Here is a 142,230-nt window from a genome sequence, read left to right on the forward strand (position 1 = left end):
CATCTTTAAAAGTATACAACAGTTCGGTACCGGCAATTCGATCAATCCATTCTATCACCTCTTCGTTTCCCGCCATATCATATTGAACAAATTACCGGTACCGAGCTGTGGTCTAAAATTGTGATCTACTCAGTAAAGATGATCAGGCTCGGATACAGAGGGAGGCTATAACCAATGGAGGAGAGTGCACTTTATTATCGTATTACCTTATATGGAAACTAATTACTCTCCATGAATAAGATAGCCTACCTCATGTATCCGACCCTGGATGATGATGCATTATTTTACTTCACCTCCCGTGGGTTGAGGAAGACACGAGTAGTCTTACTTCTAATGTCTCTGTGTTTTTAGGGTCATTGTCATTTTGCAGATTCAACGATGAGCAAATTTGTAGATCAAATCAAACTAAAAAAAATTAAAAACATACTCCTGCAGCCAAATGGAACTTGTCAACTGTGTCTTACACTGTCAAGCAAGTCACTTTAACACGTGAACAATCTCAACTATCCAGACCATTTTGTATTGTCCTCAGATAAAATCCAGATAAACAGCTCACGTTTTATAGAAATGTTTAAATCAAAAGTTTTGTCTTTTATTGGTTTTTTGAGTCTTTTTAAAATCTTTTTAATCTTTTTAAATTCTCTCCAAGAAGCTTTATTTTAGTTAAGTGGATGAGAGTTCAAACCAATTTGATTGACAGCAAAAACCAGTTGCATTGATGAAAGTTGATAAGCTCTAACAATATCCAGGAATCATGTGTCAGTTCCGTAATTTAGTATTCTGAAGATTGAGGTCTCTAGGATTTTAACCTCAGTCTGAACCGAGCACATTAATCATTCAGGGGATGAAGCCAGAATCAAAATAAGTTATTATAAGTCGATTGTCCAAGTTTGATTTCGAACTCTTGGTGGTCTTACAAGCAAATAGTCGTTCAGCCAAGTAATGCGAGACCATTTTGAAAGACCATGGTTGAAACGAATCATGAGTAACCAGTACTGATTGCGCTCCCATAGCGGCTTCCCATTGGTCAGAAGCAAAAACATTCAAAATTTTAGACCAACAGAAAGTCGTTTTCAGATAACAGTGGTCCCAATTACCCATGGTGCCTTTCGACTTTAAAATGAACCATGCTTGATGAATTATTTCGATACCCCTTCATCAACTTTTGTCAATCAATAGTTTTGTTGGTTTTCTTCTTCATCATTGGGTTTAAAGAGTAACATAATATCAATCATAGCCAGTGATGCCGGTCAATTCAGTGACAACGGTTCTTTCTCCAGGTTAAGATCAACAAAATTGGTGTTATCTCCTCTTTAAGAAGTTGGATACTTTACCAGCAGGCAAAGGAATTAGCATAGAAAATAAATGGATACCTTCTGCTTGTCATCTTCACGCAAGACTATTTGCATACTTCTGCTCTCTACCACGAAGCTCCAACGTCTCAGCACCCATCTTCGGCCCTTTACGTTCCTGATGAGAGAAATTGAGATTCGATGTGATTTAGAAAAAACCTCTTTTTGAGGAGGTTCAACTATTTGTGGCTGAAAATACCTAACCCTTTGGAATTCCAGGAACTTTTAGGTTTAAATCCTTTTGAAATTCTGAATTTCCGAAGGTTACCCCATGTAATTTCATTTATATTTGACAGATTTTTGCATACCCCTATCTGAATCCCCACCACATATCAAGTCTCACCCCGCCCCCTTTGAACGGAAATGGACTTTTCCTGAAATAGCATAATTTCATGTTACGGGTGATCACAAAGAAATCTGTAAATTCCAAAGGGCAAAGGACACAATTTAATACTTTTCTAAGCCAAAACAATGAAGCTAAACCTTAACTTTAAACTTTGAAGGGTACAACCAGAAAGAATAAAATGCTGATGCTAATCCCAATCCGTTCGTTTCGCAGTGTTCCTTTGCAAATAAAAATCGCCACTAGACTAGTTGAGTGAAGTACCCGGGGTCACCAATACCCGCTATGAATACTACAGATATAACACCGCTATAAAGACTCTCTCCAAAAGAAAAAAACCCTAAAATTCGTTATCTTTTTAACCAAGTGACACATTCGACACCAACATAAAAGGTTTAAACCTACACATCATCAAACCCATACGCCCCCGAATGGGTGCTGTTTTCCGACACCGTGTTCTTTGCCACGGAAAGTCATATGATATGCTTTTTAACCAATAAGATTTGATAATTGCGAGGGGAAAACAAACACTATGGTTTAACTCACTAAAATATTTTGTTTAATGATTACACATAATTATCTTTAGTAAGTGTTCTGTTTTCCCAAATTGTGACGTCATGCCGTGGCAAAGAATACAGCGGAGTCTCTTTAACTCGAACTTCCATAACTCGAATGTCTCCTTAACTCGAACAAGAATTATGGTCCCTTCAGCTATCAATGCCGTATAACCCTCGCTCCATGTCTCGAAACTTCATCAACTGGAAAAAATTCGCGTTATGGAGACTCCTAATTGTATTGCTACAAGATTAATACAGAGCCGTTAGTTGCGCAAACACAATCTGAAAAACTTCGGAATTCATAATGACTTAATCACCGGAACTTTAGAGTAGTAATGTGTCTGAGAAAACGAACAATGTTGTTGAGTTGGCAATCATAGTTAATTAAAGAAGAAATGACAGTAATGAATTGGTATCTACTGCAATTCGGACGGAAGAGAAAGGATTAAGGTGTGTCCGATACACTGCAAGAACGAAAAAGAAGACACTTTGTGGTGGATAGTGTCGGTAATTATTCAAAGTGTCCGATAGCCCGGGGTCCACTTAAAGCTTTTTTATAGACTGGATGACGCGATTAAATGGCCCGGTAGTATATGGTAATACTTAGGTATAATTCAAAACAGTCCGCCAGATTTTCGTTTCTCTTTCTTAATTATATTTTTCAACTTCAAGTAGCTCGAAATGGCAACCTCGTCAAATGCTCCTAGTCTACTTCACTGGACTCAGCGTCACCAAAAATTATTAGAAAGCAAAGTTCAGCCAGAAGTAGACTCTAGTCTAAAAGTCCGCAAGCCGTGCCTAAAAAGTACACATTAAAATTATTAATATTAGGTTACAAAGTGCGAGAGTGCCGAATAGCCTATTGATTGTGTATGGTTTGGCGCGTAAATACTTGTATAGCATAATCAATAAAGATCAAAATTAAAGTTATCCTGTCGCCAAGATTATGTAATGTTTTTGGAGTCAAAAACGTATCGTGATTAGCAAAAGGTCTAAATGTTTTAAACATTCTTTCAAGCTTGACTCAGCTTGAGAGAGTAGAAGCGTTACCTTGGAGCTGGAAATCCCATGGTGAAAACCACATATTCATTTCATATGACATATGACGTCATACGTTGCACGTTTTTATAAGAACATCCAAAATGTTTGGAGCCTTGTGATATTCTTAACTTTTTTAGTTTTAAGCTTAAAACTGTTCTTAACATGTTCTTATTTTTACCATTTTGTGTGTATTTTTTGTCTGTTTTCCTAAAAAATCGGGTGTTTTAGGGTCTAAAAGGTCTTAAAACGATTTAAGATTTTGGTCATCGAAGTCTAATGTTCTTATATGGTTTGTTCTTATGAAAAAAAAACATGTATTCGATGGATCACCAAGTTGTTTAAATGATTAAAATATTATCGAAAAACCGATACGAGCCGAACGAGAAAAATTTATTATTTATGAGAGTGAATTTGTATTATTTCTAAACGTGTAGTGTTTTAGGAACGTTACATAATATGTCCTGCATGTAAGACTCGGAACCAAACTCATTTTAGCCTGTACTAGCCCGAATGCCCAAGAGCGACTTTAACTTTTTTGAAAAATCTTGCCGTGTCAACTTCGTAGTTCTTTTCCACGAAGAAGAGTTTTTCACAGGCTAAGCTCATATAAGCGTTATTAAAATACAAAGTTAAATCAAAACAAAAATGGTAGAGTAGAGCTGCGAGCGGAATTGCGTAGTTCATTTGTTTTGAAATTTTGCTGCTTTGATTGGTCAGTCATTTGATGACTATGCAAGTTTCCCTCCACTGATGCAAGTTACCTGACTTCACGGTATTAATCTGAACGCTTTTACGAGGAGACTTACACAGTAAAAATACGTGGAAGATAAGGGTTTGATTCTGAAGATTATCAAAACCACAAAGTCTTATCAAGTTTATCTATTTGGATATTCATATCAATCTATTAGACATATTTCTCATTTTTTGCAGTTTTAATGATAAAAACTAAACGTTATTAGGAGAAAATTTACACAGTAAAAATACCTGGCAGATCGCGTGACAAAAGGGTTTCATTCTGAAGATTATTAAAACCACAAAGTCTTATCAAGTTTTATTTGGATATTTCTCATATTTCTCATTTTGCAGTTTTAATGATAAAAATTGAAGGCTTTTACAAGGGAATTCACACAGTAAAAATACCTGGGAGATCGCGTGACGAAAGGGTTTCATTCTGAAGATTATTAAAACCGCAATCACCAGAAAAAATTGATACCTTATAAAAACGCTTTAAAATTTAAAACGAGACAAAAATACCCCTTCTTAAAATAACTACTTCGGTGAAAAAGTAATAACAAAACTACAATTAAGAGATTAAAACCCCCGTCTATGTGAAATTTTGTAACATTTTTCACCCTTACCCTTTAATCTTTTATAAGAACAATCTCATAAGAACAACGAGGCTCAAAAACGACAAAAATAGCCCGTAATGGCTGAATTTTCAGTAAATTATAAGGGCTTAACTCTCAAAATAAGGATAAAATCATAATAATCCTGAAATCTATCTTTAAATTAAGAACAGAATAAGAACAGTTTAAGACTAAAAGTATAAAAAAATAAGAACCGCCGAGTCTCAACAAAACTTTCCTGGTTCTTACAAAAAAAAAAGTGGACGAACCAACCGTTGACCAAGGAGCTTACGAACGATCCCAGCGGAAGATTTCAGAATTGCCTAAGGGAAAGCATATTGAATCCTAAAAATCCCCCAAAAATAATTAACAAAGGAGCCTCTGTCAAATTACTGCTTCTTGTGAAAAAATATTTACATTGTAAAAGTGTTGAATACCCTTTTTTAAGTAACCAGCAAATTTTTGTTGAAGCTCGGCTGTTCTTATTTTTCTTATACTTTTGGCCTTAAATTGTTCTTAAACTATTCTAATCTTTAGGGAAAATTCGGGTTATTATGGCTTGTGATATCCTATTTCTACAGTTTTGACCCTTAATTTACCCAAAACTCAACCATTCCAGGCTCAGCATTATTCTTAAATTGTTCTTATTTTTTGGACTTTTTAGCCTTATTGTTCTAAGAAAAGATATAGTGTACTAGTTGTGTATTGGCCATGCCTAATGGACCATTCCATTTCATATCCATACAGGGGGCGGGGGGGGGAGGGTGCACGAACATTTCCAGAGGGTAATCCGAGAAAAATTTCCAGGGGGTCTTTTTTAATTTTTCCAAGGGGGTAAAAAGTTATTGTAAAACTTCCACAGGGTAGAAGACTGAACTTAGTTCGTCCCACCCTCACTTTAAGGTATGAAAAGAAATTTTCCAAGGGTCTCATTGCAAATTATGCCATTTTCCAGGGGGTATCAACACATTTTCAATAATTTCTTTTTGACTTGAAAAGGTTCGTCCACCCCCCTGTATGGTTTTTAATGGAACAGCCCAATATCGTTTATAGACTTATCATCTTTCAAAGACATCTTCTAAACTCTTAAGAAAGCATAGGTGAAAAGATTGCTTCAACCTGCCTGGAAACCGTTCTCAAGGAGGATTTAGTCAACAAAAATTGAATTGGATTATTTCTCGTGTTTTATTTTGAAATACTTTTACAGTGGACAAAAATCTAAGTTGAATTTTCTTAAGTTTATTCTGAGGTTTCTTTGCAAGGGAAAACAAATATTTCCAGACGGTTGATAATTATAATAAGCTTTTACGGTGAAAGAGGTCTGGGGGAATTAAAGGAAAAACAGAATTATTCCTCTCTCTCTTCGGACAAGAAAGCAAGTAATGAATAATTTACTATATTCAGGTTTTGGAATGCTTTTATAAGCATTCTATGTTGTTTGAAAGAAAGAATGTGAAAAAAATAAATCGTGGAACAATGGCAATATGCTAGTAGTTTATTCGAAAGAATAAAATCTGCTGGCACATAGCGTTCATGTGAACGCTGTAAACATTACATAAACGTTAAAACAACGTTGCGCACCAGCTAGAAAATGTGTTTTTAAATTATCCAAAGATGAGAAAAAATCAGAAATGTGAAAGAAAAATATTCTGAAATACCAGCAGAATGTATTCTTATAAATAGACCAGAATGTTCTTATAATTTTGTGTGAGAAATCTAGACAGTCGGAACTGATGTTCAGCGAAGGTGGAGAGCAAAGAATGAAAGCACCCTCCATCTTACCGTCTATTCAAAAATATTCATGATTCATTTTCACGGAATAAATTATATCAAGAATTTCGCATAATTAAGAGAATTAAGATTTCCTTTATGGTAGAGAAAGATCTGCAGGGAAGAGAGATATTCTCCTACGCGGAGGATTGAAAATTCAGTTTAGTTTTTCATCACGTTTTTCGTACTTTTGTTCATTAGTCAAGAGAGACTTGAACTATATCATTCTTTAATTTCTGATAATGAACTGAACACCCAGAAGAAAAGATACACGTTTCTCTCATAAGAAAAACAAGAATCTTTGGAGCCTTCGGATGTTCATAAGATTTTGAGTTTTAATTTAAGTCTAAAATTAAAAAGTGTTCCAAACATGTTCTTATTTTCACCATTTTGTAGCCATTTCTAAGAAATCGGGTGTTTTAGATTCCGCAAAGTCTTAAAATGTTCTTAACTTGTTCTCAACATTTTGGCCATTGAAGCCTTTTTGATCTTAAAGAAATACGGGCTTTTTTATAAGAATAAACTTTATAAGAATTCGTGATGAAAGCCAAAAAATTACGAATATGCTAAGAATATCACCATTATGGAATTTGGCAACTGAAGATAAGAATGCCATTTTTATTAGGGTTCTAACCTAAGAATGCTGTAAGAATATTTTAGAATGATTTTCCCCAAAAAGTTAAGAATATCTATCATGAAATGAAAAAACACCATTCTTATAAAAAAAGCACGTAGTTCTTATAAAAAATGTGTATTTTCTTTTATCACTCATCGTGAAATCTCAAGTAATATGTCAAAATGAAATCAAATCATTTTCATCATTCAACCCGGGGGAGGGGGGGGTTACTAAGGCGAAAAGTGTGTCGGGTATGTGCGAACCATAAGGGTCCCATTTTTACACCCTCCAAAGTCTCTCTAAGGATTACAAAAAACCAATTCACTCTCTGAAAGGGTCCAAAATTAACGAAAATAGAAATTTCCGGGAAAGCGGGAAAGTCGGAAAAAATTGGATCTTGGTCAATGAAGATTTCAAGTATTTTTTTGTGGCCGTTATACGGCCAGAATACTCAATTTTGAATTCAGTTTTATTTTACTATGTGTCAGCAAAATGCCAAGAATATGTAAGAAGGTGGGAAAAATCAAAATTTTCCTGGCATTATGATAAGCAATCAATCCTTGAAAATAAACTTTTCATAGGGCATCCAACGGGTCTCGTGACAAATTGCTTTAAGAGGTTACCAAGCTGGCGGAAACTCAATTTCTAATCTGAAAAAATGGCCAATGGCAAAAGTGCTTGAATTTTTGTCTGCTTGGTATGTAAGGACAGTGAGGATCAATTTCGTTCCTTCCCAGTTTCCTTTAGCCTCTAAGGGTCAGTTTTAGTTTTTTTTTCTGCCGGGGGGCTAATAAACTCATGATGGAGATTGGAAGGAAAGAATTAAACCTACGTTGACCATTGACGAACGCTCGAAACTGGTACCTCCACATTTTCTAAAAAAAAGAAGAGAATAGAATATGTCATTGCAACTCCGGATGATGTCGACTAGGGATTGGCGGGTGTTAATTCAAGACGACCTCGTCGGCAACCTACGGGAAACCAACGTCTTTTTAATTCCCTATTTAATCTACAGTACCTCTAAATAATTTCTTTGTAAATTTAGTTCAAGTACCGTTTTCAAAGGTTTAAAAACACATTTGCTGGATCCGATCTTTCCGATTTTTTGTGATGACGATAGAGCTTCAACAACGGGTTTGCTCGCTAGGAGAGACCTAGAACAGTTTCTTTCTGCTTTTGGCTACGTTTTCACATTAGATACCAACTTTGCCAGACGAGATGGAGTTTTTATAAGATACTTTAATAATTGGTCATTTGAAGTAATAAAATGACACATAAAATGACACGTTCTTTAGAAAAAGTAACAAAATTGTTTTACTACTGGTTAACAACCAACCAAAAACTCCATCTCGTTTCAACTTTATGTTACATCAAAGGAAAGCTTTTTAAATATGAGACTGCTAAAGGGAATTATCTAGCACTCGGTGTAGAAATTATCTTCCGAAACGCTAAAGCTCTGAAGGTCGGGAAAACTGTCAGAAATTGGCTCGCTCTTTAAGAGCTTTAGCGTGGGCGGCCACTCATCCGCCATTAAAATATCAGATAAAAATGAACTTACGAGCATGGGTTCTTGGGCAACAGACAATCGTAGCCGATCGCTTTGTGTTTACAGTTTTTACATGCGAAGAAACGTTTAATACGGTCTGGTAATTTGACGTGTAAATGTTTCTCGTCCAAACACTTTTTCAACAATGACTCGGCTTTGTAATTGCACTGGAAATTTAGGGAAAGAAAAAAAATGACTCGTGAAAGTACCATTGTTTGGCAGAAGATTCCACGAGGGGAAGAAAGTGTCTACTTCGCAACATTAAAAAGAACGACAAAATTCACCGTCCACAAACCCCGAGCGAAAGTGACTGTACAACTCTACGTATTCATTCTTCTTTGTGTATTACGTATAATAACAACTAGCAGTTTATAAATACGCATGCGTTTTAACTTTGTTTTGAAAATGAAACAATAGATGCGGAGAACACACTTTCTCTATAGGTATTTTAGACTCAATTCTTCATGGTTTCGTGAGATAAATATAAAGCATAATTTTACTGTCGTTTTGCATAAAATTCCACTTCCCGCATAAGATAACACTGACTTTCAAGGATTTTTACGCTAGTTTTTTCCCGGGATAACCGACATGAGATTGGAAAATTTACCGAGTCCTGTTTTCTTTTTCTGATAGAACATTGGCGGTGGAATCTTAGTGCGGGAAGTGGAATTTTATGCAAAACGACAGTAAAATGCTTCATATTTATCTCACGAAACCATGAAGAATTGAGTCTAAAATACCTTATGTGCGAAAATCAATACAAAATTTTTATCTAGATTACACCTTTTAGACCGTAGCCGCCAATTGACGCACGGGCATTTTTTTGCCCATTTTACCACCCAAAAACCGTCCCAGATTTTGTTCGCACCTATAGACAATAGAAAGAGGTGTCAAAAAAGGATTGGATCGAGTTCAGGGGGATAATTAAATAATTAAGTGGCGCCTGACCGCGAGAATACGGTCGAAAAGGTGTATTCGAGAAGATAAAAGGACTCTCAAAGAATTAAATTATCAAAAGAGACGTACCACTTTGCAAGCATACAATCGCACTTTGATTTCTGTTGTGTTGATCATTTTTTGTTCCATTGCTTCTTTCTTCTCTAATGCTGCAAAATATTTGTCCTCCCGTTCCGCTTCAGCCTGGTGGTGTCAAAAAGATTAAAAGTTTGGTTTTTAAATAAGAGTGATATCGTTTGCTTACTCGTCAATTTTAATTTACAAACTTTTTCACATTGGATTGACAATTAGGATGTGAAGCAAAATGATCAGAAAGAGTATCAGCACAATATAACAATAGACAGACACTGTCCTGATATGAAATATGTGTCTGAAACGGGAATACTTATGTAAAAATAAAACCTTTTAAGTTATTTTTTTCTAACTGCCTTTCTTATAGGAAAATGAGAGAAAGGATCCAGAGCCACATCGCTAGTTGCCAATTTAACCCTTCAACGCCCATTCAATCCTTCAACGCCTATTTTACGGAAAAGTACGGTGTAAAGCCTAGCCCATACTAGACGTCACCCGCGTTTTTTCTACGCAATTTATGTCTACTCCACTTTGCGACTTTTTCGGTTTTCGGGCTCTAAATATTCTATTTCTCCGCAAATCGTCAAAGTGGGACTCACTAAGAAACGGGATAAAAAATCCCGGTTTTGATGAGGTACTCGCTATGCAAAGCCTACTAAAGAATGAAAACTACTTTTCAAGTTACTTTTCTAAAATAAGAACGATGAAGGCTTAAAAATACCAAAAAATAAGAGCATTTTCAGAAAAATGCCTGGAATAGCCCAATTTTAAGTTTTCTTTCCAGGCTCTCCTAGAGCATAACTTAAAGAAGAATGAGAGATGTCTCAATGGGGAGAACCAAAAACAATGCCTATTTTACAGAAAAGTACAGTGTCAGACAGTGTTTAAAAACCTTATAAAGTAAAAAAGCGTTTCAAGATCAGAAATATGTATTATTAAAACTCAATGGAAGACACAAATCATCAATCACGTGATAAACTCGATTTGAGGAGAATGAAAAAAGCATATTTTTTTTAACGAGGTATACTTTGTTGATACTAGGTACTCTAAGGTCCCGAATAGACGTCCCCACCTGCTTATTAATTTTCGAATATTTTCCAACTGGAAAATTAATAAACGGGGGGGGGGTCCTAATAAGAACAGGGCTTATTAGGACCCCCCCCCCCGTTTATTAATTTTCCAGTTTTTTTGTTTTTGAGTTGAAGTGTAAATCGGACTTAATCTATTTCGAACGTTACGTAAAAGGAAAGTTCTAAATATTTTCAGCCCCCCCCCCCCAGTTTATTCAGACCCTCCCGTTTATTATATTTTACAAAAATTTCGGACCCCCCCCCTTTTATTCAGACCCCCCTATTATTCGGGACCTTGCTTCATATTTACGCTAATGTATTTGGGAGCAGTGGCTGAATTGTCAAGGCGTTAGTGTTTCAAACCAGGGATTCACGGTTCAGATCCCCACTCTGTCCAATGTTCCGTCCAGTTCTTATATATCTGAGCCGGTCGGCCGTGGTCACCGTGAAAACAATAGAAAGACCTTGGAGATTCCTAGATTGCTAAGCTTTCAACGTTAAATATAGACTCTATCTATCGGGGTGAATTGCACATCTTTTTGTGCTGTAAAATTTAGGGAGATTTAATATTTCAAATTTTTAAATTACAAAAAACTGAGGCAGTGCTCACTCAGATTTGAGAGCCTAAAAAGGCTTAATAGCGTTAAATAACGCGAGAAAAAGGAAAAATATTAACAAAAAACAACTTTTTATACCAATCGTACGGCTCCGACATTTTTGGATTTGGCTTTATGAAGTTTGATAGCTTCTTCAGAATTTGGATCAAGTTCACCAAAGATGTCTTGTAGAAGACCTTTCTTTCGTTTCTTCTTTGGAACTTCATCGTTCTCATCACCTGCTCCTTTGGAAAAGAATCAAAGCGTAAATCAGACTTCAATACGTAACTTTGAGCGACCGTGTAGTGTAGTGGTAGAGCGTCCGGCTACGGTGCGCAATGTTGTGGGTTCAACCATTGAGTTTAAAGCCCAAAGGCGAATCTTTAACCTTTCTCGGGCAAGAAAAAGTGAAGCCTTAAAATATGCGCCGTATTTTATGACGGATTGAATTTAGCGATTTCTTTGTTTTCGAGTGGAAAATTTTACTTTCAATCCAGAATTTGTATAAAAATCACATAGGTTGCTCAAGGCCGGGCAACTTTGGTAGGATTTAGTGGCTTCAAATCCTACAAAGGAGATTCGATTCTAGTCCTTCGGGCTTATACTTTATTGGGTTCAACCCCCAGCCGGGTCATACCAAAGATTTCCGAAATGGTATTTGATGCTTCTCTGCTTGATGCTCAGCAATTAAGAGAAGGATCAAGAGTAAGTGGAGCAATCCAGGGAGAAAGTGTGGCGCCCTCCCCTACCTTCGGGTAGATAGCTATCGAAAGAGGAGTCTTACTGACTAACTCAGACAGCCCACCTTAGGAAGAGAGTCAACTGTACTTACCTTCATCATTCGATTTGTCAAGGGAATTTTCAAGCCTCGCTTTGATATGTTCACTGGTCTGTTGTTTGTTTTTCTTGTCCTCGTTGTCATGGATACCACCTTTGGAACGAATCTTCTGAATGGCTGCCAGCTATAAAAACAACAATTCCATATTTGAAGAAAAGCGAAGATAAGCGAAGAGTGAAACATTTGAAATAATTTCGTAAATATTTTTGTGAAAGAATTTTTCGTAAATTCTTTTGTGAAAATTTTTTTACACTAATAGTCAAAATAATCTCAATTCACTTTTTTTCGAAAAAATCTTCCTTAAGAAAATCGAAGAAGATTTGAAAATAAAGACTTGCTTATTATGACATTCAACCATAATACTTTGAAAGGAAAAAACGAAGGAATTCTGCTGGTACAACTCGAGGTTTCGAGTCATTATTTATATTGTAACGAAAATGTGGCTGTCAAAGTGACAGTCCGCAGCGCTACATGTAAATGACAAGCTATGCCAACACTAAGGTTATCTCCCGAACAGGAAAGTGGTGTTGCCTGTAAAAAAAGATGGCTTCCTAATTTTTTCACATTTTTTTGGCCATTTTATTGAATTTTCGACCAATTCTTTGCGCACCCTTCAGAAAGTATGTCTCGAATCAGGAAGTAAAATATGGAATTAAGAGGCGGCATAAGCATAAGTTATTTATCTCCAAAACAACCATTTTTGAAGTGTTCAATGCCAACTTTTACGGTTGGGAAACATGCTTCCTTCCTGATTCGGAAACTTTGGGCGGTCGAAGTATTTCCTGAAATATTTAGATTTAGTGTTGGCGACGGAGGGAGTTATGTTCAATACAATTGATACAGAGATCACTATACCAGTCAGCAACACTATACCGAAATTACAAGTAAGTCTTATAACAGGAAATTTGAAAGGTAGGTGGAAAGAACAAAAACTCATGAGGTAGGCCTCAAAAATGACAGTATCAGAAAGTTGTTTCCTTTTTGCGGAACACCGAATTCCCGTGCGGGAAATATTTCTCGCAATGGCACAACTTTGGCAAATGTATACAGTTGACACTCTCTAACTCGATGTCCGATGGAGAATAGAATTTTCATCAAATAAGGGAGCCTAATAAATGGTAGAGCGTGTAGAAGAGTTTCTTGTTGACACAATAACTTTCAATAAACAGTTGACGCTCTCTAATTCGACGTTCTACTATTCGATAGGCTCCCTTATTCGATGAAATTTAAAGTCACCGTCAACAAGAAACTCTCATCAACGACGCACCCTTATTCGATGAAAATCCAATTTCTCTTGAGCTTGAAGATTGAATTAGAGAGCGTCAACTGTAAACAAATAATGGAGCATATCGAATAGTAGAACATCGTAATAGAAACCATCAACTGTATTTATATCAATATACCTTAGCTTTTGTTGGTTTCAATGTTGGACCATTCTGCTGTAACTGTTGTTTGTTTGTAGATCTTTCAAGCGTCTCGGTAAGTCCTTTGTCATTACCGTATGAAATTTGTGATACGGAAGTGTCTTCTCCGGTATATTTATCGTAACATAGAAAGTCTTCTTCGAAGTCTGACTTTGAGTTTCGTAAACCACGCCCAAGCATTGGCGCTTTGCTTTTATCGAGTATTAATTTATTTAAATTTATTTTCTCTTTTTTACGAATGGGCTCTTGATTATTGTTTTCTTCGTCTTTTCGTTCAGTTTTATCTCCGCCATTTGGGGTTGCCTTGTTAGTTTTATCTCCACCATTTAGTGTTGACTTTGTAGTTTTATCTCCGCCATTTAAGGTTGACTTTGTAGTTCTATCTCCATCATTTAAGGTTGACTTGGTAATTTTATCTCCACCATTTAGTGTTCTCTTTGTAGCTTTATCTCCACTATTTAGTGTCAAATTGTTCGTTTTATCTCCGCCATTTGGCGTTAAATTGTTCGTTGTTTGATCTGTACTTGATTTCCTACGTTTCACTTTTTCATCCGATTCAAAAGTCATTTCGCGCTCATTTGACTCATTTCTTTTATCAACACTCAATTTCTTGGGTTTATCTTTCTTATCCGACGAAGTTGTCGTTTCAAAGAATTCGACATCGCAAAGTTTCCGTTTCTTTTGCGCGGGATCAGGTTTGGGAATAGACGGAGACAGATTTCGATTCAGTTGAGGATTGGTTTGCAAGAATTCTTGTTTCGTGTTCCGTAGAAAGGAACGAGCGGAATTGCATTTCGATTTGGGAACTTTGATTTCCTCCTCTGAAAACGAGACAAATAACAAAAGGAATTCAAAAGAGGATACATGTGGTGACGATACTCATAGGTTCAACACCTGCGAAGATGTATGTCATCGCCTGTACTTCGAGTATCGTCGTCTATACACCAATAACTCTATCGTGTCGCGAGCGCAGGGTTAGCAGTGTCTGGTAAGCATGTTAATTTCCCTATCCTAGGGTAGGTATCTATTCAGGGATAAGGTCCATTCCGGATGATTCAGAGGGTTCTCTTCTCTCTTCTCATTCAAAAGAGTAACAGAAATCATGCTCAAGTAATTTTCAGTAAGGATAGCGTAATAAAATGTCGAGAAATCAAACCTACTAAAATGCATAGAATGCATGGAGATTTTACTTTCTTCATTTTGGCTCACCTTAACCTTTTTCAACTGATATATTTTTTTATCAAAATTTATATCCCTATAAGAAAAGTGTCCAGATGGGAGCTAAATTGCTTAAGATTGATCGAAATGGGCCTTTTGCAAAGGGCTATAACTTTTGAGCCAGAAGAGGTATTAAAAATCTGAATACATATTTAAAATCAACGAGGTTCAAAGTTTCAGAAAAGAATGTAATATTTCTTCTTCATTTTTCATCCCCATTTTTTAATTTTTTAGAATATTCTCCAAGGCTTACATAGAGCTCCTCAAAATTATCTTACCAACGAGTTACAAATTTTAGTTATATCTTTTTTTCTATCAAGGACAATACCGAGTTTATGTATTTGGGCGGCAAAGTGACTGAAGCAATTTAAAATGACCCACAGTTCTGACCCGCAAAATCGAGGACCGTAAAAGAGCTGGTTTACCCATAGAATTATTAAAAGAGTTTACCATCGTCCACAGCTGGTCAGTTTCTCGTAAAATTTTAGCCTTACCGTCTCCGTCGCAGAAAAAAAATATATATAAACTCGGTAACGTGTCAAAATGGATGGATAACCCCAATCTTGGAGAGATTTTAATTTCCCTTTATTTATTTTTTTTTCGATTTGGATTGAATAAATAGATAAATTATTTGACACAGGATGAAGTATCCGTTCAGCTCTAGTTTATTCGGCCGACTTTCTTCCCAGCCTTAATTGTTAGGCAAAAAGTGAGCAGAAAGCCAGCAGTTAAAATCTTTGCTTGAAAAAAGATTGAAAGAAGACATTGCATTGACATCGAAAAAGAGAAACGCATTAGCGAGATTATGTATCGGAGATATTCTACGGCTACGGTTCCGGGGCTGCCCATGCGGGTCGTGTCCATGCGACATATCGTTGTCTACTTTGCTCTATACGGGAAAAACACCAATGTATAAGCAAAGTCGACATAATGCCGTACGTCAAATATCGAACTTGCTTTCAACCGCCATTACTTCCTTGCCTTACTCGCCATTTCCTTCGCCGCTTTAACCGTAGCCGTAGAGAATTCACATAATCTCGCTATTAACTTTAGACAGGCAACTTTCTGCCCACTTTAATTTACGCGAAAAGTGGACCGTCTAAACTAGAGTTTAGTTTCTGAAAAACGAAAGAAAAAAAACGCATACCTTTCACTTGATCTCCTTTCAACAATTTGTGGAGATTTCTTGCACCGACTGTCGGTACATTCAGCAGCTCCTTACTACGATGAGACAGATAGATACAACATCAAGAAGTTGACAAATAAAACAGTTGACGCTCTCTCTAATTCGATTATTTCAAGGGGAATTAGATTTTCATCGAATAAAGGCCGGTCTCCACTTGCGCGCACTGCGATCGCATCTTTTGGCTAGAATCCTTTTTGCTTGGAAAAAAGATTACGTCATAAAAATGTAGCGCGCGCTCGAAAAAAAAGTTGAACACATTTCAACCGTTACGTCAGATCACGCCAATGGAGTTGCTTCATTTTTCTTTTGACCAATAGCGTGGAAGCTTTGCTCGAAAAAGTGCGATCGAGGCGCGCGCAAGTGGAGACCGGCATTAAAGGAGCGTATCGAATAGTAGAGCATCGTTTTAGAATGTCATGCGTAAAACAGAATACAAAAAGGCTTACAACTCCTCAGTGCCACCTTGCAGTTCCAATTTCTGTTTTTCTGAATAAAACGAAAATAAATTAAAATGGTGTTGGTATAAATTGGTATAATCATAACTATGCAACATAAACTTTAACAAATAATCGGAAAATAAAAATGAAATCCCACATTATAGAAGCCCGGGCGACGTGCGATGCATAGACCAGGCTGCATTGACGTGCAGAAAAACTTATTTGTAAAACTAAGTAATTTCGCTTCATGAATGATCTAATAAAATAGAATTTGCAGTGGTTTTGACATAGACACGGGAAGAGTAAGTAAAATTTGGGATGAAATATTTTGTGATAATCTGGAAGGCATTTCTGCGCTATAACTCATAACAGCTTAGACCTAACCCAGCTGGCACACAACGTTGTTTCGACGTTTATCTAACGTTATATGCACGTTGTGAACATTAGATAATTCTCTCGTGTGACATGAGAGAGGACGGTATAGAATGTTTCCATTTTTCATTTAGAAACGATTACATTTGATTTTAGACGGCCGATTTTCTGCTACCTGTCGGTAAAAGATGAAAAAGTAGAAGTTCGACAATCTGAACTTAAGCTAGCCTGTACCACACCGGGCGCCCATGGGAGATATATTTGTTTTTTGAAAAAATCTTGCCGTGAGATATTCCCCGAAGAAGAGTTTGGTACAGGCTAAACTAAAGCTTACCTCTTTTCATTTTCGTTTCCTGAAGATCTTTTGCAGCCAATGCTTTGACGTCACTGCTCACAATACTGCGTAAACCACCACCGCCGGCGCCGGCGCCGTTCGACGTTTTTTGTAATTTGACGTTATTTCTTTTTTTATTTTCCGATAATGACAGTGTTTTTCCGCCGTAATGATAGTCGCCCATGTCGATTGATTTCTTCATATCATTCATGAGATGTCCTTTTTGATTTTTGCTGGTGGTGCCATTCCGTGGCCCTTTACTGTAAGAATTAAAAAGGAAGAGAAGGAATGAATTAAGCGTAGGGTGAATGCATACAAAAAATCAAAAAACGAGAGCTTGTTCAGAGTGTATCTTACATATATAAAATAGTCTTGCTTAGTTCTGAAATTTCGAAATTTCCGTTGATATCGAGCCGGGGAGGGGGGGGGCATGTTTTTCAAAATATCAGAAATGCACTGTAAGGGTGGACTTTTGATAAATGCACTGCAAGGGTGGAAATTTCAGCAAATCTGGGAAAAATTGCAATTTTTTGCACTAAAAGAGTTTAAAATTTGAAAAAATGCACTGTAAGGGTATGAATTTTACCGATTTTCTGCACTGTAAGGGTGCGATTCTAAAAGCCAATTTATTCGCCGCACATACCGTCAGTTGGTAAACCCACTGCCCGCCGGGATATCGAGTCTTTTTAAAGACATAAAAAATCGTGTAATAACCACGTCACCAAGGGGTTGTTCAGGTGTATAAGAGATTGTGAACTGTTACACAAAAAAACTTCACGAAAAAAGAATTTTACACATCATTGTAATTGCCTCCATGCAGACTCGCTTAAATGGGAATTTCTTAGATAAGTTCTCAGACAAAATAAAAAGTTCAAAAAAGCTGACAAAGAAACACTTCAATATTCAAAACCACTGGACACCGATGTCCGGCCACAAACATTTTCGACGCTCACAATATAATTATATTATAATACTCCTGTGCAGTAGAAGTGTCTAGTAAATATCTATGTTTCAATAAATTTAGCTAGAAAATAGCAATTTTGAACGCTTCTAGGATTTATATTTGCTCACAATAAATTCTTTCAAAGCGAGAGGAGTAGAAATAACGATCTATCTTTCAAGTTCAAGAAACTTTCCTTATAACTGATGCGATTGACTCTGCCTCGGTTTTTTTGTAGTTTTAAGTCGGAAAAATTCACAGCAAAGAAAGGACAAAAATTGGAAGTCTCAACTGCATTTCTTAACAGCACTTTTCTCGACGTATAGGGCTGTTGAAAGGAACCGAAAAACTGCGGGAAATGGATCGCGTTAAACTTATACAAAGCCCAAAGGGCCAGACTCGTAACTCCTGGATAGGAAATGAAGCCACTTATTTCCCATCCAGAACGCCCGCACGCCCACGCCCTGGTTTTACACTAACGCCGGACTGAAAGTAAAATCTATCACTAGCTTTTAAAAACTGCAGTCGTTCAAGAACAAAAGAACCACTAGATACAATCCGTCGTCATGATTGCAGCGCGTTCTGGATGGGAAATAAGCTGAAATAAGCGGCTTCACTTTTTCTTGCCTGAGAAGGGTTAGAGATTCTACTCGAGCCCTTCGGGCTTTAAACTCAATGGTTAAAACTATACAAAGACCTCTCAAACTTCTCCTCGAGCAAAGAAACCATGAAAACTATGGCTGAATAATTTTAAAAGGACGACCTCGCCAGGATTCGAACCTGGAATCCCCTGATTCGTAGTCAGATGCCTTATCCGTTGGGCCACGAGGCCATGATGACAACTGACAACAGGAAAAATGACACAGAGAAAAACCGTTTTAAATTACAACACCACATATCAATCATTTTAAAGATAATAATCCAATTGAAATCAAAACAAATTATGAGTCATCTAAAAAGAATTGGCAATCATTTAAGTTATAGACGTGTTATTACCAACTTGAAATACATAGCAGAAAGCAAGGAGTCAAAACTATAGTATTTGAAGCCAATTCTTTCCTACATAAATCACGCGGCTTGCGTGGTTTCCATAAAAACCTCCGGACTAGAAGTAACATTTTCCACCAGAATTTGAAAAATTCAAACGCAAAAACAGTGCTAAATTCAATCCGTCTTGTGATGTGTCATGCGTCGTGCACAAATCTACATCGTAAATTCTTTACAAGTCCCCTCAAAAGCCGACCGAACCACTAAGAGTTGATAGATGTACATATTTCATGATACAGACATACCTTCCACCGGATTGCAATTCCATTCGTCCAGCTTTCGCTTTCTTGAAAGCTTTTTGAACGTGAAACTCACAGTAGTCTCCGTATTGCCTAAAAACAAAACACAAATATAAAAAATATCTAGACGTCCTACTACTTTCGATAAATCGATAAGAAGATATGAAGTCTTGAGTCACAGCCAAAAATCTCTAATTCTCCTTGGGCTTGCACAGAATCACCGTAATCTAAATCTTTCTCTAACTCTCCAAAACTTAAAAGATTTGGTGGCTAAAAATGATATGTCCAATTATAATTTAATACCGTGCTACTTCGAATGAACGCGCCCTTTTTTTAACGCCCTCTCGAATAAATGCCCCTCCTTTGAGGACAAATTTTTAAAGAACGCCCCCCCCCCCTCAAATAAGTATAAACGCCATCTCGAATAAACGCTCCTCCTAAAGATCAAAAAAAATAATAAACGCCCGGGGCGTTTACTCGAAGTAATACAGTAAAAATGGATACCATAAATCCCTTACTTATTGATGAACATAGTACACGATCGTCCGTCAGATTTGCGCACTCCTTTACACGTTGCCAAGTCTCTGGACGTTCCAATCTCCATTAGCTTCTTTGGGTTGTCGATACTGATTGAGATTGAATTATCTTCCTGGAAAGAATATGACAGACGGGTTTAATCTTTTTTTTTTTTGGTAAGAGCAGTAACTTTTCAAACTCTGAACATGGAGGGCTACTAGGCTATCAAAACAACGTTTCAAACAATTCTTAGTCGGAATCGTAGACTTGACCACCCCTGATATTATGCCCCAAATTCATGCTCATTGGGTCCAGGGCTATCGTTTGCCACGCTTAAATTATCTAAAATATTTTCTTTACGTGATAGTGGAAAAAATTGACGACCCTAGAGCCTTAGCAACCTGTTTGATTATTAAACAAGAAGCCTAGCGGCGTGAAGGCCCAGCCCGATGAAAAAAATTAAAAACTTGAAACTGATTAAAGGTATCAAAAGTAGAGAGAGATGAGAGGTCGAAAGATAAAGATAGGTTGGAGTGATACCCTCACTTGATTAACAAGGGTGCCAGTGGTAAAACTTCAAATCAATTCTAGAGCACAATATAACCTATTATAATATATTGGAGATCCAGTTCCGTAAGACGGCGCCACATAGTGAACAGGGTCTAAATCTAGACGATGGTCAGTATGTCACGTCAAGGTTCTGGAAACCAATGCTTTCGCACATCAGGTTGAGTTCATTGCATGATTGCATTGATGTCATCTGACGTCAATTCAATGATCTCAACCGAACGTTTGTTAACCTGATGAAGACCTCCACGAAGGAGGTCGAAATATTGTTTCTAAAATTTATATTATGAAGAATGACCATTAAAACGTAATGAAAAGAATATAACCTAGTAAAACATATAAAAATGTCGGTGGTCTTTTGTTCACTTATTTACTAAATACGATTAAATTCCGAATTTAAGAAAGTCATTTTTATGAAATTAGGGAATTCGGTCAAACAGCATGTTCCCAATTTTTGTTACTTTTACTTAATTACCACTAGCCATAGCTTGAAGCAAGTTGCAAATACAAAAGAAAAAACTCGACAAAATCTTTTTTCAACTTTTGCTGACGTCAGCACAATTCAGAAAAACAATCACCCTGCACAATGCTGACGTCAGTTAATTCGAAAGAAAAACCTCTTCAAAACTTTCCTTTTGATGGCTTTGCAGTTTTAAATCCAAATTTCATTTGCCCAAACTTGGGAAGATAGCTCCTAACTGTGATTATCATATTATAAAGCCTTTCATTTATATGCAACTTGATTTGTGCGACTTGATGAGGTAAGAAAAGTAGACCAGAAAACAGTTTTTTCCAAGTTTTGGTAAAAAGTTGAAGTACGTACTCAATCAAAATAATTAGTTAGGCGGTCATTTCCAAGGCAACACACCATTGTCTAGTCATTATACACAGCTGAACAACTATCTTGCCAGTTTATCAGATAAAAGCAGCGGAAGGATCCCGAATATAGTGCCAGGAAAGTTTCTGTTGTTGTAAGGCACCAGGTTATCATGTCGTTAATTTATTACGTAATATTTTGTCACTAATATGGGGAGCTTTAGGCGAACGTGACAGTCTGTAGTAATTAGTTATTCAAAGGGCCGTTAGTAAAAAATAGTTTGGTTCCCGTCACCCCAACTTTGAAAAAGTGGGTCGGTCAGGGTTAAAAAAATTTATGCTAAAAAATATCATGCGACTCAGTATCTTCATCCGCCAGGTTGTTTTAAAAACCCTTCTCTAAAAATTAAGCCCCAGGTTCTTATAGCCAGAGTGGTTCCATTTGGTCCAAAAAATGAAAATCGGGAAAAAATCCATACAAAGCTGGATTTCGGATTAAATTTGGATGGAAATCCGCTCAAACGCTGCTCGCTACATCGCTCAGAGTTTGTAATGGCGGAGGTTGATGATGACATTCGAGCAGCGCCAAAACCGCTTCCTGTCCCTTCGACTCCTTTTACTTAAAAGAAAATAGGGTCGGTCGGGTGTGATGGGAACCAAGCTATTTTTTACGAACGGCCTAGACCATTGTGATTGCCTAAAACGACTATTGGAAATTGTATCATCTTTCAGTAATGTTTTGTAGAAATCCACTGGTTTGCTATAATTCAAAATTTGAATATTCATCCAAAAAAAGTTATCTCAATAAAAACCATAGTTGGTATCTTGAAAAATGGAATCGCCCCAACATAAAAAATTGTCCAGCACAGTTCAGTTGTCCAAAGTTGTCAAATTGTCAAAATCCAGTAAAGGCTTCCATCATTCAAATTGAAACGACAACAAAATGTGTTAATTTTAAATAAATCCTGCGTCCTGCAACACTAAAAACCCATCACCGATCTCTAACTCTATCCAATCACACCACATACTTTACAACCAAATTTGATAAACTATTTCATGATTTGTATTTGTAATCTACTGTAACTCCATCTTTATTTGTTTTTGATATCAAAGCCATTTACTAAAAATAAAGTCTTTTAAAAAAACAAGAAAGAAAAAAGACAGCAATACTATTGAGGTAGAATTTTATGTTTATGAAATTATCACTCATAAACTTCATGAAAACTTGAGCAAAGACAAGAAGATTTGGCAAAATGTTTGAAAAAAGGTTTACAAAGCAAATTCACTACAATTTTGTTCGATTTGAAAGTCTCTTGACCTAATATATTTAAAGAAAATGGTCTAGAAAGTCTAAAGCCTACTCTCGCTTCGACCGCCATCTTGTTTTGTTTTTGTGCAAACGTTGTTTGTTTACGGGGCGCGAAATCAGAGAATATATCTTTCATAGCCAGTATCCGACTTTGGCGAGCTCTTTGCTTTTAAGACGCCAAAATTAAGAAGTGTGGTACTGGTTTTAAGCGCCGTTTCTACCAAAACAGACCCGGACAGACACACGTACGAACAGAACGTTGCAAATGAAAGGCCCACTCGCTTAGCGCTGGGCCAAAAATGTGTACACAATACACTGAATCAGAAGTCGAATTAAAAGTAACACTGTACAAAAGATCTGCAGCCCTCGAATTTCAAGTAGAGGTAAGTCGACACGCAAGTGCTGACCAAATGCAGCCGAAGGTCGGCGAAATTTTGCCGATCTAGACTTGTTTCTAGGTCACTTATGGTCTGCTGCCGATCATACACGCTCTTTGGTCGGCTCTTAGGTCGGTACTGCCGAATGCTGACCTGAATTTGAGGGCTGGGTCTGGGTATTGGGCTATTCCAGAAAAAATATATACCTCCTATGTTGAGGAGGTCCTTTTTTAAAAAGGCGACCCCCTTGGATTTTTATCTCCCATTTTTTGGACCACCCTGGATTTTCGATCTTGTTATACTGACCACCCTGGATTTTCAACCCGATTTTCCAGACCACCCTGGACGTCATAGCTCCTCAACATAAGGGGTACAGACTATTTCTGGATTAGCCCATTAAAATTACAAACGAACCTTTCTTTTGGTGATGGATGGATTGAGCAATGCAATGACAGCACCGTTCTGTGTTTTCCAATGTTCTTTGTTGACTTCACTTCACCGAACAGAAAGAAAGCCATCAACACATTCTCACTACCCATTCCAAGATCGCTCAACTTCCACACTAAAACAAACAAATATCTCTAATTTATGATACATTACCGAATTTGTGTATGTGTATTTTTCCTGTGACAAAGACGGTTAGCTTCTGATTTGACTACATCCTGATTGACTGAGGACGACGTCAAATCCAGCACTTTTACCGTTCCCGATTTTGCGGGTCAGAACTGCGGGTTATTCTTAATCGCTTCAGTTACTTTACCGTTCTCAAAAGTGCAAATGCGCATAAACTCGCTATTAATGTTATTTCAATATGCTATTATCATAACTCTCGCTTATTCGAACTATCCAAACCCCATCAAAGGTGAAACTCTTCCTAGATAATTTGTATATAGTTCGAATCTCTCTGTAATTTGAACAAAATATATTTCCGACCTTGAATCAACAAGAGTCAGTACGTAGTTTATCAACAGGAACTCTCGAGAACTTTTAATAAAGGTTTAATTTGAATAGCGAGTCAAGTCGTAAAGTTAGACGAGAGAGTTAGAGTAGACGTTAATGCGTAAAAAAAACTGTGGGAAATAATTTAATACGTAGGCGTTGGAAGTTATTTTTATGAGCCACTACAACCCGAACAAGTTTTTTTTTTTTGCTTGTTCTTTTTTTTTATTTTTAAAAAGTTAGATGAAATTAATACCATTAATACCTCCTATGAAGTAGGAATTTCAAGTTGGAACGCTTAGCGCTGTCCAGACACTCTTGCTGGTTCTGTGCACGCGAGACACAGATACCATAATGCAGAGTGGTGATACTCGAACTGCGCGAGAGAGCATATAGCTCGTCGAAGGCGCAGAACAGGATGAGTGACACCACACACCACAATGCCTGGCATATCACCCACACTCTTGTATCAGAGTAGTGTACCCAATTCCCCTCGCATGGTATGGGTTGACCCGGGCGAAGGTGTTTTCACTTGCCAAGTGAGCACACAACTACAGTGGGAATCGAACTCGGACCTGAGACAGGAGTAAAGGGCGATGACCACCACACCACTACGCCGTTACATACAGTGGAAACCACTATAAACTATAGACAAGTACACACAAGAATTTCTTACCTGAAATTTTTGCCATTAGATGTTGTTTTCTGAGGCATTTTATCAAACCAACACGCCATTGTCACCCAGTCTCCTTCAATGTCATAATTTTTCATCTTGGATTCGATGTGGGAAATCTTGATCACTCGGCGCCCTTTCATACGTTCGTCTAAGACTGCTGATGAATCATTGGATTTCTAGAGATATTGAATTTATGAAGATATTAGGCTTAAATTTTATAGATTACGAAATTTACAACTAATTAATTGAGAAAAAGGTTTTGACACTTTGATACAACTATAAGGAAACTAACTAAAGTTTCGCCTCATTGAAATTAAGTTCTCTCAAAATCAATAGTCATTGGATTTTATTAGTGGTGACAGATAGGAAAAGATTTCAAGCTCTATATTTTAAAATCTAGGAGCCACAGACATCATATTTCTTTACACACTAGATAGGTTAACTGCTAACAGATTTTCAGTACAGTGTCCGTATGGTACTAGTCCGCCATGCTGTTTTCACTAGACTTTCGAACAATCGAATTTCAAAACATTCGAATCCCGTTATTGCATGAAACCAAAAAATAATACAATGGTGGGCTAGTCAGTTCATAATCTTGACACACTTCCTTTATATGGTAAGCCTGATTCGTCGAGTTAGAAATCACTGCTAGTACATCTATATATACTAAAAGTCTAATTCGTATGAGCTGTGGGGGGGCCATATGGATTTTTTTTCAAGTTTTTTTTTAGATCGAGCTCCGAGCGGGAAAACAGTACAGTGTTCTTTTTTCGAGGCGGAGTACGTTTCTTTTGAGACACGTCACCGGAAAACATGCCTACGGTTCCTTGCCGATCGGGAAACGTCGCCCGGTTCGGAAGCGTATTTTTGATCGGACCATACTGCTTTCTAACAGTCAAAATAAAGATGACGGCAAAAAAAACAACTGGTTGCTACTGCACATTTGCTCTTTTTCTTTGGGTTTTATGCTTTAATGAGTTGAATTGGATCATGATTTTTGTGTGATTGTTACAAGAAATGGACGATGATGAAGTTCTTGTTAATCTTTCCTGGATTTGATGTTCGTTTCGTTTGGCATGAGAGATGCAATCTCTTCTATTCTTTTTAAAAACAGGACATTTTATCACTTTGATCATGCTAGGTATATTTGAAAATTAAACCGCCTCACTTTTGTAGACAGACCGACCGCCTCACTTTGTAGACCGACCGATCCTCACTTTTAAGACCGACCCGACTCACTTTTTAGACCGGCCGACTCACTTTTTACCGGCCGAATCACTTATTAGACCGGCCGACTCACTTTTAGACCGCCCTAAAACCGACCAACTCACTTTATAGACCGACCGACTCACTTTTTAGACCGACCGACTCACTTTTTAGACCGACCGACTCACTTTTTAGACCAACCGACTCACTTTTAGTTTAGACCAACCGACTCACTTATTAGCCCGGCCGACTCACTTATTAGACCGACCGACTCACTTATTAGACCGACCGACTCACTTTGTAGACCGACCGACTAACTTTTTAGACCGACCGACTCACTTTTTAAACCGACCGACTCACTTTATAGACTGACCGACTCACTTTTTAGAACGACCGACCGACTCACTTTATTTTAGAATCTAAACGTCCAAATTCACAACCAAAAGGTTTTTCACGTTTAAAATGCACGTTTAGATTTAATATTCAAAGATAATCGACCGACATGATACAATAAAACTTTCACTTTGTCGGTCATAAACTTGACATTTTCTTTCACGTGCGTTTAAAACGTGGAAAAACTTTTGGTTGTGAATTTGGACGTTTTCTTCCCTGTGCGTTTAAAATGTGGAAAACTTTCAATTTTGTCGTAAACTTGACATTTTCTTCCACATGCGTTTAAAACGTGGAAATTTTGCTGTGAATTGATGTGTTCAACAACACTCTACTCGGCGGGTGCGACGCCGGGTGACGGCTAGTTTTCTGTACTAAACATGTTAGGTAAAGCTAAATCAGATTAAAGAAGACCAAAACCAAAAACCTTTCAAATTTGAATGAATCTAAACGAATATGGAATTGAAAAATTATGTTAATATGGGGAATTCTCGCGGATATTAAATTTCATGGACGAACTCATTACGCACGAGCGAGCGCAGCAAGCGAGTGCGATCTTTGGCAAAAGCGCGGGAAAAAAAGCTGATATGCGGGGTGATAAAATCGATTTTTCAGCTTTTTTAGCCTCGTTTCCATTCAGACTTTCGTCGTCGTGTGCAACTGTCTCAACTGTGAACATGGAGAATTGTCAGTTACATCCGACTGTCTGTTGGAAGCATTACGTAATGGATTTTTTCCAAATCTCTTTTTAAATCGAGCTCCGGCGTGAAAAACAGTAGGGTTTTTTTTATACGAGGATAAAGACGTCATTTCTTCGAGAAACGTTGATTGAAAATATAAGTATCCTTCTCGATCAGGAAACGTCGCCCGGTTCGGAAGCGTAGTTGATCGGACCATACTGCTTTCTAAACAGTCAAAACAAAGATGGCGGCAAAAATAAACAATTGGGTTGCTATGTTCTTTCGCTATTTTTCTTTGGTTTTTATGCTTTAATTAGTTGAATTGGATCATGATTTTTGTGTGATTGTTACAAGAAATGGTTGATGATGAGGTTTTCTTATTATTCCTTCCTGGATTGATGTTTCGTTTGGTTTGGCATGAGAGATTGATGCATCAAACTATATAAACTTCAATTAATTTTGGCCCGTATATTTACACAAATCCTAACAAGGCAGGTGACTGAATATTTGTGGATAAATCTGACCATGCTATATTTGAAAAATTAAATACTTGAAACATCAAAAAAGTTTGAACTCACTTTTTTATGATGGTCAGATGGTAGATAGATGCGGCACCCAAAGAAATGGTTGTGGTTGGATATGAACTGGTTATGCTTTAATGTAAAAATTTAAACCCAGACCAAAATTTACTGATTGATGATTGAATTTAATTTCCCTTGGTATTCTAAAAATGCAACGTGGAAAACTTTTGGTTGTGAATTTGGACATTTTCTTGCACGTGCGTTTAAAACGTGCAAACTTTTATATACTGTGAATAGAATTTGGACATTTTCTTCCACATGTGTTTAAAACGTGGAAAACTTTTGGTTGTGAATTTGGAAATTTTCTTTCACGTGCGTTTAAAACGTGCAAACTTTTGCTGTGAATTTGGACATTTCCTTCCACATGCATTTTAAACGTGGAAAACCTTTGGTTGTGAATTTGGACATTTTTTTCCATGTGCGTTAAAACGTGGAAATTTTGCTGTGAATTTGGACATTTTCTTCCACATGCGTTTAAAACGTGGAAATTTTTGCTGTGAATTTGGACATTTTCTTCCCTGTGCGTTTAAAATGTAGAAAACTTTTGTCGTGAACTTGACATTTTCTCCCACATGCATTTAAAAAATGCTGTCAGGCAAAAATGAAAAAATGTAGTTTGTCCGGAATGCAGGTGAAGGAAAAAAGCTTTCATGCGGCCGGCCAGAAAAAAGATTTTTATTTGATTTTTTTTATGACTTAAAAAGTAATAATAAGATCATTGCAATAGAACTTTAAAGATAACTTTTTTACTTTTTTTACTTTTTGGAAATTTTGGAAATTATGATTGCCAATTATATGACATTTTTTGCTTTTGGCAGCTACTTTTGAAAATTATAAATGCCTTATGCTATGGGAATTTTTCCTTTCGACGTTCTTTCAGATTATGAAAATGTTTCCCAAATTTTTTTTTCTTCTTTTTTTGCATTAAACACCTTTTTTATATAAGAACCAGTAAATTTTGACTGTTCTAATTTTTTTTTTTTTTTTTTGCACTTTGAGCTCTCTCATGTTCTTATTAATAGGATGTAAGTGAGGTATTTAGGCATTATACCCAATTTTTATTACTTGGCCCCTAAATTGCTTGAAATTGAGTAGTTTTCAGGCTCAGCATTGTTCTTTACGTTGTTCCTATTTTTTTTTGGCGTTTGGGCCTCGTTGTTCTTATAAAAATTGTTTTATATTAAAGAAAGTGTGTTTGAAATTATTTCCCTGTTTTGAAGTTTTTAACTTTTTGACATGCATTTTCTAAAAATATAACTTTTGGATGCTATGTATAATTTTTACCTTCTTTTCATATTTTATATATTTTACCTTTTCTCCAATATTTTATATTTTAAACCTCTTTTCCAATATATTATATATGAAAGTATATGCAAAATATTTCATCTATTTTGAAAATATAAATTTTCCTTTGGTTTTCTATTGTAAAAATATTCTCAATTTTTGATGAACAAGATCAATTTTTGTAGATATACATTACCCCCTGATTTAAGAAAACGAGAAAAGAAAAAAGGCANAAAATGGTCAAAATCTTTCTCACCATTCGTTTTTGTGATCTTATGGACCTAATTGATCATTTCTCTGTGCACACGAAGGATGCTTTCAGAACATAGTGGCTCCCACTATTTCTTTTGGTTCACCAGAGTTTTTACATGTTTAAAATGCATTGATAGAAATTTTCCTTGCTCTCGTGACGATCATGAAAATTACCAAAAAAGGTTTGTTCACCATGCAAATATTGCGAAAATAGCCCAAATCATGCCTCGAATTATTTCCCGATCAAGCATCACGCAAACGGCTGGGTACAACTTTTTAAAATTGTAACTAATTTGCTAAAACTAAAATTGGCTAACTTTCTCATTCCCGGGAAAACATACCTGCCCTGTCTCCGGGATCTTTTTGCTTCTAGGCGTCTCCGGCTAAAATCGGTGTTAAATCTACTTTTGTGGCGTTTTGGTCCTTTTCCGTTGTACACAAGCAATCGGAAAGTTTCGCTGGGAATAAGGAAGTTTAGCAACCCTACGGTATGTAGTGTAAAAAACCTTTCGCTTGCGAACACGAGATTTTCGTGCGTAACCCCTTTTACAATTGATGAAGCAAGTCGGAATCGACTTATGCAATCTTCCTGAAGTGGATGGATATAAACATTTGATTGTTCTAATAGACTACTTTTCCAAATGGTCAGAGGCAAAACCTGTAAAGGATAAGTCGGCTCCTACAGTTGCCAGGTTCCTGTATGAAATGATAAATACTTCGTAAACGAAGTTTCTAAAAATCTACACCAACTTACAGGCACAGAACAAAGAGTAACTTCAGCGTATCATCCACAATCCAATGACCTTTGTGGATGCCAGAACCGAGTCGTTAAATAATCTCTAGTGAAAGTTTTAGAAATTTCATTCAAGGGTATGGCAAGGCAAGAGTGTCTTTTATACTTTCACTTGAAATTGTTTCTCTAATCTATATATTAATACACTAAAACGTGTGTGTTTACAATGTTTTGTAAAAAGTTTTCGAAAATCTAAGAAAGCTCTACAAAGCCTCCTCTTCATGGCGTTGAGCCATCATCTTTTTGCACCTTATGCAGATTTCCTACCACATCAATAATCAGTAATCAATAACTTCAACGCGCAGCAGCAGCCTGGCTTATTTTTCTTGGTGGTGCAAACTATGAAATTGGCGCCCCTGATACTTTTGTCCTTACTTGCACCCTCCATCATTAAGTGGAAATATTAAACTGTAAGAGCAGTGACTGGTTAAAAGTAACGCCCAGAATCTTTGAGTTAAAAAACTTTCTTTATACGAAGGTGGTGGTAATGATAACTTGATATCTATTTTCTTGTTATAATTTTAAATGTCATAGTTTTCTAAACAAGGAAGAATTTTTCTATTTTCAACTTTTAAAATGTCTAAAAATGCCCCAATTTATCTTATACCGATTTTGCACCAAAAATAAAAGCTCTTCAAATAAAAAACATGAGCTGTTGATACTTGAAATGGAAATTTTATATCTAGCAAGTCGATTTGGTCTATATTTTTTTCCAAAACTTTATCAGAAAAATTACCTGATAATGTTAAAACTTTTGCGCCGCTGGTCTTACTTTACTTTCCATTAAAGAAATATGGCTAAAAAAGATCCCCAAAATTTGAAAGTTGGCAGGAATAAGGGTTCTTTAAAATTTTGGCGCCGCAGGGAAAAAATTCTGATGTAAGAAACGTCAAACAGCTTATAAAAGATCTTCTAAAAAGGAGTCAGCATAAGACCACAAAAAGCACAGCGAGCATCATCAAGTTTCGATTTCTCATTTTGAAGGTGAGCATCCTCTTTAAAATAAAACGAAGCGCCGCAGGCGAAAAAATTAACATTGCACTTATAGAAGGGCGTTATAAACTTGTCAAAGGCCGCCAAGTCGCCCAATTAAACATCAACAAAATTTTGGCGCCCCCTTGAAAAGCTCTTTTGGCGCCCCTATAAAATTTTTCTGGGTGGTGCACTGCACACCCTGCACCCCCTGCCAGGCCACCACTGTCAACGCAGACGTCTTAAAAACAAAAAAGAAAACTCGGCGATTTCAAGATTTCAGGAGACGTTGTTGAGAGATCTTTGAAATGCATTATCGAATGCATCTTTGGAAGATGTAATTAAGATTCAGCTGAGACGTCGGCTGGGATAGACCCACATCACCTTTCCTAAAAAAGTTGTTTCTTACTCTTTGACAATATGGACAATATTCTTGAGGGAGTATTTTTGGATTAAGTTTTCTTTTGTTCTAGAAGCCAACTCTTCTTATATATAGTGAAGATATGTAATATCTGTCATTTTAGAAAAAGAAAAGTATTGATATATAAATAACTCAAACTGATAAAAACGAAAAAAGTTTAGAATATTTTTGTTAATTGTGTGCATTTACGATTTTTTTGGTAATTTTAATTTTTTAATCATTTCGAAAACAGAGGGTAATTTAGCAAAAGGTTAAAGGGAATTTAAATAGTGGTATGTGAAAGAAAAACCTAATTCAAATGAAAATAGAAGGAAAGTAATAGTGGAGAAACAATGAATTGCCCCAAACTTTTTTGATAAACACACTCACGTACAATCATTTACACAAGTTCATCAAAATACATACAAAATGGGGACAAATACAAAAGCAAACACATCAAATGCATCAAAAAACATACAAACTCCAGGGGGTGTGTAGGGTTTTTAGGATACCCTGCAAAAAAGATTCAGTTATATATAGTGATTCAGCTATATATAGTGTCTAAGGAGGGCCCACCGGTTGGGCCCAACGGGCGAGAAAATTTTTGAATTTCGACCCTCTAGATTGGCTAAAACAGCCACCTTTTTATGCCCAATGTACCACGAACCAGAGATAAAGAATTAAAATTAATTTCATTTAAACACAAAATGAAGCTGGTAAAACTAAGATAGTTTTTTGGGTTATAGTGTTTTAAGAACCAAAAAAGAGTGGCCTCTAAAATATGGAAAAAATGAAGGAAAGAGAAAGGAGGTGTAAAACATTGGCAATTCATTATATCAATGACAAAAATCATAACTATCATGAATTTTTATAAGAACTTTTTGAACTTTACACAAAAATATGAAAAATGATAGCAAAATAATACAATAGAACACAAAAGATTATAAATTATACAAAAATCTTTATCTGATCGTGATAAAAGCAATAACAATAATAATAATATTTACTGAACTGTCTAAAATTTTTTAATATAATTTTGATTCTTATTATGTCAAATTTATTTATCTTATTGCTGCCAAAAGGCGACTTAAATAATTTCAAGCAGATTAATAATAATAGCCTTTGGCCATATCAAATGAAAATTTAGAGAAAAAGAGCAAAACTATTTCATTCAGACTGCTCAAGAAAAGAGTATTTCATTAGAAAATTGATTAATGTGATGTATTAAAGTATCCAAAACTAGAATTTGTACTGAAGCTGAAATCTCTATAGTTGGTTCATCTTGAAATTGTAGTCTAGCCCCATTCTGGTGTCTCGTTTGGAACTGTTTGCCAAATCAAGCAGGGAATTCTGTACCAGGGGTAAAAAGCCCCCAATCCGAACTGAAAACAAACCATATGTCATCAGAAACTCATTTATTCATTATGTACATAATGCAGCATGTTTTATGTTTGGTATCAAAATTCAGTTTCTGTGTTATAAATTTTAAATATGATTTACATGACAAATATTAATATCCAGTTTACAGGGAAAATTTTGAATCCAAAAACTTCCAAGAAACTAAATGTTTGGTACACATCATCAATTTGATTGAATTATTCCTTCCATTCTGTTGTGTCCTTTAAGTTTAAATATGGTTTCACTCATCTTATTAGCAGACTTTCAGTGTTTACAAAGATTTCGTACCAACCATGTGAAGGTGCAAAATAATCCATTGATCTAGGGGCCTCTGTATGGTACAGTATGATGGCAACTAACCTGAAAGTATATGATGAAGAGGGAATTAGGATGTTTGCAAGCTACATCTACATTAACAAACACAAAACAACAAAATTTAAGTCAAACGACAACTGGACATTCAATGAAATTAATCTTATATAATAACCGGCTGACTGTGGGTAACTGCCAACCGCAATGCTTCATGCGCCAATCTACTAAACTTCTTGGATGGGTTTTTTGGTTCTGAGAATAATACTTACAATTCAGGAAAAGTTCTGCACAAGTTCTGCATCGAAGCGTATCCATCAAAGAATTGTTGCCCACAAGATGGAGAGAAATGGAACTGTACAGGCAATTTCCATTTGGAAGAGAACTAAAACAAAATAGAGAAATCATTTTTAAGATTGTCGTGCAGTTTTTATGAGCAGTACTTGACTGGCAGGTGCTGGCCCGCAAACTAAACATAGTCAAATACAATCTGTTTGTGTACCTCAAAATAGTGTGCAAAAAACCCACACAGCTCTTTCTCTCCCCAGAAAAATATTTTAACCGGCCAAAACATATTAAAAACATAAGGGTGTCAAGGTCAGAATCACAAAATTTTCAATGTTATTTTTTCTCTTATTTCAAAATAAAACCACAATAGGTTGGTTGTCCCTTTGCCTCTTAAATTACCACAAATTCATCTCCTGTCGTCAACCTTTTCTTAGCCAGAGCAGAGTGATTGGCCAAACAAACAGTAACTACGTACCCCGATTGATCAAATATCTTATAAATATTTCATGATTGGCCACTCACTCACTCATCACTCACCACACACAACAAGTGGTTTTGTTGATTACCAAAAATTATGACAGGTCATAGCCCAGAGGCAGATAAGTAGAGAAAAGAGGGGGAAGGGAAGCAGTTTTTCCTGCACTTATCAGATTATAATTGATAACATGCAGGCATGAAAAATAAAAGAAAAAAATACCACATACCTTACAGATTTGACTTTCCTTATTGCAATGGATTTCAGAAGATAACCATAAGAAGAAAAACAAACATTGATATGACATTGATGACAGCCCTCAGATGAAGAATTTGGAGAAGATCGAAAATGTGCAGCCTTCAAAACCCTTCAGAATTTGCGACAAATTAGATAAAATCAGGACTGTCTATTCTGTTTTTTCTTCTCCAAGCATCTAAAGCCATTTGACGAGTCTTGACTTTTAACGTTTTGACACTAACAGCCATCAAATCCCGGGCAAACCCTGCATTTTGACCTCATCCAGGTCTTTCTGCAAAATTTTGCAGGATGCAGGCCTGCAAAACGTTTTGTACACAAAATCTAAAATACAGACTCAAGCTGCGACAAAAAAGACTCCGGAGCATACCCTGCGAGTGCATGTTTTGCAGGGGTGTCGCACCGCCCCTGAACTCAAAACACAACCCGAAGTCCCAGACTTGTGACTGGCATAATAACTTTCCACGTGTTTAAGGGCCTTCACTCAGTCGCCTTCAGAAAAAGGAACCGACCAGCAGCTTCCGAACAAAATACAGTACCAAAGGGCAAAAAGACATACTATTACAACATACACTACAGGTGAAACAAAGATATGTAAACAACATTTCACATAAAAATTTAAAAAAATTCAAAAAACTGTCAAACACAGAATCAACAGTTAGGCGAGAACCCGGTTCGGCGTGCCGCGACGGGACAACCGCAAAGGAAATTGAAAGCAGAAAATGAATAGTTCCGTTGCTATCGTCGGGAGGTCGTCAGTAGTCCGACACTTTCTAGCCCGACAGTAAAAATGTCCGACATTAGATTTGACGAATGCGTCAGTATTCCGACAATAATTTTGTCCGACAATGAGTCAAAAAAAACATAAAACGAAATATGAATCGCCGAAGAGGGCACATCTTTTATAAGCAACCGCGTGCTTATAAAAATCCAAAGTTCCGATTTTGAGGTTGGACCCATAAACCCGACTTTTCTTAAATTTTGGGAAGCTTATTAAGATTAGGCTTTCAAGAGTCAGGAAATTGGATTTAGCTGTTTTTACGACCCTTCTTCTTTTTTTTGGAGGGGGAGGGGGCTGGAATTAAAGTTTGTGGTTCTTTATTTCTAATTATGTCAAAATGCCGCCAAATTGAACTTTAATCAATATTATCTCAGTGAAAATCTTTTGTTTTCGGACAAAAGTGACGTCAAAAAAAAAAGACCTTTAAATTGTGAATTTATTTTATAGATTCGAGCTATTTTACTGTCGGACTAGAAAGTGTCGGACTAGTGACATGCACCCCACTGAGCATTTTGCCAGTGGAAACTGAATTTCTTTTTTGTGGCAAATGTTATGGTGTACTAGTAAGATGCTCCCTTCATATGAGTTTATTAATTTTCAAATGTTAGCTTGTACTGGTTGTAACTAACTAACTAACTAACTAAGCATTCCATAAAAGGTTTTATTTGGTCATTAAAGGTTTTGCAACATTTTATAGTACTTATCCATTATCAGACTTATTGTAATAACGTCCCCTTATGGGACTTTCCTTGCGTTTTGTAATTCCTGGTAGACTATCTCGAGTAAAACTCGAGTAATACTCAAGTTTTTTTATCGAGTTTTACTTGAAAAACCTGATGAGCAATTTACCGGAGTATATCAGGTTTTCAAATACTGTGGATTACTCGAGTAATAAGAGTTATCGATAAAACTCGAGTTACTTGTCTGCTATAGTCTTTCTATTTATAGGATAGTACTCGCGTAAACCGGGTATAGGAATAACCGGGTTTTACCATTAAAAAGCGGGTAACTCGAGTAAAATATTTACACTCCCTTTATTATTTATTCTATTTTTAGCTTGACTACCATTTCGGGATTCGAATACAGATCAGACAAAATGGAGGGATGTGATGAAAATATGAAATATATTATTCTGAAGTAACTTTGTTTCTTTATTTTTAATTTTACAAAAATTGTTATGAATAAAATGAGTTTTTGAATTGTAATATAATAAAATAAAATAAATTAGCGGAACTTTTTACAGCGGTATTAAGATATAAAACAAGTAGCCCGTTGGGCGTGAAGGGCGATTCATTACCTATCTCGAGATATTTCATGCGCAAGTTCCACTTTTCGCCACACTTTGGTCAAAATTGACCATAAATAGCATCTTCTGCGTGAATTATCTCGAGTTAGGTAATGAAATCGGCTATACCCGTTTCAAAGTCTTCTATATAGTTTTTCGAGAGCTTTCGAATGGTATACTTGATAATGTCTGAAAATGAGTTTGAAATTTTCAAAAAATTTCGCCCTTAGGGTTTTGCATGGGGAAATTAAAGAAATGTCCTAAAAAAGGGATGTTCCACCAGTGGGATTTTAGGGGAGTTTTTCCTGAGGCATAACCATCCTATAGAGAAGTTCTGGAGAAAGTTTCAGCTAGATCTTATTGTTTTCCCGTAAATTATGCTATACGACGCCCTATATATCAAATGCAACAACAGAGTATAATTTTTTGTTCAATAGTTTTTTTTTATAAAATAACGTTTGGTTTTTGTAAAATAAAGTTTAGTTTTTCCTATGCAAAGTATAAAGTTAGGTATAATGATTTCGTTTGCTAACTCAGCTTTTTTTAGATTACAAGCTCTTTCGTATTGAATAGATACAAATGTGAAGCAATTTTTGATAGAAAACAGAGAGAAATTCAAAATATTTGTTTATCTCAGCAAAAAAGAACAATAAGCCGATATCTGGTCTGATACGAAATATGTGCTCAACATGAAACGGGAATACTTATGTTAGTACATGACCTATAGTACATAACCTTTAAATATAACGGTTTTTTGTGTATATGGTTTTTCCAATGTAAAATAAAGTTTGGTTTTTCCTTAGCCTGTGACAAACCCTACTTCTTTATGTAGCTGACGATAGTAGTGTTTGTTACGTTTAGAGAGATTTTGTGTGTAGCCTGGAGATCCATGCTATGATTTCTTATTCTATATACTGATGGCGAAATATATAGCATGGTATGGGCTGACAGTTTGAATTTCCCATATCCCAATGACGGTTGAAAACACAGCCAATCAAATCCTGTTATTGTTTCACTGGTCACTCTTTCTTAAAGAAAGCGCAAGTTCCGAAATTTGGTTTTTATTTTAGTAAGTGAGGACAGCGCTAAATTCGAATTTCCCGCTGTAATTTTTTTGAGTCCAAAATCGGACTCACAGCTCTGACCCGTCAAGTATTCATCAGATTTAAAAAAAAATACGCAGACGGGTTCCTGTCTATTTTGTGTGAAGCGTGTTTTCAAAAAGCCTCTAAGTGAAGTGCAAAATTTTTATTGTCATCTGCAAAAGAAAGCCAATTAAATTCTCTTGGGACATTAATTTACAAAAAAATTAACTATTTTAGCTTTTTATGACACACGCAATAAAAGGTCTAAAAGTTGATTCTCAAGTTAATTGTTTTCAACAGAAAATGCATGTACTTAAGAAATAACATTTCACAAACAAAGAAAAAATTTCAAACACTCCATTGTCTCTAATAACCCCAGATCAAATACACTTTGTTTTTCCTATGTAAAATAAAGTTTAGTTTTTCCTATGCAAAATAGAGTTTGTTTTTCTTATTATATATAAAATAAAGTTTGTTTTTCCAATGTAAAATAAAGTTTGGTTTTTAATTCAAATTTCTTTATTTAAATTTCGATACTTAGTAGATAAATATTAAGTGAGCTGAATATGACGAGTAAGTTAAGTAAGCTGAGTCGATTTCGTAAGCTGAGTAATCTGTTAATGTCGCAAGTTTTGATTAGCCGAGTAATCTAGTAATTCCGAGTTATATAGTAATTCCATGCAATCTAGTAATTCCGAGTGTAATCTAGTAATGCCAGGTAATCTGGTGATGCCAAGTAATCTGAGGTAGGTTGGTTGAAGGGTTTAACCCTTCAGTAGGGGTTTAGTAACCCTTTGGTCTTGAAATCTGTAAAAAGAAATAAAAAAGGAATTTAGAAAGATGTATACTATTCATCATCATATCAATTGGAAATTAATTAGTCAAAGAAAATATTTACATGCAAAGTTATTCAAGAAAAATCACAAAAAGCCAGTCAAATTCATGGCACATGCTGATAAAAATAAATTTCGTTTACGAGAAAGCTCTTGTCTATTTACTTACTGGGAACTTTTTTCCATGAAAACAGTTAAAATCTGAGCAGAATTACTGTATGAAAAGTTTTCCTGGCCTTTTTTTCTTATACAAATAGAACACTTAAAGGGTTCAGAGATGGTTTCTATTATGAACAGTTAACAATAGAAAAGACAAAGATGGAGTTTCCTAAGAAGTTCTTGTTCATCATCCAGCTTCGCTATTACATATTCCTGCTGCAAGCAATGAAAAGTGATGTCAAGTTAGACCTATGCTTTCGATTCCCCCTCTATCTCAGTAAGTACCAACCTGAATAAATCAGTCATAATGATGGGTAAGACAGAGATGACAACTGATCAGGAGTTGTCCACGCAGTTGGTTTTCAAGCTGAAAAGAAGAAATATTAATTTAACATCAAAGAATTTGAAAATTTACCAATTTTATAACCATTTTGAAGTAGATGAAAGGTTGTTCTAATAATATTTCTGCTATGTTGTTTATTCTATGTACCTAAAGGGAACTAATTTTCACGATCCGTGAAAAAATCAGAAAAATTGCATTTTGCGGGAATTAAAGTTTTTGCGGTTAGTTCAATTCTAAAATTTTCACAGTTGATCCTGGTGTAACACATAAAAATTACAATAATAATTTTTGAGAAAAACCGTGAAAATTAGTTCCAAAAGTTTAAAAAAAGACGCAATGAATTCCCAACATTTTGTAAGAAAAGGCAGTGTGCTGGCCAATGAAAAAAGAGTTTTTTTATCAAAGCTAATTCAAAACTGTACTTTTAAAGTTGCAAATTTGTGCGCAAAGGTGAAAGCAAGTGAAATTGTATGCTTTCAGTGAAGTTTGTGGACGAAATCAGAAAGAAATTGGCTAAAAAGATTTTCGTCACAATACTTGCTTTTTTATCGGCATGTAGTTGAAACTGCTCCCCCTCCCCTAATCGGCCAAATGCCGATAAGAAATTCGAAAATCTTTCGTCAAAGACCCCAAAAACAATGATAAAGCCATGCATAATTACTGTATCGTGCATATTGTAATAATTATGCATGGTTTTATCATTGTTTTTCTGCTGGACTACATAATTATTCAACAGGGTGGCCTCTTTGAAAAAAGGTCTATGTATTCAAACACAGCCAAATTGACTGTCCAAAATTTTACTAGGCAATGGTTGTGGCCGTTCTCTCCTTTGTCATGCTCGTTTTCGGGGTAGAGCGGAAGAAAAAGCAAGAGGAAAACCGGGCAATTAATGTCTACCCCCATATCGCCCTGGAAATTTCTGGGGGTTGCCAGGGACATGCGTTAATGATTGGTTTGATTGACTGTCAATTACGTTTGATTCGTTCGATTCATGGACAATGATGTTCGATTGCATTTGATCAGACAAGGCCGCGACCACAGAATTCCCTCTATCAAGCACTGCCCTTCTATTAAGCGTCGTCCCCTATTTAAAAAGCGCGCACCTAAAATTAATATCCAATTGATTCAATTATATCTCATAATTGAACGGCAATAAATCCTGGGTAATATTTGATTGCGATTAAATTGTATTCGACAATCGAATTAATTGCATCATTCAACTGCGTTCGATTGACATTGTCTGGAAACGGGCATTGGGCTGCTCCAGTTTAAGTCTGTTATAAGGCGGTGGACGACACAAGTTTTCCGAGGTAAAATGCTTTTTCGAAAGTACTGGATTACCAATAGCGAATCATTTTATAGCAGAAAAATCTTGAATCTGATATTGTCAGATTATCTAATCCTGACCACCCCTTTCTAATCCTGACCTACCTCTAATACTAATTTACAGAAAATACTGTCTTTACTTTAAAAACTTTAATTGAATAGTATGAAGAAGAACTAATCTACTAAAATACCATCTAAATTTGGAAAAATTGTTTGTTTTAGAGGTAGGTCGGGATTAGAAAGGGGTGGTCAGGATTAGACGTTTTGTGGCCTACTCGATCTGAAAAATTTATATTCCAAAAAAAAATACATACCTCTTGTTTTACAAATGAGCAAGCAGCAAACAACACAGTAAAAGGATGAATAATCACGAAAAATAACGATTGTATATCAATAAATCTGTAAACAGCAACAATCAATGAAACAACAGCGTCTGAAAATGTCAGAGTTGGTTCTGGTTGGTCTGATATTTCAGGAGGAGAAAAAAACTTTGTCTCCACTTAATCCGCCATTTTGAGCTATAAAATGCAATGTGCGCGAGATCTACAACAACAACAACTTAGATAGACTAGTAACTAGTCGTGCTCAGGCATTTTAAGGCCTGTCCGAATTTTCCGTAATTTTTAAACACCAATAGCACTCGCCAAGAGGTGTTCATTCATACCTTTTTGGAAGCGTATTAGGGTGTAGAATATGAAAAGTGCTGTTCAATAATTGTTTTGCTTGCCTAAATAAAGATAAATGAATAAATATTGCAAAAAATGTAAAAATGCTGACGTCAGCAAAACTTATTTTTTGAATAACTTTTGATTGGCTTAACTTTAGATGCTGAAATTTTAACCAAAGTAGGACATTATGAATAGGCACATTTTAAATAAAAAAATATTTTGAAATTTTGCTGACGTCAGCATATTTTTGCAAAAATGCGTTTTTTACTTATTTCTGCTGACGTCATCAAATTTCTAAAAAAAAAATTAATCCAAAATGTGCTTTTCAATATTCTCTTGCATTCTGCAAAATTTCAGCATCTAAAATTAAGCCAATCAAAAGTTATTTAAAAAATAAGTTTTGCTGACGTCAGCATTTTTACATTTTTTGCATTATTTATCCATATATCTTTATTTAGGCAAACAAAACAATTATCGAACAGCACTTTTCATATTCTACACCCTAATACGCTTCCAAAAAGGTATGAATGAACACCTCTTGGCGAGTGCTATTGGTGTTTAAAAATTACAGAAAATTTGGACATGCCTTAAAATGCCTGAGTGGTATTTCAGTCTGCAGCTCCACTTGCAACAGACTCACTCCCTTCACTGAATACAATACGCAATACGGACACTTGCTAGTCTACAATTTAGAAGGAGCGCGGTTTTTGTAAAAACGAAAACGAAAGTGGGACGGACAAACAGACAGTTGCTTTTGAAAGGCCCGTTCGCTAACGCTGGGCCAATAAGTTTATGTACATGGTTAGGTTAAAATAAGTTATCGGACTTTTTACATGTTATGTACATGGCTTTGGAATAAATTAGGTATCAAATATACGATTAATATATGAGATTTTTCAAATTAAGGTTTAAAGATTTAATAGGCTGAACAATGAATATTTGATTTGGGAAATCGACAAAAACTGTGAGAAAGTGTTGAATAACTTTAAACTGCTTTTATTCAAAATTGTGTCGCTGCAAGCGATTTAGAGCACATTCAAGATCGGCCAGGATCGGCCAAGTAATTATACGGCCCAAATCGGCCTAGTTCGGCCAGGTCCGGTTCGGATCGGCCAAGTCCGGTCTGGATCGGCCAATAACGGCCAGGTTTGGTTTTGTTAAGTTACAAACCTGATAAAACAAAAACAGTGATGTTCGGCCAATGTAAGACCGGTCTAGGCCGATATGGTCCGGTCCAGGCCGATACGAACCGGTCCAGAACGTTTTACGGTAGCCGAAATACTGATTAGAAGCAAAATTGTTTTCAAACAGTTTTTTCATCGTAAATCACATACTCTCCTGTATTTTATAACCTTGACTCACTCTCTTTTATGAATCCATTTAGAAAAGATTATTAGAAATCCTCCTTAGAATAGAATTGCACTGTGTCCCTTCGTTAGTTTATTTAGACATCCTTGTCTCATTTACATATATCCCCCCTGTTATAAATTGCATGTCAATATTTTTCTTCGTATTTCATACACAGCTAATAAAGTAACACCAAAACCAAAAGGAACAATTGTTTGTTTCGACCTTTTAACTAACGACAGCTTAATCTCTCAAAAAGAAACTGTTACTCGCCTTTTCCTTTGCTGATATTCCGATAATACAGTACTTGATAATTTATAATCTTAATTTTTAGCTCATGAAAAATTATTCTCGAACGGTTTTCACTCTAGTGAAAATATAAAAATAAAAATACTTCCACCTTCTTCCTTCTGTTGTAGTACTTTTCCTTTTGCTTTTGTTTTGATTTTAGAGTCAGAGACTTTTCAAAACATTTGAACGTTCTCTGGAGTTCATTCGAACACTTAACAAAAAGATTCGAAAGTTTTTAGGCACTCGAAATTGTAAACAAAAAATACCGTCATACGAAAAAGATTTGCTTGTTTGTTTTCAGACCGGACTTGGCCGAATTTGGCCGATTTGGGCCAGTCTAGATCGGCTTTTGTTTAGAGAAAAGATTAGGAAACATGGTTCAGCTAAGATCGGCCTAGATTGGCCCAGATCGGTCAACATCGGCCAAATTCGGCCAGGAACGGTCCAGACCGGTCCATATCGGCCAAAAGTTCGGCTTTTTAAGGATCGGCCTATTTTCAATCTGCTCCAAATCGCGTGCAGGGACACAATTTATCTATGCAAACTATGATATTGCCTCGGAATGAGGGTGCGATTGGCTACTAGGTGGTCTTTTATGTTCATATAGAATTCGTCCAACAAAATAAAAAAAACTTGAATACCCTTACTAATTTTGGGGAAAACTTATTTGAACGGGGAAGCAATATTTTTTAGTTTTGGCTTTAAAGTTAATTTCCACCATCTGCTCCCTTAAGGTATTAATTGTTATTAGCATTGACAGCAAGTCTTGCCACCTTTTGTTTATAGATCCAGTGCCAGGTCTATTAATGTTTGTCAAGTAATTTCGCATTGCAGTATGTAAATGCGTCTCCTTATACGTGCCTCGATGTCTTTTATTGCCGACGTACTCTGAAAAAAAAAGAGAAAATATAATCATTTAAGTTACAATATAAATTCATAGCTTTAATTTATCTATGAGATTGAGTAAGAGATTGTATTGTTCGTCCCAACGGGGGGTGAATGAACTGGCTTCCTGGGATTTTTCATATCTTTTTTTCCCTGGAAGAGCCATATACATTACAATGAGACGAAACTTCTTTTCGCAGTCAATAGATTTTAAATTCCTAAGATAAAATATGTCTCAATATAATTTGCAGTAGAGACAATTGCACAACACTTACCATGGTGATTTGTCCCTTGTGATACATAAAATGATTTTTTTATGAATGATGAAAAGTAGTTTTAACAAAATCCTCTGGGAGTTGATCAGCAAGACAAAACGAGGCAAGTGATGTTCGCAACGTAATTTCTGAAGTCTATTTCAAACTTCATTTTCCTTATTTTTTGATTTTTTTTCTATGATATTTAATAGTTTCTTCTGTGAAATTCCACTCTAGAATATCTTTTCAGCAAGCACAAATCCGCTATTCAATTCAAATTCTATCTAAAGTCACAGCCTTTTTAGTTTCAGCTGCAAATTATATCGAGACAAATATTAATCGAGAAGAGAAATCAAATAAAAAAGACGTAAAATTTGGCATGAGGATTTTACTCATATACAATTTGTCCTGAAAAAAAGGGACATGGCTCAGATAAAGAAGTAAACCTCGTGCCAAATTTAACGTGATGATTTTATAGTGCCGCAGGATCAGGAGCTTATCCAACCCCATTATAAACAATATGTAATTTAATTTATTTTATGTTGTTGTATTTTAATGACACTTTCATCAAACTTTTACCATCAAAGCGTCGTAAAAAGTAAAGTATGTATTAAGTATATACTAACTTTTAATTATTGCCATCTTCACTATCGGCAAGCCAGGCTTCGTTGTCAGTGGTCCTTGACCTTTAACGGTGCATTCCTCGAATTCTTGCGTCGTTAGAATTTCGTCCATTATTTTTCTTGCGGCCTCTTTAAAGTTTGATGCCTCATCCGCAATTTTGACAAGCTTCCGCTAAAATCCAAAAATTATTTGTTAAAACAGGTTAAAATAGAAACTACTAGACGGTTCCTGTCGTCGTAAACGCCGGTTTACCTTGTGGTTTAGCATCAAAAGCCCTTAGGATGATAAAGCTGGTATTGTTCATGCTTTATTTTAAGGGAAATTCGAATTAGTTTTCGTCAACCACGGGAGTGCATCGAGTAGTTGGAAGATTTCTCGTAAATACCTTTTTATGCTTGAGAGAATTGAATGAGAGAATGTGACCCGAATGTGACTTGAAATCTTCACCATGAAATTAGCTTTTAGTAAACAATAAACTGTCAATTATGAGAGTTTTTTCAGGAAGTTTGAAGACGATTTCAGCTAGCTTAATCGAAAACGGGAACTAATTGAAACACCAAAATGAGAGCATCAAATGTATCATCAGTGTATAAAAATGGAAAAGATATAAAAATTGTTACTGTATTTATGAATAATTTGAGGTCAAAATAACGCGCTTTAAAAGATGAAATAATAGACACTTTGATTTCAAAACAATTGTGGGCATATCCCAACTTACAAGACAACATTTTATATCCACTACTGTATTTAAAATTTCCAAAACTTACGCGATCGTAATTTTGTATTTGGAACCATTCATCCATTTTTTCCTCCTTAAATGGCAAATTGAAAATTTGTTGGTATGAGGACTTCTTTAGTATTAGGTTGACTTTTTTAACTTATTTTGTTCCCGACAGTGCAAAATTAATTTTGCCTAGTAGACCAAATAAAAAAAATAGACATCTAAGCTGGTGTGATGGCATAGCATAAGTTAGTACCATTAGTAAAATAGGGAGGGAGAAAAAACTTACATTGTAAGAAGTATTCTTTGATCCAGGAAAGTTTTGTGTCAGTTGAAGGACCGTTTTTATGAGACTTTCCTGTCTGTTCTCAAGTACGGCAACTCTTTCAAATAACCTATGAGTAAAACAAAATTAATCAACAACAAAATACTTAATACAAAATACGGACAGACAAGCTCTCTTTTAGGCTACGTCATATATTCCTTCATTTCACGCGTAAAACTCCTACTCTTCGAGTTTCGAAACATAAGCCAATCAGCTGTGTTTTGAACATTCTTTTATTTGAAATCTCTATTGATAGTTGCCGCCTATAGTAGTGCCTATAGACTCAGAGTAAAGCCTAAAAGCCTGGAGCTGTCTATTGTGTAGACTAGCTCTCTTTTGACAACGTTACTCAGAAAAAAAGTCTAGCAATGATTTTATTTAACTTTAGAAAAATGTATATTCCTTAATTTTGTTTTCTCATACTTACTTTGTAACAATATCATCATTTCCTCTTTTGTTTGCTTGAAGAGGTGGGGTGCCATTTTCCAAAATCTGTTTTAAGAAGTTCGAGCTAAATTAAAAATGAAACAGAAGTGACGATTACATGCGGCGTTCATTTAAAAGCCTGTAACTTATTAAGAAATGATAAAAACACACCTCCTAGTCTCATCTCACATATCAGAGCATCACGATACATTAAGAAAGTCTCGTAAAAGTGACGGTCTACGTTTTGGCCTACTAGTCTTCAAATGGTCTTCTTTCAAAATGAAAGAACTTTTTTAAGAGTCTCAAAATATCAATAAAATCAAAGCCACTTTCCCTAGTCAGTACGGGAATCTTCCCGAAACGGCAACAGTTTTCCGATCGAGTACCGATCGAGTACCGATCGAGTAACGTTACTCGAACGAGTAACAGAAATTTCGTAGATTACGCTGTTACTAAATTGAGTAACTCGTTTTTTTTTTTTTTTTTTTTTTCTTGTTCTCTTTTGCCACCAATAATCTGGTATATATCAGTATATATAATAAGTCTCTGAAGGTAAATATTTACATTTAAAAAAAAAAAAGAGAAAAATCCTAAATATATCTAGAAAAAAAATAAGTTTTCGTTTTTTAAAGTGCGTGCGAACAGAATAGTGATCAGTAGACCACTAAGGGCGAAAAGCGGGCTCTGGGAAGAAACAACACTCCGTTACGGGGCCTATCCGCAGGCGAGGGTTGTTTCTCCCGAGATTACGTTCCGTCCGGACTGTAGGAATCTCCCTCTTGATAAACAAAAACAAAGTAGAACCTAACCGATTGAGATACTAATATTCAGCAGGAGATTCCCCGAAAATGTAAACATAGGACAAAACAGGCAGAAACAGGACGGAGGTCCTAAAGAATTCTGTCCTGGAGCTATGGAAAATGCAAATGGATTAGTTGGGAGTGAAAACTCACAAGGAGTATGTAGTGACCTTAAGTGATATAAAACCTAACATTGTATAATTATATTATTCAGTAGACCAATATATCATAAAATAAACTAGATTCATCTTTGAATTTTTGCCTCTAGGAGGGCCTTGAATGCAACTCTATGTTCGTATACGTGCCAGTTTTCTAAGTGAGTTTTGCAGCTGGTGATTTCAAGGTTTTCTGAGTCTTCAGGTAGCTTCATAAACTGTATATTTGGTTTGTTTCCTATTAGGGTAGAGACAATGGACAAGTCATTTTGAGCATACAATTGAAAGACTGTATCGATTGAAGAGTAGGATCTTTGAGCGCTATCCAGGGTTGCTAGGTGTAGAAGATAGTTTCGTAACATGTTGCATTTGAGTAGTTGATGTGGTAGTAGCATTGCACGTTTCTTGATTAACGCTGAAGTGTCTGGTATTTTGTAGATCTGACTGATAAGATTTCGACTGTGCTTGGAGACTCCCATAAGTGCTTTGAGGCTTGACCTAGCTTGGGCTTCTAGTTGTGCGATGTCGGAGTTGGACAGTTTAACAATTTCTAATCCGTAGAGCAGCTTTGGTATAACAACGGTGTTGAAGACATGTACTATGGTGTTTGGGTGAGTGTTTCTGATTCCTGCTGAGATCAAGGAGGAAGTAACGGCCCAAAGTTCAGATAAACGTACATCTTTGTGATGGTTAAGTTTGAGTTAAGTTAAGTTTTGTTATTCGGTGGGGAAACGTTTTTATATAACTAGCTAGAAATTCTACTAGGAGATTGATTTCTAGTCTTTCAGACTATACTACTTTCTTAATATTCTGTTTCAGCAATTTAAGCGCCATATCAGTTTGTACAGGTTGAGCAGTAAAAGCACTAAGTCTAAGTGTCGATTTTCTTGAATTAACTCATCACCATGAGATAAATAATCATTGACTCTTCATCAATAAAAGGTTATCATCACTTTAAAGAAGAACCCATCATCAAATTGAAATGTTTGTGGAGGAAGACAACAATAACAAATATGACCGCACTGCAATGATGGTAAAAATGCCTCAAGAAGCCGGTATTCCATCTGCGCTGTTAGACGTTGTTGTCAGAGAAGCAAAAGGCAAAGAAGAAGAACAAACCCTAAGAAGTAATGCTGGAAAGGATGTTGGTCACGTTCCAGCAAATTTATGTGGTGTGTTTAGAAAATTGCTTGCTAATGCTCTTGTGAAAGAAGTCAAATGTATTTCTTTGAAAGACCCAACTATAAGCAGGCTACCCCATGTTAGTCAGTCTTTTAAGAGAAATCGAAATGGTCTTAAAGGATTAAACCGAAGAGGAGGCGGTGGAATAATCCCTTGTAGATACAAACTGTGCTGTTATGACTCTACATATGAAAGGGTTAAAAATGAATTGCCAGAACTTATATTGAAAATAAATCAGCATGGTGGAAGTGAAACGATTAGATATGAGTGAAATGTAAAATGGTAGATATTTTAAAGTATTTGTTTATGTGGCATTTTATTATCTTCATGACTCTTTATCTTTACTTTGTTTATTCACTATAATTTTGTATTATTGTGTTGTTTATAAAAAAAGAGTGCTATGATTCGTGATTTTGTTATTCTATTTCCCTTCTATTTTCATGATTATTCTTTATTCATTTAAAAGATCGTTGGTCAGTAATTACTTGCTTTTTTTTCCTCGCAGATTTAAAAAATTGAAAACAAATATTGGTATGAATAACAATGACAAAGGTGACAAAAAAGCTGAATATAGAAGGCAAAGTGGTCGGTTAAACACAAAGCAAAATCGGAAGAGAGATTCCTCAGGCCGCTTCAAGGTAAATAGCGGCTCGCTGATCCACGACTAGGCGAATGACGACTCGCCAAAAATTGACTTGAATAAAAAAAAGAAAATATCAATCGATGTATACAACGACTTGCTCAAAAAACTTATAATTGACGATTCAACCTCAACTATTTGTCAAGAATGTGTGAATCAGGCTTCAATAGTAACTAATGAAACAAATGACACTGAACTTGAGGGAGAATATTCTAATAGTGATTCCGACGACATCCTTCTTGAAAAAGCGTTTGACGTCAGATTAAAGAAGCTATTAGGAGTGATATCCTTTTTATTTCTGAACAAGGTTCGAAAAAAACATTGGTGGTATTAAAGACTTGATAGAACACAACGCAACTAAATGGCTGTCCGAACGACCGCACGAGCTCATCAATCTTGTTTGTAATATCTGTGATATTGACATCAATGAAGCTAATGACAAAAAGGTTAATATTATTGAAAAGATAGTTGAGCTCATTTACTTTTGTCGGGATCCAAAATTAGTATTGACTAATCATTTCCTGGAAAGTTTGATGTCTTATCAGCTAACAAACTGCAAAGCGTTTGCCAATTTCATGGCAAGTCGGATGCCCGGTGGGTCGTACTCATTCATTCAAAATTGGCTTGACGACCAAAGTATTGAAAAGATTCCATTCCCAGATGGGTTGGCAAAAGCAACTTTCGACAACAATCAAAAAGTCGGCAAGACGTACCTCATTAAAGGTGACAATACCGTACCAACAATCGTTATGACAAGTCATTTGAATATAATCTTCGATCCCAAAAGCGAATTACAAAGTGACGAAAAAAAGAAACCAGATGAATGGATGTTTGAAGAGGTTGATAAACATAAGAGGGACGAACTTATAGCGAAACTTACGCAACAAAGTGAAGAATTTCGTGAATTACGTGATGGTTTTTTGGGAGATATAATTGCTCTTGCTGTTAAGCAACTAGATGAAAACAAAGAAGATTATGTCGATAAAATTGCTGATATAATGAAAACTGTGGATAGTGGAAAGGTAAAATGCACTAAATGTGGTGCCGAAAACGCTTTGAGCAGTAGATCATGTAAAGAAAACTCGAGTTGTGGTGGAAAACTTAAAAAACCATCGCCAGATGAGTTATTAAAATCCAAAATTTCATTGAAACCTTACGATGCATTTAGAGAAGTTGAATTCACCGATACGAAGTTTGAAAGTCATGTAGGGGAACCTGATTTCCTCAACCCTAATAGTTATGCCAACATCATAAAAGTTTTGAGAAACATTGGGAGGAGAGCTGGAATTTCAAATTATGTTTCTGATGGAAAAAGACACTGGCTTTTCGTAGAATGTGATGGATTGCCCTGCACCACTGTTCGTGACTTAATTCAAAATGTATGGTACTGTTCTTCTTGTTCAGATTCTTACTACAAGCTAGAATCATTTGAAGAGCACAAGTGGTCCATTTTAGGCAAAGCAAAGCCTAAGCGCGAGTTTGATTGGCTAGTACCAACCTTTGGCCTATTGCATTTTGAGATGAATGCGGCCAGGTCCTTCTTGAAACTTAATTGGGAGGTTTTTGTTAAAGAGTTCGGGTGTGAACTTGGATTTACATCTCCGAAGCAGCAAAACTATCTTCAAAAAGGATCAGATCATCACAAAACCTGGCATTTTTTAGAGATTATGTTTATTGCGAAGCGAATATACATGAGCGAAGCAGTTTTGCTATAGTGTGCATGTACCTTTAAATTCTATATACCCAGGGGAGCGCAAGACGAAAAACAAAATTTAGTTCCCATCTATTAAATGTGGATTATTATTCACATCCCTGTTGTTTTCATCCAGGTAGGAGGCTTTTCAATATCGATTTGGTAGATTGTATTTAGGATAGTTTCGTCCAAAAAAGGAACCACTCTACGGCGCCGAAAATCTCCGAGTCAAGAGATGAAATAATAGACACTTTGATTTCAAAACAATTGTGGGCATATCCCAACTTACAAGACAACATTTTATATCCACTACTGTATTTAAAATTTCCAAAACTTACGCGATCGTAATTTTGTATTTGGAACCATTCATCCATTTTTTCCTCCTTAAATGGCAAATTGAAAATTTGTTGGTATGAGGACTTCTTTAGTATTAGGTTGACTTTTTTAACTTATTTTGTTCCCGACAGTGCAAAATTAATTTTGCCTAGTAGACCAAATAAAAAAAATAGACATCTAAGCTGGTGTGATGGCATAGCATAAGTTAGTACCATTAGTAAAATAGGGAGGGAGAAAAAACTTACATTGTAAGAAGTATTCTTTGATCCAGGAAAGTTTTGTGTCAGTTGAAGGACCGTTTTTATGAGACTTTCCTGTCTGTTCTCAAGTACGGCAACTCTTTCAAATAACCTATGAGTAAAACAAAATTAATCAACAACAAAATACTTAATACAAAATACGGACAGACAAGCTCTCTTTTAGGCTACGTCATATATTCCTTCATTTCACGCGTAAAACTCCTACTCTTCGAGTTTCGAAACATAAGCCAATCAGCTGTGTTTTGAACATTCTTTTATTTGAAATCTCTATTGATAGTTGCCGCCTATAGTAGTGCCTATAGACTCAGAGTAAAGCCTAAAAGCCTGGAGCTGTCTATTGTGTAGACTAGCTCTCTTTTGACAACGTTACTCAGAAAAAAAGTCTAGCAATGATTTTATTTAACTTTAGAAAAATGTATATTCCTTAATTTTGTTTTCTCATACTTACTTTGTAACAATATCATCATTTCCTCTTTTGTTTGCTTGAAGAGGTGGGGTGCCATTTTCCAAAATCTGTTTTAAGAAGTTCGAGCTAAATTAAAAATGAAACAGAAGTGACGATTACATGCGGCGTTCATTTAAAAGCCTGTAACTTATTAAGAAATGATAAAAACACACCTCCTAGTCTCATCTCACATATCAGAGCATCACGATACATTAAGAAAGTCTCGTAAAAGTGACGGTCTACGTTTTGGCCTACTAGTCTTCAAATTGTCTTCTTTCAAAATGAAAGAACTTTTTTAAGAGTCTCAAAATATCAATAAAATCAAAGCCACTTTCCCTAGTCAGTACGGGAATCTTCCCGAAACGGCAACAGTTTTCCGATCGAGTACCGATCGAGTAACGTTACTCGAACGAGTAACAGAAATTTCGTAGATTACGCTGTTACTAAATTGAGTAACTCGTTTTGTTATTCGGTGGGGAAACGTTTTTATATAACTAGCTAGAAATTCTACTAGGAGATTGATTTCTAGTCTTTCAGACTATACTACTTTCTTAATATTCTGTTTCAGCAATTTAAGCGCCATATCAGTTTGTACAGGTTGAGCAGTAAAAGCACTAAGTCTAAGTGTCGATTTTCTTGAATTAACTCATCACCATGAGATAAATAATCATTGACTCTTCATCAATAAAAGGTTATCATCACTTTAAAGAAGAACCCATCATCAAATTGAAATGTTTGTGGAGGAAGACAACAATAACAAATATGACCGCACTGCAATGATGGTAAAAATGCCTCAAGAAGCCGGTATTCCATCTGCGCTGTTAGACGTTGTTGTCAGAGAAGCAAAAGGCAAAGAAGAAGAACAAACCCTAAGAAGTAATGCTGGAAAGGATGTTGGTCACGTTCCAGCAAATTTATGTGGTGTGTTTAGAAAATTGCTTGCTAATGCTCTTGTGAAAGAAGTCAAATGTATTTCTTTGAAAGACCCAACTATAAGCAGGCTACCCCATGTTAGTCAGTCTTTTAAGAGAAATCGAAATGGTCTTAAAGGATTAAACCGAAGAGGAGGCGGTGGAATAATCCCTTGTAGATACAAACTGTGCTGTTATGAATAACAATGACAAAGGTGACAAAAAAGCTGAATATAGAAGGCAAAGTGGTCGGTTAAACACAAAGCAAAATCGGAAGAGAGATTCCTCAGGCCGCTTCAAGGTAAATAGCGGCTCGCTGATCCACGACTAGGCGAATGACGACTCGCCAAAAATTGACTTGAATAAAAAAAAGAAAATATCAATCGATGTATACAACGACTTGCTCAAAAAACTTATAATTGACGATTCAACCTCAACTATTTGTCAAGAATGTGTGAATCAGGCTTCAATAGTAACTAATGAAACAAATGACACTGAACTTGAGGGAGAATATTCTAATAGTGATTCCGACGACATCCTTCTTGAAAAAGCGTTTGACGTCAGATTAAAGAAGCTATTAGGAGTGATATCCTTTTTATTTCTGAACAAGGTTCGAAAAAAACATTGGTGGTATTAAAGACTTGATAGAACACAACGCAACTAAATGGCTGTCCGAACGACCGCACGAGCTCATCAATCTTGTTTGTAATATCTGTGATATTGACATCAATGAAGCTAATGACAAAAAGGTTAATATTATTGAAAAGATAGTTGAGCTCATTTACTTTTGTCGGGATCCAAAATTAGTATTGACTAATCATTTCCTGGAAAGTTTGATGTCTTATCAGCTAACAAACTGCAAAGCGTTTGCCAATTTCATGGCAAGTCGGATGCCCGGTGGGTCGTACTCATTCATTCAAAATTGGCTTGACGACCAAAGTATTGAAAAGATTCCATTCCCAGATGGGTTGGCAAAAGCAACTTTCGACAACAATCAAAAAGTCGGCAAGACGTACCTCATTAAAGGTGACAATACCGTACCAACAATCGTTATGAAAAGTCATTTGAATATAATCTTCGATCCCAAAAGCGAATTACAAAGTGACGAAAAAAAGAAACCAGATGAATGGATGTTTGAAGAGGTTGATAAACATAAGAGGGACGAACTTATAGCGAAACTTACGCAACAAAGTGAAGAATTTCGTGAATTACGTGATGGTTTTTTGGGAGATATAATTGCTCTTGCTGTTAAGCAACTAGATGAAAACAAAGAAGATTATGTCGATAAAATTGCTGATATAATGAAAACTGTGGATAGTGGAAAGGTAAAATGCACTAAATGTGGTGCCGAAAACGCTTTGAGCAGTAGATCATGTAAAGAAAACTCGAGTTGTGGTGGAAAACTTAAAAAACCATCGCCAGATGAGTTATTAAAATCCAAAATTTCATTGAAACCTTACGATGCATTTAGAGAAGTTGAATTCACCGATACGAAGTTTGAAAGTCATGTAGGGGAACCTGATTTCCTCAACCCTAATAGTTATGCCAACATCATAAAAGTTTTGAGAAACATTGGGAGGAGAGCTGGAATTTCAAATTATGTTTCTGATGGAAAAAGACACTGGCTTTTCGTAGAATGTGATGGATTGCCCTGCACCACTGTTCGTGACTTAATTCAAAATGTATGGTACTGTTCTTCTTGTTCAGATTCTTACTACAAGCTAGAATCATTTGAAGAGCACAAGTGGTCCATTTTAGGCAAAGCAAAGCCTAAGCGCGAGTTTGATTGGCTAGTACCAACCTTTGGCCTATTGCATTTTGAGATGAATGCGGCCAGGTCCTTCTTGAAACTTAATTGGGAGGTTTTTGTTAAAGAGTTCGGGTGTGAACTTGGATTTACATCTCCGAAGCAGCAAAACTATCTTCAAAAAGGATCAGATCATCACAAAACCTGGCATTTTTTAGAGATTATGTTTATTGCGAAGCGAATATACATGAGCGAAGCAGTTTTGCTATAGTGTGCATGTACCTTTAAATTCTATATACCCAGGGGAGCGCAAGACGAAAAACAAAATTTAGTTCCCATCTATTAAATGTGGATTATTATTCACATCCCTGTTGTTTTCATCCAGGTAGGAGGCTTTTCAATATCGATTTGGTAGATTGTATTTAGGATAGTTTCGTCCAAAAAAGGAACCACTCTACGGCGCCGAAAATCTCCGAGTCAGGGCAATTTCCAAGATATATATTCCATCGTTCCCGTACATTTCCTCCCGCCCCCACTATATCAGACAGCTGATTGGTTATGATATTTTCGTTGTCATGGTTTCGATCTTTGTGTATATCCATTTTGAATTTTTTGCATTCAAGAATTTCCTGGAAGACTTTCATCGACCTCGAAGCTTAAACTGAAAATTCTGCATATTAGTAAATTTATTGCTCTGCTGTCTTTGTTATTGGTGTTGCACTTATCACTTGGAAAAATCATATCTTCAGGTTCATTCACCATTTATAGTTTTGGATTTATAACACCACCTACACACAAGTAACACAACTTTTATGTTACCATCATCAGCATTATCTATAGCTGTGTATAGAGGGAAGTACATTTTGTTGACTTTTTCCTCACTTACTTTCACTGCTTTGTAGGAAGGAAATATATTGAATTAGGGTTTCACTCCGTTCTTTATAGACCTTTTAAAAGTTTCACTTATTTTTTGCGAAGGAAATTCAAATTGTTAGGCATAATATCAAATCATTTATCAACGCAACGATATTGATAACGTTTAAAAAATTAAAACTGTAACAGAAGAGTCCCACACTGCGCTACAAATTATCCAATCCAGCGATCGTGTGCGTCAAAAAAATGTCACGACGTTCACGACTTTCCCCACTAGGGCTAAGAAATTTGGGCCAAAATGTCTGCTTTTTTAATTCTGTTATTCAAGCATTATATTCTCTTAAGACTTTTCGTGAATTTGTTTATGAATTTGACATTAACAGTAATAACTCAGGAAAGACAATGATTAGAGAATTGTTTATTGCCATGACATCATCAAACATACCAATTGAAACATACCACCTGATTCCCTCTTTTCATTTTGGGGCAGAATATGATCACAGTCGTTTTCAACAGTTTGATGCTCAAGAATGTCTAATATATATGCTGTACCAAATTCATGACTTAAATCTAAGTTCCGCACCAGAAGAATCTGTGTTTACCATATCTAGCTTAGAGTCTATATTATGTCAAACATGTTATAATGCGTCAGAGAAAACTTTATTTGAGACTATGTGCCATATTGAGTTTCCTAATCGTTTCAATCATTATTCTATAAAAAATGAAATTTCGAGACTAGTAAACGATCCACATGGAGAATTGCTCCATGACTTGTATGATTGTGCAAATTGCCCATTCCACACACAGGCCACAAAAAGTAAAACTATTATCAACATATCTGAATATTTGATTGTCTCACTAAAAATATTTTGCTATGATCATGCTTCAAACACTTCAAGAAAATTAGTTCCCAACTTGAAAACGATATACAACTACATCATTCAGATGATAACAATCATGTTCCCTTGCAAAATAATGGAGACATTGAAATGGTTGAACAACCTGAAGTAACAAGCAACGTTATACCTAAGTCATTTGTCCACAGTCACGGTGATCTTCAAATCCATGAAAACGTTCTTGTTAAAGAGGCTATTTCAACATTTATTGAAGGAGAAGACAGCCATACTGTTTCTGAATGTATTACATGCCAGGAAGTCAGGCCAGAATTTTTTTTACAAGTCCCTAAAAAGCAAAAGGATCCTAACTTTTGGCAAGTTCAAGAACAAAGATGTAATAGGTGCAATAATGAATTTCATAAAAAGCAAAAAGGTAATCAAAAACAAGCACTGTTATTTTCAGGAGCTCTGTCCTCTCCTATTGATTGTTTTCATGATGACCTAAGGAATTTGATGCACAATAATCAAAACTTTATTGATGTTCCTCCATTTTTAAAAGGGTTAACTTTTGTTGAAACATTGCTAATTAGAAAAATCTCTATTGCCATTTATGTTCATTGTTTGAAATATGGCATGTTTGCTTCAAAAGGACACGCAGTAGCCATACCTTCAAATTTAAAAATCTTTACAAAACTGCCTCAATTGCCCACTGAGATTGGTATTTTGTTGATTAGAAGTGGTAGCAATAACTCTAAAGCATACATGGCCTCTAGACAAAGGGTTCAAGATGCTCTCAATGGTTTAGTTTTTGGATTTCCTTATTATGGGTCAGACAACCCACAACACGGATACACACAGTATCATGGAAAAGATCATATATCAGGGAGAATTCTGAAAGGTAAATATTTTTTATATCAGCCCAATCCATATTATCATGATGTAACAATTGAACTGGATCGGCTTCTTAACATTCCTGAAAATCATGGTATTGTTGAAGGACTTCCAATAGTTTCAGCTGATATTAATAACACTGAACAGGCTACTGAAGATAGGGGACCAGCACCAGGTCAGTTTGAAAAGCTTGCTGTAGATGAAGAATTAACAACATCTTCATGATTTGCAGCCCAACTAACCAACTCTGATGCAGATGAAAATGTTAAAAATGCATTACGCCTATTTCTTGGAGAAAATTGCAATATCGAAGAACTTATTGAAACAGGTGTGATAGCCGACATAGGTAAGCTACACAATAACAAAAGGGAAAAACCTATCCCAGAGCTTTCCACAGAGGGATTTTTTACTATGTGCTATCCTCATATATTTGTTAATGGAACCTGTGATTACACTATCAAAGCAGCCAGGAATTTAAAATTTGAGGACTGGATTGATCATATATACTTTTGTAAAGACAGTCGTGTACCTGCTCACAGATTCTTAAAATTTCATCTCATGAATATCAGTCTGCGTCAAAAAGCTTTAAATCAAGGAAGTTTTTGCGTTAACCAACAAATTAATGAAAAGCACATAACAAGGGACGAGTTAGTTCAACAACTAGAAAATGAAAACGAGGCAATTCCTCGCAAAATATTATCAAGGAGTGCTAATCTAGTTGACAGAGCACCATATTGGCGAGAGAGAAAACATGAATTAGACTCACTTTGTTTTTTTATGTTGAAAGAACACTAAAAAAATGTATTCTCTGTCAAACAGATGAAAACAAAGTTAAAGAACTACATAGTGATACAGTTAATAAGGTCATGTTACACTCTTGTAGCTCATATTGTCTCCGCCGGAAAACTGTTACCACAAAGGAAAAAGATGAAAATGGTCAACAGGTTAAAAAAGTTGTTCGATACTGCAGGCATCATTTTGGTGAGTATGATGAGGAAAGTAAAAGATCTTCTGGAAAAGAGACAAATCCTTTTGCAGCTAGACTTACAGAAGGTGAAATACAAAGATATGAAGGGAGAAATGATCATCCTCGGATGGTTCAACATATACGTCTCAGGCTGTTATCCTGGGCAGGGCAACGTGACACCCAACCCATTGTCTCCCCAGACCTTTTAGCACTGATAAGATATATAACTGGATATTGTTGCAAAGGCAACACTTCAACCCAAGAACTGATTGATCTATACAAGCAAATACTGAATAAAGCAGAACCAACAATATCCCTAAAGTCGGTGGCTCAGAGATTGCTTTTAAAGACAGTAGGTTATGTAGACACTCCATCATCTGCTGCTGACTTTATCAATACTAAAAGAAAGTTATACAGCTGCAGCAGAAGATTTAAAAGAGCTGGTATTAGTGGTTACAGAGTGTGTGATCTTAATGCTAATGATGGACAAGTTACAAAGGAAAACAAATTCGATAAATTTCTTGGAGAAGGCAGAAGAAATGAAAATCCTTACCAGACTTTTTATGACTTTCTTAAAAAATGTGATTGCCCAAAGAGATCTCCTTGTGGTAAGGACCATGTTCCTGTTTTTACTGGTCGTCAACGCTTTTGGGTGTGGCCAACTGGTGAAGACTTCTCCAAAGAACTCCTGATGAAGTTCTCACCTGGTACTTGGAGAAAAGTTGAAGATCTTATGAATGGTTTTGATACATATACAGAGTCCTTCTCCGTTTTCCTTGATTCTGAACACTGTCCAGAATCTGTCAAGATGATGTTACAGTTTGCCAAGATAGAATATGATAAAAAGGTTGCAAAACGTGAGAGAAAAAAACAAAGACAGCAACCACAGGAAGAGATCAATTTCTCGCAATCTACACTTGGAAGTCAAGATAGTCAAGCTTCACAAGACTCTGTCTTTGACACAATGGGAGCCCTTCTCCTTAGAGACATTGCAAGGGAGAACAGAGAATCCATTGAAGAGGCTCCTGTTGACGAGGAAGTGCTATATAGTGGTGGGGATGATTTCGATTGGCACACAAATGGTTTAAGATGGTTTGTGGTTGAATCTCTTTCTGATGCTCAGATTGAAGAAACTAAAATGTGGCTATCAGACGTATCGAAGCAAGCCAATGAAGCTTTTCTTAGAGAAGGAAGACTTTGTACTTGCCAGATGTAGACCCAAAATTAGTGAACCACATTCAAATGCTGATTGTTAATTACAATATAAAAATTCTATTAGAGTATGCCAGAGGTAATTTTTCTGTTGGGTACGAGAATTGTAAAAGACTTATTGTTCAGGGCCCAGCAGGTACGGGCAAATCACAGATTGTGAAAATCGTCACCCGTCTTGTTCGCCGCATTTTCAAATGTAATCGATCTGTTTTAAATGTTGCCCCCACAAGTGCTGCAGGTCTGCTTTTACCTGATGGTGGCACCATTCATTCATGTGTTAACATTCCTAGAAAAACAAAAGAAAAATTTACTCTTGCTGACCGCCCCATGTCTGCTGATCAGAGCGACCATTTAAAAACTTTAACACTTGATGACGATAAGAAACAACTCTCTCTCATGTGTCTTAATGCAGACGAAAGAGGAATGGTGGGTCAGTATGTTTTGGCATGGTTCCATCGAAGGTTTTCTGAAATGTCAACCAATCTATTAGACATTGAAAGTTGTGTACCATTTGGATGTATTCCCACTTTTAACTTTTTTGGTGATATATTTCAATTGAGAGCAATTGGGGAACGCAATCTATTTGATAAAGTCCTTGAATCAACTGAACCAATTGATATAGCAGGTGCGCTCGTTTATAAAAATTTGAAGATGTTTTTGTATTAGAAGAAATCATGCGCCAACAGCCCAACCAATCCGCATTGCTGAGACGCTTAGACAATCTACGAATCGGTAATGTAACCAGAAAGGACTGGGAGGAAATAAATCAACGATGTTATGATAATTTATCTCCTGAAGAAAAAAAGAATTTCGATGATGAAACTTCAGATGTTATTTGCTTAACAGAAACATGGAAGGAGGCAAATTGTTACAACCGTTCTGTTTTAAACTCAAAATATCATAATAATGAGAGAGTTGTAAATGCTGAATTCAAAAGCACTGGCTATGGAAAACACCACAACACTGCAAAAGAGTCCTTGTTGCAAATACCCAACAAGACTGTCATTGCTGTTGGATGTAGAGTTATATTGACACGAAATCAAGGTTGTATGACCAGGCTTGGATCAAACAATGGTGCTATTGGAACAGTTATTAGTATTATCTATAAACCTAATGTCAAACCACCACAGATGCCGGAGATTGTTATTGTTGACTTTCCAAGATACAAAGGACCAGTTTGGGATGAACACCAACCTACCTGGGTTCCAATCACAGCCAATATTGTCACTTGTGAAGATGTTAAGAAATGTTGTAAGCGTACTGGCTTTCCATTGATAACAGGTTATGCCATCACTATTGCAAAATCTCAAGGTATGACAATAGGACCAAACCAACAAGTCACTAATGTTATAATTAAATTGTCTTCTGAAACTACGATGGAACAGTTAAACTGTGGAACATCTTACACTGCTTTTTCACGTGTTACACAGGATGAAGATTGGTGTTTAGCGGAATCAGAACCATTTTCAAGGTTGGAATACTTGAACCGAAATCCACAACTAAAACTAAGAAAGGAAGAGGAAAAACGACTGCAAAACCTCTCTGCAAAGACAAAATCAGAAAATATGTGCTCTATTGAACAATACTTACAATTACTCAGAGAAGTTGATTCTTTTTGTGATGATGGTATATATGATGCCAATTGTACAGTACCTAATTGTTCTAAATGCGTGATACACAAAAATTGAGGTAAATTTCAAGTGCATGATTAACACTGACAAGGACATAAATGGATGTGGATTTTTTTATAAGACATGCCTTTTGTACAGTTCACGCTAATAAAATGATAACATTTGTGGAGATTGTCGGAGTTGGGCATTTATGTTAAAATGCATGTCTGGAAGGGTGGTTGGGAGGCCCAGAAAAATTAAAATGTTTTTGAGTGTATGTCTCACTCTTCTTCAAACATTGCACCATCTTATATGTTAAGAAGATTTGTGCACCACACCTTTTGAATATTAAAATAAGAAGAATTATAAAGTAATCGGGTGTGGAAGTAGCATCCATTATGATATGTTAAAGCAGTCTGACAAAAAAGTCAACTTGCTAAGGATGTGAAAATTAAGAGTGTGTGTCCCACTCTCACTTCATGAATGAATCACACCATCTCATATGTTAAACAGATGTGAATGTGTACCACATTGATGTTAGATGTGGAAGTATCATCCATTATGATATGTTAAAGCAGTCTGACAAAAAAGTCGACTTGCTAAGGATGTGAAAATTAAGAGTGTGTGTCCCACTCTCACTTCATGAATCACACCATCTCATATGTTAAGCAGATGTGATGTGTACCACATTGATGTTAGATGTGGAAGTAGCATCCATTATGATATGTTAAAGCAGTCTGACAAAAAAGTCAACTTGCTAAGGATGTGAAAATTAAGAGTGTGTGTCCCACTCTCACTTCATGAATCACACCATCTCATATGTTTAGTAGATGCGAATTTTTACTCTTTTGTAATTGTAGTCCATTCACTTTATACGTACACTCTTTTTACCTACCATGTGGAAATCATTCTCAAAGGGATTAGTCAAATTATGCCGACATGCTTTGTTTTACAGTAGCAAAAAAGAGTGCACGTTTAAAGCGAATGGACTTTTGACCGTTTTTATTGTCTAATTTAGACTTTTATTTGGTACAGAGGAAACTTTTTTAAAGGGTGATGTCATTTATTTAAATCACTGAGCTACATTCATAACCCTCCATGAGGAAGTCTCCAAACCCCACCCATTCAAAGCAAAATTGTTAAGTTTATGAAATTTGATAATAGCCGCACTACTCAAGAACCGAAGCTCCTATTTAAAATGAAAATTTCTTTTGATGCTACTACATTAATGGGGTACCATATCTCGAGAAACACAGATCATATGACTGGTCTAATTTAATGTTTAAACACAGCTCAGTAATTTAATAATTTAAATACACAATATTAAATTCTTAAAGATACAGTGTAACCTACTTTCTTTTTCAGAAATAAAATGAAAACCGTAATGCAAAGATACAACAGATTCTTCTGCGAACGCACCAAAGACGGCAATCAACATCAGCAACAGCAACAAGATTTAAGGCAAGTCCTCGAACAAAGGGTTCAAGAACAAGTCGATCAATTGCATGAACAACATCAAAAGTCAATTGAAACAATCCAAAACAAGCACAGACAGGATATTGAACAATTGCTGAGTAGATTTGGGAACGCTGAGGGTAGTGAGAATGACCACACGGATGGAGATTTCCTCCTGGAAGAGACACCTGAAAATAACGATGATTAAGAAACCCCGGATGAACCAGTTGTGAGTAAAATTTACGATATTAAAGAATCAATTGAGACCATGGTTTTCTTGCACCGAAACGTTGAAGTGCCAAATGTCAAAACCATCTATTCTATACCCTTTGAACTTGACCGTGTAACCGGTACTCTACTTTATGTTTAAGTAAATTTGATATTCTTTTTAAGGAACTCACACGTGCCGATTTTGATGAGTATCGTCTGGACCATCCCGGGCCAATGTCAACCAGCGCCTTCAATAAATGGAAGAGTTTGGGAGGCAAAGACGCTTCTTGGTTTGTTTGGCGGGTGGGACGAAGAAATCGGGGTAGGGGTGGAAGGGTAGAGGTGGTCGGGGCAGGGGTCGTGGTTTAGGTCGAGGTCGGGGTAGAGGTAGAGGGGGTATTGCTACGGGTAGAGAGGATGATGTAGTGGGAAGGGGTGAGAGAGGGAGAGGGGGTAGGGTTAGTGGGTGCTAGAGGGGCTAGAGCTGACAGGAGGGGGGTCGAGGTAGAGGTGGTAAGGGGGGAGAGATTTCCGGGGGTGTGAGAGAGGGTAGAGTTGGGAAATTTTGGGAGAGGGATTTTGGAGGGAGGGTTATTTTTAATTTACAGGTGGAGAAGGGTGGTGTTGGTATCAATCATCTTTGATAGGTGATTGATACGGTGCATTCAAACTTAATGAATTATTTATTGAAAATCTTCGTATACACAATCATACCCTTCTTTACCTGTGAATTTCAAATATTTATGTTCAGTGATGCATTTACAGTATTTCATTTTATAAAAAATTTGAAAAGCCCACAGCTAGAATTCGTTTAGCATTAAAGGATAAGGAAAAGAATTTAGCTTTTTCGAAAACTTATATTTGATAGTTGGTAAGTAATAAACGACAGATAGAACCCATAGTTAAAGCCCAGAAATTCTTGAAAGGTTTTACTTCGTAAGTAAACCCTTGTTTTAAATATTTCATTTTTGTACAATCCTACTTTTCTGTCTCAACTTTGGAAGTTTTAGCTCCTAGCTCAGCAAGATGATTTTAAGTCTCTCATAATAATGCTTTGAGGAAAAGTAAATTATTGTATAGTCTCCTGTGCAAGGTTTACACAGGTTTAGGTTAGATTTATTATATAGTTTCCTGTGCAAGGTTCACACAGGCTTAAATAGGTTAGATTTATCATATAGTCTCCTGTGCAAGGTTCACACAGGAAAGTAAATTGATGCTTAATAGAAATCAGCGAGGTAAGAACTTATATACCGTTAGTTGTTTAGTTCTTTACATTTTTTTTACTAGTCTTAAATTTGACCTTTTTGGGAAGTGGTACACTGCTAATGAAAATTTTTAATCCTAATTTGTACATTATATAGCTTGCAATGTGTTTGATGTCTATTTGCATTTATGGGCATAATGTTCTACTTCTTATGCATTCTAAATTTTTAATTTTTTTTCTATATTATAGCAAATAATATAATTTATTGAGATGATCCTTCCTAACGTCACGAAACAAAATTTTAAAAGGTATGAAATATCCTTTCACCTTGTAATACTGAGAAAAAAAGGATTTAGTAACCGTTTGAGTCATAGAAAGTTTGATCTGTAGGCAAAATCATGTGAGACTGAATTTATCTTTAAAGGCATTTAACATCTCGAGGTACGACATAACAAGAGTCGAATGCTCATACTTTACTTATTCGTTACAGAAATGTCGGTGGTACATGGCATGACACAAGGAAAAAAGATTGACTCACATGGCAAGATAAGAAAAGTTATTCATGCACATGGGTGTAAAGAGTGGTAAATTTTGATTACTGACACATATCTACTTTATAGAGCCCTTTTAAACTTTGTAGCTAGTAAAAATGAGATCTCTGTCTGAACTGCACGTTTTTTTCTTTGTCTTTAGGAATACAAGGAAAAGTTTTCATGAGTGCTATAATGTAAAATCTCGATTTCTCATTTCAGTATCGCATTTTTATATGACAGTGGCGTTTTTAAAGATCAAAAATGTTTAACGTAACAACTACTTCCGACTGGTAAACTATGTTATTTTGGCTGTATGATACATCAACAAGACCTAAAAGAGAGGTAAATACACGCTTTTCTATAATTATAGTGTTAATTGGCTGAGGGTGAGTGTTATTCTCATTTTTCTATCGTTCTAAATAATAGGCCTATTGTTCGAAACCTCCGAAATCTCACCCTGATATTCTGATAAAAGTTATTCCTATAAAAAAACGTGTAGACCGACCACATACCTTTATCATTTCTTATATGGATATTTTGCTAGTATGACAGATGGCTGCTGACTACGCTGTTAAAAGGAAATATTAGTGCAGTGATAAAATAATCAATGTGGATCTTCTTTTAGAATGTAGATGTGTATTTTTTTCATTCCAATTTATTAATTATTTCTTAATTTAAGGAAGTGCTGGCATTTTTGTCTGTAATGTAACTTTTATTTCTTTCATTTCAGTTACGTTTCACCCTTGGTGTTCAAAATCTAGATTGTTTCGCCCTTATGACGAGAAAGAGCATCGAAAATTAAATAACTTGATTTATAACTGGATGTCGAAAACTCTTCACGAAATACACGCGTAATTCCTGTGGAGACTACTGGAAATCGACACTTTTTTATAGAGCCGTATACCCTTCATATACTCTGGAGGCGCGTAAATTTAATTTATAATCAGACAATTGAATATTATTTGTATTTTAACTATTGTTCAGAATGATTATTAATTCTTAAGACAAGATGTTCTAACTGGAATCATTCTGCTTTTATTCAATCTGGAGTACAGAACTGCAATCGTTCAAACAAAGCTCTTGCTCCCCTAATTATCCACCCCCTATTTATAAACACCTCCTTGAATAAACGTCTTTCCGAAAGAAATAATTACTTAAATACTCACAATTAGTGCCGAAATTTTTTGAGAAGTTCCTTTAAGTAGTAATTGAAATCGAGTGACAGGCTGTGTTTTTCGAAATTAGTCCTGTGATTGTTTCGTTATTTTAAAACAAATTTTCGTGATTTTTTGAAATTTTTGAAGTTAATGATCCACCCTTAGACACACAGGGTGGGTCTAATATCCACCCAAGCAAAACGCCCACCCCTTCTCTTCTTTGCTGTGGTTTTTACTAATTTTTCGGATAAAGAAGCAACAAAAAACTAAAGGGGTGGAAGATTTCAAAATATACTTATCGAGACTATTTACTTCTCTTGCGAATGATTTAAAATTTTGCTTGCAACTTGCGAATTTAGTGACCTGCCTCAATCGCTTCGCAACTTTTATACATATACGGCTTGTTCAATTTTTTTTAAGTTGTCTAAGACTTTTCGATCTGAGATGGTTAACTTCAGAATATGTTACCCCTTATATACCTATCATCTTATCCAAGATTACCATTCTAATTACAATCTGTTTTATGACTTTCATTGTTTTCTTTATTAGCCTTATTTAAGAATTAGACATTTTCTTATATAACTCATTATCTAATCAATGTAACTTCCTATCGTTTCATCTGATTTCCTTCAAATGCATCAAGAATAAATTTGTGTAATTCCACATGAAATTCCTGTTTATGGCTCTGCAATTATTTTTGTAACCTCAAATTAAGGGTAATTTCCACAAGCTATTTCTAAAGATGTGGCAGGTTTTATTTGTAATTATTTTGTCGTTTAAAGGTGGCATGGCAACAACTTGTATTTTCTTTTTCAGCAAATCGAATCAGCAAGTTCCTTTTTCATAAAGTTACATGAGAGGCATGAGAGACCCTGTGGGCCCATCCCAAACTGGAACAAAAAAAGCTGAAATGAAAAAAATATCGTCCTGGTAAGAAAATACCAATTGTGATACTCATAACAAATTTTATCTTTGGAATCCCTACTGAAGTCTTTTTGCCTTTAACAATATATAATATAGATCCCTGCTCGTTAAAAAAAATCCCTATTAGCACTTAATTCTTTCATTATTTTCTCACTCGCTACAAGGTCTAATTCTTTAAAAAGTGTTGATTTTTGAAAATTTTCAGGAAGAAATTGACTAACCAAAAATGTCAGAATTTACAAATCTTGAGAATGAGAAGGAAAATGGTAATGGCGTATGACGTATTGGTATTGGTAAGCACATTTTTAAGACTTTACGGTTATAACCACAGATTTATAAAGCCCGAAAGGTTATGTCGTGCTATGGCTAAAAAGTGTGCCGAGGTTAGGTAGGAAATCCTATCTAGGTCACGTGATATTACAATAGAATTTCAGCGCTTGAACAAGAAGAATTTTTGCAGGTTTTCGAAAAGAATAGCAGCATTACTTTTTGTTTACTTGGAAGAGCTTACAGCACGACATCTAGCCCTTCGGGCTTTACAGAAATCTGTGGTTATAACCAGTTACGATAGTAACAAAGATTTTCTTTACCTCCGCTTAAAACTTGTAAAATCAGATGAATTTGTTACTCGACGTTGTCTGGTTATTAGAACTAGTTTGTCATTAATTTTGTCTGTGTATTGCTACTTCATCGAAAATTATAGCGTAAAAATGGCGTTTCAGATTTCAGATGAAAAGGCTGTTACGGAAAAGGTGCACCAGATTTTGAGTTATAACTCTTTGTACTTCTTATAAGCAAATATTTTGTTCGTCTTGAAATTATCTTTCTTTTGGTGTATAATACTTTGTATATTTGGACAATTCTTTTTGGGACATATTTTTGTACGTGTCCGGTTTTAAACTGTCCGAAAAAGTGGTTTCCGTATTGATGGGGCCTTTTTTGGTAACTCAGTATACCCTAAAGAACATCTGTGCCAATTTTCAGCTTGATGGCAATTTTGTCCGCGGTGTGTTGAAATTTCAACTAAATCTACCTGACTATTTCTCATCCTGATAAACCTATCAATTCTCAACAGACTTTTGAAGGGACTGGTATTATGTATTTATATAAACCAATCAATTCTCAATAGACTTGAAGGGACTGGTATTGTATTTACAAGAAAACCTTTTCTCAACGCCCTGCATTTTTAGGCTGCCTAAAACAAATCACCAAAACTTATATACCTTATCGGGGAAAACTTCGTCGGGGAAAAGTGACGAAATTTTGGCCAAGTGACCAATATTTTTCCCCGATGAAAATTTTCCCCGGCCTTAATGCGTTTACCAATTACCAGCAAGTGACGAATATTTTTCCCCGACGAAAATTTTTCCCGACGAAAATTTTCCCCGACGAAGTTTTCCCCGATAAGATATTTAATGTGAGAGATACTTCCTCTGAGGCTTTGCACTGGAGCGTAGGAAATGCATTCGTCAAGCTTTACTATAAGTATACCTATCAATCCTAGCGGCGCGATGCAGATTTTTAGGAGATGGGTAACGAAAATACAAGAAGATTTCTTTTCGACTCGGGTATAGAAAACACATACGAAGGATTTAAATAAATACATATGAAGGAGCGGTGTATGAGTGAAAGGGCAAAGGCGGTTGACAGGACTGTAACGCCCTAACACGAACACGCCCTAACACGAACACGCCCTAACACGAACTTCACACATGCTGAGTGCTATAGGAGTCATCTAAAATGCCGACCGCGCGCTTCGGTTTAATATATGTATTTACGTTACTTTATCGCTTCTTCAATGAAAGGGTATTTTTCACAAAAGCACTCCTTAACTCTATCGCTTTAAGTACCACCGGGAGCTAAATCTACTCCGTAATTTCGGTCTATAAATTATACACTGATGAATTCCTGCAGAAATAAATAAATAACAACATTCCAGCAAAACATTATACCTGCTCAAACGCGTCGATTTACGGGTTGATTTTTATCTAAGGATAGGTAGATATTATCATTAATGATAAAGATTTGTTTCTTTCAGCCAAAGCTTTAATAGAAATTCAATGTTGTAAAATTTTACAATCTTTACAATCAAAAATCTACTTTGTCCGATAATCCATCCAAACCATTCATTTATAACATGCAATTTTAATGCGGTTAAATTTTATAGCCGGCTAAATTTAACAAATGCATCTTTATTTGTTCAAAATCTTCTGATTGGATTTAAGTCATTGGAAAAAAGAAAGTTTAAAATGTTTTTGAAACGGGATTTGAGTGATTAAAGGTTTAACCACACCCACCCACAAATTGTTATACAACCCGCTTTAATAAATGCAAAATCATTTATGGGAAATAATGAAAAAGGAATTTTAATCAAGAAGGAAATTACATTGTTCTTATAAGAAATAGTAGCTGTTCTTAGATATGCAGAGAAAATCTTGCGACTGAAGCGACATACGAGCGTAGGTTAAGGATCTGGCTAAAAGGGCTTAAGGTTTGGGGCTCACAGGTCTTTTACCAAGGACTTGATGCCTCTCTGAATAATTTTTGGTAATGAAAAAGAAGGTTAAAGATTCATAAGCTCATTCTTTACCTTGAAACCTATTGGTATTAGAAGCTACAGCCCAGCTGGCACACAACGTTGTTTCAACGTTTATTTAACGTTCACAACGTCCATATAACGTTAGATGAACGTTAAAACAACGTTGTGTGCCAGCTGGGAGGGCGTCTTCGCAAAACATACTTTAGCCCGATTACTCTCATCTGTAAACTTTTATTTCGTTCTCAGAATAGAAATTTTCAGTGGAAAAAGAAGCTGCCTTATATTTTTTAAATTTGCCCTTAAAGGTTTTGTGATATCGTTTGCTTACTCATCTATTTTAATTCACAAGCTTTTTCACATTGGATTGACAGGGATGTGGAGCATGATTGGTCAGAAAGAGGAAAGGAAAAGCATTCTTTGCTTATATTCAGCATAATATAACAATAGGTAGACACTGTCCTGATATGAAATATGTGTCTGATATGAAACGGGACCACTTATGTAAAAATAAAACCTTTAACTCGTTTGGAAATTTCATTTCAGAATGGAAGGTTATTCCTCTTCGGATTCATCCGATCTTCTTACCTTTTCTTACAATTTCGGGTGATTGTTCTAATAATATTCTAATGAATGAAGAATTTAACATATTGAGTGGTTTGCTTTATTAAAAAGTGATGGGAAACAACCTGGTGAAATTGCTTTGTTTTGAAAAGTTACTTCCCGTTAATCGAAAAACTTGGTTACATAAGACATCAGATTGAAAATGGTAACAAACTAATTGGCTAATCAGACAAACAATGAATGGCTAATTAACTTCAGTTTGGTATAAAAGGTGGAATTTTTGTGGAAAGAAATCATTCAAACTTGCAGGATCAAGAATTGAAACACAGGATCAATCATCATGAAGATCATCATTTTCACCGCTTTCTTGGCTGGTAAGAATTCTTCACTGATTTCTCAACAATTTCATAACTCACATAATTTGCTGAAATATTCCTCTTTAAGTCAATCTTTTTCTTTTGTTAGTTTAAATTATTTTCAATTACCAATAATAAGCGAAACATTTTCTATTATTTTCTTCAGTTGCTGCCGCCCTTGAGGTTGGAACCCAAACTGGTACCACACCACCAGCTGTCCCATGCCCAGACTCTCTCTGCAAAGGAAGAGCTGACGGAAACTACGAATACTACTACTACAGCCGATACAACCCACACTACTTCCTCCAATGCTCTAACGGATTAGCTTACTGTCAAGCCTGCTGGCCATTGTCCTTGGAATTCAGTGAACCATGCAACCAATGTTTGTACAACCGAAAAGACGAATGTGTCACCACACAACCATGGGAACCAGCAACCACCTTCGAATGTCCAGACAAATGCCCAGCCCGTGGACCACACTTCAGTGGAAACATTGAAGACGATCACAACCCCCATCAATACGTCGCTTGTTTCCACGGACAAACTGTCGGATGTATCGCTTGCCCAAGAGGATTACAATTCAACGAGAAATGGAACGCCTGTTTGTACCAAGGAAAATACAAGACCGAACCAGAATCCCCACCAAAACACTAAGTCAAACCGAACCTGGACACTCAAGTAACGCCACATACCCCCTCAACCCTCAAAATATTAACTACCATTATTTATTACCATTGTAAATCCAATTTTTAACTAGTTACCACACCCATAAAAAACGAAAGATTTTCACAATACACTTAATACATATTATTTAAAATTTTCTTTTTTGGAACCTTAAGGTTATAGAGCCGATGTGGACTTTCATAAATTTTACAAAGGGATTTACTATGTATTTTTTGTAATTTAATCTGCAGATACCTTCTATCATTATGGGCCTGAAGAATCTCCAAATTCTTCGACAAAATCATGTCAAAACTTTAGAATAGCTAATTTTGAAGTTTCAAAATTCTGCTTTAAAACAATGTGATGCCGACGTGAAGACTTTGCAAAGACTCATTTTTAGATCTTTCGAAATCAAATATTTCAACTTTGGAAAATAATTTTAGTCTGCTGCAGCAGAGAGAAAAAACGGCTATAATTTCATCCTCGAATCTTGATGCAAATTTAATAAGGCTCATGTCACAAATACATTTCAAGCTCCACAATTAAACTGAAAAATTGGCTTAACCATACTGAATTATCAGTCCAACTAGAAATACGAAAAAATAAGTTTTGAGTTTTATCGTTTATTAGTGCAATCTGTAGTTCTTTAGACATTGTAGTTTCCCAATAATTCCTCATCGCCATCGAAAAACCTCGAATTAGAACTAAGAATGAGAGAATAGACAGTCCCAGGCAAAGAACTTGGAAATTGCAATATAAGAAAGAACGGGCATAGATAATAAATTGGATTGAAATATTTAAGCGAGCAATGATTTTAGCTTTTTTGGGCATTTCATCTTCAAATAAGTATTCCTGAAGAGGAAGGAAAACATTCTGGCAGGGTTACTTTTTTATTGTAAAATTTTACGAGGTACGTTAAAATCCGAACATTTTTAGAGGGGTGTGTGTGGATTCTTTATCGATTTGAATCAATTTTGCTCCATTGTCCCAGGGACAAAATCAGCATGTCTTTCGTATTTTCCTCATTTCTTGTCTCAAGAAACAAAAAAAGAAACCATGAGACACGCACTTTTTTCTTGTGTTGGTGGGATGGATCATGTTGCATTGCACCAACGCGAAAAAAACTTCTCGTGTCCCCAAGCCTTAAGAAGTTTACTCCATTTATAAATTTAATATTTGGAGACTCAATGCATTTAATCACCTTGGTAATGGTTTTAAAACGAGGCAGTCGCTGCACTTTTTCGTTGTACAATTTCTGAAAAGGACTATTCGAAAATACTAAAGTGCATTACTAATACAATAATGACCGGTTAGTGAGGGCTGTACTGAGAAACATTGTCCGAGTAACGACCGAGCTTGCGTTCTAAGTCTTAATTCTAGCGTTAAAACGGTAAAACAATGTAAAACTCTACACCCTTCCATCCTGAATAAGAGCGCTTCCAAATCGTTTGTGTGTAAGATTTCGTGGGGATTTACTTTTTTTCATGATTCCATGATTGTACAATCCCGTTCTCTTTAGGGCGCAAAATTAATGTAATTTTTTCCAAAAAGTCAAATAGCTTATTCTTTCTTCCTAGAAGCCAAGCTGTAGAAATATTAAAGCATGCAGATAAAGTGATGGTTTTTACTTCAAAAATAATATTTAGACCGTTAAGTTTCCTACTTCTAAAATTTGAAATTCGCATAAAGATTATCTTATCATGTGAATTTATTGGATTAACTGAAGTTGCCGTCCAAACGTGAAGAAAATTATTGAATTAAATTGTCCTAAAAAATGTCAAGTCAATTTTCGTGTTTCTACAAATTGGCTGAACGAATTCATAAAAATGTTTCTCAAATTAAAAAGCTAGGCTTCCTCTAGACTATGTTATAGTCTAAGACGAATCATTATCTTAGAAAAAAGCCCAACGCCGAAGAAAATTTGCAGACGGTTTTTTTTTGCCGAAAAGAGTTTACAGTCGGTAGAGTTGCCAGTCTTCTTCGAAACTCTCCGGCTGATTTTTTCCCGTATACCGCCATAACGCCATATTTTCGCGCCTTTACTATCACTGTAACGGACGATAACATTGTCTAGGCTTCCTCTTTCTATATTTTCTTGGAAACTGAAAATATCCAAGCTGCTTTTCACTTGAGAGATTTTCAAAAGCTGTAAAGACAATTTGTTGAATTTTGATTGGATAATGCATAAAAGATTAGGTAATACCTATACCTTATAAAGTCATATAAAATGGTCGAGTTCGGGAGTGAGCTTCATTCAGATTCAAGGATACGAAGGCACTGAAAGGTATCCACTAACAATAGTTGGAACAAAAGACTACAAATTTGTAACTAAAGAAGTCTGAACCAGATATCAAGTATGCGATTCATCCATGGATTTTGCTGGTTGTTCTTCATCACAAATGCAAACATTTTTGGTATAATTCAAGGTAAGGAAGTGTTTTTCAACCAAGTTTTCCCCCCTGTCACGGTGACCCGTTGACAATTTTTTAGTAAGATTGAAGATAAAAATAAGCTAAAGCCATTTCCAATGTGGATGAAAAAAAACTTGTGGGGGACAAAATCAAAGAACATTTTTCACTTTTTGGCTGATTTTTTTACCTATTTTTTCTGTGGAACAAAGATATTTTTCCAAAAGGCAAAATTCCATTTCGGCTTTGAATTCTACGGACTGGAGTTTATTTAACACAGCCGCTTTGTCTATCCATTATTAGGGTGTATCGAAGAAGATGTTAAACTCCTTCAAAATCAAATGAAAAACAAAACTCAAAAAATCATTTCAATTGAAAATCAACTCGTTTCCACGTCAGTAGCAATTTCTCAAATCGAAAAGGAAAATTCTGGCTTGATTTCCAAACTTACTAACGACCAATATATCCAGGACCAGCAAATAAAAAGGATCAAAAAACAGACTGCAGACAACAGTAATGAAATCACTAAAATCAAAGCCGAATTATCCACCAAAACTCAACAAATCGCACAAATCAAAAGTGATATAGCCAGTGAAGGCCAAGAAAGAGCCAAAATTCAAGCTAAACAAACAAAGGATGGCCAAACAATTGCTCAAATCAAAAGTCAGATGTCAAAGAACCAACAGGAAATTGCTACAATGAAAGGTGAAATGCAAAAGAATAAGCAAGATATCGCTCATTTGAAAGGCCAGGTCACCAAGAATGGTCAAGGGATCACTGCACTGAAATCAAGATTGACAAGTGTTGAAACGATGGCAACTAAAGCTAATGATTTCTTGCAATATATTTTGGTAAGACACTTCATGACATATTTTTTAAGATCTGAATTTTGAAATTTTGAGATTGAGATTTCAGCGGAATAAAATCTTAGCAAATTCGGCGATCCATTCTTTTTCTTTTTCTCAGCTGAAATCATGATAACATATTTTGGGTTATTAGTTCCAAAAATTAGTTCCCCGCCATTATACAGTTCAAAGCAAAAGACACCACTGTCTCACAGCTCCGGTAGAACTTTAACTGTTTTAACCGAGAGGATGAAAATTTCTATCAAAATCCCAATGAGAATAGAAATTCTATTGTTCCCAGATCAAAAAATCCAGTGGGGATGGTTTTTAGAGTGCAATTTTTTTTTACATTGAATTTCAAACTGAGTTGAAAAAATAGTTAATTTTCCAGTGGAGGCTGAAATTTTAGGGTATTTCCCTGGGAAAGGAATTATTTCAGGGGGTAGAGGGTTCCATCGGGTGTGTGGCACAGGGATATCAAAAGATGCCTCATCTAGGATAAATGATACTATTACACCGTTACTGCATAATTCATGAATTTTGTAATTATATCTTGTAGCAACAATCAAACGGTGTTTACTACATCCATACACCGCCTTACACCAATTACATTAAAAGTAAGTCTCATGTTTTGGACTTTCTCAACCTTTGAAATATTTGGGCGAATGTGGAATACCATTTGACTTTGACAATGCCACACTCTACCACTATAGCAACCTCCGTTCCCGCGTTGCTATAATACTGTAGTTTTTGGTTTCCATGGCTATTATTTTAAAATACTTTAACTATGTATGGAAAGCAGGGTTATTTGACCTCCAATAAATATAAAAAGATAGGTTTTTAAAGGTTTTTAAAAGTCACGAGTTTCTAACTTCACTTTGGCGATAATAGGCTGTCGTTGGGTTGTTGGTGCTTACGCCAGATTCAAGCATATTGGACATGGACAATATCAAGATTGTTTGGTGTTGTGTATCAAGGCTTCAACAACAGATTCTTCCATTACTGGTGCAATGTTCAACTTGGATCGACAATGCTCATGTCTTCAAAAAGGGGGAGGCTATGTAGGATACCGAAAATACCAGAGTTGTCATTTCAAATAATTGTCTGATTGTAAAAAATACACCCGATTTACACGTTTTTTTTTTTATAAGAACAAACTATATAAGAACATAAGGCTTCGAGGCCCAAAAATTTAAGAACATTCTAAGAACATTCTAAGGCTTTGGAGACTTAAAAACATGCATTTTCTTAAGAAATTACATCAAAATGCTCAAAAAATGCTGAAAATAAGAACATTTTAAGAACATTTTTAGGCTTCAAATCCAAAAAACTAAGAACATCCGAAGGCTTCGAAAATTGTTGACGTTCTTATAAAAAAAAAACGTGTATACAGACCCGATGGGACTCCCTTCACCATGGAAAAATTGATCACAATATAATGGGACTCAAATTCCCGAGCCATAAAAAAACAAAAGAATATCAATCCCCATCGAGTTTCAGTCCCCTACTGGCTAAAAGAATCCCACCGGGTCTGTGAGAAGGCGATGTGAAAATTAACCAGGCAATTGATTGGAGGGGAAGGCAACTAGATTTCCTCAGAATATGACTTCTCCACCTTACGACACAATATTATTTAGTTTAAAATTTGATTTTTCAATTTAATATGGCTCTATCTTTACTTTTCTTATATGGGGTAGTTTTTTAAATAATTGTAATTGTTATCTAAAAATCAATATACAACGGTGTGTACTTTCGTTTAGTTTAGCAAACAGAATAAATTATTCATTTACAAGGAAACTTTTATCATGTTCAAACTTACTTCCCATCTACACTTAACTGGATAATCACCTAGTATTGATGGTTAGAGCATTGACTTTCAAGTCTGAAGGGCTAGACTCGAGACTCCTGGATGGGAAATGAAGCCACTTATTTCCCATCCAGAACGCCCGCGCATGGTTTACACAAAAGCTAAACGTAGAATTTTTTGCTAGATTCGCTAGATAAATCTTCCATGATTACGACGCGTTCTAGGCGCGTTCTGGATGGGAAATAAATGGCTTCACTTTTACTTGCCTGGGAAAGGTTAGAGATTCTACTCTAGCCCTTCGGGCTTTGAACTCAATGGGTTAGAGGTATTTAGCCTGCAATATCCTTTCTCTTTTATCCCACCATTATCTTATTGGTAGGAAATTCGTCAGTAAAAAGTGACGAAAAATATCACTCGATGATATAACGGTAAATTCATCAATAATACTTGGCGTTTTGGGGGACCGTTATTCTAATCTTTGTTCAAAGTATTCGTCTATTTCTTTTTTCTTTTTTTCTTCTTTAAGTAATTATATCCTTTGTAGACTTCGCAAGCTGAGGAGTAACGCTAACTAAACCGATTACAGTGTAAAACAGCAAGTTCCGAAAATGGCCGTTTTTTAAATGTTGATCAAATTTCTAAACATACATATGTACCTCAAAACCAATTCAAAATTCTCTAACGGCATTCGAAAAAGTGACGTCAAAACCTTTGACAATGAAATAGCCTAATTATAATTAACTCACTGCTAGCACCAAACTCTACTCCACTCTTGCTTCAAAACTTTGAAAGACATTTCTTAACATTTTGAGTTTTAGGCCAAAACATGTTCTGTGAAGTAATTTTGTCCATTTTCTTCAAAAATTGGATGTTTTTAGAGCCCTCAAAAGCCTTAAAGTGTTCTTAACTTGTTCTTAACATTTTCGCTATCGAAACCTTATGCTCTTATGGAGTTTGCTTTTATGAAGAACATATGTAAGTGAAAGTATCAAGCAAAGAAGGAAGGTGTATCTAATTTTAGCCGAATCTGCTCGTTTAAAATTTCGAACAAATGAGTATTTTCTACTCTTCCTTTACAGAATATTTGAGCTATATTAATAATGAGAAAACTGATGTATGCATTAGTGTGAAAATCTTTCGTTTTTCATTTGGGTTTTGTTAAAAAAATCCATTTTACAATGTTAATTAATGTAATAAATTAAAGATATTGTCAATTTTTGTTGAGGGAACGGTGGGATGTTGGAAGGTTGGAAAAGGTTGGCTTGTTAAAAGTTCATTTGAATTTCATTTAGTGTTTTGGTGGGGATTCTGGTTCGGTTTTGTATTTCCCTTGGTACAAACAGGCGTTCCATTTCTCGTTGAATTGTAATCCTTTTGGGCAAGCGATACATCCGACAGTTTGTCCATGGAAGCAAGCGACGTATTGATGGGGGTTGTGATCGTCTTCAATGTTTCCGCTGAAGTGTGGTCCACGGGCTGGGCATTTGTCTGGGCATTCGAAGGTGGTTGCTGGTTCCCATGGTTGTGTGGTGACACATTCGTCTTTTCGGTTGTACAAACATTGGTTGCATGGCTCGCTGAATTCCAAAGACAATGGCCAGCAGGCTTGACAGTAAGCTAATCCGTTGGAGCATTGGAGGAAGTAGTGTGGGTTGTATCGGCTGTAGTAGTAGTATTCGTAGTTTCCGTCAGCTCTTCCTTTGCAGAGGGAGTCTGGGCATGGGACAGCTGGTGGTGTGGTACCAGTTTGGGTTCCAACCTCAAGGGCGGCGGCAACTGAAAATATAAAATAAAATGTTTACTCTAATGGTAATTGAAAGTAGTTTAAACCAACGAACGAAAAAAGATAAACCTAAGAGATAAAAAACGATTCAGCTATTTTAAGAAGTTCTGAGAGTTATGAAATCAGTGAAGATTACTTACCAGCCAAGAAAGCGGTGAAAATGATGATCTTCATGATGATTGATCCTGTGTTTCAATTCTTGATCCTGCAAGTTTGAATGATTTGTCTCCACGAAACTTCCACCTTTTATACCAAACTGAAGTTAATTAGCCATTCATTGTTTGTCTGAATAGCCAATTAGTTTGTTACCATTTTCGATCAGATCTTATGTAACCAAGTTTTTCTTTTAACGGGAAGTAACTTTGTCAAAACAAACCAATTCGACCAGAATATATGCCATTAAGTTTTCTATCACAATTCAACTTGAAGTTTACTTTTGATTAAAATTCATTTTTCTCAATAGCTATCTCGTCTAATTTTTGACGGTTTTTTAATCTAGTTGTATAACCCAATGGGCGTGCCCTAAAATGTATAATCGTTGCGAGTTAAATAATGATTAAGTTTAAAAGCAATTTAAATGATCTTAAATTTTGATGCTTAATTGCGTGCAAAAATAGATCTATACGTTATTCTGTAACAGTCACTGACCTTTATGTATCCCTGGACCAAGCTATATCCGCCATCTTTGATCGAATTCTTCCGTAAAGAAGCCATTGCAGTATTTAAAACTAACGTCTACCGGCACTACATCATCAAAAGTTTTCGATGGAAAGTAGATGTAGCGCTCTCGATGCATTTACACCGCTATTGAGTAGTGCCGCCATTAGGGTACGATCAAAGATTTTGCTTGACCGGGATTGTGAAACTTGGTCCAGGATATATAAAGGTTGGTAACAGTAATTAGTCCCCGTTTTCATTGTAAAATCTTTAGGTGACGTAGCGGGACAGTGCCTTTCTTATGTGGGAGAAAAGTAGGCTTTCACATTTTTTTTCAAAATTTTTGAAGCCTTAATAACTTTTTGAGTTTTAAGCCAAAAAATGTTCTTAACTTGTTCTTAATATTTTGACCATCGGACTCAAGATTAAAGATTAGAAGCATTGCACTTTATGGAAAACGTGACAATATTTTGCCTGAAAATGGTTAAAAATATTCAAGAAAATGGACCGTAAGGGTAGATTTTTTGCCCAAATTTATTCAACTTTTGCTAAATTTTCTCTGCACTGTAAGATTTCAAAAGGCGATTTTTTAGGCCGCGTGTACGGTTGTTTTTGAATCAATCTTCACCTGTCTGATTGTCCATAAATTGATCATCTCCAAACCCCGATAGCTATTCAATTTTTCTTTTAGAAAAGCCCATTGTTTACAGCTCAGAAATCCAGTCGGGTAGTTTAAAAATTATTTTACTCCCTTCAATGGGGAGAAATATAGCTCAATTATTGTCGCTTCTTTTGTTGGGATTAAATTTAAGTGTATTTTCCTCAACAGGGGACGATTCTCTGTCAAGTTTTTCTTATAGAAATTTCAATAAAAACTTTTTCTCTAAAAGTTTTTGCACGGTTTATCCAAGCTGTAAATTCAATCTCAATGTCAAAGATTTATGGACCTAGCACATAGATAAATTCCAAAAACTCATTACCCCTTTGCATTAATTTTTGTTTTCGCCCATCGACTCCATAACCTTACAATATTAAAAGACTGTAACTTTTGTCATGTCCAAAAAGAACATACGCTAATACACTTTTGACGCATAAAGAACCCCAGTTTATCCAAGCTGTAAATTCAATCTCAATGACCCTCAATGGATTCTAAATTCACAGTTACGATTTCTGTAACCGCATACATGATTAAAATTGCGTATGGTATTATCTTGGCAATTGAATAATTGCTATGTGGTCGATCTACCCACAATGCATCTGATGATACTATTAATGTTAATTAACTTTTTTTATGAAAACATCCAACACTTCTCAAGCCTTCAGATTTCTTAACTTTTTGCGTTTTGAACCTAAAAATGTTCTTATTTGCATCATTTTGTGAGTAATTTTGTACGATTTCCTAAAAAGTTGAGCACTTTTTTTTGAGTCCACGGTTCCATGCAAGTGGGACTTAAAGTCTTCCTAACTTGTTCTTATTATTGCGGCCATTGAAGTCTTATGTTCTTATATATAGTCTGTTCTAATAAAAAAAGCTTCAAACTTCTTAGCTTAGGATGTTACACAATAAATTGCTTCCATCCCGTTTAATCACATATATTAAGGAACTGTTTGATTTGTTTGTTTGTCAATTAAAAGAGGGTAGTTACTAGGAAGTGACAGGTGCTGGTTAACATGGATGTATCAAAATTCCTATCCTTTTTTAGGGACTCAAGCATAAGTTTTGTAGAACAGGTTTTTCACAACTTAATGGATACAGTCTAAGATAGGAACTTGTATAAAGAAGCCCCTTGGTCATGGTCAATGTACACCAAAGTTCTAGAAGAGGTAGACCTGTCTATCGCTCCCTATGGAAAAATACATCTTATCTTAAGGGAAGTAATTTTCCCGGGAAGAAATATTTGCGGAATTTGATTTAGCGATTCAAAATTCAGAAGTTTCACGGGATTTAATATTGCGGTTGAGAGAATTCTTTGTTTAAAGTATTACCTATTTTAAACTTAGAAGACCAAACTTGAAGATCTTGAGAATATTCGTGTTTTGTGGAATTTAATTTCGTGGATCTGTTTAAAAAAATTTTGTTCGCAAAAATTTCTTCCCTTACGGTAAATTTCTAAAAGATTTCATTTTCACGCACATATTGTAAACCATTGTTTATTTTTTCATTTTAAGTTGTCAACTGAAAGTTTTTACCGGATCTGCATCTCAATAACATTACTTTTAGTTTTTTATAAATCATACTACTAAATCAAAATCTTCCTCATTAAATTAGAGATCCAAAAATACAACAACAATCGTTGTGTACAATCATTTTTTCATCCGAGAAAATATTCTCAGGCAGCGATTATATAACCCGTACATTAGTTTGTTGTTGATTGACAAACAAAATAAATTAAAGCTAATTACCCCCAAATCTCATACATCCAGTTAATTACAATAAGGAACAAAAGATTCTTTAAGATTTTCAAAGGATGTAAAGAAATTAAATGTTTTATAATACTTTGTGACGATTTTCGTATAAATAACCATCGTTGGATTGATCAAACCATCTCAGATCGAAAAGTCTAAGACAACTTAAAAAAAATTGAAAAATGAAGGTCCTCATTTTAGCTGCTTTCTTGGCTGGTAAGTGAACTTTTCTTTCATTTAAGTTTTTCTTTTTGTTTTTCTCTATTGGTTTTAATTTACAATTTTTATTCTGAAGGGAATAGTTGTTTAAAAAGTTTCATATTGTAATGGATTTTTTACTTTATTTTCAGTTGCCGCCGCCCTTGAGGTTGGAACCCAAACTGGTACCACACCACCAGCTGTCCCATGCCCAGATTCCCTCTGCAAAGGAAGAGCTGACGGAAACTACGAATACTACTACTACAGCCGATACAACCCACACTACTTCCTCCAATGCTCCAACGGATTAGCTTACTGTCAAGCCTGCTGGCCACTGTCTTTGGAATTCAGTGAACCATGCAACCAATGTTTGTACAACCGAAAAGACGAATGTGTCACCACACAACCATGGGAACCAGCAACCACCTTCGAATGCCCAGACAAATGCCCAGCCCGTGGACCACACTTCAGTGGAAACATTGAAGACGATCACAACCCCCACCAATACGTCGCTTGCTTCCACGGACAAACTGTCGGATGTATCGCTTGCCCAAAAGGATTACAATTCAACGAGAAATGGAACGCCTGTTTGTACCAAGGAAAATACAAGACCGAACCAGAATCCCCACCAAAACACTAAATTATTTTTCATTTTTTAATTAAAAGCGAAAAAATTCTTCAACCTTCAGTCTTCTCTTTCCTTCAGTACAATTTTTCATCATTCTCAAATCTCTCTCAATCCTTTTCTCTCCTTCTCTCTATCCTACCTCTTTTCAGACCTTCTTTATATTTTGTAATTTATAGTTCTTTAATGTAAAAATTTTTACCCGGAATTTAAATTTTCAAAATAAAACTAATTTTCCATACATTAACTGCCAGATTACTTTTCTTCAATTGTATTACTTAAAGTTCATGGATCAAAGTTCTTCCGTCTCAAACGGATTTCCGTCTCACAGAAATTTTTGTCAAAGTTTTCCGTCTCAGTTAGAAATTGTTATTTTTAGCAAGAAATAGTGATTTTATTCTCTAGAATAATTCCATCAGAAAGATATCTCGTATTAAAACTGTGTTTATGGCTGATTTTACTTTTTTAGATAGATATAAATTTTCGAGCTGTATGATAGGCATTTTAAGAACATTTTGAGTTGTTTTGATTAACAAATTTCAGTTCTTTTAGAGGGTAAAAAATCTGAAATTTATCTGGCCCTCGGGGTGGGGCCTGCGGTGTCACTGTATACCAAATTATCTCTATCAAGAAATTTTCCGTCTCACAGAAAAAAACTGCTTTGACCACTATACAAACTATAAATACACAGGGTGAAACGCAACTATTAGTAGAAAGCTTTATGTGTGTATTCACAAAATTGTATTTTGAACTCATCCTCTTTTGTCTTTGTCATTACTTAACAATAAAAAAAAACATTTTGATGACAGTAACACACACAAAATTTTCTACTCAATGGCATGTTCAAACTTGATACTTTTTTTTCGGGACTCCTCCTTACATGAAGCTGTTTGCTGATAGTTAACAAGCAATAGATATTATTTGCGCTTCGTGATCTTGATTGATCAAAAATGTAGACCATTCGTGTCAATTCTTATTCTTATCGGCGACCCAAAAAATATCAGCAATCTGATTGGTTAAAAAGAGTACAATATATCTTGTATTTTACATGTAAAAATATAAATTGACGAAAAGATGTTGTTGCATTGTAGCGGTAGCAGTAATCTAACGTCACTTTGCTACAAAAGTGCCCCTGCGCTTTTTTCCAACACAAAAAGTGCATTTTGTGGGTAACCGATAAACCAGTTATCAGACTTTTGCTTGTACAATATGAAAATATTTCACTCGTTCCGGGTTTTTTCCGTATATTGTAAATATTGTACGGAAAAATCTCGGAAATCGTAAAATATTTCTCATATTGTACTGGCTACTGTCCGATAACTATTTCTTATTCAACACTTACGAAAAGACGCTTTCCAAAACTTTCATCGGGGATCCGACCGTGTCACTGATGTCTAAAAGATTAAAGATTGACAAATGAAGGAGAAAAATAAACATAAAAAATATTAAGATTTTCTTTGTAAATTACATAAATTAGAAATTAGAGCAAAACATTAAGTTTTTAAAAATATTTGAGCCTTGTTCCTCTAACGATGTATATAAGTTTAAAATTCAAAAAAAAAAATAGGTGTGCCGAATTATTTTGAAACGAGTAACGCTGTCCAATGGGAAGAAATTTTCGCGGTTTTTTGACAAATTCACTACACCACTTAAAGGTTGAACCATCCTGAAATACCGTCAAAGTGATTCTGAATTTCCATTCCGTCATAATTTCTAGTGTGGTGTTAAAAAATTGTTTATTCAGGCATTAAAAAAAAGGCTTCTTCACTGTTTGATTTATTTGCAACAAGCCAAAGAAGTTGTGATCAGTGATGTGAATAATATAAAGTATGTCTGGAATTTTCAAAAACTTAAAACTAGTTGACCATGAAATAGGCTCCTTTTTGTTGTTTAGGGATGATTTTTAAGTTCAATACAGTCATGGACAAAAGGAATCGTCGAAAATCCATGAAAAAATCTCTGAAAACCCATTTTCAGGCAGCAATATTGTTTTTATTGGATTTAGAGATAATGGATGACAAGTCCAGAATCTGAATCCACTCCCAATATTAAAGGAAATGAAGTTTCGCAAAGTCTTGAGGCCTTTTTTTGTATGAGATTGCAGGTTAAATGAATTTTCCTCTTCAACTCTTTTGAGAAAATATCTAATAGTAATTAGACCATTTTTTAAGAAGGGTCATTCCTCGGGTCGTTCAATAATAAACTTTTCAGAGCTGTATGGTGACCCACCACCTGTTTGGCTGAGGCTCACTCATTTTCAGTCATTTTCCAGTCATTTATTTTCAGAAGTCTTTACACAAATGTCAGATTCAAAGTAAAATCTATCGCTAGTTTCCAATAATTTTCAAAAACAAAAGAACCGCTAGATACAATCTGTCGTCATGATTGCGGCGCGTTCTAGGCGCGTTCTGGGTGGGAAATTAGTGGCTTCTCTTTTTCTTGCCTGGGAAAGATTAGAGATTCTACTCTAGCCTTTCGGGCTTGAACTTTTGAACTTTTGAACTTTTGAACTAGTAGAGTGATTATTTACGACAAAATGATATGAGACAACGGATTTTATTGGTGCAGCAGATTTTATTGCATGCCAAAAAATTGTTTTAAAATTAATTAATAACAATAAATAAAAATGTAATTAGATAATAATTACAAGTTAAAAAAGTGTTTTTCGCTTTTACGACATGATTTAATTTGATCATGTGCTGGAAGTGTTCTTCAATCAAAAGTTTAGTAAGATGTCAGCGAGTTGATAACTTAGTGTTTTGGTGGGGATTCTGGTTCGGTCTTGTATTTTCCTTGGTACAAACAGGCGTTCCATTTCTCGTTGAATTGTAATCCTTTTGGGCAAGCGATACATCCGACAGTTTGTCCGTGGAAGCAAGCGACGTATTGGTGGGGGTTGTGATCGTCTTCAATGTTTCCGCTGAAGTGTGGTCCACGGGCTGGGCATTTGTCTGGGCATTCGAAGGTGGTTGCTGGTTCCCATGGTTGTGTGGTAACACATTCGTCTTTTCGGCTGTACAAACATTGGTTGCATGGTTCGCTGAATTCCAAAGACAATGGCCAGCAGGCTTGACAGTAAGCTAATCCGTTCGAGCATTGGAGGAAGTAGTGTGGGTTGTATCGGCTGTAGTAGTAGTATTCGTAGTTTCCGTCAGCTCTTCCTTTGCAGAGAGAGTCTGGGCATGGGACAGCTGGTGGTGTGGTACCAGTTTGGGTTCCAACCTCAAGGGCGGCGGCAACTAAAATATAAAGAAAGAATTTTAAATAATCTACAATTGACATATGATTGAGAGGACATTGTATTGATGCCTAAAAAAGTAGATGTCTTCTATTATTTGAAGAATCTTTAGGACATTTAGAAGAGAAAGATATTTAAAAGTAGATGCTGCAAAATCGGTGAAGATAAAAAACGATTCAGCTATTTTAAGAAATTATGTGAGTTATGAAATTGTTGAGAAATCAGTGAAGATTACTTACCAGCCAAGAAAGCGGTGAAAATGATGATCTTCATGATGATTGATCCTGTGTTTCAATTCTTGATCCTGCAAGTTTGAATGATTTGTTACCACAAAACTTCCACCTTTTATAGCTAATTCGAACATTGAACGATTATTGCAGATAATTTTTATGACCGGGTCTTATGTAACCAGTATATGTTTTTGACATGTGGTTATTTTGTATTCATTAATTCGGGTAACAACTAATTACTTCCAATGAGTGTCTTTTAGATCTGATTTCCTATGTATTTCCATTGCCATATTTTCAGTTTGACGCGTTTGCCCTTTTCTTTATCAAAAATGAATGAATGAACGTAGACCTATATGTCCGTCCGGTCAAAGGAAAATATCATTTCCCTATGATACGTACACGTTTCTTTATAAGAGCATTGACATTTTTGAAGCCTTCGGATTTTCTCTTAACTTTTTGAATTTTAAGCCTAAAAGTTCTTATCTTCACCACTGTTAAAGTATTTATCTAAGACATTTGATGTTTAAATCTTTGTCTTTGGCGCAAAGCCTTTAAGCCTTTTTGATATTTTAGCCGTTGAAGCTTCGTGCTCTTATTATTGTATTTCATCACTTAGAATGAATTCATCTGCATTTGAACATGATCTTAGGAATGAAGATCCTCATCCATGGAAAACTAGAGATTTTTTCTATTCTCATTTTTGATGGTATTTTATCAGCACTGGTGGAAAAATTGATTTCTTCACTTTTTTTTAAATTTTACTCAGATTTTCCTCTAAACTTTCAAGTGTGAATTGTCAACTGTTCGATTTTCGACTTTCGGTTCGTGATTACATCACAGTTAGCAGAGGAGTACGAACCCCATGTTTATTTCACCCCTCCCCAATACACGTTTTTTTTATAAGGAACACGTTTATAAGGAACTCGAGGCTGAAAATGGTCCAAAAAATAAGGAATTGTTAAGGAACTGCTCAGGCTGAGAATAAGTGGATTTGAAAATAATGTACCTTATTGGGACAAGCTGGAGTTTTTACAAGCTTTTATTTGATTTGGTTGGTCGTTAAGATGTAATATATATATATCCTTTTTGGGCAAATTTGTTTTTGTACCATTTTGAATCTGAGTATGTCAAAGGTCTCATTTCTGCTAGTTCGCCTAGTGCCTATAACTTCCACTCGTAGGTAGATTTATTGATGATTTGTGTGCCTTAAATGACAGAGATGAGTTTCATAATTGCTACAAACAGATTTACCCTAAAGAACTAGATCTCAAAGTTGAGCACCATGGAAACCATGCATCGTTTTTAGGGGGGGGGGGTTTTCAGGGGTCTTAAATACCGTCACACCGACAAGATTTTGGGTCAAATACCGTAATACCGTCGGTGAAGGAAGCCTAATACCGATACCGATATTATATTTATGTTTTTTTTCTCGAAAATAATGAATTTTCAGTTATCAAATCTATTGTGTAGTAACAAATGAGAAAATTGTACAAACAAGTTTGTACTTATGAGGCCCCCCAGTCAAACCCCATTCAGGTATTCACGCACAAATTTTTTGCCAATTCACGTATTCACGGCGAAAAAAACCATTTTTGCTTTTACATCTTTGGTTAGCGATTGTGACCTTATTGGCTAAATTTAACCTTTTTATGCTCTTTTAAACAGATTGATACCTATCTTATGGGTGGGCTGGAGTTTTTTACAAGCGACTTCACTAATTGGTTATTTGAAGTAATAGAGATGACGCGTTCTTTAGAAAAAGTAACAAATTGTTTTATTACAGGTTAACGACCAACAAATCAACGAGAGCTTGTAAAAACTCCAGCCTTGTCCCATTCTTATAACAAACATTTTCGTCAATAAAGTTTTTTGCTAGTTTTGTGACCTTATTCTCGATATCGTCCACTTTTTAAGGCCTCTTTCAGCTATTGAGCTTTCATAAAGCAATATTTTAGGTCTGCCCGCCAAGTTACTTGCTGTTACGGGAGCAAATGCAAAAATAAGCCTTTTCCCCCAATATTTCTTCTTCGCAGACCCTAAGATGTCTTTTATTGAGAGTTAATTCCAAATCGAGTTTGGGTCATCATGGTCTGAGAAGCCATAGACTTCAACACAGGCTCATAGAGGTGGTGCTGTGGTGCAACTAAGGACGCGAATTCTAAAGTTTAACCCCCCCCCCATCGGAGGAAAGAAAAAATATAAAGAACGCGAGCGAAGCGAGCGCGAAAATTTTTTCGAGAATTTTCGCTCTCCTTTGTTATTGAAAAACGGCCTTAATACGCTATTGTTACAATCAAGACAAAATACTTGGCACAAAAGGGAAATTCACCGGGTGTTGAACCACAATCGATTTTGTAAGTGCTCTAAAGTAGGTTCGACGGGTAGCGTTTTAACTCTGAGTTTACGCTAGACTTAAGACTTAGGACTTAGGATTGAGGATCAAAAGTTCAAAAATGGTCCAGTCGGGCTTGAAATATGCCTAGAAACCAATAAATCCCTCCCAGATCGAAATATCGATGAAATCAAGTTGAGGCCTAAAATGACTTCTCGCTCGAACTTCAATTTTCGAAAATGTAAATTAGCCAAAAGTGCAAATATATTATGGACGGATTGTAGCCAGTATGCTTGTTTAGTCATACAATTTTTATTTTATTTAACACTGACCATTTGTGGCAAAATATGGTACGGCGAGCGACGTACCTGCCGTACCGGTGCGCGTCCAAGAGTTTCGCCCAAGAAAGAATTTAAAATTTAGAGGCAAATGCAAAATAAGCCGTTCCCCCAATAATTTCTTCTTCGCAGACCTAAGATGTCTTTTATATGGAGAGGAATTCCAAATCGAGGTTTGGGTCATCATGGTCTGAGAAGCAGAGACGTCAACCAGGCGTCATAGAGGTGTGCTGTGGTGCAATAGAGGACGCGAATTCTAAAGTTTAAAAACCCCCCCCCTATCGGAGGAAAGAAAAAATATAAAGAAGAACGCGAGCGAAGCGAGCGCGAAAATTTTTCGAGATGTTCGCTCTCCTTTGTTATTGAAAAACGGCCTTAATACGCTATTGTTACAATCAAGGACAAAATACTTGGCACAAAAGGGAAATGCCACCGGGGGTTTGAAACCCAATCGATGGTAAGGTGCTCTAAATAGGTTCGAAGGGTAGAGTTTTAACTCTGAGTTTTAACGCTAACTTAAACTTAGGACTTAGATCTGAGGATCCAAAATTCAAAAAGGTCCAGTAGGGGGTTGAAATAAGCCTAGAAACCAATAATCCTCCCAGATCGAAATAATCGATGAAATCAAGTTGAGGGCCTAAAATTGACATTCTCGCTCGAACTTCAATTTTCGAAAATGGTAATTAGCCAAAAGTGCAAATATATTTATGGCACGGATTGTAGCCAAGTATGCCTTGTTTAGTCATACAATTTTTGATTTTATTTAAACTGACCATTTGTTGGCAAATATGTACGGCGAGCGACGTACCGGCCGTACCCCGGTGCGGCGTTCCAAGAGTTTCGCCCAAGAAAAATTTAAATTTAGAATCCTAGATTGCCTGAAAACGCATCATGTGCATCATGATGTGAATTATTTTTTAATCGTTCGATGCTGCACAAGAGCTTTTAGAACTACTGGATGCAGTATGGGATCACAAAAGTTAAAAAATTATTATTAAAAAAATTCATCATGAAAAAAAGCGCCCGCAGAAAAATCCAAAATGTTTAGTTATCGTAAGTGGGCTATTTGAATAACCTCAACCTGACAATAACTCAAGGACATCATAGATTGTGCGAGCGAAGCGAGCAAAATTTTACTGTTAAATAGCGGAAGAGACATCTTTTTGGAAATTTTCTGCAGGAACTCATGAAGAAACGAAAAGGTAAATATTTTATACCGAAATACCGGTTTTTTGATAAAAATCGAAATACCGAAAAAAAACAGGCAAGTTACCGATACCGGAGAAAATGAAATACCTAATCCCTCGTTTTTTCTCGTAACCGATTACCGGGGTAAAAGGCCCATACCTAACCGTAAAAGTGAAACCCCCCCTTTTTAGATTAAGTATCACCGTTGAACAATATTTTTAGATATAAACTTTTTGATAAGAGAGATGCCTTTCCCTTCTTCATTGTAAGGATGCCACATGCCGACAGACATCCCATCGGCATTTTTTTATGGATCCGTCTTTCAGAATTTTACGGTAGCACTAGCACATCATGTTTGAAGATCTGACTCCTAGAGTCACTGAGCTTTTCATTCGAATGCGAAACCAGGGTGCTTCAAACGCTTCTTGAAGAAGCAAGTTGTCAAATGTTTTTCCAGGTTTCCTGACTGTTTTATGAAGTATGGGAAAACCGTCGAAGAATTTTTATATTTTCAAATTGTGAATTGTTTCTTGTGTATTGTATGTGTGTTTTTTGTTTGGTTGTTTTTTTTTTTTTTTTTTTTTTCTTCTGTCTAAAGAATTAGCATTAGTATCGGAGGTATCCTTTCCTACTTTTCTTGCCCTGTGCAGTTTCTCCCGTCGCGGCACGCCGAACGGGTTCTCGGCCAACTTACGATTCTATTCTTTTCAGTTTTTGTGTGATTTTTCCTATTTTTATGTAAGATTGTGTTTGTTGTAGTGTCTGGTTGTTGTTATTATTTATTTGGAAGCTGCTGGTCAGTTCCTTTTCTACTATGTTTTCCGAAGCGACTGATGTGGCCCCCTTAAACACGTGGAAAGTCACTATGCCAGTCACAAGTCTGGGACTTCGGGTTTTGTTTTGTTTATGTATCTTTTTTTTTTTTTTTTTTTATTTATTTATGTTTTTGCTTTTGTATTTGTCCCCATTTTGTATGTATTTTGATAACTACGGAAGTGTGTTTATCAAAAAAGTTTTTTGCAATTCATTGTTTCTCACTATTACTTTTCTTCTATCTTCATTTGGATTAGGTTTTTCTTTCACATACCACTATTTAAATTCCTTTAACTTTTTGTAAATTACCCTCTGTTCGGAATGATAAAAAATAAAAAATACCCAAAAAAAATCGTAAACACACAATAACAAAAATATTCTTAACTTTTTTCGTTTTTATCAGTTTGAGTTATTTATATATCAATACTTTTCTTTTTCTAAAATGACAGATATTACATATCTTCACTATATATATATAAATTTTACCAAAATACTATGACTAGTACTATAGGGGTGGGAAGCATCGAGAAATCCAGATCAGTTGATCTGGATTGCAAGATACTTTCCACCGATCATCATATCAGCAAGAACAACTAGAAGAAATATATTAGAAAATCATTTTCTCAACATAGCACTGTGCAGAGAACCATCTGTTGTAAGGGAGTTTTGATCAGTTACTTGATCTAGCAGAGTTTTAAATGGTCTTCCACGTTTCGTATACTTATCATCGTTGAACATCAACAGTTTAATGGAACGCTCGTGGGTCATACGAATAACATGTTTAGCATATTCCAGCTGCTGTTTTCCAATGAAATTGGACAATCTGAGTACCACATATTTCATGGGTCTTTTGTTGGTTACTATAACGGAAATCGTTGTTAGACTCATTTACGAACGAAAACCACCTCTAATTTTCGACGTAGGAATCGACGATATGTGACGTTTAGTCGCTCAAGTTGGCTTGAATATAAATTCCAATTTTGGCATGAGTAGTTAGCGACTACGTACATAACTATTTAAGAAGATGATACGAGTTTTCAAATGGACAGTGAAATTTGAAGAGGTTGGTCATTTTGCGAATTTGTTAGTCGCCTGTTGAATACGGTAATTAATCTCGATGTCACCGGTATTCGGTTCCTCAAAGTGAATGAAAGCTCCGAGATATTTGAACGTTTTGACGTTTTTTATATCAATGTTCCTCAATTTGATGATGGATTTTGGGTAATCCTGTTCGGTACAGTTAAGTATCATAGATTCGGTTTTCAAAGCGTTTATTGATAGTCCAAATGGAGTAAACGTTTGATCTAGAAAGTTGATAGAGCTTTGCAAATCTAGTTGACTGATGAGAAAAAGGATGAGATCGTCCGCGTATCCGCACCACGGTAATGTCGATGTCCCCCAATTGCGTAGATATTCTATTTGCTCTAGAGATAAAAGAATCTTATTACTTTTACTAAAGAACGCGTCATCTCTATCACTTTAAATGACCAATTAGTGAAGTATCTTGTAAAAACTCCAGCTCATCCCACCTTATTGGGACTAATTTGACCAAATTTTGATCTTTCAAGGGGCAAAAAGTTCAAAATTTCCTATGTAGTAAGGAACTCGATAAGGAACTTTCAGACTGAAATTCTCTGTAAAAATAAGGAACTCCAGGCTCAGAGCAAAGTTAAGGTTCCTTATAAAATAAAAAACGTGTATATAACCCATCCCCCTTCTACAAACTATGTACAAATAGATTATTTTTTAAGATTTTTTATAATACTTACTATATACAAGTAATATATAAAACATAACACATTTTTATAACGCATATTTCTACCTCTTACGTGTCTTTTTCAAGTAATATGTACTCGCTCGAAAATGCCAAAAAATTAAGAAAAATTTAAGAACAATGCTGAGCCTGGAATGGCAAAATAGCAAGCAGGTTCAGTGTCATCAAATTTAGTTAGATACCTAAAGTAGCCCTATAAATAAGACAAAGAACAAGTTAAGAACCGTTTGAGGCTCAAAATGCCAAAAAGTAAGAACCGCATTGATAATTTACTGGTTGCTATTTAGGCACCCAGTGCTACAGTGATTGAACATTTCGCGGAACATTCCATATGTAATTTAAATTCAATCTAAATAATTGAGCCCGGCACCAATAATGTTTGATTTATTAACATCCAAAATAGATTTTCTTCTTCTGATTCCTTCTAAAAAGCTTTAAAAAAGATATTCTTATCGATTTAAAATCTGAATTTAATTTGGACTGTTTTACAGTTTAAGAAAAATCTGCATACAGGGTTAATAAACTGATTTTAATTGAAATAATCATTCTTAAAACTCCAAGACTATTTCCTGCAGAATCTCACATTAACTTAATTTTGCGGCTAATGTTAACGGGTTAGTTAAATACCTGAAAATTAGTGCACTAATGATAAAGTATTTCCTTAGCAGACTCCATTTTTTTGATCATGCTTGAGCTAGTAGCAAATCCATACCACTAGATCCAGTCCCTTTTTGGAGAAAAACAAACAGAAAATCGCCGAGATCAATAAAATTTACCATTTTTTTCATTTGGGAGGTATTTTTTGGTTAAATGTTTTGATGGGATTTTAGGATAAATTGTTTTTATATGATTTTTTAAAACGATTGTGAAAAAATCCAAGATTGATACCTTCTAGTCTAATTTACTGGACTAAGCGCGATCCAAAATCATCAGAAATAGTAGGGGGTAAACCCTTTGGACCCGTGGACATCTTTTATGCGACGCAACCAAACCTGAAGTATTTAAAGAGTTTTTGCTAAGGCCTAGGAAAATTGAGCCCGACACCAACACTGCTTGATTTATTACATCCAAAATAGATTTTCTTCTTCTGATTCCTTCGAAATAGCTTTAAAAATTATTCTTATCGATTTAAAATCTGAATTTAATTTGGATGGACTGTTTTGCAGCTTGAAAATAGTCTTAATAGGTTAATAAACTGATTTTAATTGAAATAATCATTCTTAAAACTCCAAGACTATTTCCTGCAGAACCTCACATTAACTTAATTTTGCGGTTAAAGTTAACGGGTTAGTTAAATACCTGAAAATTAGCGCACTAATGATCAAGTATAGTTAAAACTATGTAATTGTAGCGGAAACGAACACGCTTTTTTAGAGTGTTCCCACCTTTCATTGGAAGGTTTTAGAATTTTGGGAAAGTAACGAAACTAAATTCTTTTAGACCAAATCTTTTTCCATGTTTTAATACCCAGTAAAAAAGTTATCTTGATTTATTTTTTTAGATCTTTACTTGGCATGGAAAAATAATTCTCTTTATGAATATTTTGGGGGAAAACTGACATTAGATATTTGTCGGTCGGAGAAAAGTGACTAAAGTGCCCTTTTAGTGATTGGTTTCTATACTGACTAAGCTTTATTTTCAGTCAAGTTAAAATTGGTGCAAAAGGGGAAGCTAGAAATTTAGCAACAAATTAGATTAAGAAACTGCCTTTAAGTACCCCTACCTCGCAGCCCCTGGGCGGAATCTTTTTCCACAATAGGAATGAAGATTTCTATCGAAGTCCCAATTTGGGATAAAAATATCTATTCTCAGGTTCAAAATCCAGTTGGGATGGTTTTGTAGTGCAATCTTTTCTTTTTGAATGTAAATGGGGATAAAATCAAAGTAATTTTCCAGTGGGACTGAAAACGTAGGGTATTTTTTCCACTGGGGACCAAATTTTTCAGTGGGGTAGAGGTCCCAGCAGGCCTTTGAAACAGGAGTGTTTTAAAGTTGACTGAAAAAATTTAATATTCTGTCAGAAAGTTTTATAATTTTGTCAAAAAGCTTTTCCTAGGTATTATTTTTCTTTGTTTGAATGTTTACATAACCAGCTAACCAGTGTTGTCACTTTGCAGTCAAGAAATTTCAAAGTTTGATACAGGATTGTAAACCTTTATGTGTATCTCTTCTTTTTTTCTTAAAAAGGGAGAAAATTTCATGAAATTGAATTTCGCTTTTACAAAAATAAAGAAAATCCTGTTTAACGAAAGTTTTTACATTGATAGTAAGACATACATGACAAAGCAATGAAAAGAACACGAAAGTCCCCAGATTCTTCCCAAAAACCAAATGTATATCATATCTGGCTTATATTAATTTATGAAATTTTATTCCGTTAATTACTATAAGCCGTTAGATCATTGTCAAGCAGTATTGATAAATGAATGATGCGTTGGGAGGTGGCACTCTCCTCGGAGATTAGAAGTCATTTCGAAAGAGTATAATTGAACTCTGTAAAAATAGACGAAAGAATGCTTTAATTATTAAGTTGTCGTACTTAGATGTACTTTAAAATGATTTACTACCATATAGAATTCTTTTGATTATGACTTTAGAAAAGTGTTAACCATAAACATGGTAGTTCACTCTTTCCAAAAATAGTGGTCATAAATTTTGATTTTTTTTCTCATCTGCAAGATCCAAAATAACTGACATTAATGGCCCTTTTAGCGAGGTTGATTGCTCAATAAAGCAGCACGCAAAATCAAACAAAAAATTCCCCTCGTCAGCTTTTTGCAGCAAAACGTCAGCCAATTTTTTCTCCTACCTAAAGGGTCTCAAAAAAAAAACACGAACAATCCCTGTTGATGGAGCTCCCGTAATTTGACAAATTCCGGACGTATTATTTCTCTGTAATTTTTGGCACTTGATGGTTACTCCCATCTTTGGCAAATATGGCTAGGCTTATGGACGTCAGTCGATGATGACTGGGGAATCATTATAGATAGTTTTCGAATTTGTCTAAAAGAGGCTTTTGGTAAACGTATTCATATTTTTAGACTTTCTTTAATAGTTATATCATTCTGAATCTGTTTCATTTCATTATAGACCACTATCAAGTATTGGAATGGTTGAGCTATTTGGTAATTTATTTCGAAGTCGGATCAGCATGAATTGTTTTTGCACTTGTTTTAAAAGGTACGTTCTTTTTACATGATAACGTTTTCGTTTCGTCTTGTAAACTCGTTTTATATTTCACGACGCCGTACCCAGAGCTATATGCACCACTTTTTTATCTTACTAATGCGCGCTATATCAGAATCATAATAAGCGAACTAAGGGACTGGGTTCGAGTTTGTTTATTTCCTTCTTAGCAAACAAACAAACAAGCAAACAGCCATCAACCTGACCAGTTAATTGGGCTGTATAAATGAGGTATCGAAAATCATAATTAGCAATTATGATAATTAATAAGTTTCATCCGAATTCATTGTGAGAACAAAATCTACTTGTTACCAAGGATGTTATACAACATGTCTTCTTATCCTGTTATCTTGATGAAGAAGAGCGGGAAATATATGATCTATTTATCAGTATATGTTTCATTTTTAAGCATACCAGTGGATACCCCTTAAAACCTACAAGAAATAAAGGTAACCTCTATCTCAAAATTTAAGTGGAATTCGAGGTTGAATTTTTTTGCGTTGGAAGTACGCTGTCTATGGTTTTCTCCCTATCAGTAATGTTTTGTAGTAACCAATTTTCAGTTTTTCACGAGGAAATGAAAAAATGCCCTGTTAGCTTTTTATCCTTTAAAACCTACAAAATAGTTTTTTACGAATAACTTTTTACAAAGTAGTTCTTTTGGTTTCAAATTTTGATCGGTGATTCACTGCAAAGTTACTAATGCTACAATTAGATCATTGGTACCTAAATATTTTCAAAAATGTAAGTTAAAATCAAAATACACCTTAAAACCTACAAGCATTGACCCCTTACTCAGAACAAACTGAAACTGTGAAAATGCAATTCAGTTGCTGAACCGTGATTCAATTGATCAAATACTAGCTAGAAATCCATTCCCAGAACAATATTTGTATTTTTCAGGATTTCAAGCCCATAATGCAATTACACCTGTTTTTTTGTCAGAAAATGGCTTTGAAGGGTCGAAACTTTTATTCACTTCATTTTTGACGTATGGTACTAATGTTTTTCTAAATCTCCATCAAATTTGTGACATTTTGGTACGCAATATGACCATGAATTGAGAAAGTCGATTTTCAGATTTTATTGGCCATTACCATAAATGAGCTTTTTAAAATAGAACTTTGAGGGTCTTACGATTTCTTTGGGGTCTAACCATGACAAAGAAAATTATTTTTCTTTATACCTACTAGTATGGGTACCTAAAAAGTATAGGTTTTATGACCTTAAATTTTAACTGCGTAATCTCTAGGTCCGAAAAACTTAATTTTTTGAAGGGATTTTCGATAAAATTTTGAAAAACTTTGAATTTTTACGACACTTTTGCGATGATTGAAATTCTTGAAATTAGGTATTTTCTGAGCTGTAAACAATTGATGTTAAAATCCTACCCTATTAAAAGATACAAGATTTTAAACTCCATCAAAATTTACCAGAATTCCATATGTCATCTCTATTAAAGTCAATGAACCAGGGATATGTTTAGATAAATGTACGCTAAAATTTTACCCTTATTGAAAAAAGCAAAGAAAAAACCCATATTATCGGGTATAAAAATGAAAAAACCTTGGAAAATTAAATTTTACCTTTTTAAAGCTCATCTTCTTAACAGGTAAGATAGGAAATATCTAAGTCACAAGAAAATGGCTTGGAGAAAGTTTTGACTATAAATGTAAGAGCACATGAAAAAAGCTATAATACATTTTCGGATTTAATTGTGCTTATAACTGAATTGTCATTTAATTTGTCATCCACAAATTGCAACGGATACTGAACACAGTCCTATTGAAAGTAGAAGGAGAAAAATACATAGGTTAATTAAAACAGATTCGGTAATGTTTTTGGAAATGATCAATTTCATCTAATTATTCGTTGTATAAGAAAGTTTTTTTTGTTCCTTTGTTCGATACGCTTGGCAATGGGTTTGGCATATGGTATAAAAGGTGGAATTTTTGTGGAAACAAATCATTCAAACTTGCAGGATCAAGAATTGAAACACAGGATCAATCATCATGAAGATCATCATTCTCACCGCTTTCTTGGCTGGTAAGTAATCTTCACTGATTTCTCAACAATTTCATAACTCTCAGAATTTGCTGAAATATTCCTCTTAAGTCTATCTTTTTCTTTTGTTAGTTTAAATTATTTTCAATTACCAATAAGCTAAACTTTTTCTATTATTTTCTTCAGTTGCTGCCGCCCTTGAGGTTGGAACCCAAACTGGTACCACACCACCAGCTGTCCCATGCCCAGACTCCCTCTGCAAAGGAAGAGCTGACGGAAACTACGAATACTACTACTACAGCCGATACAACCCACACTACTTCCTCCAATGCTCCAACGGATTAGCTTACTGTCAAGCCTGCTGGCCATTGTCCTTGGAATTCAGTGAACCATGCAACCAATGTTTGTACAACCGAAAAGACGAATGTGTCACCACACAACCATGGGAACCAGCAACCACCTTCGAATGCCCAGACAAATGCCCAGCCCGTGGACCACACTTCAGTGGAAACATTGAAGACGATCACAACCCCCACCAATACGTCGCTTGTTTCCACGGACAAACTGTCGGATGTATCGCTTGCCCAAGAGGATTACAATTCAACGAGAAATGGAACGCCTGTTTGTACCAAGGAAAATACAAGACCGAACCAGAATCCCCACCAAAACACTAAATTATTTCCTCCTCCGCCATTTAAAAATGAAAATCTTCTATTTTAACACCCATTCTCTTTCTTTTGCCTAATTTTGCAACCTACCTCTTAAAATTCTTTCTTAGCTTGTAATATTTTTGATATGATTGTACATATTAATAATATTTTTTATAAATCTTATCTTTAACTTAAAACAATAAATTCAGTTTCACATCAAATATCTTTTTTTTTTTTTGACTGATTCATCTGGCGTTAATGTATCTGAGGGGTAAATCACTCGAAAAATTATCGTACACCTCTACAAGAAAGTCAAAAAAAAAGTCAAAAAAGTCAAAAAAAAGTCAAAAAGTCAAAAAAAAAGTCTAAAATTCAAATAAAAAGTCAAAAAGTCAAATAAAAAGTCAAAAAGTTTCTTGAATGGGCGGATGGGTGGAGCAAAATTTATGGGCGGTTGGCGTTTTTGGACAGATTTGCCCAGAATATGTTGGGCGCCCGAAGGCGGTGGGCGTTTTTGTCGAAAAAAGTCAAAATGAAAGTTTGAAAAAAGTCAAAAAAATGTCAAAAAGTCAAATGAAAATTCAAATAGTCAGAAATTATTGTACACCTTTTTTCAAGTGATTTACCCCTCGATTGTATCGTCGACATGAAAAATATGAGCAATCTGATTGGCTAAAAAAGCGTAATTTAAAACTGTGTTTCATATTGTACCGTACAAATACAAGACCGCGTTCAACAAAGGGGTTTGGTAAGTGAGAGATCGTATTTTGTATTCACAGGCTTGTTTACGTTATTAGACGTCATACCGACGCTACAATCATGGCCAAAATTTATTGAGAATTTAGCTTATTTTCTCGTTTTGCGAAATTTGGAGTTCGGGCGAGAAAGTCACTTTTGGGCTAATTGATATTATTATTCGAGTATTTCAATTCGGGAGGGGTTTATAGACCTCCAGGCTATATTCTGAGCCCTATTGGACCATTCTTGAACTTTTGGATCCTCAGATCCTAAGGTCCTAAGTCTAGCGTTAAAACTCTACCCTTCCAATCGTTTGTGGTAAGCTATAGATTTTTCCCTTTTCCTTGGTAAGCGAAAGTTACACCTTACAATTTCCGCCGCATTACTGATAGCGGACTTTCTTTGTATTTGCGTTTTGCATTTTTTTTGGATCTTGGCAGTAAAGTTACTTCCAATCCATCGTTTATATGAAAGCCACACATGCCGTGCAATTTAGGCTTTAAATCCTACATCAGAGATTCGACTCTTGGTTTAAGCATCTGAAATCGATAAAAACGTATGCTATTGGAGGGTTCTGTTGTACACCTTGAAAGTATTAATCCCGGGTATATTGTTAAATGTTAAAGCTGATGCCTGGTTTATTATTCTGCGTTAAACACTAAACCTCCGAGCAGATTCTGATACTCTGCACATGGCATGTATTCATGATTCACAGCCATGGTTCCGTAAGAAAAAATGCCAGGTTAGTATACCGCTTTAATCTTTTTCATCCAGATTTAGAGTGAACATTAAATAAGCTTTTGAGCGCACTGATTGGCTAAAACAATCACATACATAAACAATACATAAACAATACATAAACAACGGAGCACCAGAGGTCTTGAATTTACTTTGTTTGACAACGTCCATCCGACGTTTACAACATCTAAGCATGGACGTTGAAAGAACGTTTGCATACCAGCTGATCTGCCCTACTATGGTCCTTAATTAAATTGTACTACTTTTCATTCTTTCAGATATACTTTGGATTGTGAAAGTAACCCGTCATCATTATTTGCGAAGTAAGTTTTTTATTCGATCATTTGAATAACAAAAACTTTTTTCGTTATCAAGATACCACTTGACTTCTCATTTTCTTAGCCGAACTTAAGCATAAAATCGATCTCTTTGGTGCATTTTTCGGGATTTTTTCCTCCAATTTTAGAACAAAATTTTTCAAGCCTAAATGAAAAATCGTAAATCGTTTTGGTATTTGGATGGATAACGAAAATATAGAGACCCAGATGAAGGAGAGTAGATTGTATGGACTATACAGACTATCAAATTAGGATTTTCCATCACATCTGTTTCACTATCATTTATGTTCAGAGAAAGTGATGCCAACATGTTAAATCGCATCACTAATAACCCGTCTGTTGCTATGCATCTAGCTTTAAAGTACCTTATTGGAATTAATTTTTGCGGGAATTAATATTCGCGGTCGAAAAAAATATCGGAAAATTTGCATTTCGCGGGTTTTAACTTTCGCGGTTTTGCCCTTTTTTAGACAAATTTCTTTCATTTTCCTAGAGATTTTTCAAATTTTTTCGACAAAATTGGAAAAAATTGTATTTTGGGGATTCAAATTTTTGCACTTTTGCCAAAAAACCGCGAAAAACGCTAAAATTAATTCCCGCGAAAATTAGTTTCAATTAGGTAAGTATTTCTTTCTCTCACTTTTCTCTTCAAAATGCTGTGAAGTTCAGGTTCTCAAGCTTGCCAATAAGAACTGAAAGGCACTTTGAATTTCTATCAAATTGCCAAATTCACCGTTGCAATATTTTCCACGGATCCAACAGCTGATTGGTTGAAAGTGACGTATTGACTGATTTTACGTCACTTACAACCAATCAGTGATGTGATGTCAGAAGACATTGTGTGGTGCATATCATGAATAGGTGGGTCTGAATCACTGACCTTTATATACTCTGGACCAAGTCTCTCATTCCCGGCAAAGCAAAATCTTTCATCGAAGTTTTTTTGAAAAGTGGTACCCTAATGGCGGCACTACTCAATAGCGGTGTAAATGCATCGATTTACTATTTCTCAAATATCTTTGTTGATGTAGCGCCGTTAGACGTTAATTTTCAACATTGCAATGGCTTCTTCTTGGGTACCAATTCCAAAAAAACTCCTATCAAAGATAGCGGATATAGCTTGGTCCAGGGATTTCTGAAAGATGCTAAGAAAAAGAAACTTTTGTTATCAAAACCTTGCAAATAACTCGTCTTTATTTAAAAAAATTTGCACACCTTTTGAGACTGTTACAATTGTTCTTTTTCTTCTCATTTGCAGAGCACAAGACGAGAGTCAGTGCACAAGACGAGAGTCAGTGCACAAGAAGAGAGTCAGTGCACAGGGGATTATTGTGACGTGCTTGATATCAACGCTTTATCAGGTACCTCGTTATTTTCAGTTCCATAGGTGTAAAAAAGAATTTTTTCTGAGAAATTTTTCCATCTTTCAGGGGTTACCAATTCTCAATATCTACCACTGGCCGAAATTTGAATCACATAGCACTCGTGAATCTTGAGATTTTAAGGGGTCTCCGCAAGATGTATATAAAAAAAGAAAGATGCTCGAAGGATTAATCTTTACCCCTATGGTAGACGATCCTATCGTCTAGACAAAATCACTAAAAAAGGGAATAGTTTAGGAGAGGCGTAATAAATTCGGGTGGTGAGTAAGCAGTGACGGAGATGTTTAGAGTGTTCCAAAACTCTACCGCCACTTTTTCCCGTAAACCGCCCTGACGCCCTAACTCTTTCCCGCGTTTACTGACCTCAAATGGACGATAGCATCGTCTACCATTATGGTTTGTCATTTGTCATACGAAGAACTTAAAGAAAACAAAAGCTAACCTAATTTTTTCCTACCAGTAAAGGGGAGCGGTAAGATTGACGAACCATTCCATGTGGTTGAGTAGCCATGACCGACATGTCCAGGCATCAGCCCTTCAAACGTGGATTTCGTGATTTGGAGCCCCGCTCCATCATAAGTTCCGTTCAGGACTTTCATAGCTGATCCGGCTTGCTTTGGAACCCGTAAAAAGAAATGAAAGACAAGCACATTTGCGAGTTTTTCAAGCTTATTTCATTAAATGCCGAAAATTCAATTCAAATTCTAACCTTTTCCAAACGCATGTTTTTACGCCTATAACACGTAAAGAAAAATTTGGTTTTTGAAAGATTTCACTAAAGCTGCAATAAAAGTGGTTGATACAAAAGCAAAAAAAAAAAACGCAAAATCTTTCAATTTGAATAAGAAAATAAATCAAAAAAGAATTTGCTTTGCACCTTGAACTTGAAATTTGAATTAGATGATTGAATTACTAAGCGGGTCAAAAAATCATATCAAAAGTATTTCCAAATCTTTAGTTAAGTGAATTCTTGTCTGAAATTTTGAGTAATCTTTCCCTTACTGATTGAGCCTCAGCAAAAGTAAAACGGACTTTGAAAGTTTATAATTCTATTAATAAAAAAGCAGTCTTTTGGGAAATTTATCTCAAAATCATTATTCAAAACCATGTTATTGTATTATGGCGGAAAATGGCTAGAACCTCTTCCAAAGCCCTGTGTAACCCATTGGCCCATAGGTCTGAAATACCATATAGTTTTTCTTAAATACCAAAATAGAGGACAGAAAAGAGGACGAGGACGATACCGTGTCACACAGTCGCTAAACTGTTATAGAATTCCTTACAGTATGTGGCCCCCAAAACGGTGATCAAATTTGAAATTTCTCTCAAATCTAGAGGAAAAAAGATTTTACAAAAATTTTTGCTGCATGAAAACCTTTAACATCTCTACTTTACTTCCTGGAAGTTCTTTTTCAAAATTTTCAATTTCAACAATATTTTTCAATCGCTTAAAGATAGGTAGCTTTTTTCTAATGGCCCCCAAAACGGAGGTTTGAAATTTTAGCGATTTCTCGAGATATCTTTAAGATATGAATACAAAATTTTGACCATAGTTTTGAAATATGATTTAGAGGGTTTTGGGCATAAATTTATTTGATAAATTTTTTACAGTATACCCCTGGTTGTCAAAATGCAGGTTTGGGCCCCCAAAACGGAGGTGTAGTTAAAATCAAATTATTAAGCCAGTGGTAATAGGGGGAAAAACCTTGAACATTGTGTTTTTTTCCCTTAAATTTACGAACCCATGGATGTAAAATTTATGATTTTTACGAAATATTTCAGGATTTCGATATTGCAAAGTCCAAACTGAAAATTTAGAAATTTTCAAAATGACAATTTTGATTTAAAACAACGTCTTAATCAAGTTTTTGAAACAAATCTCTTTTGAAAATATTCCATTCATGTATGGAATAAGCTGTGAAAATTTTAGAAAAAAAGCTTAACTGAAACTGAAAATATTAAGCTTTAAAGATATTTTTCTCCTATTTTTGTAAAAAAATAAGAATTTTGCGTGTTTTTTTGCTGATTCAGCGAAAATTTTTATATAAAATGTAAATTTTTTGTTATAAACTATTAACTTAAGGTGATAGGAATAGAATTCCAAGATTTTTTGCTTCTTCTCATATTTAGAATTTTCGGTTTTGTCAATGCTGATTTTAGGGCCCCAAAATACTGCTTGACCTTCAAGATGCTATATCTTTTACCCAGCCTCTAAAGTCACAGATGTATTTGCATTTTCTGAACGGCATTAGGTGTAGAAAGTTTCCTATACCCCCCCGGTTTCATAACTTATTTTCAATATCCAAGGAGCTAGAGTGAGTTATATGCAATTTTTATCTAATTTTGGTGTTAAAATATCCTTTAGACGCAAATATGTTATTTTGAAACCGTCTCAAACCAGCAAAAACATGCTCATTTTTAAGTATAACCATCATTCTTTCAAAATAAACAAAAATCGTTTAATTCTGATAAATCTACAAGTCAGAATCTTCATTTTAATGAAAACCTCCGTTTTGGGGGCCGTCTCCGTTTTGGGGGCCATATACTGTAAGGGATAATCAAAAATGCTAACTTTAAACTTGATGTGAAACTGAAATTATTGTTTTAAATTAAAGATAAGATTTATAAAAAAATATTATTAATATGTACAATCATATCAAAAATATTACAAGCTAATAAAGACTTTTAAGAGGTAGGCTGCAAAGTTAGGCAAAAGAAAGAGAATGGGTGTTAAAATATAAGGTTTTCATTTTTAATGGCGGAGGATAATAATTTAGTGTTTTGGTGGGGATTCTGGTTCGGTCTTGTATTTTCCTTGGTACAAACAGGCGTTCCATTTCTCGTTGAATTGTAATCCTCTTGGGCAAGCGATACATCCGACAGTTTGTCCGTGGAAACAAGCGACGTATTGGTGGGGGTTGTGATCGTCTTCAATGTTTCCGCTGAAGTGTGGTCCACGGGCTGGGCATTTGTCTGGGCATTCGAAGGTGGTTGCTGGTTCCCATGGTTGCGTGGTGACACATTCGTCTTTTCGGTTGTACAAACATTGGTTGCATGGCTCGCTGAATTCCAAAGACAATGGCCAGCAGGCTTGACAGTAAGCTAATCCGTTGGAGCATTGGAGGAAGTAGTGTGGGTTGTATCGGCTGTAGTAGTAGTATTCGTAGTTTCCGTCAGCTCTTCCTTTGCAGAGGGAGTCTGGGCATGGGACAGCTGGTGGTGTGGTACCAGTTTGGGTTCCAACCTCAAGGGCGGCGGCAACTTAAAAAAAATAATGGAAAAAGTTTAAATTAATAATGTATAAATAGCCTAGTATAGAAAAATGTATAATGACGCACTAAAGGTCCAGCCATTTCTAAGAAATGGTGACAAAAGTCGATGTCAATTTCTCAAAAAATTCAAAAGTAGTCTTTTATTCTCCTTCAAAATTTATCAATATTGTTTAAAGAAATATTTGACAAGTGTTTGTGTCAATTTGTAAAAAAACTTTACTTGAAGCATTGGCAAATCTGAAGGAATAGAACAAAGTAATTTGAAGATTACTTACCAGCCAAGAAAGCGGTGAGAATGATGATCTTCATGATGATTGATCCTGTGTTTCAATTCTTGATCCTGCAAGTTTGAATGATTTGTTTCCACGAAAATTCCACCTTTTATACCAGAGTGTTCCCCTTGTGACATAACTTCCTGAAGTTCGGGTATTATTTGTTATACAACATTGTTGTTACATGTGAAATCGCTTCCTATTTTTTACTACATTTTTTTTATAAAAACAAACTATAAAAGAACATTAAGGCTTATATAGACAAAATATTGAGAGCACGTTTCCTAAGAGAATACTCTAAAAGTGGTGAAAATAAGAACAGGTTCAGAACATTTTCAAGCTTAAAACTCAATAAGTTAAGAATATACGACTACTTCAAAAAGTATGGATGTTCTTATAAAAATACGTGTAGCTTGTCTGTTTGTTTGGTTTGTATTTGTTTGTGATTTAATTCGGATGGGCGGGTATAACAGATTTTTCATTCCTTAATTAAAAGCTTCCGTTTTAATTAAGTTAATCATAGCATCACTATTCAATTTAATTGATCTATTAGAATCGGTTTTACAAATAAGATATTATGGTTTCGTCTATACGAAATGGTTACAACAAGTCAATTAATTTATTCAAAACAGACAAATTTCGAAAATGTAGAGTGTTTTCTTCTATCTCGGAAATTTCAGCCAAACTAATAGACTAGATTACTTTACTCGAACAGTTCTAACGGGCCGTCTACGTCGAAAGTTACAGCCTCTGAAAGGTAGTTGAAAAAATCTTTTTTTTTGCTGTTTTTTTTTTCACTTCAACGGGCAACCTTCTTAGGCTTATAAACTTTTATGCAATAATTATATGTGAAAAATAGTTGTACATCTGAAATAAGTAGGCTTCATAGCACCTCTGTAACAAAAATGGACTGAGTTGCTACCACTAAATGATGAAAAGTTCTTTTTGGACATACCTTTAATAGGTCCTTTAATTTAACCTTTGTTCGTCTCGTTCGTCCGTCCGTTCCTTCGTTCGTCCGTTTGTTACCAGCTTTTTTTCGGGATTGGGCCCATCATTTTTTTCTGATTTTTTGTATTGTGCAGATCTATCCAAAGTCCATGCTAAGTTTTGGGCACAAACATGAAAAATCTGTTATACCCGCCCATCCGAATTTTAAGATCACCAACAAATATGAACCAAACTGACAGACAAACTACGCGTGTTTTTATAAGAACATCCATACTTTTTGTAGCCTTTTGTAGTCGTATATTCTTAACTATTTGATTTTTAAGCTTGAAAATGTTCTGAACCTGTTCTTATTTTCACCATTTTTAGAATATTCTCTTAGAAAACGTGTTCTCAATATTTTGCCTATATAAGCCTTAATGTTCTTTTATAGTTTGTTTTTATAAAAAAAATGTAGTAAAAAATAGGAAGCCATTTCATATGTAACAACAATGTTGTATAACAGATAAAACCCGAACTTCAGGAAGTTATGTCACAAGGGGAACACTCTGGTATAAAAGGTGGAATTTTCGTGGAAACAAATCATTCAAACTTGCAGGATCAAGAATTGAAACACAGGATCAATCATCATGAAGGTCATCATTTTCGCCACCATCTTGGCTGGTAAGTAATCTTCAAATTACTTTGTTCTATTCTTTCAGATTTTCAAATGGTTCAAGTAAAGTTTTGCTAAAAATTGACACAAATATTTGTTTTTTCAACAATATTTATGAATTTTGAAGCAGAATAAAAGACTACTTTTGATTTTTTTAGAAATCGACATTGACTTTTGTCACCATTTCTTACAAATGGCTGAACTTTTAATATGTTATTATACATTTTTAAAACTAGGCTATTTACCGCATTAATTTGAACTTTTTCCATTATTATTTTTAGTTGCTGCCGCCCTTGAGGTTGGAACCCAAACTGGTACAACACCACCAGCTGTCCCATGCCCAGACTCCCTCTGCAAAGGAAGAGCTGACGGAAACTACGAATACTACTACTACAGCCGATACAACCCACACTACTTCCTCCAATGCTCCAATGGATTAGCTTACTGTCAAGCCTGCTGGCCATTGTCCTTGGAATTCAGCGAACCATGCAACCAATGTTTGTACAACCGAAAAGACGAATGTGTCACCACGCAACCATGGGAACCAGCAACCACCTTCGAATGCCCAGACAAATGCCCAGCCCGTGGACCACACTTCAGTGGAAACATTGAAGATGATCACAACCCCCACCAATACGTCGCTTGTTTCCACGGACAAACTGTCGGATGTATCGCTTGCCCAAGAGGATTACAATTCAACGAGAAATGGAACGCCTGTTTGTACCAAGGAAAATACAAGACCGAACCAGAATCCCCACCAAAACACTAAATTATTCTTCCCGCCACTAAAAATGAAAACCTTAACTTTTAACACACCTCTTCTTTCTTTTGCCTATTTTGCAATCTTACCTTAAAAGTTTTTCGTAGCTTGTAATATTTTAATATGATTGTACATATTAATAATATTTTATAAACTTAAATTAATAAATTCAGTTTCACCTCAACTATTAAAGTTAGCATTTTTTATTATCTCTTTATGTAAGGAATTCTACTTTAATGGGATAAACTTTTGCGGGGATCAAATTTCACAGATTTCGCCGATTTGGTTGTCATCAGCCAAAATCCGCGAAATATTTCTAAACAAAACTCAAATAAATACTTTTTGAATGGTTACTTGTATCAAAGAGGCGCAAATAATGTGTCAACAACCAACATGCATGATTTGACAGTGAAAGTCACAAAATCGTGAAAATATTGACACCCAATAGTGCCACCCGCGAAATTAAGTCCCTGCGAAATTTTTGAATTTCGCGGATAGGCCCAAGCGCGAAATTTAATCCCCGCGAAAGTTTATCCCATTTAAGTATAACGGTTTAGCGACTTTGTGACACGGTATCGCTCTCTTTTTTGTCCTGTATTTTGGTATTTGGGAAAAATCATTTCGGAAACATGGGCCAATGCAACGATGTAAAAATAATAGATAACCAACTTGCCTTGATTCTCAAAAAACATCCGTGTTATGGTCGTAAAAATATTAATGACATTTTGCATCGTAAAAAGTGCAATTAAATAAAAACTTGCTTCATTTGCAACCTTCTATTGGACAGAATCGATCACGTGATGTATATTTTTCCAAAATTTGGGTTAGAAAAAGTGTATTTTCCTATAGGCAGCCTGACAGAAGGAATTTTTTGATTAGATATTATTGTTCTATAAATATTCATCTGTTTATTTTGTACCAGGCAACCTTCATGCACTATTCATTCGTGAGATATCGCACTTCAAATCACACATATATTTTTCAGATAACAGCATTTTATGAGAGTTTATTTATCCAGATGAAGATTAAATGGTATCAGGCCGATCCGTAGTCAATTTGTCTAAAAATTGGTACCTTTCTTTTGAAAAAAATTCCAAAATTTGCAGAAAATAACAATTCAAATTTTCTATCAATTCAGTGGATGTCAAAAAGTGTGTCAAAATCTAGCTAAAAGCATAACACGCACTACACACAGAGCTATTTAAAGGAGTGCTCATTTCAATAGGAAAACAATGGTTGTTCTCTTGGGAGAAGTGCCTTCTAGAGGTAGTTGGTTATCTATTATTTTTACATCGTTGGCCAATGGGTGGCAAAAAGCTTTGCAAGAGATTCTAGCCATTTTCCTGCCATAATACAATAACATTTTTTTGAATAATGATTTTGAGATACATTTCTCGCGCCCTGTAAAAGACTTCTTGTTTATTAATTAAGAATTATAAACTTTCAAAGTCCGTTTAACTTTTGCTCAGGCTAAATCAGTAAGGGAAAGATTACTCAAAATTCAGACAGGAATTCACTTAACTAATGATTTGGAAATACTTTCGATATGATTTTTTGACCGGCTCAGTAATTCAATCATCTAATTCATATTTCAAGTTTAAGGCGCAAAGCAACTACTTTCTGATTTATCTTCTTATTCAAATTTAGAATAGTAAACCACCTCGTTGTATTTCGCTGCAGCTTAAGCTTGCAACGGGCTCTATGTCTATGTATGTTCACTGAATACAACTGGACCACTCTCCCACGGAAATTTCTATTTTTTATAAGAACTTTTTCTAAGCACTATCCCGTGTTCCTGTGTCCAAGGAAAGACAGACGCTTTCTAGTCTAATTCAAATTTAAAGATTTTGCGTTTTTTTTTGCTTTTTTATCAATCACTTTTATTGCAGCTTTAGTGAAGTCGGTCAACATCAAAACTATTGTTTCCGAAAACATACCTCCGAGAAAGTTAAATTGACTGAAATTTGTTCAATTTTTCGGTATTTAATTGGACAAGCTTTTTAAAAGAAATTTCTGTCTGCGCCTGTCAGATCAGCTATAAAGATCTGAACGGACTTAGGATGGAGCGGGGCTCCAAACCACGAAATCCAGGTTTGAAGGGCTGATGTCTTGACATGTCAGTCATGGCTACTCAACCACATGGAATTGTTCGTCAATCTAACCACTCCGCTTTACTGTAGGAAAATTGGGTTAGCTTTTGTTTTCGTCAAAGTGGACGTATGAAAAATGACAAACCATAAGGATAAAGATTAACCCTTCATGTATCTTCCCTTAAAATCTCAAGATTGTCAAGTGGTATGACCTTGAAATTTGATCAGTGATAGATATAGATAATCAAAGGCGATTTGCATAATTATTCTTTGAACATCTGTCTGGATTGAAATATTGGTATTGGTAATCCCTGGAAGATGGCAAGAATTGAAACAAAAATTTCAGAGAATTCTTCTTCAAGCCGTAAGGTGAGGGTGAGACAAACAAAAAATCAGTCTTTTACGGACTTTAGCTTAAAATAGCTAGCGTGAAAAACAATCGAAAGAAAAAGTCCACTAGGACAATTGCTCCTGGACAATTTCCCCTCCCCCACAGCAAAGATCAATAACTTTTTAATTTTAAGCCAAAATCATTATTCAATCCTTAGAATTTATGGTCAAGTCAAAGGGGTAAATTTTGAGTCTGCATAATACACGTGAAAAAAAGATGACCCTAAACCCCAAATTTGAGCAAAAAATTTAGATAGGACCCTATTTTTGAGGTTTAATTTAATTCAAATTTGATGACGTCAGCAGGTAGCATGACAAAACCATCCAGAAATAATTTCCACATTTCATGAAAAAAAAGATAATTCTATCATAATTTATCCAAAATTTTAGTGCTGTTTGTGGATGGAGTTGTGAATTGTTTATATTATCGAGGTCGTCGTTAGCTTTGGTGTGAAGTAGACGTTAGTGAAGTAGCCTTCTGCAAATTAGGTACATAATCTTAATAGAATAAGTTCAGTGCGATTCGCAAACCAATATACTAATAAAGGTACTTTTATGATCTTTTTCTTCGTAGCTGCGAACATAATTCAAACTTTCAGCAAATTTCAAAAAAAAATCCCTCAGTGATATATTCTTGATACAATGATCGATAAAATCCCTTTCTCCGCACTAATATATACAATATTACTTACGATACTCTTTGCGGCCGGTGCAGAATAGCTAACATAAATGGAACGATACCAAATTATCAATTTTTATTATAATCGCACGATGAGTTATTTTTTCTTGTTTTGCGCGCCTTCAAAGAGAGCAATTAATCGTTAATTGCATCCTGTAGAGAGCAATTAATCGTTAATCACACTCTTCAATGAGGCGCCATTATTTACAAAATTGATTTTAATGTTTTTTCTTACATTTTTTTTGCATCGAACGTTTTAATTGCATTCGAAATTTATTTTGTGAGAAAGAAAATCAATAAACAACAATAAAAGAAAGACAAAGGGGAGGGAATAATATAAAACTCTCAGTGTAATTTCTGTAATTTACTTTCCTAACTGGGAAAAAGTAGTGAAAGCCATTGTGCGATTAGCTCGTAATCACATAATAACTCGTACAATTCGAAAATTGCACTCGTGATTTTTTTGTTTCGAATTTTCCTCGTCCTTTCGGACTCGGAAAATTAATAACAAAAAAATCACTCGTGTAATTATATTCGAATTGCACTCGTTATCATGTGATTACATATACTAATTATATTATATCAAATTATCAAATTATTCTCTTTGGTTTGAAAGGGAAAAAGAAACGATAAGAAAAAAAATTCCTGAGAATAAATTTTGGGATAAGATACAAAAGTAAATACAAAATATGATCCCTCGCTCAGCAGACCCCTTTATTGAACGCAGTCTTGTATTTGTACGGTACAATATAAAATACATCATTTATTCACGCATTTTTAGCCAATCAGATTGCTCATATTTTTCATGACGGTAAAACATTAGATGCATAAAATGAAAAAAAAAATCATTTTAACACTGGAAGTAAAAGTATGGGAAAATTGGGTAAAAAAGGGTAAAAATATCATGTTTGAGGTGAAACTGAATTTATTATTGTTTTAAATTAAAGATAAGATTTATAAAAAAATATTATTAATATGTACAATCATATCAAAAATATTACAAGCTAAGAAAGACTTGTAAGAGGTGGGTTGCAAAATTAAGCAAAATAAAGAGAATAGGTGTTAAAATTTGAGGTTTTCATTTTTAGTGGCGGGAGGAATAATTTAGTGTTTTGGTGGGGATTCTGGTTCGGTCTTGTATTTTCCTTGGTACAAACAGGCGTTCCATTTCTCGTTGAATTGTAATCCTTTTGGGCAGGCGATGCATCCGACAGTTTGTCCGTGGAAGCAAGCGACGTATTGGTGGGGGTTGTGATCGTCTTCGATGTTTCCGCTGAAGTGTGGTCCACGGGCTGGGCATTTGTCTGGGCATTCGAAGGTGGTTGCTGGTTCCCATGGTTGTGTGGTGACACATTCGTCTTTTCGGTTGTACAAACATTGGTTGCATGGTTCACTGAATTCCAAAGACAATGGCCAGCAGGCTTGACAGTAAGCTAATCCGTTGGAGCATTGGAGGAAGTAGTGTGGGTTGTATCGGCTGTAGTAGTAGTATTCGTAGTTTCCGTCAGCTCTTCCTTTGCAGAGGGAGTCTGGGCATGGGACAGCTGGTGGTGTGGTACCAGTTTGGGTTCCAACCTCAAGGGCGGCGGCAACTAAAAAAAATGAAAGAAAATGTTTATTCTAATGGTAATTGAAATTAATTTAAACCAACGAACGAAAAAAGATAAACCTAAGAGATAAAAAACGATTCAGCTATTTTAAGAAATTATGAGAGTTATGAAATTGTTGAGAAATCAGTGAAGATTACTTACCAGCCAAGAAAGCGGTGAAAATGATGATCTTCATGATGATTGATCCTGTGTTTCAATTCTTGATCCTGCAAGTTTGAATGATTTCTTTCCACGAAAATCACACCTTATATACCCCTTTTGATTGGTTTGTTATACAATATTTTGTTACATGTGACATTCCTTCTTATCGCTTATTTCCCGTGCTGTAAAGAAAGTGCATTGTTTGTATTTTTCTTTTAAATGCATTGTTGGTCTGTAATTAATGTGGGGTGGTTATAAGAAATTTCTTGATTTCCCTACTAATTAAAGTTCTTCCGTTTTAATTAAACTAATTATAGCATTTCTATTAAATGCAATATAATTTTTAAAAGGCGGAACTTTCCTAGCGTAGAGATCCATGCCATTGTTTCTTCTTGAACTAAGAGTTTGAATTTTCCAGCTCCAAACGACGGTTGAAAACCCAGCCAATCAAATTATGTTATTATTTCACTGGTCATACTTTCTTAGATAAAACGCAAACTTTTTGGACCTCATCGGCTCATTAGTTTTTTCTAATTTTTTGCACAATGATGCAAAATAGCAATGCCCAAAATGTGACGGAGCCCGATTTTCGAAAAAAAAAATTTTCCGGCCGAAAATGGCGGAAATATGCCGGAAAAACTGGTTTTTCGGCATTTTCTCGAGATTTCATTATTAGTTTTTTCTGATTTTTTGCTCAAAGATGCGTATTAACAATGCCCAAAACATGGTCTAGTCCGATTTTTGAGAAAAAATTTTTTCCGGCTGAAAATGCCGGAAATATGCCGGAAATCGCCGTTTTTTCTGATTTTCATTGGACTTTTCCCATATAATTGGTTGTTTTTTTCATTGAAAAAATTATTAAGAGGCAATGCCCACCATCAAGCATGTTTCAATTTTCGATAAAATTGATTTTTGAAGCCGGAACTTTCTAAAAATCGCCGGAACAGCCGATTTTCGCCGGAAAAACGGTATTTCTTGAATTTCTTGAGCTGTACTTTATATTTTTTCATGAAATTTTGCACACTGATGCAAAATGTCAATACCTAAATTGTGACGGAGCCCGATTTTCGAAAAAATTCATTTCCGGCCGAAAATGCCGGAAATATGCCGGAAAAACTGGTTTTTTGGCATTTACTCGAGATTTTATCATTAGTTTTTTCTGATTTTTTGCTCAAAGATGCGTATTAACTATGCCCAAAACATGGCCGAGTCCGATTTTTAAGAAAAAATTTTTTCCGGCGGAAAATGCCTGAAATATGCTTGAAATCGCCGTTTTTCTAGATTTTCATTGGACTTTTCCATATAATTGGTTGTTTTTTTCATTCAAAAACATTATCAATAGCAATGCCCACCATCAAGCATGTTTCAATTTTCAATAAAATTGATTTTTGAAGCCGGAACTATTTTAAAAGTCTCCGGAACAACCTATTTTCGCCGGAAAGACAGTATTTCTTGAATTTCTCGAGCTGTACTTTATATATTTTTATGAAATTTTGCATACTGATGCAATATGACAATACCTAAAATGTGATGGAGCCCGATTTTCGAAAAACATTTTTTTCTTGCCGAAAATGCCGGAAATATGCCGGAAAAACCGGTTTTTTGACTTTTTCTCGAATTTTCATTTTTAGTTTTTTCTGATTTTTTGCAGAAAGATGCGTATTCGCAATGCTCAAAAAATGACCGAGTTCGATTTTTGAGAAAAAAAATTTTCCGGTTGCCGGAAATCGCCGTTTTTGCAGATTTTCATTGGATTTTTTCCTTGTATTTCTATGATTTTCACACAAAAACATTATTGATAACAATGCTCACCATCAAGCATGATTTAATTGTCAATAAAACTGATTTTTGCGACCAGAACTTCCTATTTATTTTTTCCCTACATCCCTTCTCTCTTCCCCCATCAACAATCAATGATGAATCTATTGTGTTGTGTATTTTCGCTAAATGCTATATTTTCTGACTGATTTTTTTCATTTTTCTTTTCGCATTGCTAACTAACTTTCATCATCAGGTAGGTCCATTCAGCATGTTGCTTGTTTAAGTTTTTTTAATTTTAGTAAGCTAAATTAGAACTTCCCACTGTGAATCTTTTCAGGCAGAAACCTGCATCGCAGCCTGTATACATCAGTTTATAAAAATACAGGACAGATCTCCGGTCTAGAACTATTCTAAATGATTAAACAAAGTGCATTAACTAGAAACCAAGTGAACAAGTAAATCCAATCCCCCCTAATCCTAATTCCTAAGAGCTATATGGTATAAAAAAGTTTGTAGACTTGGCATCAAAAGTTAAAAAGCGTCAAAACCTGGTAAATTTGGGATAAATTCATAAAGTATTTATTGTGGCTAGGTATGTGGAGTTTGGAAAATTCAATCCTATATTTTTCTTCATTGGAAATACGTAAAGCTCTTTTCACTAAAAAGCGACAAATGAATTCTTCCATTTTTATGAAGCTAACCGTAGCATCCTTTTAAAGTTTTCAAAGAATTTTTCTTGGCTGAACCTTTCTAAAGTATAAAAAGTGTATTGACTAGAAACCAAGAGACCAAGTGACTTCTGAGAATTGAACATAATTTCCAAGAATTGGTTTGAAATAAAGGGAAAAATGACTAAGTGCACTTATCAATCAAAAAATCGTTATCGTGGTTATAAAAGTCGAGTGGGGAATATTCTAATCTTTATTTCCCTCATTTGAAATGCTTAAACCTTATTTTTGCTTAAGCTCTTTCCACTTAAGCGAAAGCCATAAGATATTTTCACTTCTCTTTAAGTGATTCAGGCCAAACAGTGACATATAATAACTGCTTCCTCGCTCCCTGCGTATAATGGGCTTTTTTATGCTTACTAATAGCGCCAAATAATTCTCTGGTGTCCTTCAATAACGTAAATAGAGCCTAGGGTACAGGGACGAGGTTGTGAAGCAATGCCGGTAATTTAAAATATTAAAGCCTGCACTCAAACTGATTTCATATCTTTGTCTGCCACACTAATAAGGCAAAATGGTAGTAAAGCTATAGTTAGTCAGGGGTTGTTTTGGCATTGAAGAAATGTTTTAATCCCCAGACGCATTAACGTAAAAATTCGAAATGTCAAAAAAGAAGACGTTATATTATAAAGCAAAACAGATCAGAACGTTTTCACTCCACTATTTTCATCTGGACGGAACTGCTCCGTTTAGTGCTCCAAAACGTTCCGAAACCAATATGAACACTCTCGATTCGTAAGGGAAATCGTAACGTCTAAACATGGTCTTAAAATAGTGAAAATATTGAATTTTTCTAAAACCGGCGTTCATATGCACATAGTTTTGATACGATCTTGAACTCTTTGTTCTTAATTGGAAAAAACGGCGTTACTTTCGGAAAAAGAAACCCGACTTCGCAATCATGTGCCTAGGAGATCTCTACTATAACCATTTATAAATCCTTCATTAGGCCTCATCTTGACTACGGTGATATTGTATATATGACCGCCCAGAGGAATGCTACCTTTGTGCAGAAGCTTGAAGCTTTGATTCAATATAATGCCTTTTCAGCTATAACAGGCTGTTTTCGTCTAAGAAAATATTCACTGAGGCAAGCAGACCAGGAAGGAAGTTTGAGTTAAGTGACATCGAGAAGGGAAATTGACCAATTCGTACACAAAGCTAGAGCTAAAAGTGAACCTGGGAATGATGGCGTTTCTTAAAAGGTCTACAAATACTGCGAAACACTGTGGTGTAAACTATATGGTGTCTTGAGAGACTTATGGCGGAAGGGGACGCTGGAAGAAAACTGGTGCATGGCAGATGGTATTTATCTCCCTAAAGAGGAGAATTCAGAGCAAATTGGACAATTCAGACCTATATCGTTGCTTAACGTGGACGGTAATATTTACGTGGGAGTTCTTGCGAAGAGAACGGTAGATCTCCTTCAAAATAATGGATACATCAACCAAAGCGTGCAAAAAGCTGGCATACCAGGTATACCAGGTTTTATAGAACATGTTTCAACCATCTGCGAAGCGATACAGGACGTTAAAGTGAAAAGGAATGATTTTAATGTTATCTGGCTAGACTTGGCAAATGCGTATGGATCCGTCCTACACAAGATATTAGCGAGTTTATTTATTCGAGATAAAATGAGGGGGACGGTATCAAGCAAAGTTGACATGTCTCCAAAATCACCGTCCACTCTGCTCGACGACGGTTAAAAACACCAAAATACCGTCGTCTGTTTAGGTGAGCAAAGGTGATATAGAGCCGTACATCAACTATCGACTTTGTTTTGTATCATTTCACTTACCGTCGCCGCCGATATCTTCCGATACATAAACTCGGTATTAGTGAAAGCGATGGATTTCTTCCACATTCCAGCTGAAATCAAGGAAATAATGAAACGATATTATGGTACGTTCAAAATGCGTTTCAGCACAGAAACATTCACTACGGAATGGCATCGACTGGAAATTGGTATAGCAGCTGGTTCCACAATTTCGGTAATTTGGTTCATTGCTGTCATGGAAATGCTTCTGAGATCAGCCAATTTTACTGAGGAAGTTGCGGAGGTAAGAGAACCAAAAAAGACATTCATGGACGACATCACACTCCTAACAAGAAAACGAGAAGTTATGCAGTCAGTGCTCGCACGTCTTGACACCTTGATAACATGGTCAAGGATGAAGTTCAATCAAATCTAGAAGCTTGATATTTGCTAAAGGTCACCAGATACAAATAAAGTTTGAAGTGGCTCTGGCGAGAAAATGCCGACAGTCAAGGAGCAGCCTGTCAAAAGCCTTGGGAGGTGGTATGAAGGAACGCTCAGTCATAAGAGTAGAGGAGTTGAAATTCAGGAGCAGTTGGAAGAGGACTTGAAAGCCACCTATAGTTCACAGCTACCCGGGAATTATAAGATCTGGTGCATACAATTTGGTTTGTATCCAAGAGTGGCTTGACCTCTCCTAATATACGAAGTACCGCTGAGCAGAGTGGAGATAATGGAGCAAAAATGTAGCGTGTTTATTCGAAAGTGGCTTGGTCTACCAAAAGGAATCAACAGTCCGGCTCTGTATCGGAAAGAGGGATCACTACGAATGCCTTTTACTGCAATCACTGAAGTTTATAAAACTGGAAAAGTTAGAACAGTCCTTATGCTCAGAGAATCCAACGATTCAGAGATTAGAACTGATCCCCCAACTGTAAGAACAGGCAGGAAGTGGAAGGCAGAGGATGAGGTAGATGATATAATCTCCTCGCTTAAGCATCGGGATATAGTCGGACCAGTACAATGTGGCCGAGCAGGGCTTGGAAGCAACCCCTTTAAACCCTTTAGTAACATGAATAAAAGGTACTGAAATGCTGAAATGGCAAGAGCTCGTCGTAGAGAGAAAACTGGGATGGCAGGAAATATGGCAATGGAGTACATCCCGTGCTAGCTTCCTCCTCCGATCGACCTATGGCGTGTTGCAATCCCCGAGGAATTTCGTAAGATGGAAAGTTGGGAATGACGATAATTGTCGTTGCGGGAGAGCTGGAACCCTTAAACACGTCCTCTCAAATTGCCCCCTTGCACTCGAACACTATACCTGGCGACATAATGAAGATCTTATTTGATGTCTTTTCCAGGCAGATGGGCAAGATCAATCAAGGAGAGAGACCACGGAAACCAGCAATCAAGTCGACCATCGCATTCATCAGGTCAAACCAGAAGGACTTCATAAAGAAACCGCAGAAACTGATGGATGATGCAACTTGGAGAGGCAAATGGCAGATTGATGTAGGCTTACCAGGACGTGAACGCTTCTTCCCTATTCCAACAGCATTAAAACCAGACATTGTGATATGGTCAGAAGAAAGAACAATCGTCTACTTGATCGAGCTGACGGTTCCTCACGAGGACAACATTGACGCGGCGCAGATCAGAAAAGATGAACGATATGCGAACCTTTTGACAGAATGCGAAGAAAATGGTTGGGTTGCAAAACACTTCCCAATCGAAGTTGGATGTCGCGGGTTTATTGGAAATAGACTTAGAGACCTCCCCCACTTCATCGGAATCAAACAAGCAGAGATGAGAAAGGTGATGAGAAAGATTGAAGAGACTGTCGAGAAAGCAAGCCATTGGGTATGGCTCAAGAGAAATGACGACACTTTGAATGGAACTTGATTAGAAACAAACTGACCAGCAGATCCAGGTGGAATGGACCTCACATCAGCGAGGGGGGCTGGTGTGCGGAAACAAGCATAGAGAGTTAGGCCCCGAAACGTCGTACACTTCTCTCCTGATGATCCATGAAGCCTGAATCCAATATGCTTTATATATTCCCATGCAAGACAATCTTTGTTCAAAAAAGATAACATAACCCCCGTTTTTATTAAAAACATCGAGATTTGATGTTTCACAGAAAAGTACTCCAAGGAGTTTTTCGGGTCTCAATCTTCCAAAGGACTTTTCTATTTGCCTTGAAGTTTGATAACCTACCACTGGTGTAAAAATGAACGTTATAGCATTAGTAGAAAAAAGACTAATTTTTGCAATAGCAAATTTAACCGCTAAAAATCGCAATTTTTTCAACCAAATTTACTCATTTTCTGCATGGATTTTAAACCTCGATTTAATTAGTATATTTAAAAGCGGCAAATATGTTAAAGATATTCTTTTTGGCCTTTAGAAATTCAAAACAGAATTGAAAAATCTCCATTCGTTCAAATTTAATTGCTATTTCATTGAATAGTACTTTTTCATTGGTCAGCGATAATTGTGAAACTTTGTGATAACGTCATCACCTTTATGATGACGTCATCAACCTAAATTTTTTTCTATGAACTCCTTTTATGGTAGAGAACATTTGTGCCAAATTTCAAGTCCATACCTCTTCTAGATCAAAAGTTATGCAAAGCTGGTGGAAAACACCCCCCTTAAGAATACAAAATCCGAAAAAGCCTGATAATAATAGGGTTAAAATGGAAGAAACATAAATAACAAATCTAGCTATGAGGAAGCATCACAGATAATCAACGGACATAATTGATACAAAATCATAAACAAGCTAATTAAAGAAAACGGTGTTACGGTTTTGACAGGTGCCACTTAACGGGAAATTATGGCATCTCAGGTAATTAGCTATTAACTGGTTTCATAACTACTCATTAAATCTTTACGGTATAAATAACCATCGTTGGATTGATCAAACCATCTAAGATCGAAAAGTCTAAGACAACTTAAAAAAATTGAAAAATGAAGGTCCTCATTTTAGCTGCTTTCTTGGCTGGTAAGTGAACTTTTCTTTCATTTAAGTTTTTCTTTTTGTTTTTCTCTATTATCGGTTGAAGTTTAAAGTTTTTATTCTGAAGAAAATAATTGTTTACAAAGATTTCATATTCGAAATGGATTTTTACTTTATTTTCAGTTGCCGCCGCCCTTGAGGTTGGAACCCAAACTGGTACCACACCACCAGCCGTCCCATGCCCAGACTCCCTCTGCAAAGGAAGAGCTGACGGAAACTACGAATACTACTACTACAGCCGATACAACCCACACTACTTCCTCCAATGCTCCAACGGATTAGCTTACTGTCAAGCCTGCTGGCCATTGTCTTTAGAATTCAGCGAACCATGCAACCAATGTTTGTACAACCGAAAAGATGAATGTGTCACCACACAACCATGGGAACCAGCAACCACCTTCGAATGCCCAGACAAATGCCCAGCCCGTGGACCACACTTCAGCGGAAACATTGAAGATGATCACAACCCCCACCAATACGTCGCTTGCTTCCACGGACAAACTGTCGGATGTATCGCTTGCCCAAGAGGACTACAATTCAACGAGAAATGGAACGCCTGTTTGTACCAAGGAAAATACAAGACCGAACCAGAATCCCCACCAAAACACTAAGTTATCAACTCGTTGACATCTTACCAAACTTTTGATTGAAGAACACTTCCAGCACATGATCAAATTAAATCAGAGAACATGTCGTAAAAGCGAAAAACACTTTTTTAACTTGTAATTATTATCTAATTACGTTTTTATTTATTGTCATTAATAAATTTCGAAACAACTATTTGGCATGCAATAAAATCTGCTGCACCAATGAACTCCGTTGCCTCATATCATTTTGTCATAAATAATCACTCTACTAGTAAATACCCTAAATCATTAAGTTTAAAGCCCGAAAGGCTAGAGTAAAATCTCTTACCTCTCCCAGGCAAGAAAAAGTGAAACCACTTATTTTCCATCCAGAACGCGCTTAGAACGTGCCGCAATTATGACAACAGATTGTATCTAGCGGTTCTTTTGTTTTTGAGAACTGCATTTTTTGAAGAATAGCGATAGATTTTAATTTCAATCCGACGTTTGTGTAAAAACCACGCGCGGGCGTTCTTGATGGGAAATATGTGACTTCATTTCCAATCCAGAAGTCTAGTACTTCGGACTTGGAAGTCAATGCCCTAAACCTCACAAAAGTTGTCTGTTAGAGTTCAAACAACGTTGGCTCTAATGTCTCCTATCTTAACCTTGTTCGAGAAAAAAAAGTTAAGCGTAATTACCCAGATTACCAAGATTACTGAGATTACCATTGACTTAGGGGCTCTGTGGGTGATACACAATGTGATGATATTGTTTTTGTTTTAGGTGTGACACTAAGGAGGCGTAATGAATTGGGCGCAAAGGCGGAATTACCCAGATTACCAAGATAACTGAGATTGCCACTAGCTTAGGGGCTCTGTACAGTGTGTTGACACTTATAGCCGTGTGGCGAGGCGCTAGAGACTTAATGAATTTCATAGAATTACTCAGATTATTATCATCAGGCTAGGGTTCTTTGCTTAATGTGTCATTGTGTGTGTGTAATGTTCGATCCGTTTCGTTTCGTTTACAAACAACCCAGGTATCGGTTTTACTTTCGTTTAACAGACAACCAGACATCTATTCGAGTGAGTGATTGTACATGTTTTTTCTTTTATAAGCATAACGTTTATAAGCATATGCAGGCTCAGTTTTTGGTACCTAAACAATGGCTCTATTGTTTGAGAACAATAGAATGCTAAGCATAATGCGAGCCTGATGTAGGGGCAGACACTTACTTATAAAAAAACATGTATTACGTTACAATTGACGTTTTTTGTAAGAGAGGTCATTTTCAGTCTTTACAATTGATGTATTTTTAGAGAGGTCATTTTCAGTCCACCATAGATTGCATAGTTGCCCGCTGGGGGGTCCTCATAAAAGTATCGCTTGTTTTCTTCCATTTAGACTTTTGTTCAAAACATAAATTCGACATTATTTTTATTTCAGCACTTGCTTCCAAGAACTCCCTTTCCTTATCAGACTTATTTTGAAAAACTATAGTTTTGAAATGATAAGGAATTCAAATTATGTGCAAATCGCTGTATTATATATACCTGTGAAATAACATCAAAATGAGAAAAATGAAAAATGAAATCTATCTTTTCGGTGAATAATTCAAAAGCAACGTTCATGGGGAGGCAAAATATACTGAAAAAACATTACGTAAATAAAGTTCCCTTGGTGAGATCACTCTATTTCTTTCTGCTGTATTCAGTTTTATTTTGTCAGGAAAAACAAGCCTATTTTTTCTTTATGTAGACTTTATTTTCATTTTTCTATTTTATCTTTGTTCATACACGTTTTTTTAAGACTAAACTATATAAGAACACAAGGCTTCGATAGTATCAATCTTAAGAACAAGTTGAGGCTTTGTGGGCTTTAAAACAACAGATTTATAGAAAAATACCCACAATATGGTGAAAATAAGAATATGTTAAGAACATTTTTAGGTTAAAACTTGAAAAATTAAGAACATCCAAAGGCTTCCAAACTATATTGGATGTTCTTATAAAACAAACGTGTATTCCACGTTGGAAAATTCTTATTTATTTTTTTACTCGATAGGGAGGGGAGAACTTTAGTAGGTTTTATCGAGATCTTTTTGGGGAAGATTCTATTCATTATAGGTGGCAATCTTTTTGATTGGATATCAAGAGAACGGTCTACAGCGACACTGTCTTTTTCTGCCTTGAAGCAGCTGGAAACTGAAAAAAAATTAATTTTTTGAGAGTTTATCCTGTTTTGATAAACTTATTAAAAATAATGTTGAAAAATAATGAAAAAATGGATTACAAATCGTGCATGGAAATATAATTACTTTTTACTTAAGAATCAGTTTTAAAGATGATACGAGATATCTTCAAAGCTTCAGATTTTTCTTATTTTCTCTTCTATATCTATCTGATTTAAACGCTTATAATAATGTAAAAAATGGAAATTGCTTTTTGTTTCAAAAAATCTTGGTTTAAGCCCCTTATGATATTTTGAAAATATTATTTTTTCATATAATTTTGAAATTTCAGTCTTGCTTGACTTTAGCTTTGGTTTCGACATCTTAAGGAGCATAGTCTAATACTCAACTATTTGTTTGTTTGTTTATAGAACTTGACTGTTGTTTGCACACCCCCTTCTCACAGACCCACTGGGAACCCTTCCAACTGGAAAAATTGGCCAAAATATCGTCCCTGGTGGAAAATAATACTCAAATTTTTGTCATATCATGCTATTTTTCCCATCCACACATAATTTTATGATTTGAAAACAAAAGAATTCAATTCCCAGTCATGAAAAAAATGGGAATGCCAATCACCATCGAGTTTTAGTCCGTTATTTTTACCTCCCACTAGCTACCTACCTACCCAATCCTACCGGGTCTGTGAGAAGGGGTTGTATTGGTGAACATAACACACTCTTTCATTCTACGCACATCACACTCTAAAGGGATGGGTGAATGTGTGCTATAATTGATTGAAAACGAAAGCAAAAGCAAATGTTAACCGGGGTTTTCATGGTTGGCGGATGAGCGGAACCGTTCTTTTTTTCGGGCAGATTGGCGGAATTTGGCGAAAATTAAACAACTTTAGTTCGGAAAAACGAAATTTGGCAAAAAGTTTTGCGGAATTGCGAAATTGGAAATATTCAAAATTCGCAGATTTTTTGACAAAAATCTTGAATTTTAAAGGAATTTTCGGTGGCGGAATTTTGGTAAATTTTCAGATGCCCTCCCTTAACCTGGGCTCTTAATGTTTATGTTTATGATTGACGTGGTGATTTTTTCATACGATTGTTTGGCTATAATAAACATAAAGCACAATCCAATTCCTACGAGTTAAACTAAAAATGACAATTACTAACTCAAAATAGGCATTACAGGAGGGCTTCTCCCTCCTACATAGCCCATGTCTGATATATACGACATTGGCACTTAAAGGGCTAAGGGAAAAAAATTCCCTCTTTTATGGGACTGAGATTTGATTTTCTGATTTTTCCAACCCTTACAGGGACTGCAAGGTTCCAAAAAGTATCCCCAACGGGAATAATTCAAACCAGGTCACTGAGATAGGGTCGTAGCTAGATAGTCAGGTCGATGGTTGAAAAAAAGTCCATCCACAACCAAGATCCTAATATTTGAGAAAAAAGGGAAATTCACCGGGTAGTAAAACCAAAATCGATTTGTAAGTCCTCTAAAGCAGGTTCGAAGTGTAGAGTTTTAACTCTGAGTTTTAAAGCTAGACTTAAGACTTGATCTGGGGATCCAAAAGTTCAATAATAGTCCAATTAAGGCTCAAAATATAGCATGGAAGTTTTGAAAGTCCTGGAACCCCTCCCAAATTGAAATATTCGATTAAATTAAAGAGATAGCCCAAAATCGACTTTCTCGCCGGAACTTTAAATCTTGAAAAACGTTAAAATAATAGGAATTCTCAATATATTTCAACCATGATTGCAGATTGAAAGTCTGGTCTGAGGAGAAATATATAAACTTTTTTTTTATAAGAATGTTTTTTTTTTCCAATTCATTATGAATATTCTTAACTTTTTGAGGAAAATCATCCTTGAATATTCTTACGTTATTCTTAGTGTTCTTAGGTTTAGATATTTAGATCCAATCCATGCCAAAATCTAGCATGTAATACATACTTCAAGCAATACATACTTCAAGCAAAACGTTGGCATTTTTGTTGATTCTTTTAGCATTGCTGGGTAATAAATGACAATTTAGCGGTGAAATGCTCTAAATATGGCATTCTGAGGCTCAGTTACCAAATTCTATGATGGTGGTATTCTCACCATATTCTTAATTTTTTGGCAAATTTCATCAGATATATTCTTATAAAAAAAGGGTGTAGTTAGCCTGGCATGGGGCCTTGTAGAAAATTTATGATGTGTTTTACGAGCCTTGTTAGAAGATCAGGTATAATAAGTATATATTTAGTATGTGGCAAATATGGAAAATTCAATATGACAAAAGACAATACTAAATTATTTTGTTACAGTATTATGGCTTCAAATTTTAAGACTAACATTTTCAAAAAATAAGCTTTTTCTAATTAGCCACTTTAGCAAGTATCTAAAAATTTAAAAATAGCTGTAATTTTTCCAATGTTTTCTTCATTTCTGATTACTTTTTCCTATTAAACCGCCTACAGTATCTTACTTGTCTTGTACGATATTTTTTTTATAAGAACATCCAAAATCTTTGAAGCCAAGGGCTTTTTTTACAAACAAAAACATGATTTATAAGAATGTCCACGATTAAACATGGTTCAATTTTCAATGAAACTGATTTTGGTACAGAAACTTTCTAAAAATCGTCAGAACAGCAGAGAATCGCCGGCTTCCATGAATTTCTCGAGTTGTTCTCGTATTACTCTGCATTTTCATACTATTGTTCTCATTTTTCAATTGACTTATTACATCAATCTTCAGGTAGGTCCATTGAGCATGTAGCTTGTTTGATTTTTTTTTCTGACTGTCGTCCAAAACGACTCTGCATATAGATATTTTTCTCCCTTCGCTCGCGTTAAATACCTTAAGAAAACTTTTTTTGGCGGGAACTAATTTTGGCGAATGACAGCGTAAATCTGTTCTATTTTGCCTTATTTTGCGCAATTGTGATGACCTGAGATCAGCTTGTGAATGTTTTCTGCACACCACGCTGAAGCTCTAAAGGGAAAACTAACAATCTGACGAATATGCAATCTCGAAATCGTAAGGACCGCGTTCGTCTAAAAGGACTGGGAATGCCAACAAAGTCGCGCGATTGTGTTTATGAATAGGACTCCGTATCAGTTTTTATTTTTCCGGCGCACAACAAGATTCTTGTTGTAGAATTTTCCGCAGGAGGACTATTTTCCTCAGATGTATAATTTAAGAAAATTATGAAAATCTGTTATCAGGTAACCCTTTGAAGGCTGTTGTTGTCGACAAACTTTTTGACTTTTATGTTTGGATTTACATTTGAAATGTTATTTTCTATAAAAGGAATTTTTTTTGTTTTGAAAAGAATTCGAATGTCATTAATAAATACGATCGTTAAATACATTCGAAAATATTTAAAACAAAAGAAAAGAGAAAAACAGCGTCAGGCAAGTCTGGGCAGAAATCAAAATTACTAAATGTAAGTGGGCCTTTAATTTCAAAACAAAGTCTTAATAAAGCCTAAACCAGGCTCTATCCGATCTGTCAATCAAAACAAACTTATCGAGAATAAAAACATTGCTTGCGAAAACAAGAGTAGTGACACACAAATAGAAAACATAAAACAGACATAGAGACTACGGCTATTAATATATAGATACTTTTTTGTTCATTTATCTTGTTTTTGTTTTCTGAAGGCAAATGTACTTTAAAAGGGATATAAATGCCACGTGAATATTAACCCTTTAAGTGCCAACGACGAGTATATTAGACATGGGCTGTAATGACCAGTTTGAGTTAGAAATCGTCATTTTTGGTCTAACTCGTAGGAATTGGATTAGGTTTCATGGTCAAGCAAAAAAAAATCAAAAGTGAGTCTTTCCGGCGAGATTTTAAGCAAAAAATGCAAACAATTGACAAAATTCCACTTTTTTAAGATTTTGACCATTTTTTGTCAACGGGTGATACAAGAACCTCCAAAATTGGTCCTGCTTTGATTCTGTCCTCTAGCGAATTAATTTGAAGTTTTACTACTGGGCACCTTTTCAGTCAGGTCTGCGCAGCTAACTCCTTCTAGATCGGAGATATAAGCCTTTAAAGTTTGAACTAGCGATTTTCTTTAAAAAACTTAGAAAAAAATGACCGCGGTACTTAAAGGGTTAAATTGCTGAAAATACATTTGGTTTGTAGTGGTATGAAAGTTAATTACAAATATTTCTTTTTATCTTCTTTCGATTGACTTGTTTTCGAGGATAAAACATGGAAAAGGGGGATTTTTTCCTTGTATCTTCGCCTCAAGGTGGTCTATATTTCTTCAGTTGCAATTTTCATAACTTTAGAATCAAGTTTTGAAATACGTTAGTTTTGTATTGACATTTTTGCAATGAATTGAGGTAACGTCATTCTTTATAGCTCATTTTTAGTTGGCTGCCAGAATTGAAAGAATCGGAGAGTCGGAAAAAGAGTAGTTTACGGGATGTTAGAGTTTGTCAAAAGAGGCGATGAAGTTCGAGTTTTAAGAGAAGATTTTTCCAGAATATTTCCAGTTTTGGTTTGAACTTTTAAGATGCCCCTAGCAGCAACAAGCCACCACGCTCGATTCTATGCTCTTAACACATTCGCGAGGATCGCTAAAACTGTTATAAACTTTTATTATACCAGTGGATACCCCTTGGGTGACCGGACGTTTCCCCGACAGACTTTTCCCCGACAGACATTTTCCCGACAGACAACTCCCTGACCGGGTAATTCCCCGAGCGGACAACTCCCTGACCGGAAAATTCCCCGACAGAACATTTTCTGCTTTCCCTTTTTCAAAATTTAAGTACTGTTTTGTGTAAATTGCCACCTTAGCGAAGTTGCGAGGGTAGCTTCACAAATATACTGGAAAGAGGTCTCATTCTTTGAGTCTGTTTGTTACCAATTTTTACTCAAAAACGGCAGGGAATATTTATTCGTTACACGTATGCATAAATTAACTGTGTATAAAGCGGTAATCTAGGGTGTTAAAAGCAACAAATAATGAAAATACGGAATTATTTGACGCGAAATGAGCCAATTTTAGTTCTTAAGTTCTTTTAGTTGTGCTGTGGGGCTGAAACGATTATATGGTCCGTATTAATTAATGTTCACATTAAATTATTTCATGAAGGTTTCAAAGACGAAAAAAAAAAGATAGGCGTAATTGTGAAAAAGAGAGTATCGAAATAAATTTTCAAAGCTCAATTCCATCTTAAGATAACTAGCCATAGCTTTCACTAACTGCCACCTGCTAGTACAAATGCTTCTAAAAACTAATTAATGCTAATTAAGGCTTTTTAATGCTTTATAGCAAAAGTTTGGAAATTATTTGGAATAGTTAGAATGATTCTTCTCAGTTTTTTCTTTGAGATATCAATGAATAAGCTAACATAAATGAAACATATTTTTTTTCTAAAAATGTGAATTACTTTTTACAAAGAATAAAATACAAATCTTAAAACATTCATTAGGAAAAGTGTTCAGGTAGAATCAATTACAGACAGTTACAGATACTAAACCAGTCAAAAGACATGCAACTATATTTATTTCAGCCAATTTGAAATGTAAATGAAACATAGTAGAACCAAACAGCATAAGAAATGCTACGAGGTCTATGAGCCAGAAACATATCGAGCAGGAACCAAAAATTGACAGGTAACAACGTACTTAGTAGCTTTTCCAACGGTTTAACAAAGGATATCGTGATCCAAAATTGTTTACATTAAATGGATTTACCAGTAATCTAGGAGCTGTAACAGCGTTGTGTAAAGGATGGAAGATGATAGGACGTAACGTGGTAATAGTATCAGTAACGAGGCAATATTGATGAGAAGGAAGCAGGTATTAACAGGAAATAGCGTACATTCAGGACTTTTTCCAACGGCATAATAAGGGATCTCATGGACAAAATTGTTTACATTAAAAAGATATGCCAGTTATCTTGCAGTTGTAACAGCAATATCGTGTAGAAGGATGGGAAATCATGACGTAATGTGGTAATAGTAGCAATAACGAGGTAATATTGCGTTGTCAAGGTAAACGAATCCTCATTCATAAAAAGCTTAAAGGGAAAATAAGAAACATGAAATTAGATGATATGGCGGTCATCGAAAAAATGCTCTGTTCGCGTCGCAACGGGTGTTAAAAATGCACGCGGGTGGACGGGCGGTCAAAAACATTCCCGGGGCGGGGCGGGTGGTAACGCGAGCAAAACTATTTATCGATGGTCGTCAGAGCAATTGAGAAAAAAGCTGTACTTTAAAAGAACAAATTGCTTTTCCCAGATTTTTTTCTGCATCTCCGCACCGGAAAATCAGCGGAAAATTTGATGCGGCGGGCAGGTGACGTGAATAGAACAATTTTTCGATGACCGCCTATATGGTGAGTGTACTGAGATTTTCTCAAAAATAGTTCACTAAAGTTTCTTTCAATCTTTGATAATAATTTCCCAAATAGTGCCAGGTAAGTATCAACAAGAACACAGGTTAAACATAAAAGATTAATAAAACCAAGTCTTATAAAAGTACACAAAGAAAAAAATATTTGTACTTACTGTCGAAGTACCATAACACAGGATCTTTAAGCATTCTTGCTGGGAGTAGAGTATATTGAATGAATGACGATTGTCAAATAAATTTAGTTACAGTGGAATTTCGTTGCCAATTCAACCACCAACAATAATGACTTTTGTCCATATTCAATCATTGTTCTACCAGTCTACTATTTATTATCATTTTAATCATTTGTTCATTATTGGGGACAAACTGTTTGGGTCGAAAAATGAATCAATCTCCTGAATGTCTAAGACAGGAGACAGATTGTAATTTGACTTTCAGCAAATTCACTGATTGGTATATGTATATATCTTGTTTAATCCGAAAGTCAAAAGTAAATGCGTATAAGTATTTCGACTGCAGGAGGAGAGAGCTTGAATTTAAAAAAACTTCCAGAAAATTCTCCATTCCATTTCCTGCATGTTGATCAATCGGGCAAAATTCTACAAGTGGAATAGAATCTACTGTCGAAAGCTGAGTAAAATGCCCGCGGCGCCTGCTATTATAAAGAAAAAGTTTTTAGGCTAGCATATGCCATCCCGGAAAAAAACCGAACATTTACGGAAGAGACTAACTACGGGTAGGCTTGCGCAACAACAAAAAAACAATTCGCAAAATTTTGAGATTCCAGTCCAATATCTATGCGTGAAACTATGAGTGCCTCCTCGTCGCTACGCTCCTGCGGGGGCAATAACGCGAGCTATCATCTTTCAGGACTCCGGTTGAAACTAACACGAGTAAAAGTGATTACCAAGTTAAAAGATCTCTATTTCTTTAAATTCATGTCAGTTCTTCATTAATCGGGGCATTGTCCGTTCGGGGAATCGTCCGCTCGGGGAATAGTTTGTCGGGGAATTGTCCATTCGGGGAGTGGTCCGTTCGGGGAATGGTCCGGGACTCTACCCCTTAAAACCACATATCCCTTAAAACCAAACTTAATTCAATATCGTATACTTCACTTTTTTACAACCTCTTATAAATGTTTATAAAATACCTAATTTCGAGAATTTCAATTATTATTGCAAAGTCTCGTAAAATTTGAAGTTCGACTTTCTCAAGACATGATCATAATGCATACCAAAATGTCACAAATTTGATGGAGATTTATGAAAACATTAGTACCATACGTCAAAATGAAGTGAATAAAAAGGTTTGATTCAAAGCGCCGTTTTTTGACAAGGACAGGCGCAATTGCATTTTGGTCATGAAATCCTGAAAAATACAAATATTGTTTTGGGAATGGATTTCTAGCAAGTATTTGATCAATTGAATCACGGTTCAGCACCCGGATTGCAATTTTATAGTTTCAGTAAGTTGCGGGCAAGGGGTCAATGTTTGTAGGTTTTAAGGGGGGGGGGGGAGGTAAAGGTGTAATAGTGTAGATTTTAATGTGGATCTTGATTTTAACGTACAGTTTTGAAAATATTTAGGTACCAATGATCTAATTGTAACATAAGTAACTTTGCAGTGAATCACTGTTCAAAATTTGAGATTTTATAAAAAGTTATTTGAGAAAAACCATTTTGTAGGTTTTTTTAAGGTGTAAATAGCTAAAAGGGCATTTTTTTTACTTCCTTGTGAAAAACTGAAAACTGGTTTCCACAAAACATCAAAACCATAAACAGCGCGCTTTAAAGACAAAAAGTTTCAGCCACAAATTCCACCTATAAATTTTTAGATTACCTTGGTACCTCTTTTTACATAGGTTTTAAGGGGTAGGGGTATCCACTGCGGTTTATTAAAAAAAGGCTCAAATACGCATCACGTGTATCAGATTAGCTCGAATACAAATCACTAAAACCACTGAAGGCGTCTTTGCAATGAGAATACGACGCGAATGGAAGACTCTCAATCAATAAAGGAGGGAAATTCATTGAGTACACGCTTTTTTTTTATAAGAATGTGTTTTTCATTTCATCATGGATATTCTTAACTTTTTGGTGAAAATCATCCAAAAATATTCTTACGGTATTCTTAGGTCAATATCGAAATTGGCGATCTACAGGTTAAAATGCATTAAAAATTACATTCTTAAGTTCAGTTGCTAAATTCCATGATGGTGATATTCTTACCATATTCTTATTTTTTGGCCATCATTTACATCATGGATATTCTTATAAAGTGTATTCTTATAAAAAAAAAAGTGTATTGAAGATTCGTCTGAAAATATAGTCAGAATGGACCCATTTTGGAAGGCTGTAACTTTCGATTTGAGAAAGATATGAAACATTTTCATTTTCGAAGTTTAAAATATAATTCTCCTTAAATTGTCTTTCCGACGATTTATCATTTTCAGTGTATCTTTTCTCTATCTAAAACAATGTATCAAAATATGTGGACTGTCAACTTAATGGTAGTTGATACTTTAGTCGGGTATAATATAATTGTTTGAAAATCTAAGAGTTAGGTAATGGATACCGCCTTCCAATCTACAATCATGATGGACAAAATATTTGAGACAAAGGGCATTTCCCTGCGAAATTTTTAAACACCACAAATGATTTTTAAGCACGTTAAACTCTAGTTGGAAAGTAGAGTTTTAACAAGAGACCTCAGAATTTAAAAGCTCAAATCTGCGGAAGAAAGTGGAAGTGCTAAAATAGCAATTCTCGCCCGAACTTTAAATTCTAAAAAACGTTGAAATACACTAAAATCTCAATAGATTTCTACCATGATTGTAGATATGATTTTTCAAGACTTTACTGTCATCTTGTGAAATATACGACTTTTGTCATTTTATGAAATATGACTTTTTAAGTTCTATATTTTGTTCGAACACCTTATATGTTACTTTTATTCTAGAGAGTTAACTTGTTTATCCAAACAATCAAATAAAAAACAATTGGTGAAAATTGGCACATACTGTACTCAAGAGATTGACGTTTAGCTTTGAGTGACGAAGGAAATTTGATCTTTTCACAAGAAGAGACATAATCGGTTAATGGTTCAAATCTGTGTAGAAATCCCTAGATTCATAGGTAGTCGTTGCTAACCTACTCGAGTACTTTAAAAAAACAAATGTATTGTTGAGTGGTTTGGTTCAAAACACTACATTTTCGTGCAAAGAGGGATATTTAAATTTGTGACCTCTCCATCAGATATTGAAGAAGTTTCTGCAAAGCCACAGTATAAAGCATATTCGAATTGATTTATAGCTTGTGAACAGTATCCTGACAAAAAGCGGTATCATTGTTGTAAATTACTTGAAAAATCGTTACAAATTTTTTTTTACAATATTCTGAAGTCTGTTTTGAAAAACAGCGTCTAGCCACTCAAATAACTTGGAAATGGTGAACGCCAACGCAACTCGGATATTTTGTTGTGTTCAACATCACATCCAGAATTTTCAAAAGCTTAAGGAGAAAGTTGATCTCTACAATATCACAAATGATTGCTTCCCTAGAGGCATACCGAGCAGTTTACGGCAAAAATATCTTCGTTTTTTAATGTCGAACAATGATTCTATACCAGGTAACATTCACTGCAACGATGAAGAAGTCATACATGATGATTCGGCAAGCCAGATTCTACTAGCTTTATGGACGACCATGATGACAGTAACTATTTGTGGAAATTCACTACTCATTGCTGCCATCTTGAAATCAAAATCGTTACGGCAGACGATTACAAATCTACTGGTGCTGTCTTTAGCATTTAGTGACCTCTGCGTTGCACTCTTCATTCTACCATTTAAGTTGAATCGAGCCTACTATGATATGAAATTCACCTTAGGTATTGATTGGTGTCGATTCTACATCACAGCTGATAATATCTTCTTTACCATCTCCATTACAAATCTTTTCGTTATCTCACTGGACCGTTATATTGCATTAATTTATCCGTATAAATATCCGAATCTGGTCGTGAAGACATGGTATAAACGAACCATCGTTATGGTCTGGCTATATGGTTTCTTCTGGGGATCGATAACAAACCTAAACTGGATTTCAACTCCGTCATCTATGGTTCACGTCGACGATAATGTTTGTGTCATTAATGCGAATAAGTATTATGTTGTATCTGTTTTCCTTATTGTCTTCTTCATCCCTGTATTAATCATGGGTTTCATATACATCAGAATGATATTTCTAGCACGCAAACACGCACTGGCTATCAAAGCAGTATCAAAGACATACTTGAACGAACTGAGTTCTCCTAAAATTGAGCATATCGCGTTAAAAGAGCGCGAGAAGAACGTTACATCTGAACGCAATAATTTATGTACAGGGCTACATTTAAAAGTACCAACATGTCATTCTCCTCTAATGGCGTTACGCAGTAAACAAGCGGGAGATGATTTGGGACGATCTGGATCTATAACATCGCATACCAGGACACATTCACCAATGCAAGAATACCGTAAATCTATATTCAGAGCTTCCAAAACAGTTGTTGTTATCTATGGAACATTCTTAATCGCTTGGTCACCAGTATGTGTTATATCACTGTTGATTTCTATATGGCCTGAGTGTTTAGCAGCAAAACAACAATCATATTGGCATTTCCATATCTTTATCGAGGTCTTCCCTTTCTTGAGTAGTATGTTTAATCCATTCATTTATGGTATTATGAACAGGAAATACAGGAATGCCATTCGTTCTATATTAGAAAGTTACCATTTGTTGAAAACGAAACAGATACAAAAGAATCATTCGCATTCACCTTCACTGTATGTGTCAACTACATTGTAACAGGTTGTTGTTATAAGCGAGGTTAAGCATCAAACTATTTGTATCGTACGCTAGTACGTGATCTGGTATGTTTTACTTTTGTATTGTCAATAAGTGTAATACACTTTCGACGGTAGCCACCAATTACCGCGCGGGGCATTTTTTTGTCCGCTTTATCCCACTAAAACCGTCCCAGTCCTTTTTTCGTTCCAATAGACAATACAAAAATGCATCAAAAAAGGATTGGGACGGTTTTAGTGGGACAAAGTGGACAAAAAAATGCCCGCGCAACTACGGTCGAAAAGGTGTATTGACTTGGCAAAAGCAACTAATGCAAAGGATGATGGGATTAATACTCGGACAAACGGTAATTTTGCTGTTTATTTTTAGACTCATTACGGTATGCTTTTAGATATACTCACGTGGATCGAAGTGTGTACCAATGTGCATTGCCTCATTTGTGAAATAATGAAATATTAATTTTTACTCTTATGCATACTGCATAGCTGTGTTGAATTCCTAATTTTATTGGTTGAGTATCTTATTACCAGACAAAGAACCGGTGGGGTATGAATTACAGTGTCTAATTCTTAAGATACTTAAGTATTTATATTACCAGAATGAAAATGTTTAAAAATTACTAAAGCTTTAATGACTCCATTTAACATTTTATACCCCCTTTTGACACTGGGTTAAAACTTGTGGAAGTTGGAGGAGGTTCTTTATGTTCAATGGCTACACGTTTTTTTTATAAGAAACACGTTTATAAGGTACTCGAGGCTGAAAATGGTCCTAAAAAAAAAGAATTGTTAAGGAACTGCTCAGGCAGTTTTAATAATAAGGAATCCAATTTTTGCGAATCCAAACTTAGCAGCTATGTAAATAAGGAACTCGATAAGGAACTTTGAGGCTGAAATCCTCTCTAAAAATAAGGAACTCCAGGCTCAGAGCAAAGTTAAGGTTCCTTATAAAAAAAACGTGTATTGTTTAGCGTTAGGAAGGATTTGAAAGGTGGGCGTTGGTATAGTAATGTGACCTTGATCCAAGGTTAAAATTTGAGAAAAAACAAATACCTCAGATCACAAAGTTTTAAAATTTCTGAGCTTGGTAAAGGTAGATCAGCCTGACACACAATGTTTGATAGAGTCTGTGTGTAAACCCTTATTAACAGACCTTGAAAACCCAGACAGACACACATAATCAAACTACCGTAAAATCTCTTCAACAAGCTCTAAAAACTTTTAAAACTACTAAAACCCACATTTTAAAACACTAGCCACATGTAAAAAAGATCCCAGATAACTGCCATTTTCTCATGTTTTCATTTTACTTTTTTTTAGCGAAACCGAAAGTTGTTTAACCGAGTCCCATCGTATGCCATAAATTATGAGGGCACATCGAAAATTGTCAAATTACGCGCGAAAGTTTTGCTTAAGCGAAATCCGACAAATCAGGCTAAACCTGCATTACAGGGAAAAATCTCCCTGCAAACGAGAGCAAAAACATCATACAATTTAGGCCAAAATATTTGGCACAAAAGGGGAATTCCCTCAAAACTTTAAAACCACAGATGATTTTTAAGTGTTTTGAAGTACGGTTTGAAAGTAGCGTTTTAACTTTGAGTTTTACCGTTAGACTTAGGACCTTTAGGATCTCAGGATTTAAAAGCTCAAAAATTTTTCAATAAGGCTGAGAATATAGTCTGGAAGCCATTTCAACCCACCCAAATCGAAAAATCCAATGAAACAAAGTGGAAGTACTGAAACTGCAATTTTCGCCCGATCTTTAAATTCTGAAAAACGTTAAAATACCCAAAATTGCCAATATTATTACGGCGCCGATTGTTGACAGTGAACAAAGCTTAACACTTGGATTCAGAGGCTAGTTGTAATGAACCCATTGAGTTTGAAGGAATCTTCAACCTTTCTTAAACAAGAAAAAGTGCCCTGCTTTTAGAAATTTTGTGTGAAAACCACACGGGTGACGTACTTAGGATGGGAAAATAAATGACTTCATTTTCACCTCTTTAAAAGGTTTCAAAAAAAAATACTCAGTGTACAGTAAGGCTCTCTTTCGAGTTATGAAATGTTAATCGTTATAAACGGGGGGCGGGTTTAATCCCCGCGAAAGTTTATCCCATTAAAATAAGTTCAAGGGGTTGGAAAATTTAACAAGTTGGGGGGGGGGGGAGGGGCGTTTGTTTGGAGCCTAAGAATACATAATTTTCTCGAGCCCGTGTGGCTTTCACACAAATGAGGATAACATTTACCGCCAAACTTTTGTAAATGTGTGTCAAAACTAAGAAAAAGTTTAAGATTCAAACTTATAGGCATCGGCAATTGCTTTTGCATTTGAAAGGTTAAAGATTCCTCTCTGGCCTTCGGCTATATTGATCACAATCAACAATAAACTTAATCTGCATAACAAACGGTTGTTTCTAGTTGAATGTAGCAAACAACAAAGTTTCATGCCCCTATAACACCCTCCATAAGTCTGGCTGGTGTCGCGACGAGTGTTTAACGTTGAAAAGAAGTTGTCGAGGAAGTTATCTGGATATTTAGACAGTAAACAACAACACCTGTTTATTTGTCTGCTCTCATACTTTCAGCCAAGTTTGTGCATCTCAGCCGTCTGGCATCTTAGAAAAAGCACACAGACTAAATAGGATTTTTTCAGTCAGTTGGGTAAAAATAACGGACGAAATGACGATGTGGATTTGAATTCAATTGTTTTCAAGCCAGAAAATTCAGTGAGGATGAAATATAGCACAATATTTGGCAAGTGAGAATTTGTTTATCTGATTATCATCAGCGGGGACAAAAATTAGAGAATAATTTTCCACTGGGGACGATTTTTTGGGCAATTTTTCCAGTTGGAAGTACTCTAAAAAGTGGCCGAAGCCGTTATTCCCGGAAAGTTTAATTTGACTGTAAAAATTGGATTTTTCAATTTTCGGAAATTTTATCATCGATAGGAAATCATCTTATATTTATTCAACCCCTGCATCAGATAATACGGCCTGATATGTATCTTATGCTCGGAAAGTGGTATTGACCTGAAATTTCGACCATTGTGCTGTGGATAATGATAACTCAAGTTATACTTTTATCGCTTTGATATTGGTATTTTACAGATCAGAATCTATATAAAAGGGCTTCGTTTAATGCTTCATAACAAAATCAACCTCCCAACTTATTTTAATTGATACATCATGATTGAAAAGTGATATTGCTTAATTTTGAGTCTGCATTTTCAAGATTGTTGCCAGTTTTTCTATTTTCGTATTACATCAATCTTCAAGTAGGTCCATTCAGCACCTATCTTGTTTCCACTTTTCCACAACTGACATTGATGTTTAACTCGATCCAGGCCTGTCTTAAAATAGAATTAGGCTATGGAGCACGATCGAACGTCGAAAGATTAAACATACTGCATCCTGTCCCGGATACACGCTTTCTTTTTTATAAGAATAACTTCTATAAGAATATCAGGGTGAGATTTTAGAGTTAAAACAATAGGCCTATTGTTTAGAACAATAGAAAAATAAGAATAATGCTCACCCTCAGCCAAAGTATACTATTCTTATAAAAAAAGCTTGTATCTGAAGATTATTTTAGTACAAGGGAAGTAAACTAATTCCATTTGATTGGATGAAAATGTTTGACAGATCGAGTTCAAAGCACTTTCATGGGACTGGTGAGAAATAGTATATTAAAAAATTGTTATTTATCGCTTGACCAAAGAATTTCCATCTTCGTGTGATAAACGATTTTATGTATGTTCATTCCTTTTGTCTCTGAGCATAAAATATGTTGTCGTTACTAAACCTGTTCCATCAATTGAACTTATAGATGACTGCATATCTAAGATCAAAGTTGTAATCTCACCTTTGATCGAAATTCGTAGAGGCTTATACATTTTCTTTGTGACATATTAGGTTCAGCTGTTTCTATGTTCCCTGACATACATTGTTCAAAATCTATTTTATACAGAGATTCTTTTAAGGGTTTGTTTTTAAATACGAGTGATTGCTTACTCAATTTTAATTCACAAGCTATTTCGTATTGAATTGACACGAATGCGGAGCAAGATTGGTCGGTCGGTTGCTAATGTTCCAACGAAAAGAAATATTTTTAATCAATAGACGATATCGGCTTTCCGAATTCTCCCCGAATGATTACCCATGATGCATTGCGCAAAAAATTCACGGATAGTCAATATCGTCCGTGAATTTTTTTGCGGGGAGAATTTAGAAAGCCGATATCGTCTATTCTTTGCAAATCAGTGCTCTCTCATAGACACTGATAGTGTATTGCCGCAACAAAACCATGTAACTAATCTCAGAATAAACAATATACCTCGATCAAGTCAAAATTTTAGCCCTCATTCACGGACTCAAAACTAACAAAGCGCATCTCTATACAGATGGTTAAGATCTGTGGTGAATCCTTGGTTAAACCTCTTATGAAGATCTATCAATATTCCTTAGATTCATGCATTTTCCATCAAACTGGAAAAAGGCTAATGTTGTTCCTGTATTCAAAAACAAAAGGGACAAGAGCGTGGTGAAAAATTATAGACCAGTGTCTCTCCTGCCTGTTTTTGGAAAAAATCTTTTTAAAGTGTATCTTTGACTCCGTCTACACCTATTTCAAAAACAACAATATTTTCACAAATTCCCAGTCTGGCTTCCGCAAGGGTGACTCCTGAACACACGATATTCTGAATGGTTTTGATGTTGATCCACCTCTAGACACTCGTGGAGTATTCCTTGATATTTCCAAAGCTTTTGACAGAGTTTGGCACGATGGTTTGTTATTCAAACTCAAGTCATATGGTGTTTCTGGCCCCCTTCTTTCATTAATCCAGAATTTTCTTTATGGGAGATCGCAGCGGGTTGTTCTTGATGGTCAGGCTTCTGATTGAACAGAAATCTTGGCCGGTGTAACCCAGGGATCTATTCTCGGACCCCTCTTTTTTTTTATTTACATTAACGACCTCCCTGAGGGAATCCTTTCTTTAATCAAAATTTTTGCTGATGACTCGTCCCTGCTTTCACTCATCCTAGATCATATTCGCTGTTCTCAAGAGTTGAACAGTGACATGTAGAAGATAAGTGAATGGGCCCATCATTCATGGAAAATGTCCTTCAACCCTGATCCTTCTAAACATGCAGTTGAAGTGTACTTTACCAGGAGGTTAAATCCCCTGACCCCCCAGAAATTACGTTCAATAATGCAGCCATTGCAGTTCAGGATCATCAAAAACAAGTTGGTCTCATACTTGGTCAAAAGCTGGCCTTTGACCGTCACCTTGATGAAGAAATAAAAAAGGCTAATCAAGGTATTGGTCTTATTCGCAGACTTCGCAAGTTTCTACCTAGGGATTCTCTTGTCACTATATAGAAAACCTATGTTAGACCACACTTAGATTATGGAGATATCGTATATGATCGTCCTGGTAATTCCTCATTCTCTGAAAAACTCGAATCTGTTCAATATGATGCTTGTCTTGCAATAACCGGATGCTTCAGAGGAACATCCAGAGAAAAAATGTACCTTGAGCTAGGATTTGAAAGCCTGGCAAACAGGCGGTTATTTTTTTATAAAATAATAAAAGGCTTTGCTCCTGCTTATCTTACGAATATTCTTCCTCGACAGAGAGGAGAGGAAGATCGCAATGCAGGGCGAAGGATAAAACCACCACTCGAGGCACCTTTCTGTCGAACCGAGCGCTATCGTGCCTCTTTCTTTCCTTTTTGCATAAATGAATGGAATAACCTCGGAGATTATATACGGAATCTTCCAACTATTAAGTCTTTTAAGCAAGCAATTCTCCAATTCCTCAGATCCAGTGCTAACTCAGTTTTCAAAGCTAGTGACAACGAGGGCGTGGTTTTCCTTAACCGATTAAGGGTTGGTTTCAGTCATCTTCGTGAGCATAAGTTCAGGCACAATTTTGCTGACACAGTCGACCCTTTTTGCAACTGTCGACAAAATTCAGTTGAAACAACACATCATTTTTTGGTGCATTGCTCTGATTACTCTAAACGACAGACTTGTTATGTTTGACAGCCTTCTTCAACTTGACATAACTTTGTTTCCATTTAATCCTAGAACATTGTGTAGAATACTTCTTTATGGTGACCCCGAATAGTGTCCAAAATCATGATATATTGAGCATAACAATAAAATTCATATGTGATAATGGACGTTTTGGGGGACCGTTATTCTAGTCTTATGCTCCAAGTGCTCTCCTAGCTCTTTTTGTTTTTTTCTTTTTGTTAGGGAGCGGTCATTAAGTATAGCATATACCGGGATAGAAGGGATTTTTTTGGCAGACTTCTTATTTTCATACCCTACCAAAAGTTCTCAAATAAATTTCATACCCTACCAAAAAATGGATGAAGATTTTCGTACCCTACCCCTTACCAGATGGCAGCTTAAGTACAATAATTTTATACCCCACATTTTTAGATTAACTTGCAAATTGTCTTTCGTTTAACATTCCCCATCTGAAAAATTGACTTCCAGAAGGAACACTGTTTTTGCAAATCTTTTCAAGCAGTTCTGATCTATACATGAAAATAATAATAATTATTCATAAATCACTATGCAAAGTTTAAGGCTGAATGGTATACTTGAGCCCTTTTTATGGCACTTTAAAATTTCTCAGATTTCAGGGTTTGCAAGAATAATGGAGTTTTAGAATTGACAAAATTGAAATTTTTGTTGAAATAAGATTCAGCTCAAAATATTTTCGTAACATACCCAAAGCCCTCAAGTTTTTTTCATACCCTACCCAAAAGAGGGAAAAAAAATTCATGCCCTATCCAAATCCCTTCCACCCCGTTGTATGCTATACTTAATGACCGCTCCCTTAATTATTTTCTGTTGTTAGTTTTTGTTGTTTTTTTTATATATATTTTCATTTCTTAGTCATTATTACTCATTTTGTAAGCTCATTTGGGGTTCCTTCCTCCTGGCGATATGATCTGGTGGTCCTTTTTGCGGGAGGATAGGAACCTTTAGATTTGTACTATTTGTTCGTGTTACTATGCTATAGATAAAAAAAAAGATAAAAAAAGATTGGTCGGAAAGAGGAAAAGAAAAATGTTTTTTTGCTTATATAAGCATAATATCAATAGACAGACACTGTCCTGATATGAAATATGTGTCTGATATGAAACAGAAACACTTATGTAAAAATAAAATCTTTAAATCCAGTGACTTTGTAAAAAATGAGCTAGATGTACGATATTTTCAATTTCTTTATAGAGGCATGAAGTCCAGAATAACTTCGAGTGATGGTTCAAAGGCATCTCTCTAACTTTACAGATTGAATTCACACACATCTTCAATTATATTGAGTTAAGGTAAGTGTTCCTTATGCAATTTCTTTATAACTACTTTTAAGCCACTTTAAATCTTAAAATAATGGACGCGGTAATGTATACACCATTGTTTTGAATACTTCTTTCTAATACTTTGGATAAGTCTTTCAGATCAACGCAATTGTTTTATTTTGTAACAGTTTTACCACTATTGATCGGGAGGTCCTGGATGATATGCTAGCATTTAATTTAGCATAATGGATTTATAAATCTCAAATGACACTTATTCGACAACCCTGTGTGACAGACCCGTCAGGACTTCAGCTCCACTGGAATATTTTGCCGAAATTTCGTTCCCGAGAAAACACCCTAACCCTACATTGAGCTTTGAGTAGTGAAGGATATAACATTTTTTAGAAATTTGACCCCCAGACATTGTGAATTTTGACCCCCGACAAGCATCAGTTGACCCCCTGGATATTCAAAATAACCCTCAAACCGAGAAAAATTACTCCCAAATAGAGCAAGTTTAACCCCCCCCGGGATAGGGCAAATTTTGTAGATTTTTCACTTCCCCCGGAAACTATATCCTCCACCCCAATGTACGGACATTTTCTGGAAGAGCCCATTTTCAACCCCACTAGAAAATTGACTTTGATTTCATCCCCATTTAAAATTCAAAAAAAAAATGCATTTCAAAACCATCTCCAGTTTTTCACCTGAGAACAATAGAATTTCTATCTTCCTTGGGATTTCGATAGAAATATTTTTATCCCCACTGTGGAAGAGGTTTCACCGGGGCTTTGAGACAGGGGTGTTATTTGAGATACTACTTCATTTCCCCCACTCAAATATACACCCCTATCTCAGTGACCCGGTGCAAGAAGAAAACACCCTTCTTTTATAGAAAACATGCGGGTAGGGTAATACTAAAATACGCAACCAGCCACAACCAGCCGCAACCAGCCACAATCAGCCACAACCAGCCAGGAAAAAGGTACAACCAGCCAGAAAAAAGGTACAACCACCCACAACCACCCAGAAAAGGTACAACCAGCCAGAAAAAAGGTACAACCACCCACAACCACCCAGAAAAGGTACAACCATCCAGAAAAAAGGTACAATCAGCTACAACCAGCCACAACCAGCCACAACCAGCCACAATCACCCAGAAAATGGTACAACCACCCACAACCACCCAGAAGAAGGTACAACCAGCCAGAAAAGGTACAACCAGCCAGAAAAAAGGTACAACCACCCAGAAAAAGGTACAACCACCCAGAAAAAAGGTACAACCACCCACAACCACCCAGAAAAAGGTACAACCAGCCAGAAAAAAGGTACAACCACCCAGAAAAAAAAGATTAAACCAGCCACAACCACCCAGAAAAAGGTACAACCAGCCAGAAAAAAGGTACAACCACCCACAACCCAAATTTAAAGACTTATACCGTAACATTTTTCAAATCAACCCTTTTCCTTAATATTTGATTTCAAATGTTGAGGAAGTTCCATATTCAGCTCTCACAGACCTAATATTATTGTATCAAAAGGTTCTGTAATGAATACAATCTTTTTAACAAAAAAGGTAAATTTTTCTTTTTCTGTATGAAAATGTAAAGATGAAATTGTTAGAATATCACACAAGAATTTACTCAAATAGAAATAAAAGTGACATAAAACACTATACTAAAATAAAATATTACTCTAAATGATAATCGATACTATTTTCGAAAGTCATTAAAAATTGTATATTTCATATCCTTGCAACACAAAAATGATTTCCACAAAAAATACTTTCCTTAATATTTGAACTAAAGTCTATTTCGAAAAATTGACAATTTGCAAACTTCAATACATTTTTCTTGGAGTGAAAAAATACAACTACAAGTAATGCCTCGTTGAGAAGAACTGAGCTCGTTCAAAAGTGTTTTCTTTTCAGTTTCTTTCCTATCCTTCATTTTCTGGATTCCTCAAAAAATGGCTTCTGATCCCAGAAAGGTATAAACAATCTGAAAACATATTTGAAATCAGCGAAGCTCAAAGTTTCAGAAGGTAAAGTTAAGGCTTAACAAAAAACAGAAGAAAGCAAAGGATACATTTCGTCATTATTAGGACTCTTCAGCATTCTGCACCCTGGCTAGATCGATTTAGCCAGCATCTCTAAACCACAAAATCACTTGTGGTTCAAACTGAAATATTCTTAACGGATTCTTTTTTAAACTTGACTTTTAAACAAACATGAGAAATCATCAATTTGAGGGTTTGAGACTTTTGAGTGGACATTGGGAGCTAAATTATATATCTGTCTCAAACTTTCAATTTAAGTCTAACAAAAACTCAGTTTTTTCTGTTAACCAAAAACAAAATGACTGTATTCTTGTCAAAAACTGCTAAGGTCGCTCATAGAGGGTGTTCTTTAGGGTATTCTTACGATTTGGCCAATTTCCAACCTGATATTCTTATAGAAGATATTCTTATAAAAAAGTGTGTAATTAGCAAGTGCGGCTCAAACATAGTAATAGGTATACAGTGCTGATTTAAAAATACATTTCTATTGGTGATAACATAGAGTCCCCAAGTGGTTTTCGGGATGAAGCGATAGGGACTATTTGGCAGCGGGATTACGTGATTTGGAAATCTTTTCTTCATGATTGCGTGATGAGAGGTCAAAACGTGAACGTGATTTGAAAGATTTTTAAGCCGTGATACGTGATTTGGACTTTTTCAAAGAGATGCGTGATTGTCCATTTTTTTTGCTGATTTGCGTGATCGTGATTAAAGACAAAAGATTGCACGTGATATCGTGATCAGAGTCACAATCCACTGGGTGGGGGGGGGGCTTCATAATAGTTGGGGCTGTTTTCCCTTCAAAAAGATGTACGCGACAGGGATGTGAATGAGGGGTATTTGATCCTCCCTTTTGAGTTTTTTGGACGCTATGCATATGCTGCTCCTGAAAAAAGATAGTTGGACAGAAGTTCTTTGAAGGGGGGTTTGTAGGGGTTCGAAATACCGTTTTCCCGTCAAAACCTTTGACTGAATCTCGGAATCCCGAAAATTGAAAACCGTCACACCGGTCTGTAGGGTTCTTTTGCCACCCGGATAATTACCCCCGGGACAATTGCCCCGGATAATTGCCCCCCAGAAAATTCCCCCAGGACAATTACCCCCGGGACAATTGCCCCCGGGACAATTGCCCCCCAGACAATTGCCCCCAGGACAATTACCCCCCGGACAATTGCCCCCCCAGACAATTTCCCCCTGGACAATTGCCCCCCAGATGTCAAAAGTGAAAAAGATGTCAAAATTTATGGTGATCGAGTAACTCGATTTTAGCCTGTCACGGTTTGTAGAGGTTAAAATACCGGCATAATGGCAAAAAATAAGGCTAAATACCGTCACCGTCTAATTTTAGAATACCGTTTTCCCGTCTCTTTTTTCCTCAACTCCCGTAATACAGCACTAAAACAGGGCCAATCCCGTCACACCGTAATAGTACAACCCCCCCCCAATAAAGGTGTTAGGTGTTAGATGTTTGACCTTAATTTGAAAGACACTTTATTTTTCTTTCCAAAAACATGAATCATTACACCACATTATAAAGAATGGTCAGAAACATATCGTACTAAAAAAGGCCAGTTCCGTCACAACGTAAAAGTACAACCCCACTTTAAAATTTTTCACATACATCTTTTACTTTAACCTCCATATAAGCCTTATTGTGATAGTTAGAAGATCTCAGTGTAATATTTCAAATAGGAAATTATGGAAGTTTCTAAAATGTGGTATTGTCATTGGACCTTCATTCACAAAAATCAGATAAAAACCTCTGATAATCTTATTCATATTCCTTTTAAAGAACATTCCACATGATTGGTTTTT

General features: G+C 35.7%; 14 protein-coding genes, 3 long non-coding RNA genes and 1 other non-coding gene across 18 annotated transcripts; 11 read left to right on the top strand and 7 right to left on the bottom strand.

Annotated features, from left to right (window-relative positions):
• Positions 1 to 8,579: 8,579 nt before the first annotated feature.
• Positions 8,580 to 23,443, bottom strand: LOC136802864 (protein MCM10 homolog). The gene is made up of 11 exons (XM_067059629.1): positions 23,301 to 23,443; positions 19,820 to 19,950; positions 19,308 to 19,394; positions 17,076 to 17,335; positions 16,379 to 16,418; positions 15,894 to 15,967; positions 13,508 to 14,349; positions 12,099 to 12,228; positions 11,366 to 11,511; positions 9,598 to 9,711; positions 8,580 to 8,738 (listed from the first exon to the last, which is right to left on the bottom strand). Exons 2-11 carry the CDS (start codon positions 19,903 to 19,905, stop codon positions 8,580 to 8,582), a joined length of 1,938 nt encoding a protein of 645 aa, XP_066915730.1. The 5' UTR covers positions 19,906 to 19,950; positions 23,301 to 23,443.
• Trnar-acg (transfer RNA arginine (anticodon ACG)) lies at positions 18,775 to 18,847 on the bottom strand. The gene has a single exon. It is a non-coding gene; the product is annotated as a tRNA-Arg (tRNA).
• A 14,187-nt stretch (positions 23,444 to 37,630) lies between the features above and the next one.
• LOC136802629 (uncharacterized) lies at positions 37,631 to 40,043 on the bottom strand. The gene is made up of 3 exons (XR_010846026.1): positions 39,911 to 40,043; positions 38,217 to 38,294; positions 37,631 to 37,742 (listed from the first exon to the last, which is right to left on the bottom strand). It is a non-coding gene; the product is annotated as an uncharacterized lncRNA (long non-coding RNA).
• Positions 40,044 to 58,759: 18,716 nt separating this feature from the next.
• On the top strand, positions 58,760 to 59,773 carry LOC136802546 (uncharacterized). The gene has a single exon (XM_067059283.1). The coding sequence runs from the start codon at positions 58,760 to 58,762 to the stop codon at positions 59,771 to 59,773; it is 1,014 nt and encodes a 337-aa protein (XP_066915384.1).
• Positions 59,774 to 62,811: 3,038 nt separating this feature from the next.
• Positions 62,812 to 64,115, top strand: LOC136802636 (uncharacterized). Its single transcript, XR_010846028.1, has 4 exons — positions 62,812 to 62,872; positions 63,055 to 63,148; positions 63,317 to 63,439; positions 63,828 to 64,115. It is a non-coding gene; the product is annotated as an uncharacterized lncRNA (long non-coding RNA).
• A 997-nt stretch (positions 64,116 to 65,112) lies between these two features.
• On the top strand, positions 65,113 to 93,567 carry LOC136802791 (uncharacterized). The gene is made up of 5 exons (XR_010846058.1): positions 65,113 to 65,184; positions 65,384 to 65,471; positions 93,030 to 93,119; positions 93,296 to 93,356; positions 93,535 to 93,567. It is a non-coding gene; the product is annotated as an uncharacterized lncRNA (long non-coding RNA).
• Positions 68,560 to 69,435, top strand: LOC136802641 (uncharacterized). The gene is made up of 2 exons (XM_067059399.1): positions 68,560 to 68,652; positions 68,801 to 69,435. Exons 1-2 carry the CDS (start codon positions 68,619 to 68,621, stop codon positions 69,286 to 69,288), a joined length of 522 nt encoding a protein of 173 aa, XP_066915500.1. The 5' UTR covers positions 68,560 to 68,618; the 3' UTR covers positions 69,289 to 69,435.
• Positions 71,234 to 73,702, top strand: LOC136802647 (epidermal growth factor receptor substrate 15-like). Its single transcript, XM_067059413.1, has 4 exons — positions 71,234 to 71,723; positions 72,009 to 72,556; positions 73,110 to 73,167; positions 73,442 to 73,702. The coding sequence occupies exons 1-4, from the start codon at positions 71,654 to 71,656 to the stop codon at positions 73,648 to 73,650; spliced, it is 885 nt and encodes a 294-aa protein (XP_066915514.1). The 5' UTR covers positions 71,234 to 71,653; the 3' UTR covers positions 73,651 to 73,702.
• Positions 75,473 to 76,372, bottom strand: LOC136802658 (uncharacterized). Its single transcript, XM_067059420.1, has 2 exons — positions 76,281 to 76,372; positions 75,473 to 76,133 (listed from the first exon to the last, which is right to left on the bottom strand). Exons 1-2 carry the CDS (start codon positions 76,312 to 76,314, stop codon positions 75,646 to 75,648), a joined length of 522 nt encoding a protein of 173 aa, XP_066915521.1. The 5' UTR covers positions 76,315 to 76,372; the 3' UTR covers positions 75,473 to 75,645.
• Positions 79,336 to 80,273, top strand: LOC136802782 (uncharacterized). The gene is made up of 2 exons (XM_067059547.1): positions 79,336 to 79,419; positions 79,554 to 80,273. Exons 1-2 carry the CDS (start codon positions 79,386 to 79,388, stop codon positions 80,039 to 80,041), a joined length of 522 nt encoding a protein of 173 aa, XP_066915648.1. The 5' UTR covers positions 79,336 to 79,385; the 3' UTR covers positions 80,042 to 80,273.
• On the bottom strand, positions 82,581 to 83,580 carry LOC136802668 (uncharacterized). The gene is made up of 2 exons (XM_067059430.1): positions 83,504 to 83,580; positions 82,581 to 83,265 (listed from the first exon to the last, which is right to left on the bottom strand). The coding sequence occupies exons 1-2, from the start codon at positions 83,535 to 83,537 to the stop codon at positions 82,778 to 82,780; spliced, it is 522 nt and encodes a 173-aa protein (XP_066915531.1). The 5' UTR covers positions 83,538 to 83,580; the 3' UTR covers positions 82,581 to 82,777.
• Positions 93,568 to 95,081: 1,514 nt separating the features above from the next.
• LOC136802772 (uncharacterized) lies at positions 95,082 to 96,000 on the top strand. The gene is made up of 2 exons (XM_067059534.1): positions 95,082 to 95,171; positions 95,316 to 96,000. The coding sequence occupies exons 1-2, from the start codon at positions 95,138 to 95,140 to the stop codon at positions 95,801 to 95,803; spliced, it is 522 nt and encodes a 173-aa protein (XP_066915635.1). The 5' UTR covers positions 95,082 to 95,137; the 3' UTR covers positions 95,804 to 96,000.
• Positions 96,001 to 101,554: 5,554 nt separating this feature from the next.
• LOC136802674 (uncharacterized) lies at positions 101,555 to 102,609 on the bottom strand. The gene is made up of 2 exons (XM_067059437.1): positions 102,523 to 102,609; positions 101,555 to 102,236 (listed from the first exon to the last, which is right to left on the bottom strand). Exons 1-2 carry the CDS (start codon positions 102,554 to 102,556, stop codon positions 101,749 to 101,751), a joined length of 522 nt encoding a protein of 173 aa, XP_066915538.1. The 5' UTR covers positions 102,557 to 102,609; the 3' UTR covers positions 101,555 to 101,748.
• A 1,444-nt stretch (positions 102,610 to 104,053) lies between these two features.
• Positions 104,054 to 105,066, top strand: LOC136802684 (uncharacterized). The gene is made up of 2 exons (XM_067059448.1): positions 104,054 to 104,130; positions 104,404 to 105,066. Exons 1-2 carry the CDS (start codon positions 104,097 to 104,099, stop codon positions 104,889 to 104,891), a joined length of 522 nt encoding a protein of 173 aa, XP_066915549.1. The 5' UTR covers positions 104,054 to 104,096; the 3' UTR covers positions 104,892 to 105,066.
• A 3,904-nt stretch (positions 105,067 to 108,970) lies between these two features.
• Positions 108,971 to 109,869, bottom strand: LOC136802694 (uncharacterized). Its single transcript, XM_067059458.1, has 2 exons — positions 109,793 to 109,869; positions 108,971 to 109,633 (listed from the first exon to the last, which is right to left on the bottom strand). Exons 1-2 carry the CDS (start codon positions 109,824 to 109,826, stop codon positions 109,146 to 109,148), a joined length of 522 nt encoding a protein of 173 aa, XP_066915559.1. The 5' UTR covers positions 109,827 to 109,869; the 3' UTR covers positions 108,971 to 109,145.
• Positions 109,870 to 113,576: 3,707 nt separating this feature from the next.
• Positions 113,577 to 115,939, top strand: LOC136802555 (uncharacterized). Its single transcript, XM_067059296.1, has 4 exons — positions 113,577 to 113,757; positions 114,151 to 114,341; positions 114,804 to 115,120; positions 115,399 to 115,939. The coding sequence occupies exons 1-4, from the start codon at positions 113,577 to 113,579 to the stop codon at positions 115,937 to 115,939; spliced, it is 1,230 nt and encodes a 409-aa protein (XP_066915397.1).
• Positions 115,940 to 116,955: 1,016 nt separating this feature from the next.
• On the top strand, positions 116,956 to 117,873 carry LOC136802819 (uncharacterized). Its single transcript, XM_067059587.1, has 2 exons — positions 116,956 to 117,044; positions 117,183 to 117,873. The coding sequence occupies exons 1-2, from the start codon at positions 117,011 to 117,013 to the stop codon at positions 117,668 to 117,670; spliced, it is 522 nt and encodes a 173-aa protein (XP_066915688.1). The 5' UTR covers positions 116,956 to 117,010; the 3' UTR covers positions 117,671 to 117,873.
• Positions 117,874 to 129,148: 11,275 nt separating this feature from the next.
• LOC136802799 (probable G-protein coupled receptor No18) lies at positions 129,149 to 131,498 on the top strand. The gene has a single exon (XM_067059565.1). It carries the CDS (start codon positions 129,630 to 129,632, stop codon positions 131,031 to 131,033), a length of 1,404 nt encoding a protein of 467 aa, XP_066915666.1. The 5' UTR covers positions 129,149 to 129,629; the 3' UTR covers positions 131,034 to 131,498.
• The last annotated feature ends 10,732 nt before the right edge of the window (positions 131,499 to 142,230 follow it).

Source organism: Clytia hemisphaerica, unplaced genomic scaffold (assembly GCF_902728285.1).
Source record: "Clytia hemisphaerica strain Z4C2 unplaced genomic scaffold, Clytia hemisphaerica genome assembly, whole genome shotgun sequence".
NCBI classification, from domain to species: Eukaryota; Metazoa; Cnidaria; class Hydrozoa; order Leptothecata; family Clytiidae; genus Clytia; species Clytia hemisphaerica.

What these genes read in the sequence shown, in the direction of transcription:
- LOC136802864 (XM_067059629.1), bottom strand. Translation starts at nt 19,905, where the DNA reads ATGGAGATTGGAACGTCCAGAGACTTGGCAACGTGTAAAGGAGTGCGC. An exon ending in GAATTGCAATCCGGTGGAAG is followed by an intron (nt 17,336 to 19,307) that starts GTATGTCTGTAT and finishes TAATTCTTACAG; the next exon opens with TAAAGGGCCACGGAATGGCA. An exon ending in GATTGTATGCTTGCAAAGTG is followed by an intron (nt 8,739 to 9,597) that starts GTACGTCTCTTT and finishes CTAAATTTCCAG; the next exon opens with TGCAATTACAAAGCCGAGTC.
- LOC136802546 (XM_067059283.1), top strand. Translation starts at nt 58,760, where the DNA reads ATGCGCCAACAGCCCAACCAATCCGCATTGCTGAGACGCTTAGACAAT.
- LOC136802641 (XM_067059399.1), top strand. Translation starts at nt 68,619, where the DNA reads ATGAAGATCATCATTTTCACCGCTTTCTTGGCTG. An exon ending in TTTCACCGCTTTCTTGGCTG is followed by an intron (nt 68,653 to 68,800) that starts GTAAGAATTCTT and finishes TATTTTCTTCAG; the next exon opens with TTGCTGCCGCCCTTGAGGTT.
- LOC136802647 (XM_067059413.1), top strand. Translation starts at nt 71,654, where the DNA reads ATGCGATTCATCCATGGATTTTGCTGGTTGTTCTTCATCACAAATGCA. An exon ending in CATTTTTGGTATAATTCAAG is followed by an intron (nt 71,724 to 72,008) that starts GTAAGGAAGTGT and finishes ATCCATTATTAG; the next exon opens with GGTGTATCGAAGAAGATGTT. An exon ending in TTACACCAATTACATTAAAA is followed by an intron (nt 73,168 to 73,441) that starts GTAAGTCTCATG and finishes TGGCGATAATAG; the next exon opens with GCTGTCGTTGGGTTGTTGGT.
- LOC136802658 (XM_067059420.1), bottom strand. Translation starts at nt 76,314, where the DNA reads ATGAAGATCATCATTTTCACCGCTTTCTTGGCTG. An exon ending in TTTCACCGCTTTCTTGGCTG is followed by an intron (nt 76,134 to 76,280) that starts GTAAGTAATCTT and finishes TTATATTTTCAG; the next exon opens with TTGCCGCCGCCCTTGAGGTT.
- LOC136802782 (XM_067059547.1), top strand. Translation starts at nt 79,386, where the DNA reads ATGAAGGTCCTCATTTTAGCTGCTTTCTTGGCTG. An exon ending in TTTAGCTGCTTTCTTGGCTG is followed by an intron (nt 79,420 to 79,553) that starts GTAAGTGAACTT and finishes CTTTATTTTCAG; the next exon opens with TTGCCGCCGCCCTTGAGGTT.
- LOC136802668 (XM_067059430.1), bottom strand. Translation starts at nt 83,537, where the DNA reads ATGAAGATCATCATTTTCACCGCTTTCTTGGCTG. An exon ending in TTTCACCGCTTTCTTGGCTG is followed by an intron (nt 83,266 to 83,503) that starts GTAAGTAATCTT and finishes TTTATATTTTAG; the next exon opens with TTGCCGCCGCCCTTGAGGTT.
- LOC136802772 (XM_067059534.1), top strand. Translation starts at nt 95,138, where the DNA reads ATGAAGATCATCATTCTCACCGCTTTCTTGGCTG. An exon ending in TCTCACCGCTTTCTTGGCTG is followed by an intron (nt 95,172 to 95,315) that starts GTAAGTAATCTT and finishes TATTTTCTTCAG; the next exon opens with TTGCTGCCGCCCTTGAGGTT.
- LOC136802674 (XM_067059437.1), bottom strand. Translation starts at nt 102,556, where the DNA reads ATGAAGATCATCATTCTCACCGCTTTCTTGGCTG. An exon ending in TCTCACCGCTTTCTTGGCTG is followed by an intron (nt 102,237 to 102,522) that starts GTAAGTAATCTT and finishes ATTTTTTTTAAG; the next exon opens with TTGCCGCCGCCCTTGAGGTT.
- LOC136802684 (XM_067059448.1), top strand. Translation starts at nt 104,097, where the DNA reads ATGAAGGTCATCATTTTCGCCACCATCTTGGCTG. An exon ending in TTTCGCCACCATCTTGGCTG is followed by an intron (nt 104,131 to 104,403) that starts GTAAGTAATCTT and finishes TATTATTTTTAG; the next exon opens with TTGCTGCCGCCCTTGAGGTT.
- LOC136802694 (XM_067059458.1), bottom strand. Translation starts at nt 109,826, where the DNA reads ATGAAGATCATCATTTTCACCGCTTTCTTGGCTG. An exon ending in TTTCACCGCTTTCTTGGCTG is followed by an intron (nt 109,634 to 109,792) that starts GTAAGTAATCTT and finishes CATTTTTTTTAG; the next exon opens with TTGCCGCCGCCCTTGAGGTT.
- LOC136802555 (XM_067059296.1), top strand. Translation starts at nt 113,577, where the DNA reads ATGGCAGATGGTATTTATCTCCCTAAAGAGGAGAATTCAGAGCAAATT. An exon ending in GCAAAAAGCTGGCATACCAG is followed by an intron (nt 113,758 to 114,150) that starts GTATACCAGGTT and finishes TCCACATTCCAG; the next exon opens with CTGAAATCAAGGAAATAATG. An exon ending in TTACTGAGGAAGTTGCGGAG is followed by an intron (nt 114,342 to 114,803) that starts GTAAGAGAACCA and finishes TTTATTCGAAAG; the next exon opens with TGGCTTGGTCTACCAAAAGG.
- LOC136802819 (XM_067059587.1), top strand. Translation starts at nt 117,011, where the DNA reads ATGAAGGTCCTCATTTTAGCTGCTTTCTTGGCTG. An exon ending in TTTAGCTGCTTTCTTGGCTG is followed by an intron (nt 117,045 to 117,182) that starts GTAAGTGAACTT and finishes CTTTATTTTCAG; the next exon opens with TTGCCGCCGCCCTTGAGGTT.
- LOC136802799 (XM_067059565.1), top strand. Translation starts at nt 129,630, where the DNA reads ATGGTGAACGCCAACGCAACTCGGATATTTTGTTGTGTTCAACATCAC.